Raw genomic sequence first — 139,365 nt, 5'->3', positions numbered from 1 at the left:
CTCTGAACCAGGGAAAGAAGCAGTGGAGCCCAGCCACGCTGGTGATTCTTACACAAAACCTCCAGGTCACCAGGAAGTTGAAGAAAATCCTGCTGTCTCAGGCCAACTGGAAGAAACAGAACATCATCTGACTCTAGATGACATCCCTTCAAAACTAGCCTCCTCTCCTAAACATGATGCAACATCAGAATCAGCATATGGAGGGAGAAGAAAAAAATTGGGATCTAAACGGACGTCACATGGACACAAAACTGCCAGAGAGGACAGAATAATAGAAACTAGAGATGTCGAAATAATCACAGAAGAAAGTGGCATCAAGATCTTGGAAGAGCACAGAGAAGAATCGGGTCTGGACAAAAAGTCAGAGGTAAGCAGCAAAGGGTTTTTTTTCAGCTGTTTGCACTATATTTTATTTCTTTCTTAATATTTACGACCAATATTTAGTGAACTTAATAAACACTTTTCAGCTTTGTTCTCACAATTTAATGTCTTTACCCTGTGCTTAACGGTTATTATTAGACAAGGAACAGTGGTGTTTTTACAGTAAGTCTTTCAAATACTCTACTTCCCATTTGCATAAAACGTCTTCCACCCTTGTCTAAGTATGCAAGCATTGTTGCATGTAAAATGACACAATAAACCAAAATGAGGAAGTTCAGGCCCACATGTCAAGTTTCACACGATGGAAAGCAGAACATAGATATTCATCTGGTTTCTTGAACGTACTGGTGGTTTATTTTTTGTTTAAAGTATTCATCTCAGAGGTTTATACAGTTAGCAGAAATGAAAGCCTGATGAAAAATGGCTGACATCCTGTTGGTGTTAGGGTATGGGTCCAAGAGACTTTCTGGTTCGTCTTGACATGATGTACATGTGTACCGAGTTTGTTCTCAATTTTATTCATTTGTCAAGGGGGCGCTACAGAGCCATTTTGCCACGCCCATTTATGAAAACCATTAAATATCAAATTTTTCGCCAGGTCTGGCTTGCATGCAAAATTTGGTGATTTTTGGGGCACGTTTAGCCTGTCAAAAAGGCCGTCATTGTGACAGAAAAAAATAAAAAGAAGAAAAATCTTTACACATACAATAGGGCTTCACGCTGGTCAGCACTCGGGCCCTAATAATCCTCACCAATACAATAGGGCTTCTTTTGCCCACCATAGGCGGGCTCGGGCCCTAAATATATCATGCAAACCTTAAAAGACAAACAAAGCTTGGAAAATATTTTTGTAATACGGATCTGTTAAACATATAACAAAATAGGCCACATTTATTTAAATGCCCTGTGACTAGATTAAGTATGAGAACAAAGTAATATATACTCAGCTGTAACCTCTTTTGTCTCTGTAGTTTATTGAAAGTGACAAGACACCATCATCCAACGTCAGCATCTCAGAGACAGGAGGGCACTCAAGGACTGAGAGGTAAGACAAACACTGCAGCCTTCAAAACTACCTCTCACATCCCCTCCCCATATTGTTGTAATATGGTGTAATAATGCTGCACGGAACTTTTTTTAATTTTATTTTGCTAACCTGGAAATTTCTTTCTGTATGTGTCTGTAAGCATTCAGAACAAAGAAACCTTCCATCTTGCCATGCCAGTTCAAAATGAGTCTACACTTTAAGCTGCTGAAAATGTTTTGCCACTCATTCAAGTAGAATCTGACTCATCTCTTAACTCACACAAGCTTTACATCTATGCTAATCCTCACACACAGCACAGTACAAAAACTGCTAAACGCCCTGTTTTCTCATCATGGTTAGTTTGCAGTGTACTGAAGTTATACAGTTTCTAAGCAGGCTGATAAGTAGTCTATAGTGAGGTCACCACTAGTCTGAGTTAAGAGAAAAGACAGATCAAATGGATAAACAGTAGGTTCTGTCTACCACAAAGTTGTTTAGATGCCCAATGTAACTGATGATTAATGATGCAAAGTAATGCAAACATTTGAAGTGAATAACTGGTGACTGACAACTAACAACTTGTAGAATCCTCAGTGTATGCTATATACATTGTTTTAACTATGCTGTATTTATACCTTTTTTGCTAATATGTTTGTTTTTTATTGTTCACGTAATGAAGACATTTGATTTTGTCTTTCAGTGAGAAGACTTCAATCCGTCTGGGTCAAGAGAGTCAAAGCAGTCTTTCTTTAGGTAAACAGATCCTCACACTCTTCAGTCACAGCAAAAGGCTGTTGATATCAGACCGGTGTTTAATGAGAAATAGATATACATATCAAATGTGTGTATTCATTTTTGCAGGTGACTCCAGAGGAGCAGGCCGTTACAATGTGGTCATGATTGGAGACAGCAATGTGGGCAAGACCTCCTTCATGAAAAGAGCTCAAAGCGGGAAGTTTTCTTTTGATATACCCGCCTCTGTTGGTAAGATCCTGATTTTGTTCCTGAGATTATTCACATGAATGTATGTAAACATACAGAATGATGTTACATAAATATATTTTGTAGGTCTTGATTCATGCTTGTGGACTGTGGTTGTAGACGGAAAGCCTGTGATGCTTCAGCTGTGGGATACAGCTGGTCAAGAGAGGTATGTTTATTTTTACAGTACAACATTGACACGCTTGTGCCAATAATTGTTTCAATTAAACAAATGAATTATGGGTGAAAGCAGTTGTACAGCAGAGAATAGATGAGTTTTTCCTGTGTTATTTTAGTTAGTTAGTTATTTTACTATTTAGGAGTCTGTTTTCCTCCTCAGACAAATAAGGTCTTGTAAGGTGAATCAATGATCGACAAATTGCCTCTTCATAAATATCATGAGCATTCTGATGTGATCGGATCAAACCCCTTCTTACATTTGTCCCCCACAAATACAGGTCATCTTTTGCATTTAATCTCATATGATCTTAAAGGCTCAACCAATATTTGTCTAAGAAGACACAGCCTTCCCAACAATGACGTCACAGAGAAAGAAAACCTGCTGTCCTCTCAATGTTAGATCATTTTACTACCTTAGTCACAATACTTGACTCGTGTATACTCGTGTATTCTTCCCCCTTTTTTCAGTGTGATATAAATGGAGGTATAAAATTGTGCACAACATCCAGCATTAAATAATAACTATTTTAGGTGTTTTGGAGTCAACCTCCCATGAAAACAGAAAAAATCAATTTGATGTGCCTCATGCCTACAGTGTTAATGCACTCCATAATGGCAGGTGTTATTGCTTCACAGTTGTCACAGTTGACTTTTTTGGCACTGATGCTGATGTAGGCCTAGAAGTTGTGTCTTCCCACCAAATGATCAGATTATTCCCTGAGCACGTCTGGATAGAGTCCTCCTGATGATGTCTGTATGCAGGCTGACAACTTGCTCATTGGTAAGAGGTCAGGTTAAAGGTTTGTTATTTTGCAAATCAAAGAGGAAGGCATGATTGTCAAAAGGACATTGTGTTATTTTGTGGTTTGTGATGGCCTCAATGTGCATGCTCATGTTGCATGTTCAGTATGTCTTCCTCTACTCAAAAGACTCATACTTGATGTTTCTTTTGCGTACAGGAAATGACATTGTATTTTCTGTGAAGTCAGTTTTATTTATAAAGCCATTTCACAAGTACCTACAAATATTTTCACACATTTGCATCTAGGGGCTCTAAAATCTTCACAGAGTGCAACAACCCAAACTGTTTTTATAGACCCTAAGTGCTTTGCACATGTGAGTTCCTGTTCCTTTGCTCTTGAGTAGCACAGAGCAGCTTTTCTCTCAGGCCTGAGGGCTCTCCTGTCACCCACTCTGAAGGCAGCATGCCGGCCTCTCAGCTGTGTGTACACCTCGGCACACAGCCAAGACTTCTGATTAGCATGTGACAATGTTCACATAAATAACATCCTGTAAGTACTTTCTAATGTAACCACTCACAGATATTGTACACATGAGTTTACAGGTAACATCCTCCTGAACATGTTCCAAACAATGTGCTGTCACTCTTGGAGCACTGGGACCACGTTATAACCTGTTTTCAGAACTGGTTCGGCACATCTCAGCAATGTTTGTTATGCTAGAAATAATTGAATGGATTTGGTCCCAGCAGCAATGTGCACGTGTGTGTGCAGCTGTCTACACGAGTTGAAAAAGTTTACATTTTGGTTGAATTTTAGGAGGATGGATATTAGATTTGTGTGGTTTGAATGTGTCCTGACAATAAAAGGCTGTTGGCATGTGCAGTTTAGAGTTCACTGCGTATTGTCAGAACTGGAGTGTAAATGCAGAATCATCATTTACCATTTCAACTCATTTTTAATTGAATTCAACTACAGGCTCCAAAGAGCACACCTAAAAGTCACTAGAGTAGTTGGTCACTATTTTTATGGACTAAAAGCATTCCAGTATTTCCAGTGAGATTTGAGCTTTGTTGTAGAAATAGTTTCACACAATTACAGCGTCCAGGTAAGAAGTCCAGCACGTCTCTTGAAAACACCTTCAGGGAACTCTTAACCTTTTTCTTTCTGCAAACTCAACAACAAACCAGTATCATTAGACCATTAAAAACACATACTTTGAGGCATTCAGTCATGGCTGACATCACTGAGTCTCACCATAATATTTTTTCTCAGATGACACTTGTGATATTCACTTTTAAATAAATGTGAAAGAAGTAACTTCAAAATTTTGCCAGTTGTGTGAAGTTAGTGGCCTTCTCCTGATTTAAAAAAATGTGTCAAACCTTCCTACAGCTTGTTTCTTATTACATTCTTCACTGTCTTTAAAGGTTTCACAGCATCACCAAACAGATATTCCATAAAGCCCAGGCCTTTCTCTTGATGTATGACATGACCTCCCCTCAGAGCTTCTCTGCAGTCCGATACTGGGTGGGCTGTATTCAGGTATGCTTCACTCTACTATTGAAACACCACTAACTTTATTTATGTAGTGTAGATATTTTTATGTGAAATGATTTATGTTTTTATTCAAGGCCAGATATGCATTAACGTTTCAAATCATAGTTCTACTTTGAAACCCACACATCTGCACAATGTCAACTTTTTTACGAAAAACGGCCGTTTTGTGACAATGCATTTTTCAGATGATCTTTATTAAGTTTAAAAAGGGTAATTTATAGGCGCGCAGGTGGTTGAGTGGCTAGAGCGCATGCCATATACGCAGCTGACCCCGGTTCGAATCCCGATCGGAGGTCCTTTGCTGCATGTCACACCCCCCTCTCACTCCCATGTCTACTGTTAAATAAAGGTGTCTATGCCAACAAAATCTTTTAAAAAAAAAAGAAAAAAGGGTCATTTATAAAGTGTATGTTGATTTGATGGGTAGGGCTGGGTAGTGTTTGTACAAGTTTCTAAACTGTTGCCTTTTCAATACCCAAGTTTCAGTACTGATACCAAAACCACATTTTTTTAATATCACATAATATAAATATAAACACGTTTATCTAGAAAAACACATGCTTTTCTTTAATAGAATTTTTCATCTAAAGTCAACTTTATCAAATATATCAGTGTTTAATGACCAGCATGTCTTAACACAAAGCAGCTGTACATGAACTTTGCTACATTAAAATAATACTAAACTAAAATTTGTGAAATGATTACTTAAATTAATAAATATTTAGTCAAAGAATAAACAACGTAAATATATATAATAAAACTAAAAATCTGACCATGCATTTGTTGCCAGCTGTCTGTACGTTTCAATAGTGCTTACTCAGACAGTATTGAAATTTGAAACCCACCTCTAATGGGTTGGAGTAGTTGGAGTGTTGCTCTTTACATACAAATCAGCCTTCAAGAGCATAAAAGAAATATTAAACTTGAAATAACAACTACACTTTATTGAATTGTGTATTTTCACTATCAGTAATATTTTATAGACATTTTTAACAGTGTTAAATATGAATCAACAATGCTTTTCAAAACAATCTTGATATTGAAATTATAATTTCCAGTCAACCCTAATTAAATTACTAAACAAACAAAATAAAACTTCTGTACATTTAGATCTAAAATATGCAAGACCTCAGTGTCACATTAAGGGCTGCAAATAATAATTTGTATTAATCTATTAATCTGTTGACTATTTTCACAAATAATCAATTACCCTGAACGATGTCAGAATACAATACAAATCACTGCAATGTCAGAAAATGGTGAAAAATTAAAAATGCTGATCAGTTTCATTTTGTTTTGTTCCAGCAAACAGACAAATAAGATGTCCAAAGTTTACTATTGTAGAAGACAAAGGAAACCAGAAAATATTCACTCGTATTATACTATATTTTATTTTAGAGGCTAGAGTCATTTTCTGTTGATCCACTAATTCATCGTAGACTTATCTGACCCTTTCTAAAAACTTCAAATAGTCAAAGTATGTTATGTTTTGCAGAACGGGGCTATGGAAGACGTCACCATTTTACTTCTTGGCAATAAGAGTGATCATGCAGAATGTAAGGTTACAACTCATGAAGGGGAAATTCTCGCTAAGGTATGAATCTGTTGTATTACTTCCGTGCATAATCAAGAAACAAAATAATTAAACTAATTAAATAACTACAATGGTTAAAGACATTCCCTGAGGGCAGCTGTTTGATTTTTGACAGGAGTACAACTGTGACTTCATGGAGTGTAGCGCTGCCACGGGTGAAAATGTGGTTCAGTCTTTGGAAATTGTGGCCAGGTAACATATTTTCACATTCTTGACCTTTCCTTTGTCTTGGGACTATTTGTCTGTCACACACAAATCTTTTTTTAAGCATGTCTTTTATTATTCTGGGGGCTGTAATGTCACTTAAACCATCCACTGACTGCTGTTGTGTTGTTTTCAGGCTGTTGAGTCAAAAGGTTGACACAAGAAAGGAAGCAGTGGTTTTACAAAAAGAGCCTCCAAAGAAGAAAACATCAGGATGTTGCTGAACAGATGTGAAGTGGTGAAATCCTGCACACAGTGGACATGTTGTACTGGCTCTTATGTAATGTAGTATGAAAAGTAATGTTTTTTTTTCTGTATTGTAAAATGCTTTAGATCATTTTGCACTGTAGGTTTAATCTTGTTAGACAAATCTACCCATTCAAATGATCTCACTCATCAATATTTGATCTTGCTCAATATTCCAATTTAAAGATGTAATAAGTGATATCACTGAGAAACCACTTTTTATTATTACTTTAGCACTTTCAAAGGTTTCTGAGGTAACGGATTTAAAACCATGGGAAGACTTTCCACAAGGAGAGTCCTCTACATTGTTCAGCTGTTGAATTATTGTTCAACAATGTCTACCTTATGGAAATTAATGATTCATTTTACTTCTGAGAATTAATATATTGTAATTGCGTATTTATAAATATATATTTATAGCCTAAACCTTTAAATATCACCATCATTGTTCAACCTTAGCCAGCATTGATATTATCAGAGTCTATAAATATCTAATAAATATTAACTTCTTTGAGTACATTTCAGTGTTTACAAGCAATGTGCAATATGTGAGCAAATCTTTTCATTTTAGCTGTTAAGTGCATCATTTTTATGTTTTATTAAGTTTTATTATGATTTTGTATGTTCATTTGTTTTAAATGATGTTGGCAATATGTACTATTGTCACACAGCTGCCTGGTCAGCCAGATGTTCATTAATCGGTCTATAATTTTATCTGTCTATAATTTAATGATTGACACACTTTAAATCTCCATGTTATTTTTGTGTGTTTCCCTTTAACTTGTGTTGCTGTATTGTGTCTCTAAATACTTTGAATCACATTGCTCTAATGGTATGCGTTGTGCTTAATAAACTTCCAGAACAACAGCTGCATGCTCAGTTAATTTGTGTCATCGCGTTTTCCAGACTGACAAAGACGATAGTGTTCCCACTCAAACAACTCCTTCAATGGTATGAAGGGAATGACAACAATGGCACCAATGCAATAACCTCATGAGATCCCAAAGGAGCTTTTATGGCAAACAGAAACGCTGAGACATCACTGTCCATCACAGGACCCAGATGATCACACCAAATCTGATATCTGTGAATAACACCCACTTCACATTACCCAATGAGAGAATTACTATAACTGCTATCAATAATTTTGATGAGTATTTTAGGTGGGAACATTTAAACACTGTAAATCGGTTACAGAACATGTCAAATCAGAAAAACTAGTACCACTTTTTTTTTCCAAATCCATGATTTCCAAAAGTTTCCTGTGAAGAATTAAAATACAATATGGAGTTGGTAGCCTCCTAATTAATAGCTGCTGTAACCTCTGGGGTATTTTTGTCAGCACATGGCCGGTCAGCTGAATATGCATGACTATCATATTTGTCTGCATTTAAATAGCATGAGTAATGGATAAGGTTTAATTAAAGCGTTTCTTTGGAAGAAAATATCTTCCAAGGAAATTTCTTTTTTTATTATTGTTATGTTACATGATTCTTTCCAAGAGACTCTCTAAGAAATTATTTAGAAAATGTTACATAAATAGTTACAGTAAACATTTTCAACAAGTTAAGGCTCCAGGCTACAGGCGGCGTTTTGTATTGCAGCAGCAAGGAGTTCTGTTAAAATGACTACTGAGGTAATACAGAAGATTCATTACTGCCTACAGTGAGAGATGTTGCTTTGTTTTATATACGACAGCGGGAACACTCCGAGGATTCTCAAACATGTCGATACACGTGATCTGTTCAGTTAATCAGTTACATGTCTTCTGTCATGGAGACAGCTGGTGTAAAACAATTTCAGACGTCATTGAGATAAAAGTAGCTTTAACCTTTTAACCCTTTGGAGAGTTTCTGAGATGATTAAGCAGGTATGTTACCTCATATGAAGACCTTTAAGGGTGTTGACTATTAACTTTACTTGCCATACAAAAAGCTCTGTACACAGGACCAACCATTTTGTACGAAAGCACTGTTCAATGACCTCTCTGTAGACACTGAAAAAGCACAACTAGTCAATGTAATTCAACTTCTCAAATGACACAAGTATCATTTGAAACCGTTGGTCCATTTAATCTGTTTCATAAACCTCTTTCACATTAACATTTGGAGAATAAGTTATTACCTGCAAGATAACAAAAGTGAATATGGTAAAACTTTTATGAGATACAGAAAGTTCACACATTAAACAAATGTGATACTTTCTGTTTTAGAGACCAGGATGTGTCTGGTCTAACAAACCTCTTTTCAACTGAGCTGAACTCAAACTCAGGCTCACAGAGTCACTGTTGGTGATCAGCCACCAGAGGGACTTAGACCTCCTGTCCACAGCTCACGTTATTTAACTGTATGTGCTGCTTTTTCCCCAGTTGGTGTCATTTTGCAGACTGGCTGACTGGAGGTTGTAATCTTGGGTCCTTGATCTGTGCAGGGGAATGTTTTTTATTTTTCTTAGAGGTATGGTACTGTCGGATGGCACCCATTACATCTGAAGCAGTCCAGTGGTGGTGGGTCAGAGCGTCCTGCAGACTGAAGGGGCCATCTCTTGTCCGTCGAACCCCCTTACACACTGCTGTGCTGCGCAGCTCAAGTCCAATCTCATGAACAACTTTGCGCAAATATTTCTGAGTTTCATTTAGACAGCGCACCTCTGTAAGAAAATAAGAAAAAATATCAAACAAGATAGGTAAGTATCCTGATTCATTTTATTATGAAATGAGTTTTCCTGTGTGTTCAATTGACTTTTATTTACCTAAAGTGAAGTTGGGAGGCTCGAAATGAATGCAACGCAAGTCTGTCAAAATAGGTGCAGACTTCCCTTCTGGACCAAGTACACCCTGCACAGCCATCTCATAGGCTTCCTGTGAGCGCATGTCTACGTTGGAATACCTATAAATAAAAATAGTCATCATTTAGCACTCCAATGCAAAGCACAGAAAAACAGCCTAATAAAGAGGAACTTAAGCACAAAAAGAGTCAATATTAACTTTATGGAACTATAATTGATATTAAGACTAATTTGCATACATTAACAAGGCCTTATTATTGGCTCCCTGCAACATTGCCAAGACCCTCTCCAGCTTATCCTGCGTAATGTGACCTGTTGAGCACAACAATGGTAAATGTTAACATTCAGTGAGCTGTATCAATTATATCAAATATAGGCATCGAAAAATGTAATGATCTAAAATCTAAACTTGACGTACATTTTGATAAACTGCTGAAAGACAAGTTATCGTACCATAGGTGGACCTTTCCACAACTCGGCCAGTGTGAGAGAAATCATCTGTCGCTGTCCCGAATTCACCCTCTAACGTGTAATCCTGAAACATTTCAAATGGCATTAAAATCTTTGCGTATTAGAGTAGTAGTATATCTTAATTACAGAGAATATCAAAAATTACCCTTGTGACTTGTGACTTGTAGAGATCCTGCAGGGTCTTGTTTCCGTTCCCCACTGCAAGAACTGTAGTTAAAGCAGATTTCAACATTGTTAGACTCTCCATTAAATGAAATAATGTTGACTGAAACAAAGACATGACATCTATTTTCAGTATTAAAAACCATACCTAAAACACCAGAAGAAAATGCATCTAGACGATGTCCTACCCCGACTGGGATACGCTGGAATTCAGGTCCAGTCACTAAAACACAAAGTATTATTAGTTACAGACATAACAGCTGCTGTCTAATATCATTATTTCTAAAGCACTTCTGATGCAATTTAAATGGACTTATATACCAAAGTGCTTTCCTATTTGCCTCTCAGCTGTGTGAGGAACTGGTCATCAAGAACAATTTGGGCTGCAAATAACCATGATTTTCCTTATCAGTAAGTCTGCTGATTATGTTCTTGTCTGACAATTTTCTAAAGCCCAAGCTGACACCTTCAAACTGCTTGTTCTGACTGACCTACAGTCCAAAGGTTTTTAGGTTTACAGTCACATTTGACAAAGACAAGCTACAAACTGTCACATTTGATGAGCTAGAACAAGGGAATCTTTTGGATTTGGGCTTGAAAAATGAAATATAATGCAATTCATTTTCTGTCGACCAACTAAACGGATCAATTGATTAATTGTTTCAGTTCTAATTTGGGGTTCATATGGACAGGAGGAGTCACCAACCACCAACCCTGCAGTGAATGAAGGACCTGCAGTTACAAGTTGAGCCCCCCAATTCATGAGTCATTAGGCCAGATTTAATTTATAATGTTTCATTTTAAGGTAGTACATGGTAGTGAATGCTAATAAACAGAATGATCATGTATAATGGCAGGATGATGGCCCAGAACCTGAAAATATTTGGGAGCATTTCAGTGACAGTATATCTCAGAGTCTGTCCTCAGAGAGACAGCATTATAGCATTAATTGAAGACATGAAAGAAAATGTTTGTGGAAAGTGTCAAAGGAGGGAGCCGTGTAATGTATCATATACAAACGTACCCAGATGGTGTTTGGACAGTACTGGCAGAGAGGTTGCAGACAGAGTAAGTCCCTTGGGTGCTTCAGCCTTACTGCTTGGCTGTTCCAGGAAGCGGACTTCCTGAGGAAGAGGCTGCGCTGGTGCTGCATTTAAACCTGTGATGTGATTCATAAAAAGGACAACAGGATAACAGGGCTGATTCATTTTCGTTTTCAAAGCCCACTGGTTACTTTAACATCATTTTCAAGAGGGCAATTCAGTTTTTACAATCTACCCCCACCTTAAACTAAACATTTACACACTAACTAACAGGTGTCGTGGGCTGTGCCAGAGACAACAGATAAAGACAGATGTACACACTCACTGACACACACACACACAAGGGTCAAGCAAGTCAAGTAGACATTCAAAGCATAAATATGTAATTAAAAAATATTCTAAAATATTTTGCACAATGTAACCTTCAATGAATGACTATACCAGCCATGTGAGAAAGTAAAAACAGCATATAAACCAACTGTTTTGATTAAGAAATACATAAGGAAGGAATACATAACGCAGTGTTTTAAGGATATTCATTGAGAAAAGAATCTATCATATCCAAGTTAGAGTTAAAATAAAGAACCTATTTTTAACTCTTGAAGTAAACTCTTCTAAGAAGTTTAAAATATATGTAAGATCCAACTGGGAACAAACAGATTTTAAATAGGGCTGTGAATATCCTAAAAGAACCAAACATTTTGTTCTGGGTGGAATTTAGAAATGTAAAGGAACCTTAAGGGATTTCATTGGAACCAGTAGAAAACAAATATTACAGATAAAACAGAAAATCCTAAAACAGCCAAAACTTTTTCCAACATTTGTATAAGAACAGCAGGATTTACACGTTGTTCAGTGGCATATTAAACAACATGACTATGGAGTGTATGAACATCCAAACCAACTGACCTTGAGATAAATAAATAAGTCTCACCTTTAAGGAGATTTGTCTCGATGCTGTCTCGTGTCAGTTTCCAATGGACACCGGGGGGTTTGTACACACAGAACAAACCCTCTAACCTCTGAAACATCCGGACAGCGGGGGTCGTCATCGTGTTAATAACATCAGCTCATTCCGATTTCTTGAAGAAATGTATTAGGTTACTCTATCAAAACAAACAGCAGCTTGTTCCCAAAAGCATAATTTCCACGTTACATCCGTGCGCATGCGTACATGTCTGACGCTGTAGACTGACACACTGCCCCTGCTGGACTGGATGATTAATAACAGGCCAATAAATGCTGCTTCTAATTTGTTAAGGGTCGTATATGATCTGTATATGATATGATATATGAACCTTTCTCAGGACTGATTACTAAACTATGGCTCAGTGAAGAGGGTATATTAATGTTCATATCAGACTCGTTCTTACTTCTATTCAAAGTTACAATTCCTTTCATGAAAGAGAGAGAGATGAGCAGTATAAGGGCAGAAGTGATAACATAAGTACATTTCAAATGTTTTTGATAAATATGGATTTCTCTTGTCCAAATACCTAAAATTCACATGGATGGTACCATACTACATTCTTTGCAAGTAAAATTCATCATCACTACTTTCAATGAATTGTGGGTGTTTTATTAAAAATGTATTGCATCTGTTGTCCTTGACTGAGGAATACAACATGTGTGATTATGTGCTGCCTTTAAAACAAATTGAAATGGTAGCATGATGACTGATCTTTGACATATAGCATTCTGTGATAATCCATCAACATATTTTCCTCTGAACTTCAAATAAAAGTCTGATTTCTAGACTGTGGTTCAGGGAAAAGGATGCAAACATTATGTATTACTGATCTGGGAGAGTTATATGAAGTGATGGTCTCTTACAGAAAGTACAGTGTTATTTTTGAATGAGGAACCTAAAAACAGTAAAGCTGAAAATGTCTTTTTGGGCAAACATCATGTTCAGAAAAAAAAGAAACATTGTGGACAGCATTGTCAGATGAAATACGTTTGCAATAGCCTGCTTATTCACCTTTTGGGGTTATATTTCAGTACTATACATTTCACAACTTTATTTCTTCTTGTGCTTTTGTGATTCTTAAGGGTTTTTTTTGTTTTTTGATTTTTTTGTTTCCCCAATATTCCCTGTACTGTTGTTTGCCTTGTAATATCACTGTGCTGGTAATAAAATTGGGGGGGGGGGGGCTCCATATACTACTTTTGCGGGATTATTCGATTGTTTAAAACAACAATAATAATAATACATTATTTAAATAAATTACAAAGTAAATGTTTTGAATTCATTTCAGAGAGGGCTGAAGAGTGTAGTGAGCCATTACAGAGCTAATGGGCCAGGAGATGGCAACAGCTGCCGTAAAAGTGACGCAGAAGAAGAAGGAGGAGGGCACCGCTCTGTAGTTGAATGTTTACAACCACTGACAGCTAACAGGACTTGACTTCGGTAATGTTTAAATTCACAACTTGCTTTCTCATGTGTCTGTTTGGTGTAGCTTTCTAATGAGTAGCTTCATGTGTAATTTAAGAGCTGACACGTAGCGAATAATACACAATGAACACAGCATAACATTAGCTGGTGGCTACTGTGAAGTACAAGGACATTTTGCTACGTTTCCGTCAGAACCGAACCTGAGTCTGTTACCAAGACGACGGTGACGACAGCCTACAGTCTGCAGTTCAGGTGACGTAGTTACCTGTCTAAACAGTAACCGGAAACATACGCAGGAGGAAAACATATTTAAAATCAACCTTCAATGATTATGTGTATGGTTAAGACAGAGCTCTGATTCACCGTCGCTTAACTGAGCCTGACCACCACTGTGGGGCAGTAGCTAAAGATGTGTGTGCATCTGAATAGTTTTTAAATGTTACTATTTAAGTTTTCGGGTGAAAAATATGAAAATTCAGTCCATCATGTTGATTTCTAAGCATAAAAACGACTTGGTGGATTTTTGGTGGATTATTAATTGGTTATTAGTCATTTAATTGATTTGTTTCTTTTTTCTTCTATGACAGTAAACTGAATATCTTTGGGTGGTGGACTACTGTGGAGCCCAGAACTGTTTGGTCTGAAAGCATTGTTAGGTTACTGAACAGTTGTCTTTGGCTTTACTTAAGATAAGATATTCCTTTATTAGTACCACAATGGGGACAAAAATAATAAATACAAAACAATAAGGACAATAATAGTACAAATATGTTTTTAAAAATTATTATCGTGACATTACTTAAAAGAGTAATATTAGGTAATATTATTATTTAATTACACATTAAGATGTCTTATGTCTGTGGTCTTACCCCTGCAGGTGTAATGCGTGCTCCTCTGCGGTGGGTGCTATGGGATGTGAAAGACACGCTGCTGAGGGTGCGTGCTTCTGTGGGAGAGCAGTACTGCAAGGAGGCTGAACGACTGGGTTTGAGCCTCAGTCACGAGGAGGTCAACGCTGCTTTCCGCCAGGCGTATCGACATTATTCCAGCCGATACCCAAACTATGGCATCACTCAGGGCCTGGATGGACAGTCTTGGTGGATGGGGGTGGTGCAGGACACCTTCTCCCGGTGCAGGGTACAGGACCCAGCCCTGCTAAAAACATTGGCTCACAACCTTTATCATAACTTCTCCAATGCAGAGAACTGGGAGGTAAATGACAGATGACTGAAGACATATTGATTTCTCATTTGTAGAACATGACAGTTTCATTTAATTTTGCTAACTTGTCTAATTAGAAAAATCTGTTTCAAATAGAAACTATTTTGATTAATCAGATAATTGTCATTTAGGTAATGCATCAGAGCGTGTAGGTGTGTATTTTCATTTTTTGTAATCTTTGAAAGCTTTTTAGCAAATGCAGGACTACCAAAAATTTTTTGCAGGTGTTTGCCAGCAAGTTACACAGAAAATGTCCATTAAAACTGCATAATGTGCTTTTATTTCAGGTATTTCCAGACTCAAAGAAGGCTCTGGAGAGTTGTTCTTCTCTAGGGCTGAAGCTCGGTGTGGTGTCTAACTTTGATAGCCGCCTAGAAGGTATCTTGCGTGTTTGTGGCCTGTTGTCTCACTTCAGCTTTCTAAAAACATCAGAGGAAGCAGGTGTAGCCAAGCCCAACACAGCCATCTTTCATCAGGCACTGCAGAAGTGTGGTGTACCAGCTGCTAATGTAGCTCATATTGGGGACCACTATGTGAATGATTATCTCACTTCTCGGTCAGTGGGTATTCAAGGGTTCCTTTTAGACAGAAAAAACGAGCATAACCAACATGATGTTCCCAAGGAGCACCGGCTCAGCTCCCTGGTGGAGTTACCATCACGGCTCCAGCAGCAAGTGGACTGATGCCAAACAGACATAGGCTCAAGTACAAAGCTACTCAGTCGACCTGTGGGTCATGTACGGAACTGACTGCTGGGATGTTCCCACATTCCCACGTCGCTCTTCACATGTTAAACAGGTCAAAAGTTCAAGTTTGTAATAAACTGTATGTATATTTTGTAATTAGCATGCAAGTTTACTGTGATTATTTTAGAGCAATAAATTATTAATTGAACAGTGTCGTAAAAACTGCCTTATTGCCTTTTTTTAATCTTCAGAGATGTTGAAAGCAGAGACTTTGAGACATTTAAGGGATTATTATTCTGTTTAATGTTTTTGAACTGAAATATGAATATCTGAGATATTCAGCCTCAAAATAAGGTCTAGTACCAGTCTGGCTCTAGTTTTCACAGCTAGTTTTCTAAACCCAACATGGGCTGATACACTTGAAGGAGAATTTAATTTTACACATAAAGTTCCGTGATGGGATGTACAACTCAGCAAGTTTTATGTTTTACCATTACACAATTCTTTTTTTATGAAAAAGCTTTGGAGAAGCATACTCTGGTTATGTCATCAGGGTTATCCCAGCTTAGCAACTGGCAAATTTTTCCCAGAGGGTTGCGTTTAAAAGACTGGAATTTGAAAGACAAGGGTGTTTAGCAAGCAGGGAGGGTCAAATAAAAGATTTACACAGAATATAGCATATTTAGAACTTTAAAGGGACTTAGAAGTAAGGACACCTCTGCCTCTATGGTATCAATGTTCACACCATCAGATCACACTATCCTTGTGTGATCTGTCCCTTTACTGGAAGTGCGATACAAAGTGCCTAATACCTCTATTGGGAAGCCTCCAAAGTTGCAGACCTGTTCACTCTTAGCCATTTTATGACTTCATTAATATTTTTGTTTTTTAAACATTTATATTGTATAAATTCCCAATATTTTTAAACCGAAAACAAGTTGCTATCATTAGTGGTTAAGGAGCACATGGTACAAATGAAACCAACCACTTTATCCAGATAATTGGAGACAGAATGACTGCCAAACTCTGGCACACACTGTAGAAATTAAAGTGTCCTGAACATTTCCTGTTTTAGCTCCACTCAGGATTGGCTACCCGAGAAAAATGTCACTCCTTGTTGTAGTGATTTTGGAGATCTGACCCATAACTTAATATGCCAAGCTTTCATCATTCCTAATGATTGTTTCAGTGCTTAGTGACAAGAACAATGCCGGTGTTAACCCTAATACCTGTGTAAATACTCTTATTTGAAACCATCTGGTGAGAGGCAGATACCGAACGTTGGGCTGAGGATCAAAAGGGCCTGAAGAGGAAGCCAAAGAAAAAGACCAGAATGGCATTGCAATTCAAAGCAAAGCTCCAGCCTCTTATGGGGAATAGGGATTTACACATGTCCAAATCAGATTTAAAGAGTTCAAGAGAATTTCCTGCTGTTCACAAAACAGCCATCAACTTTTGAGCCTCAAAATGTGAATCAAACCACATTTATTAAGTCTTCATGTTTTTCACCAATTTTACTTCATGTAGCTTGTTTCCTCTGCTACATTGTACATTAAAGGGTAATGTGTATCTTTAGGGAAGCATCCACAAGAGCTGCTTAATTCAAAGCTGGTTTAGTAGCTCAGCCAGACGGCTCTAAAGGGCTCCACAGAAATCCAATTGCAGACATAATGGGATTGTAAAACAAAACAAAGCTTCTCATGCAGAGAGCGAAATGGAGATGCAGTTCGTTGTGGATGGGAAGATGTCAACCCGACATAAAATGAAAATTAAAAGAAAACCGGATGTATGTGGCTCGGGTTTTGTCCAGTGAACAAATGCTTCAATGTGAATTTGTATAGATTCTGCGTACTTAAAAGGGAAAAGACAAATAAATGAACTCAATGGCAATATAGAAGAGGGGCTGAAATGTTTCCTTCAGCCATAAAAGCACTCAAGAGTTCAGGTCTTTGTTCAATTGTGCCTGAGGTTCAGAGTTTCATGTTGGCGTTTCTGCATCTTGAAATATTCAGTGGAAGAGAAAAATAGAGGAACAGGGCATCAAAAAAATCGGGGTATTTGAAGAGAGACAGAGAGGGGGGGAAAAAAGGAAAGAGAAAAGAAGGTCACGCGATGAATCAAATAGACTCAGGAGATGGAGCCATTAATAAGCACATAAATAAAAAAATACACAAATACACACTTGCATGTTTAATTCTTCATTGGAAAACAAATGCAGATAACAGAGGCCTTCTAATTGTGACAAAATAAATCTGACAAAGGGTTAATCATCAGTAGGATCCCCTTATTAAAGTAATGACACTGTACATGCACACACACACACACACATACAATATTTCAGTGTGTTTTTGATATTTACACACCAGTGCTGCAATAACAGACATTAAAACATATTCTGCAATGCAAATGTCATCAGATTCTGTAAACAAAGACAAGTGTATCATCGACCTCTGAATGTTTTGGCTTGATTATACCATCACACTCATTTCATGGTAGAAGCTGCCACATCCTGAACAATCCAAGTTAGTTTTATAATTATTAGTTTGTATTCCTTCACCATTATAGTTTTGAACTTACCTACAGAGGCTTTTCTCTCTTTAAAAAAGTATTGAAATTCAAAGCAACGCTATAACACAACACTCTTGAAATAAAAGTGCAGCTACTTACACTGCATCTCTTTTTTTAAAAAGCTGTGATTTAAGTGCATGCATGCTCAGGTGGATGTGTACAAATAAAAAAAAACCTCTTCCCTTCAGTGCTCAATCAGGCAAAGTTAAACACAAGTGAATTTGGCATCTCTCATATATCGACGCAGTGAGTGCAGAGTTTAGAAGCTGTGAGCAAGCTTGCAGAAAAGTGCAATACTACAAAAAAGGTACCACAGAATAACGTGGATGCCAAGGATGTGCCTGTGTTGGTGCAGTTATAGCTTGTAAATCAAAAAAACCTCTGATGTATGATCATGTTCAAGTACAGCTCAGGAATAAAAAATAAAACAGACAAATATTTTAGCTTCAGTAGAAACACTGGAGTCATCCAATCATTTGAAATAACATCTAGATGATTTTTTAAAAATCAAAACCATAGTGAATATTTGTTTATTTTCAGTTGCACCTTTGTGTTTAATTAATGCTGGAAGTCCAGATATATAAAGGGTTCTTAATCCATTAGCAGTCAGTCCAGTCAGCAATTCCTAATTCTGTCAGGTGAAGTGAGTTCAATCTTTAAAACGGACACTAAAACGTCTTTTAAAGCATCAGTTTTCTCCCACCATCATTCCTTAAAAATGTCCTGTGTGTTTGTTCTGAAAGCCGTGCAAAGTTCTTAAAAGACAAAAAATAGGAATTGGGGTCCTTTGACTTTAGGTAAATGAATTATGATTCTTCTGCAGCCCAAAATAAACGCTTCTCCTGTTCAACATCCACACAGGATGATTAATGGCCTTTGCAGATCGTTTCTCTTGTCCTCCTGGCCAGCCGTAAACAGTAAGTCGGGACACATGGGTCGCTTCCCATGTAGGATTTGGCAGCAGCATCATCCTCGGAGCTTCAAACAGTTCGGTATGTATTTCCACAGAATCAAAAGAGTGCAGTTAACACATGTCTATGTTGCTGCAGTTCAAAAGTCCCAGTCAGTCAGGGAAAAAATGTCATGGGACACGTAACATCCCACCTCAAGCAGGCCTACCTTAGCAACATTGATGATAGTACTTCTTCTTCACCTTTGGCTGTGTCTCCTTGATTAGAAAATGTGAATACCACTTTGGATGCAATCCTGAGGGTCAGTAGGCCGGATGGATGAGGAAAACTAAACACCGCAATGCTCATGTTCCAGCAGGATGTCTTCTCAGACTACTGAAAGGAAAATAATAAGGATGTTTTTATTTAAGAACAAGGCTTGCATTCTTCTGTATTACTAATATTGTTGTTGACAACTCTAGCTTGATATATCTTATCCCTCTGTGTCATAGAGCTCCATTGTTGTCCAAAAACTATTAAAAACACTTTAATGAGCCACACAGTTGCACTGGGTGACATGTTCCTTGACATATGAATATGGGCACTGTAGTTTATTTTGAGTTGATCCCACAAAAACCATCCAGCTGCCATAAATACTCGTGAAAACATCAAATGTGTAATCATCTGCATCTGAAATGTGTCCCAAACAAATTTATTCTTTAGCCCTATTTGAGTAGCATTTGCCAAAAACACTACAGAGCACCAATGTTTTAGGCATTTCCTTTCCAAATATAAAACTAAACTATATATTTGTTTTCTTCAGTAGGAACAAAAGGCTCGATGTCATAGCCAAATGTAAGTTGAAAAGCACTGAGAGACAGACTAGCACATTTTAGGTTTTTTTTTTTTTTTAATGGGAATTGTTAAAAATACTCTTGCACACCTGACTAGTCTTTGTGACAGGTGCGATGATGAAGTAGCCCCATACTAAAAAGGAGGAGGAACACTTGCACACTTTCTTCATATTCTCAATCAAGATACTTTAATTACTTTTTTTAGTCAAAGACCCTCTTCAGGTATAACTGAGTATCTTTATTGAGCAAGTGTCCCTTTTTCTTTTTAGTAAATGGGAAATTCCCATAAGGTAAATATAAAATAATGTCAGCTTTATACTTTAATGTCTATAAAATACTTTTTATCCTCTGACATTAAAAAAACAAAGACGTCTAGTTTCATCTCATGTTCTGCTAATGTAGTACTGCTGACTCTTAACTAGTTAATGAGTGAAGTGCTCTCTACTGGACATCCATACTCAAACAGTTCTTTAGTGCAGTTATTAAACCCCCACAGCTTATATGTGAGTGAAAATGTGACTTTCTGACAGAAGATGAATAAAAAGTACCACTCTCAGAAGGACAGTAGGATGCTCCATGCTTCAGCATTTTGCTGGATTTCTCTGGGACGTAGTGATGTGCATGGCTCTGCCTGCGACAGTCCTGCCTCCACCAGCAACTGCAGGAGAAACGACAAATTGACTTGGTCGTCAAGCGGTAACCACGCGCGCATAAAGGAGCATCCCTGGTTCAATTCTGGCAAGGGACCTTTGCTGCACGTCATTCCCCTCTCTATCCCTGTTTTCTGTTGGCCTCTATGCCAGCTACTTTCAAATAAAGGCAAAAAAACTGTTCAAAACAACTTCATCACGCTAGTTCTTAGATGAAAATGTATTGGCCTTCCTATTTCTACATGTTTGTTGTCCTAAATACTGTGCAGTTTACCAGCAATGTATCAATAAAGGCCACTTAATTGTACCCAGAACAGGAGAGATTTGTTAATTTTGGACAAAATAAAATCAAATGTGAGACATCCAATGCATGTGACTTACTGTAAAAGTGTACACAACACCATGATGAGGACACACCCGATCACACACAACACCAGCATTGTGGCAATGGTCTGTTGTCTGTGATTGGTTGCTACTACAGCAAGCAGGTCTGCATGCTCACACCTCATCCCGACGAAGCCTTGATGACACCTTCGACATAAAGAGAAAAATCTAATTAACTGTTTGCAAAGGATTATAATATAAGGAAAAACAACGGTTTTTGGATTTTCTAAATTGCTCAAATCATTATATCGCTGGCTGGAAGGTATAGTCCCAAAACTTCTGGTTACTGTAAGTTGATGTCATGTACTGAAATGATAAAACTGCTACAATTCAAGAGTATACTTTGCCAAATATTTAATAAAAGAGAAACTAAGAAAAACAACAGGCAACAATTCACTCAGAGACATGCACGGTAAGAGACACTGAAGGTATTGAAATAACTGAAGATACTGAGTGTACTGAACTGAACATCTTTAATAAAAGAAATATGTAGGTCAGAAGTAAACAGTGAACTGAAAATGGTTGATATGTGAAAGGCGTTTTTTCACAGCTGATTCACTCCTGAATCACTGGAAGTTCCCTCTAACATCTGCAGCTTTTCTAAAAACTAAAAAGTCACAATACAGCCCTCCTGCCATCTTTATCGAATAGCTTTAGATCTTAAGATATCACTTATCTTGATTAAAAAGACATTTTGCTATTACATAATTTATATTCCAGGCTTTTAAACGGTTTACCAACCATACCGCAAAACCCAGTCTGAGGTAAAGAGAAAAAAATCTATATGTTTATATATAAGACAATCAACTTACACACATGCAGGTGTCTCCTCCAGTATTAGGAAACGACATGTACCATGGAAGCAGAAATGGCGATGAGAGTCTGGACAGTCATCAAAATGTGACCGAACAGCCGCCGCCACAAACTCTGTGAGGTTACAAAACAGACACTTGGTATTTTCAGTGAGACAAAAGTATCTGAAAGTTCAGTTTTTGCTTTTCCTCTGACCATGACACATTCAAATTCTTCCTTGAAATCAACACAACATAAGTCATTTTTTGTTTTTCTTGTTGACCATTTCATCTTTTGAGAACAGGAAAATAGAAATAATCTACTAATATTTGGAAGGGTTCCACAAAATGATGGAACAGTTGATTATTTAGCTGCAGACATAAGGTCAAGAGTCCCACTTTATGAAGTCCTTTGATGCATAAATTATACCAAAATTTAGAAAACTAAAGTGCACTTAGTGAGACCATGGACTATGAAACAGGTGAATATCATAAATCTAAAAATAGCCTAAGCCTGCAGAGACCTGAAACAACATGTACTAAACCCTAAAGCTGACACCCACGCCACCAACGGTAGACTGAAGCCTTTTGTTACCAGTTGCGTGTGGGTTTATAGTGGCTTATATCCATCACTGTACCTGGAAGGGACAATTAGAGTGAAAAAAGTCAAAGAAAACGCACTGAGACACTGCAAACAAAAACCTCTGTCAATCAACCTGCACAAGGGCTGAGGAGAGAGCACATCCCTGCAGGTTCGTCAGCAGAAATTAAAGCTGTTATTGTGACCTGTTTTTTTTAAAAGCAAGTATCTCAGTTTTCACACAGATAATGGGACAAAAAAAAATTGGATTAAATGAACACCCAGACAGATTCCTACATAACTGACTCAAACAGAAGTCAGTGTTCCACATGCAGCTGAAACAGACGCCACAGTGTGGTTTTCAGGGTGGGAAGGACGATGAACATCCAGACAGATAGCTGCATTACAGCCTTCGTCACACACTCCATTCCAACGGTAAATGGGCTTTTGGATTGCAGCCTACATGTATTGTCTCCTTCTTTCAGACTCTGTGAAAGCCCTCCGTTGTCCCTGAGGCATCTGCCTACCAACCCCTCTCTCTTTCCATGTGATTTTGGCAGTCAAATGAGGGGATCACTGAGAAAGAAACCGGCCTTTAGGGCAAGTAAGGTGCTTTTTAGATAATAATACAATACTGTACAGTAGGTGCAGCTTTTCAGAAAAATGCTGCTCACATATACGGCTGATGGTCTTTAATTTAGCACAATTGCTGCCCTCAACTCACGCTAAGAGGATCAATTATCAGCGAGCGCCACACTGTCTGCATATGCTGATGCACTGCAGCTCAATGAGAAGCTTTACAGTGTTGAGAACTCCCGCCGTGAAAGAGACGCTGCAGTGAGAGTGGACCAAGGGCTGCAACGAGGCCAATTGGCTTGTTTCATTTGAAATGTAGAACAATTTCTTTTTCTTTTTTTTTGCCTGGAGATGTCTTAACAACAGACGTGAACCTATCCCTGCATCATAACATCAGACTTACTTTTAACTGGCGGGATGGTAGAAGTGGTAGTTGCAATAATTGTTGTTGAGCTGTTTCTGCTGCTGGTTGCTGCAGAGCTGCTAGTGGACGTGTTGGGAGCAGCAGTGGAGTTTGTGTCAATGGAAATGCTGGCATCTATGATTGTTGAATTGCTCTGCCCTTCTCCAAATGAAAAAAGAGAATCTGCGGACAAGAAAACAAGATTTGAAATGATAGATATAGCAATAAACATCTTAATGAATTTAATATCAGACAAACTCAACCTTCAAATCCTGAGGGACTTACTTTTAACTGGAGGTATATTAGTAGTATTTGCAATAGTTGTGGCAGTGCTACTTCTGCTGCCGGTTGCAGCAGAGCTGCTTGTGGAGGAGTTCGGAGCAGCAGTGGAGTTTGTATCAATGGAAATGCTGGCATCAATAATTGTTGAATGGCTCTGCCCTGCTCCAAAAGTAAAGAGAGAACCTACAAAGAGAAAAAAGAAATCGATTTCAACATATGATTCAACACTGATGTGGAAAGAAATAGAAATAGAAATAACAAATCCCTGCAAGAATTTAATAACACTGTAAACTCACCATTGAGTACCACAGACATACTAAAAGAACCTATAGGAATATAAAAAAACGGGTATTACTGTATTGTGATTTTTTCTTTCTCCCAACACCAAAAAGAAAACCAGGTGTCACATATCTTGCTGTATGATGAACAACCTGGGGGTTAGTCCCAGCAAATCTGCCCACGCTCAGCTATGATCATGTGACCTGAGTCTTCAATGTGATATCGATGCTTCATTGAGTAACTGGTACCCAACAATAGTAACAGGGTCAAGCATCCACTAAAAGGATGAGACCAAAGCACTATAAATACACTGGGTCCTGTGAAGACACGCAATCACACCCACAGACCTAAACCACATTGTAAAACACTAGAAGGCAAAAAAGGACAATGAAAATATCCTTTTTCCTTCTATATTTTTTCTCACTATGAGAAACTTAGAAACATAGAAAACCATAAGAATAGCAGGCTCGCTTTACATTAAATATATTGAATAACAAACCAAAGTCACACTGCATTAGTGACATCAAAGAGGTCAATACAAACAATAATATCAATATAATATATAACTAGGATGATAGTGGATTAATACAAAACAATGGAGTCAATGAGAATAAGAGTGAGCACACCCACCATACATTCAGCTCATTGATTTATACATGTATCTAAACATTTCATGGAACAAATCAGGATGAGATTTGGGCCTTAATTAAAATCAAAATTATTTTCTACAGAAAATATTTCCACAAAATCGTCTACTCACCGCTTATGAGAAAAATTGTATCCCAGAAAATCCGAGTCATCGTGGCGATTTGAGGTCTGAACTACAGCCTGGTAACTTGACGGGAAGCTTCACAGAATGCGGGCGTGTGTTAAGAAACCACATTAGTCATTAGTGTTGCAGGCTCCAGGGCGAGCAGGAGCAGCAGGAGCAGCAGCCACCATCAGCACAGAACACATTTAATCCGGTGATCACACTGCAGAGACCTGTCGACCCGATGTCCAACACACACATTTAATCAACTGACACAGTCACAGTTGTTGGTGGTTGAGATGAAGTGGAGAAAACCTAACTGTGGTCGAGTGAACTTTTTTTTTTCTCCAGTCTTGAGCTGCAGAGTCTCTGAGCGTTCAAACTTCACTGTGTTCAATTGAGGAAACTCGTGTAATCCTGTCAGAGGCTGGCCAATTAGAGACAGAGGGGGTGTCATCACCTCATTGTGAACTCAATATTACACTTGTTTTTTGCTTTCGATGTATTTATGAGTTGCATTTAAATCTAAAAAAAAGTATTTAATGTATATGTATTTTAAGTAGAGCTGCAATTATTTTTCAATTAATCAATTCTTCTATCTTAATTGCCAATATAAAAAGCTAATGGTGTTATCCGTTTTTAAGAGGAAAAAAAAACCTTATTCCAGTTTATTATGTGTATTATGGTTTCTTTATTCTTCTATGATATAAACTGAGTGTCTTTGGGTTGTTGACATCTGAGTTTGCACCTTGAGCTTTAGGACAAAAAAAAAAAAAAAAAAAAAGTTAGTAGGCTATAATGTGTGAGATTTCCTGCCCCATAAAGGTTTGTGTTTTTTGCTGCAATATATGGAGGACTGAAACTGCAAAAAATGTAAAATAAATAAATAAATGAATAACTCAAAACAATATGACATCAATGCACCAAAAATAATAATAAAATAAATGTAAGCATAAATTAATTTATTGATATCAATACAATTGATATTTCTGTTTTAATTTATTTCTATATTTATTTACCTTTGTATAAATTCCCCACACTTATTTACTTTCCCATTTCCCAACTTATATTATTTATTTCTGAATTTCATTTTTCATTTCTTCATGCATTTCTGCTTCATTACAACATTTTGTTTATTGGTTGATCAACATCTGAGCAAACAGTTCAACTATGTGGGTTTTTGTAGTATGTGTAGCTTGGAAAATAGCGATATGGGGCACTGAATTTAATGAATGTACTCCACGAATAAGACAAGAATGAGCACAACACACTGACTGACTCTCACTCCATCTTTATTTACTGTCTCCTCCTGCTGTACATAAATGAACAGAAAGCAGCTGTTTATTGTTTTAGAGACGAGGAAGCTGTCTAGCAGCTCAGGGATATCCCGTTTTGCCTTTTTCTTAATAGATTAATTACTTACAACAAAAATATCAAGTCATTTTACATTTTATCCATTAATTCATTTCTATGTTTATTTTTTAATATTTTGGTGAATTTAATGGCATATTCATTTATTTATTGAGTTATTTATGTCTTCATTTATTATTTTAGATTTTTGTTTCAGTCCTCTATACAAGACACTGAGCAATTTTAAATCAAATCAGTTTATGTCGTGTCAAAGTCTATGAAATAAAATGTACAAAACATTTATCAACTAATTAAGTTATCTTGCCTGCTTTTAAATGTATATTGTTAACATTGTTAACAATTTTTTCTCCTAAATAATTGGTGTGTTTGCAAACACAACAATTTTAAAAGGTGGTAATATGTTGGGGTGGCATGTCTGTCAGCTTGTTTTGGAGTTCTTCTGCCCCCTAGTGGTGTAAAAAAATAAGCTCACAAAAGCATTAGGATCAAGTATTAAACTATTCACAGATGTCTCTTTCTGTTCATTAACATATGCAACATCATCTCTTTGCTCCATCTACAAGTAGCTATATCTTTTCTGCATGAAGAGTTTCACAGTTTTACTTTTCAGTGGAACATAATGTCTGCAGGGTCAGGATGCTCCTAGTGGAACTTCACTGGCAGCCTGTGGCAGTCTGTCAGCAGTTGAAAGACTCGCTTTCAAATAGGACAGAGACAAATTCCTGGTTTGTTTTCACATCAGGTCACCAGCCATAAGTTTATTTTAGGATAGCTGTTGAGCAACTATGTTCTACTTTTTTGTTTTTCATTCATTTTATGTAGTTACTTCTGCAGAGGAGGTTATGATTTCACCCAATTTGAAATAAAAGGACCTAAAATTCACTCTTTACTAATCCTCCATTTTAGTATATGTATATATATATTATAGGAGGATCCTGGTCTCTCTCAATAACATTTGACGTATTCTTCTTAAAACCAGAAATTCAGATACATTTGGCTAATTAAAACAGGATCTCTATCGTATCTTGAACTTGAATAATTGTTACACAGTTTAGAGTGTTTAGAGTTTAGAGTTTGACTTAACGAGCCACTTAACCACAGCTGGAAATCTTGTTTTTGCTGACCTCCAGTAGTTTAACTTAATATTCTGACTGGACCCACCCCTCCTATCTGTCAGTGATGCTGGGTGTGCTCAGTGGTGAAACACACTTAAAGTTTTCAACCACAGATGGCAGTGAAACGCTGCTTTTCAGCCTTTTCATTTTACATTTTGGTTTGGGGGAACTAATGAACCACATAATTAAATCAGGGTGTCTTTAATGTGATGTGAAGGTAAAGAAAACCACCAGTCATACTTAACTGTTTTTTTCATTTTAATTGTTTATATCTACATATTGAATTATATTGTTTGTTTTTTTGTCGAGAAAAATCATAACATATAAAGAGTATCTACTTTTCTTATTTTCAGACATGTGCTAAACGTCCTGAAATTAGGGCAATACTCACATTTGATAAATAATAACAATAGTCAATACATGGCAATAATTGATATGCCACAAATAGGGTAATAGGGTTCCATATATTATACAATGGGATGGAACAACAACATAATTTAGAATACAGATGTCTAAACTGTAGTTTTAGTTTTAGTTTTAATTATTCTAATAACCGACAGTCATCTGTCCAACAGTTCGGTCCAGAGCAAGATGTCTCGACAACTGCTGGTCACATTCTCAGGAAATCTGCTGTGGATATTTGGATTTCAGAGGACACTTAATGTAATGTATTTGTTGAATCTTTTGGCCTTGGTTTGAGAAAGCAGCTGTAATGGGAATTCTTATCATTCATCTTCTCTGACACAAATGAGCAACTATGTCATATGATTAGGTGTATGTGTGTGTCATAATCTGCTGACCATGACACCACTTATGTTACATGAAATGCTGATTGAGTGAACATCATGTATGTTATAATCTACTGATTAACCATTCTCCTGATTGTACACACATTATGACGTGACTATTGTGCTTACATTGTTCTGATGGTAGAACAAGGTCATCCTTTCACAAGATAATGTATTGTATATAATCTGACTATTTCCTCTGCTCTGGGCTCACTGTACTGTGTGAACAAGCTCCAGTGAAATGTGCATCACACTGTTTGTTGATCATATTGGAAGCATCACACTATGTTTCTTCCCTTGATTTTGATAATAGAGAAAGAAAATCCAACTACTCAAAATAATTTTCATCCTAATAATCAATAAAAGTATTTCTTCTCTCTTCAAGGGAGAAAGAGAGGATCTGATTTAAATGAAGCTAAAACATCATCTTTACTTTTTGTGAACTCTCAGCTGACAATGATGCACCAATAAGTAAACTTGTCTTCTTATAAGTAAACAACATCAGCAGCAAATGAAAAACAGCTGCCTACAACGTTTCAAACCAGCCCCATCTGCTGGACATGAAGAATTACTCTCCAAAATACACAAAGGCCTGTTTGCAGTAGGCAGGATACTAATAAGTGCTTGCAGATTGTATTACAAATATTAATTCAGGAAATGATTGCAAATCAACAAAGATAAGATGGCAGAACAGTTTAGGAATAACTCTCTAAAACCCTGTGTGCACAATCTAGTAGATGCATGTGTCTATAATAACTTATTTTTCATGTATTTGTTTTCCCTAATACAAACTAAGGATTAAGCATGGAATGTAAGGTAGGGTACTCTTATATACACTTATATACACACATATACACATCATTTACACATAATAGGGAGAGTAGGCTACAGTCTACAGGTGATTTGCAGATGTTGTTCTACTAACTTTCCCATTTTTTCATTTTTGAACTTCCACTGCAATTCACAAACTCACTTTATATCATTTTAAAAAGAACTGAAAGACCTTTCTGTCTTTTAATATTCCTATTTATTTGAGAATTAATATTTCTACTTGCCATGTATGTATTCATATGCATATTATTATTACTGTTATTAGTTTTAGCAGTAGTGGTAGTAGTAGTATTGTTGATATTATGAATATTATGCACATTATTGTTATTATCATTATTATTATTATTATTATTATTATTATTATTATTATTATTATTAAGTGTTAAAGTTTACTGTTATCAAACTTTTTTTGTGAAACACTTTGGACGAGGCCTACATCTCTGCATGAAAGATGCTGTTTATTATTATTCATGTTGACGATGTTGAGGGTCGTCATTTCATACAACATTCATCATTTAATTATTCATTAAGTGAAACCTCATGCGTCATTAGCATCCACCTCTGTATTACCTGAACACGAGTCCTATGAGATTTAAAACAGGCACCTCTCTGCGCATACGCTGTTGTTTCTAATTACTTATTTAAAACATTTAAATGTGATGTTAATTGTTATTTTCTCATTTCTCCTCACATTTCAGCTGGAACATTTCCTTTCTGAGTAAATCATTGTAGTGGCATTTGAAGGGTCTTGGTAAGACATCAGCTCAGAGTTTGGCTGCTTGTACGTCAACCAGCTGATTGCACAACTGCAGCCAATCAGAGGAGCCCTAACGCCATCACACGCACGCAGGCAGACCAGAGGCGTGCTCGGGCTCGTGTTGGCAGGAGAGTCATTGAAAAGGTGGACTGACTTGAGTGGTTTACTATTGGACTTCTCCCAGTCACCGTTAAAGTTGTAATAACTGGACACCACCTATGATTAACAATGTCTGGTGCACAAAAGGTAAATGAGCAGATTTAAACTTTCCAATAAGCCTTTTAAGAACTTAATTCCCTTGTTGTTTGTTGTAGCATTATGGAAACTTTTTTTTATTCTTTTAGAAAACCTCTGTGTGTTATGTTGGTTTTAATGCGAGGGTTTTTTGTATTAAGACAAATACCAATAAAACGACTATGGAAAAACCGTGGTCAATAGGAATATACAGACTGTGTTTTGAAGAAAAATGTGTGGTCCTGTCACATTGCACATTGTTATTGTGTTATTTACTCTTTGTTTGCATGTTGTTCAACTTTTTACTGTAAAACAGGTTTACAGTTAGTAACCAAGCAAACCTCTCATCTTACTTTAAAAGGAGATTTCCAGTCATTTAGCAAATTAACAAGTGGATTTATACTGGATAAAAGATCTTAATATGTATGATGTAACAAAATATACACATGTTTCATTGTATCTGTTTGCATCACAGGGCAGTCCTTTGACTTTGGTGTTGATGGTTGCTTCTGCAGCCATTGGAGGAACTCTTCAGTATGGCTTCAACCTGGCCATCATGAACGCCCCCACAATTGTAAGTTTCTCACACCTCTTGTGTGTGTGTGTGTGTGTGTGTGTGTGTGTGTGTGTGTGTGTGTGTGTGTGTCTGTGTGCACAGCATCAGATGTTCCAGTGTAACTGAGTATGGATTAGTTAAACAAATGTGACGCTGACAGAGGAAATCTGATTAAGTAACGTGCAAAACATTGTTGGTTTTTTTATGTAATCAATCCCTTAATAAAATAGTGTCAGTCCCAGTATCCTGGTGTGCACTGGTATGCTACTTTTTTGTAATTTGTTCAGCATGAGCTGATACCCAGGAAAAGAGATACTGGTGTGCACAAGGTATCTTTTTTTTTAAATGTGAAGGTGTGTCCACATTTTTGACTGGTACTCTACTGTTTATGATACCATTTATGTCATCTATTTATTCATTTAAAGCCTTGAAAATGGTCAGGGATTAAGTGTGGCCATACATTAAGATGGGAATCATAATACAATACACATCTTTAAGAATGTTTATATGTGTGTATTGCCTGTACAAGCTTACTTCACATTAGACCACTTGTATCTGTGATTAGTAATTCTCATGGTAACAGGTCCAATTTAATTGTGCTGAAGAAACTAAACAAAATGAACAAGACAACAGATGTCCACAAAAAGGAATGCACAAACTACTTGGCAGAGTTAAGAAGTGTCACCTTTAATCACAGCTGTGTTTGTATGTGTGTCTGTTCTGTTAACTCAGTTATATATCGTGTTGTAATGGCTAACTGTCTCATCTTTTCTTGCAGTTTATTCAAACCTTTATCAATGAGACATTCCTAGAGCGCTGGGACATCCAGCTGGAGGACTACCAGGTGACTCTGTTCTGGACAATCATTGTCTCCATCTTCTCGTTGGGGGGCTTTGCAGGGGCTCTTATTGCAGGGCCGATGACCATTCGCTTTGGGAGGTAATATAAGATGCTGATGTTTGTACAGTATATGTATGAATGTAGAAGGTCAGAGAGTTATGCAGCATGTTTTCATTGCAACGTGCAGAGAGTGAATGATCAACCTGCCGATGTGCACATGTGTAAATAAATAAAGAGATTGTTCATTTACTTTTACTCTATCAAATGTTTACACATAACCTGAATGAGATTTGTTTTCTTTAGTGTCAAAGAATCCCATAGAAGTAACAAAGCTAAACAAACAGTCATAAATGACCTTTGTAAATATGATGAATCCCATCTGTTCTAAATGAACACGCGTTCCCGAGAATAGTAAGTTAACATGAATGATGCCCCCAAAACACCATATAAGGTCAGGCAACCGGCAGGTTGTAGATAAACTCCATTCATGAAAATGACACTAATGATAAAGACGAAAAACTGTCTCTCAACTTTACGAGCTCTCAGACTGAGATCCCGTTCTCAGAAATATATCAACAGAAACACATATTATTATTTAGTGTGGTGGAATTAAAAGTCCCAAGAAAGCCAAAGAATGAGAAAAAATAACTGGGAGCTAAACTATGACTTAGATCACCAATATTTCAATTAAATAAATACGAGTAATTAATAAATAGTCCGTTTGAATTGTGGAAAAGTAACTTTGAACCTGCTAACACCTGTGATGACAATGTAAGCCGGCAGAAGAAGTTGGAGATGGGGGGGTAACAGCTCAACAGCTCGACCTTTGTGCTTATTAACTAAAATAGGCTACATCACTCTGCAAAGTATAGCTACTATACCATGCTTGGCTGTATGGTATCATACAGTGTTGTTTTGTCTCCGGGTGGAGGTGTTATGTGTTTATTAATTGATTATCATATCTTGCCTATCTATACAATGTCAGTAAAAATGTAAATCTGTAAAAATGGGTCAAAAAATCCTAGGCACTATAGTTTTTAGCGAATGTTAGCCAAACAGGAGGATAACATGTATTTGTTTGGGACTATTTAGCTGCAGATTAATATGCATTTGGTGTGTTAGTGAGTATTTACTGCAATAGGACGATGTGTATGGGATTAATTAAAAATAAACTACAGCGTCACCACCCAGTGCAACAGCTTTTTAAAATAGTTTTGGACAACTATAGAGGTCTGTAGCACAGATGAATAAACTATGTCTGACTTTTGACTTCTGGCTACACAATGAATGCTTCTTAGAAACTTTTCATGGGATTTCTTGACAATAGAAAGTGTAGAATATCACCAGCCATATTCTATATTGATGATTCTCAGACACACTTAACCCACATGATATTCCTGTAGAACAGCCAATCATGTTTATGCGTCTGTATTTTAAAGGCTTAAACTCTCAGTGACCTCCAAAAGCTGTTTGCAATCACTTTATTTTATTTTATTTTCCTCTCCAAAGGAAGAAATGTCTGCTATTGAACAATATCTTCCTCATGAGTGGCTCACTCTTGGCTCTGACAAGTAGAGCTGCAAGGTCTTTTGAGATGATCATTATCTCTCGTGTCCTAGTTGGAATAAATGCAGGTATGTTAGTTATGCCAATCAATATATATGTTTTCCTTTAAACACCTGCAATACTGTCAGACCTTCTCAAATTATATATTCATCATGTATGCAGCAGAATGAAATGAGAACTAAACTAAACTGACACCTTTAGGTGGTGATAAAAACATTTTTGAAAGATAAACGTAAGTAACAATAATTCAATGGAAGCTTCAGTAATATCACAGAAAGACACTTTGTGTTTTGCAGGGATCAGCATGAATGTGCAGCCCATGTATTTTGGAGAAAGTGCACCAAAGCACTTAAGAGGAGCTATCTCCTTGTCATCAGCTGTTTTCACAGCATTTGGAGTTGTGTTGGGACAGGTGATTGGACTCAGGTATGAACACTATCTGACATGTTTTTTTTTTAATCAAAAGAGGATCATCTTTCAGTGCAAAAAAAATAAAAACCATAGATTTCAAAGATATCCACTGTAACACTGGATTATTTATTTATAGAGAGCTATTGGGCAGTGAGCCATATTGGCAGTACCTTCTTGCCAGCAATGCCATTCCTGGCTTCATTCAGCTCCTTACACTGCCGTGGTTCCCAGAAAGCCCCAGATACTTGCTTATCGACAAGGGGGACAAGGAGGCTTGTGTAAACGGTGGGTATGAATTGTTAGGTTGTAAGGTAGTTTACTTGAAAACTTCCATTTTCTGCTACTTTATACATACAGTCCACTATATTTATCTAACAGTTACTCTTCAGAGTAAGATTTTAGATTAAAAAAGATACCATAAGCTTATAAAATACATTTCAGTGCATCATTAAAGATGACATTCCCCACTATACTCGTCAAAAATATGCAATATATAATGTTGTATCGCTCACAGAGGCCAATTGTCTTGAAAACAAGTACTTTCACTTTTGATAATATAAGTACATTTTACTAATAATATTTCTATACTTCAGCTTGTATGGGATTTTTGACTGCAGGATTTTTGCTAAATTTACTCATGTAAAGGATCAGAGTACTTCTTGCACTACTGGTGTCAACACAGCACATGAAACTATATTAAACACTTTTATATATTAAAAAAAATAATAAGCCAGCATATAACAGAACTAAACATAATCTGTATATAAATTGTGGTTTTCTCCTGATCAGCTCTGAGACGTCTGCGTGGCTGTGAGGTCCAGAGCAGCGAGCTTGATGAGATCCTGCAGGAACAAGCTGAAGCCAAAGGAACGCGGGCCAGCCGACCGTGGGAGCTTTTTGCTGACCGCTCTGTGCGCTGGCAGCTCATTTCTGTCATTGTTATTAGCAGTGCCATGCAGCTCTGTGGCAATGACTCGGTAAGAAGAACTGAAGCCAAAGTTCAGTCAGTTTCTGCTCTTTTTAAATACTTTTTATTGTTTTTGAAGGTATGGTTTGGTGTCTCTGTAGGAAATTCTGTTATTCAACCCATGAGGATCAGTGTTACTGACACCGACATACTATGACAGTATCAGATGTTGGTCACAGTTTCCTCCGCCTGCGTTGGAAAGTTGATTAGAAATTTGAGATGATCCATCAGCGGCTTGTTTCAAGTCTCTGGTTCTTTACTGCCAGTCACATAAAATATGTATGCATGAGATGAAGCATCATCACTCACCGTACTGCAGAGTGAATGATGTATATAAAGACAGTATAATGTTTTATATTTTATTTGACTAATTTTCAGACCTGTATCAAGTTTCCTTCTCTTCAGAAAATGCTGACTAAATAGTTGTGTGTCAAGGCTTTTAACCGCATGACTGATAGTTATAGGGAGGGGCTGGGTATTACTGTACGTACAAAATGCTTAATCGGCTTATCACCAGCTAAAATATTTGTAATCCTTCAGTTAGTTTCACACACTTTTCAGTTCTGTGTGTGTTTGAGTGTGTAGGGAACTTGAACATTGTGTTTGTTGTTCTTATTGGACCTGTGAAGTGTGCACAAACCCCTCAGGTCATGTCACATATAAATAAAGTCCAGCTGAAGTTGAAGTAACAACTTCTGATGCTCTGCAGTACTCTCACATCTGATGAATGTTCTTTTTCTTGCAGATTTACTTCTATGCTTCATATGTGTTTAAAGAGGCCGGAATAGCAGATGAAAAAATTCAGTATATCACAATCGGCACTGGTACATGTGAATTCATAGCCTGCATAATGTGTGTAAGTATCCGTCATTTAAGCACATGACTTGTTATGTAACTGGCTTCAGGGAAAGAGAGACTGATTATTTGCATTCTTCTTGAAGCTTAACCTACTGTTACTGTAGTTTCTGTGTAATAATAGCTTTGTTTACATACAGCAGGTTTTACATTTCACTGACAACCACACTAACATGATGTGGTAACACTTTACAATAAGATACTATATTTTCTAATAATTTGCTTGGATGGTTTCATGATTTCATTTAGTACTAATTATGATGAGTCTTTTAGTCAGTGCACATCATAAAGTCAGCTGTACATGCAAATATAAGCATATAGTCCAACTTTTAAGAAAAATTCAGCTTTGAATAATAATGAATAAAAAATATTTAAATAATAAATAATTCCTGGGAATGTCCATTTTCTCTATAGTGGGTACCAAATGTATTTATACAAAATTTCTGGGAAAATATCAAGGAAATTACAGAACCGTATACTAAAGTATTACCATAAATTCCTATGTATTTATGTATATTTAGAAGAATTAAAAAGGAACAAATCTGGAACTAACTCATAATTAATAAATAGGACTAAATATGTCACTCTTGGAAAAAGGTGTCGATGTTAATAATCCCAGGATTAGTTCCTAGATATCTTTGAATCTGCTTACCTAACACTTTCCTAATTAATGGTAAGTGATCGACTACTGGGTAATAAATAGCACAGAACAAATAACACATAAATACTTTATCATTCTGTGCATAGTAGTTACTATTTTGTGTCTCCTCTAAGCATTAACCTACACAACTGACAAATATCTACTGTGTTTTTTACATGTTTAGTTAATGAGTTTAAGAATGACATGAGCCAGAGACGACTTAATTCTCATAAAAAATGTAATTGTCATATTCAGAGCACATATCAAGAATTATTGGCTATTCATTTATTAGGAAGCTCCTGGTCTGTTCCTTACTCAACCATTGGTTGTAAAAGTGTCTGTAAAACGATAGTCGAAATAGTCTGATGTTCATGTTTTGATATTTTCAGAACCTGCTGATAGAGCGCAAAGGTCGGAGATTCATGCTGATGGGAGGGTTCATCCTCATGACTATCTGGGCTATTGTCTTCACAATTGCTCTATCCTTTGAGGTATTTATCTCACTTCACCCACATACCATATGTTTTCCAATGAAAAATATTTAAAAGTGTTTTTGTTGTTAACACAGTTGTAGAACAGTGAATATTTGTACATTTACACACACAGAATATGTGTTTACTACAATATGTTGGACTTGTTGTAATCACTGATAAAATCAGTCCAGCTAAAATTAGAGATCAGCTTCATTGTCTATGTTAAAATTACTTTTTCATTGTTTTTGTCATCGTTAAACTGGCCAATAACATGACAACTGCTGACCAAAATGTAAAAAATTCACAAACAGGTGAAAGGCTGAAGGTTTTGTGTCACAGTTACTATACATGTACACACGGTACAATGAATCTATGATATGTGTTTACAAAATGCTTCATCTGTTTTTATTTTTCCTTTCTTGATTATGTGTTGCTCACTGTGGATATTTTACTTTCCTCCACACATATAAACAGCATTACATATCCTGGATGCCGTACCTGAGCATGGGCTGCATCTTCACCTACATCCTCAGCTTTGGCATGGGACCAGGTCAGTTATCAGGAGTTTACGTTAGACAAACTCATAAAGTGTCTGTGTGTAACTGGTACCAGAAATGAAATGAACTGCCAGACTAGATAAAATGATGCCAAATGGAAAAAATGGAAAGATATTTCTGAAGATGTGATGATGAAGCTGCAACTGATCAAACAGTTTTTTCTTTTCTCAGCTGGAGTGACGGGAGTTCTGCCCACAGAGATCTTCAACCAAACTGCTCGTCCAGCAGCCTACATGATCGCTGGCTCCATGATGTGGCTCAACCTGTTCATCATTGGAATGATCTTCCCATTTCTAGTGGTCAGTCCATCCATCCATAGACCATCCACATGTCAGCATCTATCAATCCAAAATTAACAAGCAAAGTTTTATATGAGGTGTTTTCCTCTTAAAGTACTCCCACAGTGTTACCACAATATTAACGTATGCTTTAAAACATACATGACTTTATTCAATCAATTATTTACAATACATAGAAGGTGCATAAAATGAATTAGTATATCACAATTAAGTCACATGACATACTGTATTTCCATTGCAGTCCTTAAGTTCAGGCTAGGAGGCAGGCAGGAAAAGGGAGTGACGTGTATATACTACTTTCTAAGACACTGTCACACAAATACACTAAATAAAAACATAAAAAATGATACAATCATGAAAATATATTTTTTTAAATACACAAGAGCAGGAAGTGATGTGTGTGTGTGTGTGTGTGTGTGTGTGTGTGTGTGTGTGTGTGTGTGTGTGTGTGTGTGTGTGTGTGTGTGTCTGTCTGTGTGTCTCTGTGTGTGTGTGATTGTGTGTGTGGGTGTGAGTGTGTTTTAGCATGGAGCCACTCATTAAAGCTGCAATTTATAAAAAATATTCTTTTAATAGAGTAGAATTTAGAATAAAATGCAAAGGGATTACACACCATAGTTTCAAATTGTCTTCAGCTCACCAAACATATAATAAATAAATCAGGATCATGTAACTTAGAACAAATAAAACAAATTTAAAAAACAGTATTAATATACATAAAACAACAGATTAAACATTAAAGGTCAAATACTGTGGGGCAAGATTTGCTGCACACCTTTTTGAATTCACTTGTGAATTCAAATCCTCTGCGCAACTGGAATTAAACAACTTGCTTTTGTTGCCAAAGGGACCTTAAGGCAGAGTTCAGAGTCTCAAACTGAAGAAATATAGGATGTAACCTGTCTACCTGGATGTTTGTGGCTTATTTTCTGTCTGAATGATCTTGTAATTAATGCATTTTAGACATGTAGCTGATGAAGGTAAATATACACAGACATGTTTCATCATATCAGTCTGACAGATTCCCGTTGCCTTTCTTTCACAGAGTGAGTTGAGTGAGTACTGCTTCGTGCCTTTCGGAGCAGTCTGCCTGGTGTCTGCACTGTACGTCGGCCTGTTTCTGCCTGAGACCAAGGGGAAGTCTCTTGCGGACATTACGAGTGAATTCCACAAGCTCAATTTCAAAGGCCAGGACAGAAAGTGTGCATCACAAACTCAAGCTCAGTACCAGCTGGGTGAAGTGTGTCTTTCCACAGCCTTGTAGACTCCTTTTTTTCTCCTGAACACAGTCACATCCACTGTGTCATTCACTTTGACCTCTCTTCAGCCTGAGCTGGAAAAAGCCACACGGCGGTCTGACAGTAATGGAGGTGTACTTATACTTGGATCTACTGCTGTTTGGAGTTACCTTTTACATCTTCATACTTGTTTTGCTACTCTTTTGCACTGATTGATACAACAAAAAGATTAAGATTAAAACTACAGGGTGTCCATAAAGTCTCTTTACAATTTAACAAATATATTACAGGGCACCATTAGTTGCACAAAGCACATCAAGACTGTACTGGATTTCTTGCCATGTTCGCTGTAGCATAGCCTCATCAATGGTGGCAATGGCATCAGTGATCTTTTGCTTCAGGTCATTGATGTCCCGTATCTTGGTTCGATAAACGATACACAAATGCAATGTGATTAAAAACTTTGATAACCACTGAGTGCATAGAACAAATCTGATTAACATATCTCATCAATTGCTTTTGTAATTAATTTTTTAAATTGTAAAGAGACGTTGTGGACACCCTGTATATCCAGCTAACTCCAGCAGAAAAGATGTCCTCTGGTGGAGAAAAGGTCCTGTGTTTCATGTTATCAGAGAACAAGTCAGTTGTTTCTCATCTGGTGCCTCTATCATCCCAAGTCCCATACAAAACCGTCACTGTCAAAAAATAATAATTGTTTCACTGTGTTTTTGAAGAATGAAACATAAATTAATTTTGTTACATTTTACTGTTTTTTGGTTGTTTTCGGGGGGGGGGGGGGGGTTACAAATAGTAATCTATTACAAGCAGAGTCATTAAAAAGCTGCCTTATCAGTCCAAGCAGTCAAAGTATTTTTAGTAGTTTTATTTTTTTATTTATGAGGTCAAAGGTCAGAGGAAGCTGCATGTCGTACACACAGGGTTCTGTACTTGTTCCTTTGTGGAGGATGGTGGACCTTCTCACTGAGACTGTATGTAGATAGAAACATGCAGTCGAGTTAATTTGCACCATTTTAAAGAGAAACTGTTCTTGTGGATATGTGCACATAAATAATGTATCATATGAAATTGTTTATGTTTAACACGAGTCACTATTTTTGTTTTAATGATCAAAATGTGAGTAAATAAAGTCTCTTATGTTAACATTGCTTTTGTATTGAATTTATCTTGCAGATCATCTAAAGTTTCCTTTGAAATATAATAAAATCATATGCAAATTGTATTGTAGTGTTAAAAACTGTTTAAAACAATACTTTCAACTTATTTTATTCACCCAAAGTTGGTTAGGTGAAGTCAAATGCTCATTTTCACCATCATCATTAAACATTTTCTATTAACTGTTTTTGTATATTTAAGTATTTTATCTGACAAACAACCAGGAAGCTTTCTGTTATGTCTAAGAGTCGATGACTATGTAAAAACGTAATTATAAATATTCACAAGGCCACTCATTTACCCTTAAACAAAGCAGGCTGTTAGCTGTCAAATATTCATTGCAAAATCTTTGTGTAGAAAGGCTTGGTTCAAGCAAATTAAATGATCAAAATCAAAGTTTTGAGGGAATGCGTAAAAAATGGTATAATAATAATAACCATTTCATATAATAAAGCAGTCATTAAATAATTTGTGGCTTTGAATATGATGCATTATATCCTCAATAAAGGAGATCCACAAGCAGATGCAAGCAGATACACCTTTTCCCTAACTTGAAATAAATGTAAACATGAAATTTACTGTAAAAACTGGAATGCTAACTACATATTCTACTTCTCTCTAAGACTCCAATTGTAATTCATTGCACACTGTTGTGCACATTTGGCACAGCCTTCATAAATGATATTGTCTCTGCTCAGGCAGAAAACACTCAAACTGATTCACAGCTTGTTAATTGTCCAATTACTAATCAGAGCAAAGCAGCTGAGCAGATAAGATAAAGATGAGTTCTCCTGATCTGAAGATAAAATGAAGATCACAGACAAAGGGAATGGACAGATATGAGGAAGAGGAAGATGTGGAGGAAGATCCCAAATATACCAAGTATGTGAGGCTGATAAAGATTAGATTTCCATTTGATGTAATCAAATCAGTGAACGTTACTTGAAAATGATACAAATGTGTAGATGTTACAACTAACATAAAACACACACAACATACAGTGATTTCTATAGAATGAACCATTATACTGTAAACAGCAATTTGTTCATTTTGTGTCATGACTTTGGGATGCTGTAACCATACTTTGCTAGATACAATGTGTCTTTATTGCACTGAATTATAGTATTTATAGAATTTATACAATTAAGAAAAAATTATTATGCTGCAAACAACTGTGTTTTCACAGTGTATGTGTCTGAAGTAATATCTCACGTCTAATTCTTACATGTATGTAAACAAAACTAAGTCAAAACCTATAACCTTCAACCTAAAACCAATATAGTGTTGGACCAATTATGAAAGGGCTTTGTTTTGGTCATCAGTCAGTCAATCAGGGATGTGTGCATTTATAGGGCAGGCCCTGCTGTTGCAGTCCAGCCAATAGAATGCTGTACAATACTGTACATGTATTATACATCATGTACAGTATTTTAGGACCCCTCCTCTCCTGCATGACCACCGGCTTCTTTCAATCTCAAAATGCCAAATCAAAAGTGTAAAATTCAAAATCATGCAATTTAGCTAGATTATGCATTTCCTAAAGAAAAATGTGATCACTGCTGCTAGCTGATTAGCCTGCTAGCTGCTGCCATCTGCTGCCAGTAGAAGATGTATAAACACTAGAAATAATTTCCAAATATTGACAGCTGTATTAGGACTAAGGAATTATTATGTATGACTTAACTATAGAGTGACTATTTTACTATTTAACTGGATGATGAATAAACCATTCTGAATATATCACATAAAAAAACTTGAAAGTAATGCCAGACTGTTTTTGCTACTGAACCAAAGAGTGGAAAAGTTAGTTAGTTAATGACTGATGAGGTCAATCTGTCTGAAATGTTACATTTATAATCATGGGAGCCAATTAAAAGTGTGTGCATTATTATTCTATATCATTATACTATTTATTATTATTATTTTATCTCCAATTATCATTACACAGGTGTCATGTTATTCTGACTGCAGATGTGAACTCATCCACACTGTCAGCTATGTTAACACTTTTTATTTTCATTCAGCAAATAAACAGGCGAGTGTTTAAAAAAAGTGTAAACAAAAAAGTGTTTCTTGCTGACAGACTCTCCCTTACTTTGATTTTATCCAAAATGAAAGTTAATGAGACAAATCTTTGTAATAACTGAAGGAAGTCGTTTAGGGTTCTTTTGTTGATCAGACTTACAATAACACTGACTAGATGGTGAATCAGAAAACAAATACAATTTAATTACTTGGGAGTGACTGAGTTTAATGTACAATCTGTCTCCACGGCACTCAGTGATGTAGTGATGTAGCTGTAGCGGCTAATAAATAACTGATTTCCAAAAAAGAGGGCGTGTCAGCCAGTAAAAGACTTCCGCGAAGGCTGCTCTCGTGTATCCTCACAGCTCCTTAGAGTTTTCACAGTCACTGGTTTTATACTTTGGAGGCCATCAATCTATATTCTCATCAAAACCAGTATTAAAATCACCTCCCCATATTACTTTAGCTAGGAGATCAATTGAATGGAGATTACATATTTTTGACTGATAATCTTGGAACATTGCTAAATTACTAACCTTATTAACTTACACACTGTCAGCTAACATTCCTAAAAAAATAAACTAGCAAAAAATGCAGCTAAAATCACCATTATGTGTTTACAGTTGTAAATGATCTCTTTGTTGAAACATATATTAGCAACCATGTCAAATGATGGTTGGTGACTGTTGCTTTGGAAAGCACTAATTACTTTCAAGAGGGTAACAACTTTCAGAGGTATAACCCACCTGTCTGTAGACAGCAGGAGACTGACTCTGCCCAAAGAAATCTGTAACCCCAGTACTTGTCCACCATGCATCTTCTGGGCGGATTGAACCTCTACCTTTGAGCCCACCCAGCAAGTGAAAAAGGCTTAAAATATTAACCCAGACAGGGCAATGAAACACTGAGTGGTACTCCTGATGACAAGGAAACTAATCACTGATCATTTAACGAGAGTAAATCTGTTTCACTCTCCCTTAATGCATCAGCAAGGCAGCTGACCGTCACATCTGAAATATGCCTGTGGTTCAGAATATCAAATGTTTCAACCCACCCTTCAATTGTAAACAGTATTAGACACACTGTCACATTTGACATTTGCTCTATCATTACAGAATTAATCTGAGTTTGGCAATTTATCAAAAAAAAGATCCCGAATCTTCACTCTCACAATTTTTTATAGAAATCATCTTTGATTGGCCTGGCAACAAATGTCAACAAAAATCAACTGGTATGTGGACGAACACGCATCCCAAGACATTGAGAGAGAGATTTAAATACTAATAATAATATTAATAAAATGTATTTATATAGCACTTTTCACAGACAAATGTCACAAAGTGCTTAACAAGAGGGAGTATAAAAAAATATTACAGCAGTCCACACAAAACAGACACACACAATGAAACTGTATACATAGATAGACACATTCATATATATAAAACAGAAACAAAAACAAATCAAAGAAAAATAATAACAATAATAATAAAAATTCAAATAAAGATGAAATGCAAAGAGCCTGATGACAAAGGTTACCCAAACGCCTGTGTAACCCCTGGTTACCAAGACAGTGAAATAAAATAAATTGGATAACTTAGAAAATTGATCAGAGAAAAGTGAATTCATGTGAGTTTGATTTTAATAATGAAATTAATTAATAAAAAAAATAATAATTTTAAATGTATTCAGATAAATAACCGTTATTAACTGCTGTACCAGAGACACACAGACTATAAAAGCCTGTGTGACCACTGTCAAAACAGCAGCTGATCCAGACAACCAGACAGTTGAGCCGAACCCAGAGTGTTTTGTATTGAAATTGATTGAAAGAGCTAAACCTGGAGCAGTCACATTACTGCTGCTCTTTCTGCCGTAGTAAAATCCCGGTGAGTTTAAACCAATTTGTTGTAAATACAGCAATATTCACTGAAAAGCAGAAGAAGAAAAAAGGGGAAAAAACGCTACGCGGTTAGCCACCGCTAATAGTGACAACCATTGGTGGCTGTTAATAGCCGTGGGTGCTAACGGTGCTAGCGTTAGTGGCCATTAGCAACCACTAGCATTGGTAGCCGTTTATAGCCGTTAGTGCTAACAACGCTAACGTTAGCAGTTGTGAATTAATACCTGATTAGTGGTTATTTTGAGTCGTGTGTATATTGAGATCAATTTGTATATAAGTCAATGTTAAAGTGTCTTAGTTGTAGTATAATTATCATATTGTATATATCTTAAGCTAAATTTATATAACCTGTTTGTAATTGTGTTATCGATTTTTAATGTCTTAATGATTGAAAAGGGAAGAAAAGAGAGAGAAGGGAAAACATGATAAGGAAGAATGCAAGTTTAGTTTAGTTTATTAACATTTAAATCAGATGATAATTTGTAAATATAGAACAAGAGTGATTTTGAAAAGAAAAGGTATTTGATCTGTGTAGTGATTTATTTATTTTTTATTTTTTTGGCTTTGTGGTTACAAGGCCAGGTCCTCGTCCTCGTCCTTGTCCTGATCCTCGTCATCATCCTCCTCGTCCTCATCATCCTCCTCATCTCCCTCCCCATCATCATCAGCAGCAGCACAGAGATTCTTCAGCTCGGCTGGTTCCAATAGTGAACAATACAGTAGGGCTGAAGTGGCGAGCCAACCCCTGAACCAGTTGAAACGTCTTGCTTTGTTTCTTTTATCGATAATTGAGTTTTTGATATTGTTATTGTTGTTATTATTTTGTTACATTTTATTTTGTTGAATTAGAAAGGGAAGAATAGGATTGAACAAACCACCTGTGGGGTAGATACCAAAAATAGGAATAAATAGTTTAATTATAGCCTAATTAGTAAAAGACCAAACAAAGACAGTTTAATCATACCGAAATACATTTAGCACTTAATATAAAACGTAATACTAAATTAAATTGACAATTAACAATAATTAGATACTCACCCGACAGGTGGATTCCAGATTGTATGTAAAGAAAAGAGTAAAAGTTTATTTATTTTTGTATTTATTTATTTATTTATTTATTTATTTCTATACATGTGTTAGTGTTATTGTTATGTCTGGTAAATGTTATTTTGAGAAAATATAAGGAATAGGGGGGGAAAAAAGAAGAACTGATTAATGAAATTAAATAAATTGTTTTACTTACCTTTTAATCATAATAGTTTGTCTTGTGTTTTGTGTCCAGTTGCTTTTCGGTGCCCATTTCTCCTGAGCGAATTTAGTCTTCTGAGACGCTGATCCAAATTGTTAGTTGAGTTTTCTCTTGTATTATAGAGAGGCTATATAATTTTAAGAAAAAAGTACTTCTGGTTGTTACACCAGCCTAAACAGATGTGTTTTGAATGGCTATCAGAAAGTTTCAGATATATGAACAGACCGTAGGGAGGCAGGCAGAGCTTTCCAGGGGTGCTACAGCCTCAAATGCTCCATCTCCACGCGTCCTCATCCGGGTGTGTGGAATAGCGGCAAGGTGTTGCGTGTTAGGCCCGAGTTAGCGAGCTGATGAGTGGGGGTATGAGTGGGGGTGTAAGAGGTCAGTCACATGCGGAGAAGCCTCACCATTTAGGGCTTTGAAGGTGAGTGTGAGGATCTTAAAATTAATTCTATATACTACTGGAAGCCAATGAAGATATTTTAATGTAGGGTGTAATATGAGCCCATCCATGTGTCCTAGTTAGAAGTCTTGCTGCAGCATTTTGGATCATTTGAAGACGATCGAGGGCAGAAACAATCAGGGGAGACAATGGTGATGTAAGGGTTGCCATTTTGTGTATTTCTTGTATGTATTACATACATTACAAATGTTGTTTTCAAAAAAAGGCCTCAATATTTGTTCACAGTTCAATGTGATGGCAACATTTCACAATTCTTTGATTGATTTTGTACCAATAGTACATACAGACAATGTAGCATAGAGGAGGGGTAAAAAAAGAAACACAGACAATAGGGCATGCACCAGTCTCTGTGCTAGACTGCTACCATGTTGTCTATATTTAAACCTGAAACCCACCTCACCCAATATCTCACACAAATTGTATAAAATGAGTGAAAAAAGAAAACCAAAAACAAAACATTAGTAAAAAAAAAAGGGGGTGGCTAACTCACATCTGGGTGGGTGATAGTCCTATTAAGATGCTCAGTAAAGGGCCTCCACCTTTTGTCGATTGATTTGCACAACTCTGCAAGTGGTAGGTTTAGGCTTGCTTAGGATCTCCTTGAGCCAGCTGTCATGAGACGGAGGGAGTGCATGTTTCCACCTTAATAAGATAAGATAAGATAAGATAAGGTGTCTTGCCAATGAGGTTGAAAAGGCTAAGACATGCTGTTTAGTGAGAGCAATGTCACTGTGAAACTGGTATAAGAAATCCTGCTTGAACTCTGAGGATTATTTGCTTACTTACCTCTGGGGGTTATCTTGATATATTTACTTTAAGCCTACTTTCTCACAAACTGTGTGAATCATTTTGACACAAAATGAACATTTGAAGGATGTCTTTGTTTGAAATCATTGACTGACCATTAGGTCTCTGAGAGCTCACCATATGGCCATATTGTAAGAAGGTGTAACTGTGGTGACCTGACTTTTTAACTTTCCTTCTGGAGAGGTAAAGCTATTTGGTTTGTGTTAAGGGCTGACTGAACAACAAACTGTCTCTCCCAAAATATTGTAGTGGGACATTTTATTCTTACAGATTATGTAATGGATTGTACAGTGTCTACGCCTGCTTCAACAATTAATGTTTGATGCTCTCTCGTGTCTTTGTGTGTTCTTTAGTGAGCCATGCAAAAATGTCCACGACAACATCTAGAAACATTTTAATCCACCTGGCACCTCTTTGTTTTTATATGTCCAGTGGTCCACAGCGATGCAAACTTTTGGTGTAGCTTTGAACATACCTCTCTCCAGACATCCATTCCTACAACCCTGACCAACCCCAACAGACCAGTCTCCATAGCATACTCTATCTTGCTAAAGACCTCCTGTAAGCCCCTACCTGCTGACAGGCTGTTGAAGGCGGACATCTCCTCAATTAAATGCAAACTAGAAACTCGCCTGGCAGAGCATGCACCAGTCTTTGGGAATCCCAACCATCAAGTTAATCATTTTTCATTTCATACATAGAACATGTTTCGTTCTGCTGCACACTGCATATAATGAGAGCTACACCATCACAAAACTACACCTTATGCACTCAAAAAGCATTGGAAATATTTTTTCATGCATTGTGGGAGTGCTCAGGGGTTGCAGTTTTTGGAAGAGCATATATTCTCAAGCAGGGGTGTCAAACTCATTTTAGTTCAAAGGCCACATACAACCCAATTTGATCTCAAGTGGGCCGGAACAATAAAAACATTGCATATTAACCTACAAATTATATATAATACATATGTATATATATTACCCTTACTATAATAAACCCTTACTATAATAAACCATCTATTTACAAAACAGATAAATAAGCTGAGATGTCTTAAGAAAAATGAGTGCAATTTTAACAATGTTATTTATCACATAAGCTGCTTACTGACAACATTTTGCACAATGTTCAATATTTGAATGGTTTAAATATGATCACAATATGTATTCATTGTTTTTTCAGATAACTGTATTCTGGTCAGGGTGGAAAAACCTCTGAACCAAGCAGAGAAATAGAATGACTTTTCTCCTATTTTCATACTTTGCAAAGTTATCCAGTGGACCAGATTGTACCCCACGGTAGGCTCGCTCTGGCCCGCAGGCTTTATGTTTAACACACCTGCTCTAAAGCATATTGTCGGACCCCCAAGTGAATTTTGTCTGTTTGTCAATCTAATTTTGTTTAATTTATGTATTAATTTATCTGTGATCTATCAAGCTTTTAACTCCAGTCCTATTTAATTATGCTTAAATCTCATTAAAAAATATATCACAAAAAAACAAAACAATTGAAAACTGCAGAACAATCAACAATCCTCCTCGTGTGTGTGCATGTGTGTTCTTTGTTTTTTTCAAATCAAATCCCTCCCAGATTAAATGTTTAAACCAGTAGAAAGAATATACTGGCAGGAAATGCTATGGTTGTAACAACCACAGGAATCAGCCAGACAGACCAGGTTGAAACTAGTGCTGCATTTGGTCATCATTTACGTCAGAACACACCAATCTTACTGTAACAACATGAATGGACAACGAGAGTCTATTGATGATTAACTTCATTTGACATCCTCCATATATGCTGGTCAGCTGCTCCTTCTGCAGCCAGCATCCAGACAGCCAACGTGAAAGATGGAAGGTGCACCAAAGAAGGTAAGTGAATACTGGATATACTGTTTGTGGGCTCGCAGTTTTTGCAGGAGAAAAGCAATCTCTTTACTTGTGATGCATAATATTTTTTAATACATTGTAGTGGAAAAATTCAGATTTGTAAACCTGCATCTATTACGGGTTCAGAAGGAGACTTTAAAGATGAAAATATTCATCAATGTTCACTGTCAGCAGTGAAGTCTGTGGATTATCCAGAGTAACTTGGTTGAGGTTTTTCAAATGTATGTTTTATGTTCTGAGCATCAAGAATTGAAATTCACTTATCTCCACACTTTTGGGGTAGCAGCAGACACATAAAAGCAAAACTCAATATTTACATATCAGCATAGTTACAGCATTTATATATGACATCTGAAGTAAGAAGTAAACTCAATACAGAAACCAATACCATGTACAGAGAAGCACAGATATAGTTTCTTATAAGATTAAGAAAAATGCTTTCAAACTTACAAAAAAAATCTTTAAAAAAACAAATTCAAAGTCTCAAATATTGCGAAAAACTATTACAATTAAACAGTATATATTTTTAAAATGTATGACCAGTTGTATTTATGTGAGTACTTAAAACAAAAAGGCAGTGTTTTGGTTGTAACAGAGCAGAACCAGGACGAGCAGTCGAGTGTACAGTATGACGTTGTACTGAACATCATCAGGGTTAATATATGTGACTGTTAAGTAGTTCATTCATAATCATTAAACACATGTTTGGGGCCTAGGTCAGTGAACTGTTAGATAAGCAAGTATATACCATGTGCCCTCTCCTACAATGTCTAATTAGGTCTTATAAACAATTACTGTTGGGTTGAAAGACTAATACATGATTCCCCCCTCTCATATTAGCTGCAGTACTGGAGGCTTTATCTGTTGTCGATGGTGCTGGGAATCGGTGGATCATTTCAATATGGGATTCAAGTTTCTGCCATCGCTTCTCCAGCAGTGGTAAGATTTGTATCTTATCATGCATTCAACTTATTAAACAGAAATGTGACGCGAACTGGAGTGTTGCCCTCTCACTTTACACAATCTACACACAGTTAGTGTTAGAAGAAATCATATTTATATCTATTCCTCTAACTAACGTAAATTATGACTGGATATATGTTTCTTCCTGCATATAAAAGACATGTTGATGAATTAGTATTATTCTTATTATCATTATTATAACAACAATAATTGTAATTATCATTATTAATGTATTATTATCATTAGTGTGACTGGATATGACTGAATTCTGGGCCTAATTTGCTTATATTTTATTGAATTAGACTTTTCCTGAGCAACAGCCATTAAGGGCTCAAGTGACAGTAACAGGATAATGTCAAGTGCAACAGCTTCACAAATCTCAGATTTCAGAGTCTGATAATTTTTGGATTTTGATTTTCAGGGGCTTCACAGTCAATCTACCCAACCACTTTAACATGTCCTTTGACCCTTCTGACCTTTGTGCAGCACGTTCAAAGTTTTGTGAACTACACATGGATATTGAGGTATGGAGCTCCAGTGCAGGAGTCCACCAATCAGCTCATCTGGTCCTTCATTGTGGCTGTGTTGAGTCTTGGAGCCTGGATAGGAGCTATTCACAGCGGGAGCCTTCCTGTCAAACATGGCCGGTGAGACAAACACACTCACACACACACACCTGCATATACACACAAGGTTGTTAATTAAATGAAACACTATAAAAAAAAACTTTTAAAAAACAAACCATGACTGTTTTGGATGTAAAACAAAAAGGATGACATTAATGTTCACCATGATGATTCTTCATTTGCTGATATCTTTTTTAGGCTAGAAAAGGTTGAAAACCCCCCAAAAACAATGTACAAGAAAGTGAGCAAATGTAAAGGAAAGTGATCATATGAATGATCATATGAAAATGATATGATGAATGTTTTTGGTGTTTCTTTTGGTTTTGCAGGAAAAAAGCTCTCTTGATCAACAATGTTGTGGCAATGGTGGCTGCTGTGCTCATGCTCTTCAGTCGCATGGCCAAGTCTTTTGAGATGATTTTACTGGGGAGGTTTCTCTATGGATATAATATTGGTATGTTCTGATGATGTGTAGTGTGTGTGTTTATTATATCTCTTACTTTCCTTTAGTTTTTGTCACATTCTAATGTTTCACCTTGCCCTCCTCCACAGGTCTCGGCCTGAGTGTTCACCTCATGTACCTCGGGGAGAGTTCTCCAAAGAAGCTCAGGGGTTTCATGACCCTCACCGGTTCAATCTTCATCGGTTTCGGGAAAATTATGGGACAAATAATTGGCATCAAGTAAGAAGTGGCTGCTGGCACTTAAAAACTCACTTATATATAATAAAAAAAGAAACACTAGTCAAGAATAACAAGCAAGAACATGACAACTTAGTTACTTATTAAAGAAGTTACAAGTTACATTCAGTTTATCTAGCATCCATTTAGTTGTTTCCTGACATGATCAAAGACTTTTTGTTGTTACAGACAAAGACCTTGCAGACCTTTTCTTACTAATTAGCCACAATTATAACAGCACAACGTGATTTTCCTGGACTGTGTTTCATAGATTTTTTTTTATCTCTCCTGCTACTCTTCTGACAGTCTGTTTTTTATGTTCTGTTTAGAGAGATGATGGGCACGGATGAAATGTGGCCATATCTCTTGGCTGTTAGTGGCATCCCTGCCATCCTGCAGTTTGTGACATTGCTTTTCTTTCCTGAGGCCCCTCGGTACCTTTACATTGACAAAGGAGACATTGAAGGCAGCAAAAAAGGTGAGTGAACACCAGTGTTGGGGAGACTTCAACTACATGTAGTTGAACTACATAGCTTAACTACAATTTGTTGTAATTTGTTAGTCAGAAGTTAAACTTTCATCCATTAGTCAGAGTCAGCTCAGATCAGTTGTGTGTCATGTAGTGAAAAGTGAATGTGTAAAACAGATGAACACCAGATTCATCTTGTGCCTGTCTTTAACATTTGTGTGTGTGTGTGTGTGTGTGTGTGTTATGAATTAAAGCTTTGCAGTGGCTATGGCAGGAGGATGACTTAAAGCTGGAGCTGGAAGACATGCAGAAAGAAAGAGAGAATGCACAGGGAGAGAAGGCCAAGACTGTGAAGGATGTACTCACCTCTCGTTGTGTGAGATGGCAGCTGCTGACTCTGGCCATCCCCTGTGCGGGTGTGCAGTTCTGTGGCATCAATGCTGTGAGTCAGCTTTGCTCTTCATAACACACACAAAAAAAATGTAATTATCATGAACTGAGGCTTGTTCTGTCTACCATTCATCAAGCTTAATGGCTCCTCATCTCTCATCCTGTCATGCAGCTGTATTTCTACGCTTTTGACATCTTCAAAGAGTCAGGTGTGCCAGAGAGCCAGATGCATTACTTGGCCATTGGTCTGGGAGCAACAGAGCTCATCACCATATCCCTGTGTGTAAGTATCTCTTCAAAGGAGCACGAATATGACTCATGAAGTTGCAATGATACCTAAAGGACACTTGGAGCTGAAGACTGAAGAGCATTGTTTGGAAATTTGGGTTTTGAGTGTGGATGCACATTCCTTTACTGTTCATCATTCAACTACGTCATCTTATATGGAAAATAATAGCCAATACTATGATAATAATGAGGATAGTAGTGGTGTAATGTAATGTCTGCAGGTGTTTGACGATTGTTAGGAAAGCAAAAACTCATGTATGGATAGCACAATGGTCTGCCCGTATATTTACTCAAGTTAGGCTCCTGTATGCTCAAAATAATCTTCAATCAGAAAGAAAAATCAGACTCTCTGACTGCCAACATCTGCTAAATCGATGTTCACAGTAAGTGGAAGAAGGATCTGAATGACATGGGTGTGTAGTTCCCCACCTCTCTCTCAAGCCCCAGAGAAAGGGTGTCGTCAAATCTTGATCAGCCAAGAGGGGAAAGCACCCAGCTGCTCTCAGTTTCTATTTGGGAGCCGAGCCTCAAAACCTGTGCAACCCCCCCCACACACACTCACACACATTTTATGCATATTTATATTAATACTCCACTACATTTATTTCTATAGCTATATGTACTGTTGCGCATCGTTTATTGAATGTATGTGTCGTGTTGTGATTAGGAGCTCATCAAGTTTTTTATGTTTTGTGTTTCAGTCTTTTCTGATCGACCGTGCCGGCAGGAAGAGGCTGATGGGCTATGGCTATCTCCTGATGGGTGTCACCATGTCTGTGCTCACCGTCACGCTCTCCATCAAGGTATTTACATTCACTTCATCACTGCACCTTCCTGTCTTCTGCCTTGTAGAGAATCATTTAATAAGATCTTCTATTTTCACACAGGATCTGAATCCATCGATCCCATACGTGAACATCGGCCTGATTTTTTGTGTCATCTGTATTTATGGACTTGGACCTTGTGAGTTTTCTGCTACTTTTCCACCTCAAAACACAAAAATCACTCATATTTGTTATTTATAGATTGCTTTCTGTACTTCATTTGAATTGTTTTAATATCCTTTCAGCTGGAGTGTCTATGTCTCTTCCTGCTGACCTCTTCCTACAAGCATGGCGTCCTTCTGCGTATGTTATCAGTGGGACTGTCAACTGGCTCGGCATGTTCTGTGTGGGGATGTTCTTCAGCTACATAGTGGTAAGACTGTGCATATATTGTTACCTCAAATAATCTACATACATTATATCTTCATCTTTATATGCATATATTTAGGTCTTGTACTGCTAATTCAACACAATCTGTTTTTATGTGTGCCCACACAGGATGGACTCGGGCAGTTCTGCTTCCTGATTTTCGTGGTTTATTCCATTTTCAGTGCAGCATTTATGATTTATTTTGTACCGGAGACCAAAGGAAAGACAATGATGGAGATTATGGAGGACTTCAACAAACTGAATTACAAGAATAGGGCAGCAGACATTGAAAAGACTGATATTACTCTTGCAACTAAACTTTAATTATTATTATTATTATTATTGTTGTTCTTTACATTGTTTATTTATCACTTCTGCAAGTATCTGCATAGATCTTAACAGGTGCAGTGTGAATAACTTAGTGGCATCTAGCAGAGCGGACTTGACAGAAATGGAGTATAAATATGTTTTAATTAATGGGAGGATGAATTCCTCAAATAAACACTAATTAAACTACCTGAAACTGTATTTAAAGGAATAACTATGTAATTAATTGTGTCTTTCTACACACACAAATGTATATATTTTTTAGCATCTAATAGATTGCAATGGAATTTGAAATCACATAATGTAAGTTAAGTGCTGACAAGAAAGAACATGGAGTCTGTAAATATATTAACATGACAAAAAACAATGCATCTGACCTGTCTCTGGTTTTGTGGTTATTTAACTAAAATGTGGCAAATTAAAGAATATACATTGAGATTTTAATCACCTCTGTGTCCTACTTATTTGCTTTTATCTGTTCTCTCCGACAGGCAAGTGCTATCATGTGAAATAGGTGCTTGCTTCAGTAAATAACACAGTTTGAGCAGCGTATCATTTTAGATAATCAAAACCACAAACATATAATACTCTGACAAATATTTGGAGCATTATTGTTGATAAATTACAAAACAGAAGTTAGGAGCTTTTTCATCGCAATTTATTTGACCCTCATCTCTGTACCAACAAGAGAGATGAGACTCATCAACAGAGTACAAAAACAAATATCTATAGAAAAGTATGCTTATATTGAAATATGTCCAAAGACGTTATAACAAAACATGTAGCTCACATGTTTTTAAGAGCAATCTTTTTGAGTACGATGATAAAATACCAAGTTAACATATTGTACATTTTCTGTGTGTGTTTTTATACAAAAGTGTCAATGCAAGTCACTCTGTACAATTCTCAACCTTTAGAAAAGAGGACCTTTTTTTTAATCCACTGCTGTGCACAATCAGTATTTGGAAGGCACTTTGCAACAGACCAAAAAGCAGAAAGCAAAACATTTAGGCCTAAATAATCCATGACAGAAACTTTTTTTTTTTCCTTTTTTTCTTTTTCTAACATTTGAGTACCAATGTGCATGAAACAAATTACACATACCAGTGAAGAGAAACATTGAAACAAAAAGAAGGTACATTATTTCCATACAGCATCTTTCAGTTGTCTTCAAATAATTATAACAATACAACCCTTATTACCTCTCAGGAGTAAATACTAGTGCAGAGTGGATCAAATAAAGGAAATTAAAAACTTGGTCAAAAACGAGTCGTGCAGCTGGAGGCGTGAGCGCGACCAGAGCAGAGTGACAGTACGGTAAAGCAGTGATGCTACTGCCACCAACCAGTGATCGACATTCAATGCAGACATGCAGTTTCAGCACTTTCAATCAAAAAAATGGCCATAACTTAATATCCCTCTACATAATATTCAAGAAAGAAAAAAATCTGTATGTACAGGACCACCATTGACAAACATTGATCATATTGGTTGGTTCATATATTCATATATATATTTATAGACTGTGTATATGAATGGTATATACACGTGTTACAATCACAATATTACCATAAATAATATAGGAATGTACTGAATTTACTCACAAATAATAATAATAATAATAATAATAATAACAATAATAATAATAATAATAAAACGGAAAGCAGGAAACACGGATCAAAACACAGAAACAAACACACAGACGGCCTATTCAGCACACGTATATACACACACACACACACACACACACACACACACATATCGCAAGCCCCCTTGAGTCTAATTTGCATTGTGACATGTTTTACAACACAAAGAGACAAATGCTGACCCATGAGCAAGATATTAATCAACAGATGTGCGAGGCTTTATGCAGCAAACTCGTAACTCGTAACTTGCAGCAAGTTTTTTTCTGTCTTTCCTGATTGGCTGGGGTTGCTTGTTTTGTGATTCTGCATATACAAGACCGAGAGGAAGTACATCATGATTGTGAATAGGGTCTGTTTGTATTTTTCATCAATAATCAATAACATCCTGACGGGTTGTTTAACAATTCATCATCATAGGAACCTTTTTTTCCAATACAGTGGATGAAGAAGATCAAACAAAGAAAAACGTTCGTCTCAATTAAGATCGTCGCAGGAATGTCTTGATAAGGCGGGAAAGCCTAATTTTGGATTCAACATTTTGGATTAAATACATTTTCGCGTAAGACACAGAGATAACTTGTGTTTTAACTGAGCGACCGTTAGTGCAAACACAAAGACATCTACTCAGGCTAATACGACAGGAGGGGAGGGGCAAGCATTACAACAAGTGCAGGTGACGAAGAAAAGCCAGAGAATTTAAGTCGACTCTACAAAAAAAGTAAATTTATGTTTGGTCGGTCCAGAGGCTTCAGGGCCTGAGTCTGTCTTCTTCCCTCTAGCTGCTGCACAACACACCCTCCACAAACACACACGTCTCCTTTTAACATAATTTAGAGAGTGGAAACTTATCAAACTGAAAAATCAAGATTTTTTTGACAGTTAAAAAAAAAAAAAAAAAAGGAAGTACACAAAACTGAGGGCGTGAATAAGTTAATAAAATATAATCTACATTTCTTCAAATATATACTGAAAATTTACCTGACCTTGGTCCCTGTTTCATATACACAACTGGTTTAACACATATGTGGTTAACACACACGGCGTGGAAACATTGTCATCATGGGGGGAAACAAAACTCATTCTTAACAGGCTCGAGGCATGTTTCAAAAACATATTTTACATGATAAAAAAACCTCCTGGGAAAAATCCTTTTTCAAAGTATTTCTGTACACAATATAGATAACAATAATACATGGCTTTTCTCTCCTCACTTCTGCACATTTTCTATGAATAACTCATTTTACAAATCATCTAATCAAAAAGTGTTAAAGGGATCTTCACATCCAAATGAGCTGCCGATAGATTTGCTTAATTTAGGGCACGACTCTTAAACTATCACCAGCTCTGCTCACTGATCAGTGTCACATCCACTCAGGTTAACGCTGAACATTAACGGTCCTCAGCGGCATCAACGTCTTTATACAAATTATTAGGAAAAAACAGGCATCAAGCATTTTTTAAGATCTTAGCAGTGACACAACTCTGACTTTCAATACAGTTTTTCTTTTTTCTGACAATAAGATTGGTTGGTTTTCATTTTTTATGCTTTAAATCTAATAAAAATAGGAAAAGAATTAACCTTGACTACAAACAAAGCACTGTGGTGTTATTTTCTTCTATGAGGTAGCTTAAAGGACCAGTGTGTAAGATTTAGTGGCATCTAGTGGTGAGGTTGAAGATTGCAACCAAATGAATACCCCTCTCCCCTCCTACTCCAAGGCCGGGAAACTTGTAAAAAATGCCAAAAGACCCTCTCTAGAGCCAGTGTTTAATTTGTCTGTTCTGGGCTACTGTAGAAACACGGCAGGGCAACATGGTGGCCTCAGTCAAAGGTGACCCCTTTCTACATATAAAAGGTTTATTCTAAAGGTAATGAAAACAACAACTAAACAAACTTATTTTCATGGGATTAGACATTAATTAAAACAAATATGAATATTAATTTTCCATTTCTGCTACACCCGTTCTGTTAGATGCCACAAAATGTACACACTGGTCCTTTAATTGATTTGTTTTAGCTAAAATTACATTTTTGCAAGCATTTATAGTTCCAAATGAGCTCTGTGGATGCTGTGAGAATTTAAATTCAACATAGGTTTTAAAAAGGTCAGAAAAGTTCTTCTTTACTGTCGAATATAGTGCAACCCTGTCAACACTAACTCATTAAAAAGGTCCTTGACAACCATCAGTGCTCCTCAGCGGCTTGAAAAAATTGCTCGTAATAAATGTGTAATGAAACATGCCGTGGGCCTGGTATGAACGTGGTGAATGTTTACTCGCAATGAAGAGATTCAAAGAAAAATCTGCGAAGAAAACTGAGGCCAATTTAAATCCCTGTTCTTAAGAAAATCTAAATCCTCCTTGAAAGAAGAGAGAACAACATAAATAGATAAATTCAGCCCTCTTGTTGCTCTGAGGTAAAGATGCCTTGGGGCAGCGAGGAAAATGAAGCGTTAAAACAGTTATAATGGGTCGATTTAAAGAGAGAACATCAGAGCAGTTAAAGTGGGCAAATAGACAACAATTACTCTTTTTAAGGATATAGTAATCAATTCATCTCATGTCAAGAAACACATGTGCAGCTAAGAAAAGCTCAACGACACATGAGTCAAAAAAATAAACTCAGAGCCTACCAAACGTCAACTTCAACATCCACATCTGATAAAGGAAACACAACCTTCATGTCATTTCTTTAGAAACGAAAACACAGCGTACGCACTCTTCATACTCTGAAAAAAGTAGAAAAAGTAGGAATCATATGGCAGTCTGTGACAAAAATATTGGATACACATTAAGCAATGTAACGAACGGAAAAGTAGTCTTGAGGCAAAGTTATTCTCAAATACAAGAGCGTCTTCTGTGGGCAACCCGGCTTTGTCCTAAAAATTCGAGGCTTTGCTAAATCTCTAGCAAATACGTCACTTCCCTCCGAAGTCCATCCCGCTTTGACCAGCCTCGGCATCCACCAGCGAGGAGGCGAAAGCGGACTGGACTATCTGAAAGCCAAAGGACTCGAGCAGAGACATGTTTTGTTGAGGAGAGAAAGGGGAGGTGAGGGACGGGGCCAGCTCATTTAAGCCGGACCCTGAAACGCCCTGGGCTTTCTGGGCTTTGTGTACTCTGTGCTGGTGCTTGTTGAGGTAGGACTTGGTGCGGAAGGCCTGACCGCAGATGCCGCAGGTGAACTTCTTCTCAGGGTCCGTCTTGGCTTTGGAGCCCTCTGGAGACCCTAAGGTCCCTGCAGAGGCTCCATTACAGGCTAAAGAGGGCATCTCAAGGTCCGGCCCGTCAGGTTTGTGTGGAGATTTAAGCTCGTCGCCATTGGACAACTCTCCAAATGAAGGATCCGATTCTTCTGATTCCAGGTGAGGACATTTCCCAGAGTTTTCCTGTCCGTCTAAGGTTTAAAAAACAGCATGGATAGGAAGAGGGAGAGAAAAAAATGGGGAAAATGGGAGGAAAGAGAGGCATGAATTAGGATAAATGAATTATAAAACAGGCTTTTTCAAATACAACTTCAATCCAGTAGCCGGCTGGCACCTGCAAAAATCTTTAAATGTAATCTTCAGAAGTTAAGAAGGTACCAAGCACAAGTAGAACAGGTTGTGATTGATTGATTGATTTTACACATCAATAACTAAATACATTCCTTCAAACTGTGGCTACAGCAGTAAACCAAACACTCATCTAGCTCAGTCCATTTGCCCAAAGTCCACTGAGAATTCAGCTGTTCTCATCCAACCAGCAGGCCATGCTAGCATCATGCCCCCACCCTCCCTCCTGCTGGACTATACTGACCTGCGACAGGCCCATGGACGGGGAAGCCCGGCACCCCACCCGAGCGACACTCCCAGAAATATGGAGCCCCACCTGGCTTCCCTATAAGCAGCTCAGGCTGCAGGCCAGAGGCTGGAGGGCCCGGCTGGGGGAGAACCGGGTGTCCAGAGAGCCCGTGAAAGCGACCCTCTGCCTCAGGCGAGGTGAGAAGCAGCTGGCGACTGGCGCACAGGTCTACATGACACCCGGCCAGGGGAAAAAGGAAGGGGGAGGAACAGACATAACAGGCTGGCGGACACCATATAGACAGAATTACCTTCATTTCATCGCTAGTATTGAAGTGCTGTAAACAAAGCATGCTTGAAAGGTCTGAATGAATCCATGGGGTGGACCGCTTTCCTTTCACAAATCCCAAAGCTAAGTGAAGTTTGTGATGCAGTTTGGCTCACTAATGGGGCTTTCCCATTATACAGTTCTAGCACTACTCGGCTCGACTCGACTCGTTTTTTTTTTGCTTTCCCACTAGGGATAGTACCTGGTACCTGGTACTTTTTTAGTACCTGCTCTGCCGAGGTTCCAAGTGAGCCGAGCCTATACTAAAATATGATCAGAGAGTTGTCACTGTAAGAGTCATGAGCCGTGCTACACAAGAATCAAACCCGGCATTTTTAAATACAATGATTCGGCTCTCTTCTCTTGCTTTGTGTGTGACAAAAGGCACAGGCCGAAACACCAAGTACACCATCACCTCCATGTCCGCCATTGTTTGTTTGTGTCGTGTATAAAACGAAGTCAAGGCAGTTCCGCGAAGCTGTGCTGTGACGACCCCGCCCACGTTGAGGAGGTACTATGAAGTAATGGAAAAGGTCGTTCCTGGTACTAAACCGAGTTGAGCCGAGTAGTGCTAGAACTGTATAGTGGAAAAGCACCATAACCCCTTATATGAAAGAGTTACTAAAATGTAATAATATTTGGAAAATTTGGAGAAAACCACCACCAGATAAACCTGATATAATGGCTGTATATAGGTGCCTGTGCCAGGATCATTGTATTTTACTGACCCACCTAAATGAAACAGGCATCATACATGTAAAATATCCCTGTGAGAGAACAACAGTAACATCATTTTGTTTGATGTTCACACACATCGGTCTTATTTGTCTCACACATGACATGAAACTAGATGAAGACTGCAGTAAATATAGTGACAGTACACATTTCAGATTTTTCTGGTCACGTATCAGATATTTCTGGTCATTTAAGATTAAATTGCATCATTTCTAAATCTAAGTATTACACTAAAAACTCAGTTCCTTACTTGGACACTTTTACAGTTTTATTATAGAGACTTGTTGTTCAGAGCCACGCTTAGGCAGATGTGTTTTATAGGATTGAATTAGATTACACAGGTGTTCCTAACAATGTGTCTGGTGAGTTTTATTTTGTTCACATTACAAAACTTTTCACAAAAAAGCAACCTATTATTTATTTTAACATTCTGTTTTCACCTTATAGAAAACTCTAGCTCATAAACAGCTGTAAGCTTATAAAGTCTCAAACTGCTCCAGCTAACCACAAAAACAAAAATGCTGCTTTTATTGTTCTTTAACAGGCTGTGATTTCTCTCTACTCCAAAAAACTTATTAGAAATGCTGCATTTTACCTTCATAAATATGATGATGCAGCTAAAAGACAGAGAGTTATAGGACCAAAATCACAGTTATCAAGATCAACTAATAATCACCACCTATTATGTACTGACTGACAAATAGTTTCAGCACTATTCTCAGCATAATAGACTATTTTGATAGCCTTCCTCGGTTTAATAATAAACCTAAAGGGTAGACTGTTTTTTAAATGCTGCGGGCTCATATGTTGACTTTGTTCATAACTCAGTTTACAAGTAAAAAAAAAGATTTTCTCCAATATTCATTTTGCAGATTGTGGCTCACGGTTCACTGTGCACTGTCTCTATGCTACTGGTTCTCCCACAGAAATGGCACAACTACAAACGTTTCAATGAATCCAGGGCAAATGGAGCACCCAGTTGGACAATCATGCAACACTGTGCACTGCTTAACAACTGCTGATGGACCAGCCAAGCAGAAACAGACACTGTTATCAAACGCTGCCGTGGCCATGCTGGACAGACACACACACACAAATACAAAAAGAGCAAAAAGCAAAAGTGTCCTGACACTCAAAACTCCTACATGGTCATGAATTAAAAAACTAAACAATGTGTTCATATACTGAATGTGATGATGGTGACTTAAAATGTATCAGGATTATGTTTCCTGTCAGATAAAGAGCTACGTCTTCATTATAAGTAACGATGTGGTGATATTATCAGTTGTCCTTACCTGACAAACTTCACTCTGGTTTTAGTTCTGTTGGTTAGTAAATTTAGTGTGTACTGATTGACTTTGAGTCATTCTATAGAAGCAGACCACTTTTAATTACGACATAAAATTATTTCCACCAGCCGATAGTAAGATTCTGACTTTTCAAGATTTTTGTGAGCACTATGTATGTATGTATGTATGTATGTATGTATGTATGTATGTATGTATGTATGTATGTATGTGGTGGTCTGTAACCTGAAGTCCATAATAGAGCTTTAGCTTTAGCTGATTAATCAATTTGTTGCCAACTATTAACTTAACTGACAACTATTTTGATGATCAATTCATATAATCAATTAATGGAGTTTTTTAAAAGAAAATATCCTACCTCTAATGTGAATATTTTCTGGTTTGGTCTTTGATAATGAACTGAATATCTTTGGGTTGTGGACTTTTGATCGGGACAAAAAAAAGACATCTCAGGATGTAACTTTGGGTAACAGTGATCAGACATTTTCTGACATTTTTTGGACCAGACAAATTATCGATTAGGGTTAGGTCGTAAAAATTGTAAGTTGCAACCCTAGTTCATAATAAAAAGGGTATGATAGAGATCAATTACAGAAAAGGTCCTCATAAAGGAGTATAATACTTCTGAGTGTAACTATCACAGGGAGGCTGTCTCTACGCTGAATTAAAGACATGTGTTTTCTTCCTGTTAGCCAACAGAAACACAACCAGCAGCTGAAACAGTACAACAGTAATTGTTTGAGCGGAAAGCTTGGCACAGCAGAGGTTGATGTATGCTCATGTTTTAAACATACACAAAAAAATGCAGCGGCATGTTTCTCCAAAAAGCAGCAGAGCATATGAAAGCCAGAAACATGAAAGTTTGGGATGGGGCGGGCGGCTGCTTGCCTTCCACTGAGCACTGGCGTCCCATGTGGTAAGGGGTGCCGTTGTGCATCTGCAGTTCCCCCCTTGGCTCAGGGAAGGTGTGCAATGTGGCAGAGGGGGACAGTGGAGAGCCATGGTGTGTCTTTATATGCACCTTAAGGTAGGACGCAGTGGAGAAACCTGGGACCAGAAGAACAGAGAACAAGGCAGTTGTTTGACACACTCAAAGCCTTGGCTACGAGAGGGGCGACCTGTAAACAAAGACAGGCTACACGATGTCAACGGTTCGATACCGTGATTGGTTTGATTAGAGTAATCAATGATTCATCGAGGGGGGAAGCAAAATTAATATTTGTCTTGAGGAGCCACATCAGTAAATTATCTCGTACCAGTTAAATGTGCGGGAAGCCAACAGGAAGTAATTCGGCTCAGTCAGTTTTTAAAAGGACCAGTGTGTAGGATTTAGTGACACCTAGTGGTGAGGTAGCAGATCACAACCAACTGAGTACCCCTCCCCTCTCCTTTCAATCATGTATAACGCATAACTTGCGAAAAACGTGCAAGGCCCTCTTGAGAGTCAATGTTTGGTTTGTCCATTCTGAGGTACTGTAGAAACATGGCAGGCTCTGTGGAAGAGGATCCGCACCCTATGTAGCTATGAACGGCTCAATCTAAGGTGACGAAAACACAACGATTCTTAGTTTCCAGAGATTATACAATTATTAAAACATAGTTATGAATGTTATATTACATTTCTGCCAAGTCTGTTATACTACAACACCACTAAATCCTACACACTGCAGCTGTGATGTGCATTGATCTCAACCGGTTTGAACAGAGAAGCCAAAAAACACATAAGAGGTAAGACAGAGGACGCCTGTAGGACCTGGACTTTATGTACAGGGTAAAGCCCGACATTCATTAACACTAATTGGTCACATTCAGTTTGTGCGATTTATCTGGAATACAGACCAAATAAACAAACCAAAAAAATGTTACCAGTGTTTTCAGTACTTTTCAAACCTGTGCCTGAATCTAAATGCAGCTTTTACCTTCACATGGGAGAGACACTAATTTAATGGCACAACGCACCCTGAAGAAGGATTTGAGAGATGTCAGGGGTGTTTATGATTCCTGTTGTGTCCTGCAAGGAAATACAATTTTAAATCAAAGTAGTTGTGCCTCGTGTACCACCCAATTTCAGTGTTTGATGAAGAAAATGTGGTGGTCACAGCTGCAGACGGTGACTGAGGTCATCAGACAAAAAAAAAAAAAACCTGGACCGGGCTCCACTTTTGCCAGAAGACTGTCATCTGGCAACACACTTTGAGTGTTCTCAGTACTTGTGAGGTAAAACTACACAATCAGGTGCACTCTACAACATATTTCATCTCCAATATTTCCAATTTGGGACCACATGTTTTAGACCAGGTTACAATTTCACATAAAAGAGATTTGAAAACAAAACTGTAATAATTGCAATAGTCTGACCATCAGACCCTCGTCATTTCTCTATGAGCGTACAGCAGAACCAGACAAATACCAAAACCAGATTACAACACTTTTATATCCTCTGCATGTCCATGACTTCATCGCCAAACTGAATATTTGTCAGGTAATGAGAAAAGGCAGTTTCAGAGGAGCTGTGTCAGGCTATGTGAGGTTTTCAAAGAATTACCTTTGTTGCAAATGCCACAGTAGTTATGGGTTCCTTCACTGTGTTTCTTGAGGTGGTCTGTCATGTACGCAGCTCGCAGGAACTTGCCACACACTTTGCACGGGATTTTGTCCTCGTGGCATGCGAGGTGTGACCGGAGGCGATCTCGTGTTGCAAAAGAGGCGTTACAAATCTGAAATAGAGGAGTCAACATGTTTCTATCATATTATACATTAAAACCATCAAATTATTCAGTCTCATAGTTGGATCCTAAATGTCACCTGGCACTTGTGGGGTCTCTCGGTTGTGTGAACTTGTTTGATATGTCCGTTCAGGTGGTCCGGTCTGGAGAGAAAGGAGATAAATATGAACAATTACTGATATAGTTCTCACTATAAACATGAATTCATAAACTACATGGAAATCTGAGTAAATTAAAGCACTATTTTAAAATGTAACTTCCATCATAAAGACTGGGAAACAATATATAGCCTATATACACACACACGACTGTGGTACAAAGAGTCCATGTTGGTAGTGTAGGCATGAACGTAGCCTCAGGAATCAAGATGACCGCACTCCAATTAAATTTTTTTTTTCATGCAGGGATGTTTCAAGCAGACACCCTCGACTTGCAAATTGGCGACAGCATTAAAACCAAATACAGCTGTAAGTCATAATGAAATGCAATAATTGACTGAGGACAGCAGCTGCTCTTCCTGCTGGACCCACTTAAAAATCCAATTTATTTTCATACCGTGAATATAATATAGCTACACATTTTGGGAGGATGTTTGGATTCTGTCTTGGCATTTAAATATAAAGATTAAAATTTTTGGTATTCACAAATGTCACACAGACAAGGTAGAAAAACGTCTACAATTTTAACTCAACACAATTATCCTATATCATGTTTGAAAAAGTGAAACCCTGTTTTATATATTTTTTTGCTACTATGTGCTCTCTTAGTTACAACCGTTTTCCCGTCACAAAAGCTTGTATGACATAAAATGTAACTGTCAGCATCATAGCATCTTTAAATCATACAAATTTAGTCAATTTTATCATCTTATTGATTGTGTTAATTTCTGGCCGTATTAAACGTACTGTCAGTTCTAGTGAATGTTTACTGTATGTTGTTATGCTCCTTACCATCAAATCAATAATCTTATTCAAACAAATATCTGTCTTTTTATTATTATAAATACCACAAAAGCAGACCAATAAGAACTTTTTTTGGCTGTGATAATATATCCAAAAACAGTAGTAACTTCTTTATTGACTCCATCAGTGCAAAATCACCACGAATTCAGTAACAGCCTTGTCAGACTCTTCAGCCCTCACCAAATTCGTGGATGTTTTTAGAATGACTATTTGTGCCTTTCCATCTACCATCTGTCATGCATTTTAACCTCCAGAGCAGTAGGGGGAGGCAGTGAGTTTGCAGCAGGGCCTGACAACACTGAGCCTGGGAAAGTGTCTTATTGTTGAAGCCAAATTACACTGATGACAAGACAGTGTGTAACCGTTCAGCAGTTGTGTAACCACAGAAACTGAAACACTCAACTGTTGTATTTCACACTGCGTGTCTTTGTAAGAGCTGGGTCACAGAGGGGGGCCCTCTGAAAATCAACCAGTACCCTTTGCTTTAGGATTTTAACTCTCAGACTAGATTATACAGGCTGCTGGTGGGAAGGGTGTGTGCTAGGTGTCTGTGTTTGAAGAGCTGGTTTCTTCATTTGTGGACTCCAGTTTTTTTTTTTTTTTTTACTTGTGATGTCACAGTTTTGTGTTTGTGAATACCTGCAGCTAACACTATTCAGCTCTGTATCTAACATGCACCACAGTTGCACCTCTAATCAGAACAAAAACATCAATGCACACTCTGTTAACAATCCTCCTGAATCATTGGTGAATTTAAAGATCAGAAGAAGAAGACAGTTTGAATCAAGTCAACTCACCTTGAAAAACCCTTCCCACAGCTTTGGCACACATAGGGTTTGCCAACCGAGCCGTCGTGGGACCGCACATGGTATGACATCCTGTCCTTGCGTTTGAACCGGAGACCGCACACATGGCACGCGTATGGCTTCTCCCCGGAGTGGGAGAGCTTGTGTCGGTTTAGGTGGTAAACGTCGCGGAAAACTTTCCCGCAAATGTCACAGCCGACGTGCCTCCTGGTCCTCTCCCGCTTGCGGCCGCTGTCCAGCGTCAGCCCCCCGTGTAGCTGCATGCCGTTCTCGGCCAGACCGGCCTGAGACAGCAGGCTGATGCCGCCCGGTGTCGACAAGCCGTCACCGACGTTGTTTACCCCGCCGGTCGAGGCTCCGTGTTGAGCCTCGTGGTTCTTCAAACGGGAAGCCTCCGTGAAAGCTTTCCCGCAGGTCCCGCACGGAAACAGTCCATTGTCTTTGCTGTGATTAAAGTGCACAGCCTCCACTACTCCACCAGCTTTCTTTGGTCTCCCCCTGCTCTTCTTCGACCCCGGGGAGCCAGCGTCGTGATGAAATGTGTTCCCCGTTAGTTCCGCTGGCGGGGACACGGACAGTCCTTCCACCGGCTGTAAGATCGGCACCGACGACTCGCCCCCGTCCTCTAATAACACGGCGGCGGCGGCGGCTTCACTCCCATCTACATGCATCTGTGCATTACTGGCAAAGGTTTGACCGTTCACCAGCAGCCCCGATCCGTTTACCAAATCCTGCTGAGCCACCGGGAAACCCAGCTCCGTGGCCTCCGTGGCCTGGAACAGGCTGGCGTCTCCTCCCCGGGTTGTCGGTACGAGGATCTGTACGTTGGACTGTTTGATGACCTCCTGACATATCTCGATGACCGACCGCATCAGCAGAAACTTGGCGGCTGTCATCAACTCTGGGAAGCACTCTAGTCGCACCACGATCCTGGAGGTGTAGGCGAAGTCCAGGATATCTTTAAAAACTTTGGGGCTGATCGTGTGCATCTCCAGCTCCTTGGCGTCGCCCTCCGTCGACTGGCGACTGAACACCGACTCAAAGTACTCGCTACACGCCGCTAACACAGCCTTGTGGGCAGGGAAGCTCTCCTCGCCGACGCGTAGGATCACATCGCAGAACCTGCCTCCATCTTTCCTCTGCGTGTTGAGGTTGTGTAGCATCTCCGCACTGTGCTTGCTCACCTGGTAGGTGTACGAAGAAGTCCAAGACGGCTCCGCTACTTTCTCCATGCCGAATTCATCCAATAACAGCGGTGGTTAGCGGCAACGGTCGGAGAAATGATGGATTGTGTGCGTAACGATTTCAAGTCGTTGACGCCAGCTAGCTATAAAAAACCCCCAAAACCAACCGCCGCTCCCCGTCGGTTTAGCATCTACCGTGAAACGTTAGCAGTAGCAGCAGGGAAAAATGGCAGCCCCCCAGCTTCCTGTGAACTTTGACCGTGGTTTCTTGAAGGGTGGGGGTCGCTCTTGTTTTGTAAAATGAGTCGTGTGGTTTGATAATGATAGTGTCATTTCTTAAAATGTTTCCCTCTCCATAACGACAGTCACTTTAAGGAGTAGCATCCAACGCCTGAGGGGTATTTCTTGCCCTTTCTAAATGTTAACGCAGGTCTCTTCCTGCCGGGTGTTTGTAAAAAAAAAAAAAAAAAAACAACCCCTCCCCCAACCAACCACAAACCCGAACCCCCCCTTTCCTCTTTACAAGCTCCGCCTGTTAGCTCATTGAACACACATGTAAACGACTGTACCATGGCAGTTACTTCAGGTACAACCTGGCAGCACAGGTAACTGGGAATTAATGAAGGCTGGCCATAATTATTGGCCAATCTTAAAACATCAACTTCTATTATCTGTAGAAACGGTCATTTAATGGTTAATAATCATATTGGAGAGAAGGGATAATGTGTGGCATTTCTGAACATGGCCCAGAGTGAAAAACAAATTATAATCACTCATATGGCCACTCTAATGCACGAAGAATATTAGAAACTCTTTTAGCACAATACAAATCCATTACACTACCACAACAGTATTGAAAATAACTATAGTAGTCAAATAGCCTACTGTACAAGATCACTACAATGTGATTTCAGCCATTCTATTGGATTGCATTGAACCAGAGCCCAATCAAACTGGAATTTTGAGGCAAATACCAATTTCAAAATAAATAAAAAAATCCAATAATGATCTGGCAAAGGGTCCCTTTGTTGTCACAAATAGTAATATATTATAGGTACAAATACTAACTAAATAAGTAACTACAGCTTTAAAAAAAGGGCCTTAAACATACCTTTGACATTTCTGACTGACTTCTCACTTACTGAGTCATATACAGGCCAACCATTTAATCCTCTAGCTCACTGGACTGTAAACTTGTGAAGAGGAAACAGGTGATTCAGCGTAAATGTCTCGAACAGCAAAACCCAAGGTGCTGAGTATTCCTACATATGTACACTATTTTTTTTTCTACAAATGTTTTGGCTGATGAGGAAGAACCTGCAAAACAAACTTAGTTTCTAGTAAGTCAGCCAGCAGTTTTACAATCAGTGGCCACTTGAGATAAACCATAGAAAGATCAAATACAGCAGCTGCGTCTTACATTCTATCTGAATAAATCTTGATAATTGATTGTTGTCATTGGCACAGTCCAAGGTTTTAATTCAAAATCTATTATTGAAGCTGTAGGACTGGTGTTTTACTAGACTGAAAATATGTTTAATATTCTGTTCTCTTCATGCATGTGAAAAGGGTTAGGAAACCCCCACTATTATAGAGTCTAATGCAACACTACCAAAATGTGTGACACCAATCATAAACATAGTTGAAGTAACATACCCCTGGCAATGTGATTGTACATGTGTAACTAATTCAGTGGCCAATGTTAGGCCACTGAATTAGATCAATATAGTAGTGGATACACTAACTGAGCATTTTATAAGGAACACCTGTGCAGTCTAATGCAATCCAAGACAAGTGTATAAGATACACTTCATAAAAAAGTAGAATTTATGGCAGAGCTAATGTACTGAATTGCATTAGACTACATGGGTGCTCCTAATAAAGTGCTCTGTGAGTAGATAAACAATACAAAACCCATTTAAAATAAAATTAGCAAACTTTTACTGAAGATTTTATTTATTATTCTATGCTTTTGTGCTTTTAACTTATCGCACATAAACTGAATCCCCATCACCTGCACAAAAAGAACAAAAGAAAAAAAATTACAATGTGAGCAGAGATGCTCCCCGGTGACAGTATGGATGGTGGGAGGATACAGTTTAAAAAGGAGAAAAAAAAACAAAAAAAAACACTCAATGAAAAAGGCACAACCAAGCAGTTGATGCATCCCCTGGAGTCGTCTTGAATTGCTCCAGCCTGTCACTTCTACATAAAAAGGGCCATGCCAAAAAAAAAGGAAGGAGAGAGTATACAACTGAAGTGACTCGTCGATCCATCATTTTTCACAAGCAGTAGCCCTTTCTCAGTGCAGTTCAAGGGGGAAATTATAGGTGACAAGACAAAAGGAATGCTACCAGCTCTTGGTGACTGTCTCTCGCAGTTTTTAATTTGAACTGCAGGTTAGTTTCACCTTCCCCATCACAAGATAAAGAAACCATAGCTATATACAGGGAGAATAAGATTCTTTCCCATGGTCTGTACAATTGCTCTATACATAATTTACTGCGAGAGTCTAATACAAAAAGGAGAAAAAAAAAAAAAAATCACTCAGCTGCAATAACAAATCCATCACTTGTCTTCCCTTTTCTGCTGATAAGCCTCCTCCAAAGCAGTGAAGCAGTGACTTCAAGGATGAAGACAAAAGCATGGTTAGACTGTCCAGGTCTGTGTGCTGCCTCTCAAATTAAAGTTCACATTTTTTAATGGTAATGATGAGGTTGGAGGCAAAAAAAAAAAAAAACAACAAAAAAATCTTGCAATCCAGCGCAGTGTTTTCTTACGGCCGGAACTCCAATTCATCTACACTTATGACCTTGGCTGGCATGGAGGGGAGCGGCTGCTCTAGCACGTCTGATCCAAACCACTTGGCGAGGCCTAGTGGGGGGCTGCCCCCATGTTGCTGGGAGCAGTTTGTCCGGTTAGGGGCATGGCTCTGGGACTGGGGGCCTGCAATGCCCGGATGTACTGCAACATGACAAAAAATACAGTTTAATCCAAGAGCTGAAAAAAGGGGACATCATTATGCTCCTACCACATGCCCAAACTGAGTCATAATATTTGACCTGCTTCTGCTCACCTGGTCTCTGTTGTTGAAGATGCTGCTGCATTACTGCTAGCTGCATCTGAGTACTGGCTCTGGGAGGTAGAAGTGGATGTCCTGTTGCACTTAAAGGGTACAGAGGTTGTCCAAGTAGGGTAGGAGGCAAGCCTTGAAGTTGTGCAAGGTCAACGTGTGGTGGAAATATACCTGTTGATTATGTCAAAGGTTTAACATCAAATTACACAACACCTTTACAGTCGAATATAAAGCTTAACTTGATATAAAGATGAGGGGAAAAAAGCAAACGCTAACCTGCTTGCATAAGAGCAGGCCCAAGTTGCTGGGGCTGCGCCAGCATTCTTTGAACCACATTAGGGTGTAGCTGGGGAGGAGGGCGTACCATCGGCACGTGGGACAGCAGCGGTACTGGATAGATGGGACGAGGGTAAGATGAGGATGGTCCTGGAGGTACCATAGTGGGCGTATGATGTCCAGCAGAGCCTGGCCTCAGTCGCTCCTGGTCCTTGCTTGGCAAGGTGTGAGAGCCGGCCTTTACTCCCCCAGACTGAGCAGCAGTCCCATCCATCATTTCCAGATATAGGTTTGGGGAGCTGTTTTCTGTAATCGCATAACCCAAAGCACAATGTTACAGTGTTGTTAACTCAAGTTAAAAAAAATCAAGAAGTTGTGAATAAATTAAGGCTCTGTACCATCTTGAGTGTGCACTGCTGTCTCCTCCTTGGTCTCTGATAGACTTGATGGCTCATCTCTGCTTTTCTCTTTAGTTGCATACATTTTGCGAATCACAGATGTTGGTGTAAATGACGGGGACAACTGTAGTAAATTAAAAAAACACAAACATTTATACTAGCTATACCAACATATGTAGAAATTACAGAGAAAAGTTCAAAGATTAGTCTATTTTTACATGACAATGAAGAACAAAGCCATGTGGGAGGATACAGTTTTTACTCACCATGCTAGTGACAGGATTGCCTGGAGAGTTTCTTCCAGCGGGTTGAGGGCCTGGACCAGGAGACCGATTAACACGCTGAGGTCTGACGATAAGACAAATCAGTCATAAGTAAACTAGCAAATGTTAAACAAAGTTTTTTTTTTTTTTTTTTTAAACACAATTTGACAAATGTGTTCATAAAATGTCAAGATTGATTATCTGAGGAGGCATTCATTGCACCTATTTAAAGCATATTTTTTCACCATGAACACAGCTGTTACTGAGAAGCATTTAAAAGTTTAAAAACTAACCGATTTCGAAAAGATTTGTCCTGTGGCAGCTTGTTGTAGCCAGACTGCATATGGTGGACATGTAGAGCGAGGTCCTGTTGGAATGCCAGAGCTTCCAGATCCGCCCGATTTACCGGCATGGAGAGTGCTCTCATCTGGACAAAAAAAAAAAAAAAAAAATACATGGTTGAGGAGATCCTTAACATACATCTTAAGATTAGTTATATCTCTTTATTAAACATTATGATTTATGTTTGTTTGTATTTGGGCAGACAATTAGACTTTTCTGTTCCACTGAAAACTGATCTTGCAAGGTAAGAACAGTTGCATTCATTACAACCGAAACTTAAGATGTGCATCTCATGTTCTAAAATATATATAATAATTCTCATAGAAAGTGTAGGTTATGTATTCAAAGCCAAGCCATTAGTATAATTTTATTACCGATTACACCCCCAACTGGGATAAAACAAAAGTTAAAATTGATCTCTCTTCAGTAAACAAACAAACAGTTTCAGTGTCCTAAGTTACCTGCTGCTGTGTGGTGGATCCAGGGCTGATTGACCTGTGTACATCAGCAAACTGATCTTGCAGCATGGACTGAGGACCCACAGGAAAACCTGGAGGCAGGGTGCAGGGAAAATCTATTAGCTTGTCTTACCAAAACCATAAACTGACATAAAAACAGATGCTGAACATAACATGATAGAGGTTACAGCTTCAAAGCCCATTTTCAAAAGGCTAAGTGTAACACTGAGTTGTGGTTGTTCTACTGTGCCCACACAGTAAACCATAAAAAGGAGATGTTAAAAGTGACCCCCTTAACTTGTTGTTTTGCAGGATAACTAGAACAAAAAGGCTCTTTGTGTTCAGCTTTTGACAAGCCTATTGATTAACTGCTCATCAAAAAAAAAGATCAATCCCTGCGATAGGTAGACCCGAATTCCACTGTATAGTTTACAATTCTTTAGAAAGGTTGTAAACTTGCACTTGAACAAACTTACCTGCTGAAGATTGCAATCGACTGTTGAAATAGTCAGGTGAGGGTGCCCTCTGTGGAAACAGAGGGGGTGAAGGGCCCTTGTGTAGCAGGCCATGTAGAGGGGCAGAGGTCGTTGGACCCTCAGAGCTGCCCAACAGATTACCCAGTAGCGTAGGGGAGCCACTACGAGCAGGACATCCTAAGAGTTCCTGCAATACACATACAATACATGCATTTACCAAGACGCCCCAGTACACATTGTTTTGTCTGGCAGTTAGAAATAAGTGCAAAACTGATGTTCATAAATAATGTGTCCCCTGGGACTGAATATAGTTTACACCAGGCAGAGACCATTAGGAACCAAGTGGACCCATGAAGCCTGTATCAAACATTTGTCAGCATGAGCCTGAGAGGTCAGTCAACATCCACACCTGGAATATGTTCTTCTGCTGCTGAGCAGGCACCTGAGCTTCAGACATCGTCACCACGGCCGGGTCTGAATGTTGCTGCAGCTGTACAAGGAAAGACCATTTGTGACATGTGCAATGCAGCAAAAAACAACAATCCTTTCTTCGTAAAAACCCATCACAGTGAGCATTTTGCAATTTAAGGCTTGTAGTAGGTATTTTGAAGTGCGTCACAACAGAAATTGGCACAAATACTGACGTTTGAGTGGTGCGGGCCAGAGATAAAATTTGGGCAGGTGACAAATGGATTTTGCTGAAACCTCCACAAAATGCAACACTGCAAGCCCACTGAGATACATTTATACATGAGTCACAAGCCAAGTATCCCTCATGCAAGTCAGTTATGTGTATGAATGCATTCTCATTCTCATTAATGACCATGCATCTAATGACTCATTTAACATCAGTACTAAAAATAAACCAATTCTGAAACTGACTTGCACATAAAAGGAGACTTGAAGCTTTCACAGAATAAATAATACACAAAAAGTTTAGAAGTAGAACAGTTCAGAAGCAAATTTATGCCCATCGCTTTCTATTCCAATTGATTTTTCAGAAGGAGTCACGCAAGTTACAGTGTGTGTTTCCATCACACAGGGGCAGGTTTGTTACCTGTTCCACTGCAGCGTGCACAGTGCTGTTACTTATCCACTGTAAGCCTCAGGCAATATAAATTAAAAAAAGTCTATACATAAATAGAAATACTTACATTGTTTGTGTTGGTTTTGGGGTGAGTTGGCAGAGTTCCACTTGCCTTCATGCTGCTGACCAGTTTATTAAAGGCTGACATGTCTGTGTCACGGGAACGTGGACGGGCACTGGAGCCACCAGTTAAAGCCTCCTCTAAATGCTCCGCCATGAACGGAGTCCCGTTTCCTCTCTGCGGAGCCACCACCTTTCGCACCTGAGGTCCCGAGCCCAGCTTCATCCCCTTCATCTCTCCCTCCACCTCCTCCAGCGAGAGCACTGCTCCAGTGTTAGCTATGGACAAAATTATTATGATTAAATGGACTATAAAAATCACTATTCAAATTGTTACATGCTTGGTTTAATGACTTCAGAGTTATAAAATAAAAAGAAAGAAAATTTGTGTACTGACACTCACTGCTTTCCCGCAGACGAGCCTTGTTGACTGACAGGGTGGAAAGAAGAGGCTTCAGGTCTATTTTGGCCTTGTGCAGCAGCTCCAGGATGTCCACCTTCTCCCTGCACTCTGATGATTGAATAGGTGTGAAGTATGGGACGGGGTCTTGGCTTGGGGAAGTGCAGCGGGGTTCAAGCCCTTTACGACGAATAAAACCGTCAAAGGTTTCGGACATTCAACACAACATTTTTTAATATGATAGAGTCCAAAATGCAGCAGGATGGACTGTAAGTGTTACGTTTTATTTCTGTAGGGGGAAAAAAAAAAACCCAAACAACTCACCCCTCTTCCTGTTGAAGAGGGGAGGAGAGAGGAAGGAGAAACGACGGAGGCAGCAGGGGAGAGCGAGTCACGGTGCAGGTGCCTTCTCCTTCTTTCCACCTGCCTCAAGTGTTGCACGTGCTGCAGGTGTTTTGTCGATCTGTGTCCAGCTCGCACTGAAGCTGCTGCTTCTTCTGGTGGGTTCCCTGTTCTCACCTGTCTGAGACAGCAGCTGCGGTTTCCACGCCTAAAGAAGCAGCTTCCATGTGAGTTGATGAGTGACACTGAGGCAGCCAGCAAGGTGGAGAGCAGGAGGCAGCACCTGCACTGTGAATCTCATTGCGCCCCCTTCGCTTCGGCCATCTCTCCCTCTCCTCGCGTCTTGCTTGTACCGGATTACCGCCGCTATTTCAAGGGATTTTGGACAGCCAAGCTCCTCTCAAGGTTTTTTTTTTAATAAATAGGAAACAATAGGATAACAGCTGTTTCAAAGTAGTTTTTAACTTTAAAGTAGTTTCAACATGAAATTATCCAGGGGCTTTACACAGTTATTTGGTTAACTTTAAAATGCAAGACCACCTGAAATATTCAACATGGACAGATGCAAAAAGTGTTCTAGTGAAAGTCTCCCAGTTACTTCAGTATTCAAACATTTAAAAAAAGAAAAAAGCCTTTAATCTTGTGGTTTACACACCAACATGCCAAAACACAGCTTCAGTGAAGTGTGCTCTGGCTGGCTTGAAACTATTACAGTTACATGACACTCATTAGCGAAACTGTTGGACTGCTGAGGAAATCAAGTCATTTACCTGCTAGTTTTTCCAGCTCCTCATGGGGAGTGGACCTCAGACTGCTGGACTGGCTGCCTGAAGGGCTCAGGTTACTGGAGAACCACTGACTGAAGCGGCTAGCTGACACAGGGCCCTCCCCCAAAACGTCCTCTATCATCTGAAAGACAAAAATAGGAGTCTGAGACATAGTGGGAAACACAAATCAGCAGACCAAAGGGTGTGAGGACAAAGGTGGCACTTACGTTTATAGCGATTTCCACCGATCTAGCACAAATTGTGCTAGAAGACCGAGGTCAGTGTCACTGAATGCACTGCTGGTTGGTCTTGTGTTGATTTAATGCCACAAACTATTTGGTAAGCAACTTTCTCATTTAGTTTGTAGCCTAGTTCAATTGAGTATAATGAAGCTATAATGATGGGCATAAATTTGGACTTTTTTTTTTGGAATACCTTTTCCTTATACCCCATGCAACAGACTGACAAAATATTTACAAAGTGCACCCTTAAGTGATAATACCACCACCAAAGTTCAGTTAGATCAAGCCAGTGCAGCAGAGGTAATCTCATACTGACGTCAAGTATCTGTAATGCTTGCATCCAAAAAGGCTTGTTTATTCTGATTAAGACAAACGGAGCATGTAATTTTAAGGTCAAAGCTGTGCCACAGCCTTTAATCTGGCCTCTAAAATATTCTGATTGTATAAATACATGTAAAAAATGTCAGCTTGACCTGCAGGTCTGATTCAAGGAGAAAGGGCAGATGCATTGGAAAACCTCTACTGTTAAGCTTAAACTGATGACAGTAAGACAAAAAGGGGAGAGGATGGGAAAAAACATCACACTGATGAGCTTTCAGGAGTTAAGAATTACACCCTATTTGTGATATTCACACCTTGAAAACCAAAACCAAAGTGCTCCCCAGTACTTACAGAGGCCAGCCCCGGCATGGTCTTCTCCAGATTAAAGAATTCATTGAAGTCAAAGTCTCCAGTTGACTGCTCCGGCAGCACGTCAGGGTGGGGAACCTCCTGATCAGCTGTAGACTGCAAACCCCCATCTTTCTCGTCACCCTGTCCACCATTACATTCCACTACTGCACGAAATGTAACAAATAAGAATCAGTTTTAAGCATCCACCACATGGTAGTCACTGAGCTGCTTATACCGTTTCTATCACTATTAAGAACAAAGTTTGAACATACCTTCTTTTAAGGACTCTGTCCGCTTCCTTGACCGCTTGGACCTGCGTTTATCATCTTCCAGGATTTTGTCATCAAATCCAATGAGCTCAATTGTCTCAGACTGGCTTGTGGGACCCCCTGAGAACCACTCTGGCTCCTCCTCGGCATACGAATCATTCCTTCTTCTTTCACTAAACACACGTTTGTCACCAAAATCTCTCTGCTAACGAGACAAGACAGACTTCATGTCACTGTCTTTGTAAAAAGTAAGAATGGGAGCACTTAAGTTAAGACATTTGTATGAAGGAAACTTGACACCATTCAGTTCATGCAGCACCTTCCTCGTTGTTTTAGTAAGAGATCGTAAAAGTAAACACTAGAATCTAATCTAGAAAATTAGGTGAACAAGCAAAAACATAATTCTCTGAAAACACATTGGAAGTTTAAGGCTTTGAATTGAACTTATACATTTTCCTTTTCAGCTAGTTTTATCCAGTGAAATAAATTAATCTTCACAGGAAGTTCTGTGAAACAAATTAAAAGGGCACATGCCCTTTCCTAGCAGTCTCACTTGCATTAGAAAAGGCAACCTCCATGCACTGAATGCCTCAACGTCTGAACACAGGGAAATACATTATAGATGGACTGAAAGCAATGAAAACCAACCCTGAATCTTTTATCCTTAAAGTCTCTCTCACGTTCCCTCTCCTTCTCCACACGGGCTTCTCTCTCAAAGGCTCGGGCAGCAATTATGCGGCCGCTGCCAATCCTGCGCGCCCCTCCTAAACGGAGTGTCTCATTTTCCTTATTTTCCAGAGGGCTGATTGGGCGACGGATGTGGAGTGCAGGTGCAGCGTTGCCTTGACATCCACCCCCAAAGCTGCGTCGCTGTGGGCTTAGTATGACATCCAGATCATCCTCCTTTAACCGCTCACGGGGATCTGACCACAACGCAGCCAACAGACTTCATTTAAGTTTCGAGTACACAGACTATACAAACAGCCACATGATATCAAGTTAAGAACCCTGTGTAAGACATAATTAATTTTCCTCTGGAAACACACTGACTTAACTCTCAACATTAAATACACTTACTAGACATTTGATTTTCATTGCTCCAAGTCAGAAAAGTCTAACAGACAGTAAGTAACTTTATGACCTGCCTTTGGTTTAAATCTAGTAGCTTTCTTTGCTTTGGACTCAAAACAATAATTTACCTGGGATCCTTCGTTTCAAAGGAACTCTGTCATCCACATAGTCCTTCTTAAAACCTTCCACTGGAGAGTTACGCTCTGAAGTGGGATACAGCGAGGCATGCCACTTCTCAGGATCCCAGACACCATCACTGTACCAAAACATAAATTTGAAGCAACAATTCAAAACAAACTTTTATGAAGGCAAATTATTCAAAAAAATGTAATTACAACCATTAACACACCAGATGTTTTGGGAAAAGAAAGCCCTCACTGGGTTAAATATTATTTGACAAGTATGTCTAATTAAAAACCATTCAGTGCTTATCTATGATCTGCTATTATATCTACAGAAGCACAGAGGCAATTGGGGGGGTGGGGTAGGGAGCACAGCTGACATGTCTAAAGTCAATTATTTCTTCAGACCTGTGGGCATTCAGAAGAAATTATGGTACAACAACAATTACATTTAGATTAAGTAAACATGGACAACATTATTATTTAAAACCAGCTGCAACTGTGGATGTCAATCTTTGTCCTATCATACCAGCTACTTTTCTTTACTTTTGTGTTCATCTGTTGTCCAGGTTTAAAAATGAGCCCCTGATTAATTGCCTGTGAAGAAAAACAGCAGGGCTCTTAAAAACACAAATGACTTCTGACATTAACAAAAACTTTGCATGGTATTTTAACAGCATGTTGTAAAAGGCTGAAACAGACACCCAAGTATATAATTCATAAGCAGATGTGTAGGTAACCTGAATGCACTGAAAATCTGTTGTCATTTAGAATCTCATCTCATTTAAAATCTTGAGGCAACCCATAATAAGTGTGGGAGGGGTAAAAAATCAAAGCATGCCACAGGCTGCTTCTGGGGAAACAGATTCTTTGATTATAATGTCACCTAGATAAAAACACTTTTGTCATAAATGTTTCCATGTCCATGTTTAGAACTACTGGACATGCATTACCAATGTGGCTCAAGCCTAGCCTGACTAACACTAGACTGCGTCTCAATCTCATGAGATTGAGGTAGGGTCTGACGAGGAGCCATTAATTTCCTATTTGAAGTGGGATTAACAAATGTCGATCAAATGCCTCTGTATGCTACTGGACAAACTTACAGCCAATCATATCAACGATAGACGATGACGTATTCAGAGCCTGTGGGAAGCAGCATCAACATCCTTTTGCTGCCACTTGCAGCAAAATATGTGGCAAGAGTTTCTTAAAGGCATTTATATGGTTTGTAGTTAAGATTGAAGGTTAATTAGTAAGAACAAGTCTTCAGGACATTCAGGCCACCTTGATGACAAAGTATATTGTCAAACCTGATTAATCAAAGTTTCCAGATAATATGCATTTGAGCTTGTGTGTAGGTGGCCAAAACAGCAGGGCACACACTTCATTTGCTCACCTGAATATGACTCACTTTCCAGAGCCAGTTTCTACATATCAAATATGAGCCAAAAAGTTGATGCCCATTTCTTGATGGTCATATCTGTGCCATCTCATTTGAAAACAACAGTGTTGCTTTTCTTGTTAACCCACATATATTGTGTTAAGAGTGTGAATTTGTTTATCCCAGGAAATATACTCTTACCTGTCATATTTATCTGACAGACATTCTGGCCTTTCATTGGAGATTGGCAGCTCTTTTATATCCAGCAGCTCCTCCTGAATAGGGATTTATCACAGTTAAGTTGTGTTAAGAAAAACTATCTAGCCTCTAATTTGTCATCTGTCAGTACTTATAAATCACCTTAGTGTATCTATATGGAGCTGTGGCTGCTGGCTGTTGTTTAGCTGTGTCCACAGCCGCATCTCCGCCATTCTTCTGTTCAACACAACCATCGTTCTCCATGACTGACTCCAGGTATAGAACAAACAGCCTATAGACAAACAACGATCCTGTTCCTGTTGGAAAGAAAGTTATGGATTTATATTAAGCATGACAAACGCATTCGAATTGTCTGGACAAAATAGCCTTAAGAGTTTTGCTGCCGATAAATGACTGCATTAATTGATATTTGGACATTGATTATATTTCATATAAGGCTATTTCTATTTCGAAGAAACAAAAAGGTCAGTCTCCAGACAGCAAAATGCAGACCGATTAATTTAATGTGACGGAGAAAAAGCAAAATGACAAAAACGAACAATAAACTTCACCTGACGTCGATGAAACTTCAATGAGGTTAGTTTTAACAAACGCCGTCCGCCAATTAGCAAGTTAATTGACAACAGCCAGTGACCGGTGACACGGGGCTTGACAAGCCAATTACAATAAATTGCTAATCGAAAAATTGCGTCTGCGTTTCAAAAGATGCTCATTTGATATCCCAGCAACGTTAACCTATCTGCGTCGCGCATTCAGTCTTTCGCTAAATTGTTTTTTTTTACGGAGTTTCACAAAAATAAACGTTCACAATTATCCAACAAATATGAAGATGCTCAGTTAAACTAGCGTCCCACACACCTAGCTCTAAACCTCAACCGTGGTACACAAATTACTACAAATATTTGACCAACTTGTACATGAATAAATACAAACAAACAACTTACTCTGTTTAAGTGCTGCGTGAAAACTGGCTGCTAACGGCCGCTAGCTAGCTAGCTAGCTAGCTAACTAGCTGAATGGGGATAATGCCCACCCAGCTACCACCAAACCTTCAGCCGGCTGAGTTGTTGCAGCGATTTCAGCAAACACACACTGTATTAGGGTAATTTAACACAATAACACGGGTCCAAGTAACAAATTAACTCGCACAGGGACTATATAATCTCAAATTACTGCCTGCTCTGTCTCTGTTTTCTAAATCGTAGCACCAATTTTCCTCTGATCACCGCTTTAAGAAGGTCCTAGGAAAGATTACACAGTGCCCGCCGCGCCTTTGTACAATGTTACACGGTCTGCTGTATGTCGACCGTGTTACACTCTAACATTCAAACCATAATACAGAAATAACATATTACTAGTAATACATATATGTGCAACTTTATAACTTGTGGGGAAAAAATCAAACTAGCTTTCTAGAAGTATTAACGTACACTCAATTTAGAAAACTCAAAAGGCAGTAGTAAGGACAGCTCTTCATTGTTTTGGGGTATGCTTGATTTGTAAACATTCCATTGCGGTGTTCCCGGTACTGCAGCGGCGTCCCTTCCCCGCCCTCATGGGCTGCCCAGGACTAACATAGCATATAGCCTTTGCTCTGAAAGGACCCTGATGCTTGAACCAACAAGCCCACATTTCAACTCACAGTTACTTTAAACATGTCACTACTTCAATTTAATTTAACAGAGAGTATTGTATTTAATCATTATATCTGAGCTACAATGTAAACTATATGAAACAGCTTTAAATCCACAGAGACACATTTAAAACCCCCGATCTGAACTTCGCCGCTGCCTGTTGCCGTTGACAACTGGGACTCTGCCAGCGTCACTCTTAATACGTCACACGCGCGTTCACGTGACGAGAAACGACAAACGCGCGGCACTTCAGTAACCCAAACAGTTTGTCCACAGAGATGAGAGTCATTTAGTTATTGTTATTTAGTACAGCGCCGTGGATTTACAGCTGAGCGGTTCAATATCATGCTAAGTGACTCTAAAAAGTTAGATTTATTAAGAGCTAGACCAAGAAGTGTCACATCTGGAGGTGAAACCCACAGATATAGAAACTATGGTGAAACCAAACAAATCCGCACAGGTACCACCAGAAAGATCCCTTACAGAGTTGGATACAGTTGGAACAAAGGTGGAAGACTCAAGGAGCTGAGGATAAGGTGCAAAGTTTGTTACCCTTCAACTTCTGCATTTACAGCTTTACTGTAGTTTTGTCTTTTTCTCTTTTTATTGTCTGACTTGTTGATTCACTGCAGGCACCTGGCAAGGAAGTTCCTGAAGATATGGATGCAGAATACCTTTGGCCGAATCCTTCCTCATCAAGCCAAGTAACAAAACTTTATAAACTGAAGAAACGGAGCACAGAAATCAGTATTTTTAAAGCAGAGATCGCACTATGTTTGGTTCATTCTCAGCAGTGGAAGTAGATTTACTCAAGTACTGTACTGAAGGACAATTTTGAGGTACTTTTTGCTACCTACTACTTCCACTTAGCACTGGGAATTATGGACAAAATCAAATATCACAATATTCTTTACCGAATACCTCAATATTGATACTGCCACAATATTGTAGTGATGACTATTGGTGCTTTCACAAAATGTTTACACAATGTGATTTTTGATAATCATCAGCAGTAATGTGGATATAATGACTAATAGGATAAAGGCAAATAATACGACAACTAGAAAAGTTTGGTTAGCTTGAAAATTATTTACTGTAATGCAGGCTTTAAAACCAGAGAAAAACATTTATGCCGTATCAGGATATTACAATATCCAACATCTAAGACGATTTCCAGTCTCATGTCACAATATTGATGCAATATCTCTATATATTGCCTAGCCCAGAATATTAGTTAACTTTCGTCTTAAAATTTGACATGACAGTAGATAAAGCCCTAAATGATGCTGCATTATTTAAGATTAAACCAGAAGTTCCCAAACTTCACATAAAATCAGTGTGTCGTCCCATGCTTATGAGTTGTTAGTCTCTCTAAACTTTGTTTCAAATGCACAAAACCAAATGTATGTAGCAAACCTTTGTTTTTTCTTATTTCATACACAATTTTTTATCTCAGTCTTGCAGATTTATCTTGTAGCTCTTATAATACCAATAACATGCTGTGAATGCTCTGATTCGTCAAATGATTTTCTGTAAAACAAGTTCTCTTACTTTTAATACTTTAAGTGACTCTACCTGATAGTATCTTTATACTTCTAAGCTGGATTTTTAATGTAAATCTGTTTACTTGTAATGGAGTATTTTTATATTGTAGTTAGGGCACAATTGCAATATCAGTCAAAGTAGGTTTTTTTTTTCAGAATCGTTAAACTAGAGTATTTGTGTACTTCTTCCTCCTCTGGTAATTCTTAATGTCATTCTTGAGCCTCTGCTCTCTCATTGAGGGGAATATTACATGTTTCAGGTCCCACTACGCCAGTGTGGCCCTGCGAAAAGCCTTTAAAGGATGGAGAGATGAGTGGTGGGTGTCCAGGAGGGAGTGGAGTCTTACATTGAGGGCCGACTGTCATTACAGGTCAGTGCCAGAGACGTTTTAGAGGAGCGTCACAGTCCTTGTACCTCAGCAGATAGTGATTGTGTGTGTTAACAATCATGTCTGTGTTTTAGGTATTACTTGAATAACTTGGCATTCCACAGCTGGAGAAAGTTTACGTCTTCACAGAGGGAAAAGAAGAGCAAAATCATAAATGCTCAGTCATTTGGTATGATATATATCAAATCTTCTAGCCTCATGTTTAATTAGGTATCACCGGCAGTTACCATTTACTGCTTTGTTTTCTTAAACAGCTGACAGGCAGCGGCTGCATCTGGCTTGGGATAGGTGGGAAATTTTCATAGAAATGAAACGATTGAAAACCAGAATGGTTGAATCAGCTCTTGAGCAGAACAAACTCACAGCTCTGCGGTAAGAATATTATATTTTCTAAGCAGATCTACACCATGAATTTTTAGCAGGTTTTCAGTTTTACCACTGTTGTGTGTGCCACCTGTGCAGATCAGCGTGGAGTTTGTGGCAGAGCAGGTTGCAGCAGCATCGAGACATTCGTACTCTGGAGGACCGAGCCCTGAAAGAGAGGGCGCTGAATTCACAGAGCAGGGTAAAGATGCAATCCAACATAGTCATAAATCACATACCGCTAACATTATTTCCAAGTCATGATGGACCACTGAAGTATTTCCTTTGTGTTCGGGGTGCTGATGTGTGTCCTGCTGTGCTGCTTTTTGTGACAGGCTTGGCTTCAGTGGAAAGAAATGCACACAGCAGCTCGTTGCCAAAGAGAGAAAGAATGCAAAGCTTCACTTCACTTCATTCTCACTCTAAAAAGAAAAACGTTGCATCAGTGGATAAGTTACGTGTCCTGTCGCCAAACCAAGAAACAGTCACAAGGTCATTATAACTTACCTTATCTGCTCTTTATTTAATATTATTGCTGCAACAATTACTCGATTAGTTGTAATTTTAAGCAAACACGTAAAATATTTGATTGTTCCAGGTTTACAAATTAATTCAAATGTAAGAAAGCATTTTATGAGCTAAGTTTGCAATGTTGGACTGTTGGTCAAACAAAACAAGACATTTCAAGATGTCACTTCAGGGAGTTGCCATATTTCACAGTTTTCTCATGTTCATATAGATGAAAAGATGAAATCAAAAAGTCTAGAAAATAATCATCAGATTTATTGATAATAAAAATAGTAATTAGTTGCAGCCCTTTTTAATATAAACCTCATACCATACTACTTATTCCAATCATTATTTTTTAAGCTTTGTTACTCAGTTGTCCTTTTTAATTTAATTTATTTTTCAGCTGTGGCTAAGCGTGCCATCTTTCTTCACCTGATGAGGAAGACTTGGAGTAAATGGAGCAGCGCGTTGCATCGCAAATGGGGTGAGGAGGACCGTTTGCAAGCCGCAGGACATTTGGCCAGACAGAGCACTCAGCGCAGAGCACTGCAGCATTGGAGAGCTTGTATCCTAAATCATAAATAAAACAAACACATTTCCTGTTTTAACACCAACCACATCATCATACACAGAATTATCAGAACAGCTGTTTGATTCTTGAGCTCATCAGCAGATGTGACGTTGTGCAGAGAAGAAGCTGAAAGAAATCAGAGTGCAAGTCAACACTACCATTATCATCTACTGGTGAGATCCAAAAAAATGAAAAATAAGTACAGTGTGATCATTTTCATGTATTGATCACTGTGTATTGTTGCAGCGTGCTGGAGTGAAGGCACTGTCTCTGAACGTCTCCTGGAACAAAGAGCAGCGACTGAACAACAACATGGCTGTCCAACATTGTCAACAAACTGTAAATGTTGAGCACTGTATTATCCTACATTCACATTGCTGGTAAATCACCTTGAAGTTTTTAAAGTGTTTTTGTGTTTTAGGTGATAAGTAAGTATTGGAGGCTGTGGCAGGAGTGTCACGAGGAGGCTGAAGACAAAAGTTTTCAACCACTAACAGACATGGCCGTGACAACCTACAGGTGCTTTTTTTAAAAACTTTTATCAATCTCTAGCATTACTTACATTTTCTTTTTAGTTAAAAGTATTGATTTGTACTTATTGTAGCCTCTAAACCTTCAAACGTCACATATTTCATTTAAAGTTGTTTGTGTGTGCATCATTTGGATTAAAATTGTAATCAGGTTTGTTGTTTCTCTTGGCAGCACATCTCTGTTAAGCAGCTGTTTTTGCCATTGGAGAGAGAAACTTGCTGAACAGAGACACATGCAGGTATTTTTATACAAGATCAGTAGTCACAGAGCAGGCATGAAACCACATTTCTAAAGATCAGAGGGACTTTATGACAGTGTGTTGTTTCTTTTTACCCACTCAAATTTAGCTTTAAATGCTTTAGCGTTAAGATTTTTCGTACACATCTCTGATAGGGTTTTTCCACATAAAAGTTTCCACATCACTCATGTGTAATACTGGACTGTGATTGGCTCCAAACTAGTTATGATGTTACAATTGCTCATAGGGATTACATGCCTTTTTAACGCATTTAAGGTGAGCTTAGAGAAATTTTCCATTTTCATCAGCTGAATGTGAAAGACAGCTTCCTAGTGTTAAACTCTGCAGAATGAAGCTCAAACATACTACTGAAGGAACAAGAAGAAAAACATGTTTGAGCTCAAGGAGACTTTAATCATTTTCTTCATAGTTTTTACTGATCCCAAAGTAGGTGATCACATCAGTGAGATTCTTGTTCTGTGTGATCTTTACATTTATATGCATATAGTTTAATTGGATCCTCAAGAAGACTGTTTTTGTGCAGGAGTTGGAGCATCGTGCAGAAGTTTGGTTTGCAGAGCGAGTGTTGCCTAGCTGCTTCAACTCATGGGTTGAGTTTACTCTGCAGAGAAGGCTTCATAAACAGAGGACACTCAAGGCACAAGTCTATAATCAGTGAGTGACCATTTTCTTCTCCCACACTTGTTTGCATGTGGTGATTTATTTACAAACCACGGCATGATGTGTTTATTCACTGTGTTATCAGGCAGCGTCAATACAGCTGGGTGTTTTACACCTGGTGGGGGCAGTCAGAGAAACACAAGGAGGAGATGCTTTCCGAGCGAATGGTAGGCCAGATGTAAATGGAAACACAAACGTTGTCATGATTATCGTGTCAGATGCTGACAGACAACTCGCTATTATCAGGCCATTCTTCATGAGGAGCGAGGCCACGTGCAGAGAGCGTGGGATCACTGGAGGCAACGCACAGAGCATGCGATCAACGAGGAGGAGAAACAGAACGCTTCAGACCGTCTGTATGTGCACAGACTTCTTCACAAGACGGTGACACAGTGGAAGGACAACAGCACTGAGATACGAGACAGGTGAAGCAAACTTAGTGCTGCTGAAGTGTTTGAGTATAAAGGTGAACTCTCTCATCTGTTCGCTAACACATTTGTTTATGTGTTTGGTTGCCAGGAGGAACAGAGAGCAGCAGGCTTGTTATCAGGGTGACCTCTGCTGCATGAGATGGGCTGTGGATAGATGGAAAAAGGTGCTTTTTGTCCTGTAAAGTCTGTACATCATCTGTTCATCTGTTGAAAACCAAGGACGCAGTGGCACAGATACCAACAGTCTGATTCAAGTCTGTGTGTGTTAGTGACTCTTGTATGTTTGAACAGTTTGTTCAGATCCAGAGAAAGAAGAAAAGCAGGCTGGAGCAGATGCAGCGTTACCATGAAGCTAAACTTCTCAAACGTGCATTTGTGGCCTGGAAGGTAAATCAGTATCAATAACTGCCAATATGATCACATGAGTTTTGGATTGACAAAGATGTTATTAAAACTCCTCAGAAACACTACCTACAGATGTCTGAGATCTACAGTCATGCAGACGAACTTCACCGACAGCAAACACAGCACTTCCACAGGTATTTAACACACATGTTGACATTGATGTACAAAATCTCAATTCAGGTTTATTTTTCAAATTAGAAACAGCTGTCACACATCAGAATCACCATTTCAGTCACTTCTGTCCATAGGAAGCTTCTCACTGTGTGGAGGGAGAATGCAGCACTGCTAGCGGAGGTCCGACTTATGGAGCAACAAGCACAGAATCACTTTCATCACTTTCTTCAACTTAAGGTTAGAAAGCATTCTGATTCCAGTCAGTTATTCCTTACTCAGAGCTATTGCTCATTGTTTACTTTGCATTGAAACGTTCAAGGTGTTCCTGACTTGGAGAGAAGAAACAACACATGCAGTGTCAAAGCGCCACCAGCAGAGGGAGGCACTCAGCAGGGCTCAGAGGTCCATAAATCAAGGTAACAAAAGAATGTGTTACGTATTTGATACACTGCCGATTTTGCAGGTTTTCCCACTTACAAAGCATGTAGAGGTCTGTGATTTTTAATCTCTTCAACTGTGAGAGACGGAATCTAAAACAAAAATCCAGAAAATCAAATTAATTTGCATTTTATTGCATGACATAAGTATTTGATACCTCAGTTTCCTGTAGTTCTTGACCAGGTTTACACACACTGCAGCAGGGATTTTGGCCCACTCCTCCATACAGATCTTCTCCAGATCCTTAAGGTTTCGGGGCTGTCGCTGGGCCTGGGACTTTCAGCTCCCTCCAAAGATTTTCTATTGAGTTCAGGTCTGGAGACTGGAAAGGCCACTCCAGGACCTTGAGATGCTTCATATGGAGCTACTCCTTAGTTGCCCTGGCTGTGTGTTTCGGGTCATTGTCATGCTGGAAGACCCTGCTACGACCCATCTTCAGTGCTCTTAGTGAGGGAAGGAGGTTGATGGCCAAGATCTCACGATACATGGCCCCATCCATCCTCCCCTCAATACGGTGCAGTCGTCCTGTCCCCTTTGCAGAAAAGCATCCCCAGAGAATGATGTTTCCACCTCCATGATTTACGGTTTGGATGGTGTTCTTGGTTGTACTCATCCTTCTTCTTCCTCCAAACACAGCAAGTGGAGTTTAGACCAAAAAGCTCTATTTTTGTCTCATCAGACCACATGTGTATCAGACCACATGACCTTCTCGCATTCCTCCTCTGGATCATCAAGATGGTCACTGGCAAACTTCAGACGGGCCTGGACATGCGCTGGCTTGAGCAGGGGGACCTTGCATGCGCTGCAGGATTTTAATCCATGATGACGTAGTGTGTTACTAATGGTTTTCTTTGAGACTATGGTCCCAGCTCTCTTCAGGTCATTGCCCAGGTCCTGCTGTGTAGTTCTGGGCTGATCCCTCACCTTCCTCATGATCATTTATGCCCCACGAGGTGAGATCTTGCATGGAGCCCCAGACCGAAGGAGTTTGCCCGTCATCTTGAACTTCTTCCATTTTCTAATAACTGTGCCAACAGTTGTTGCCTTCTCACCAAGCTGCTTGCCTATTGTCCTGTAGCCCATCCCAGCCTTGTGCAGGTCTACAATTTTATCCCTGATGTCCTTACACAGCTCTCTGGTCTTGGTCATTGTGGAGAGGTTGGAGTCTGTTTGATTGAGTGTGTGGACAGGTGTCTTTTATACAGGTAACATCTTCAAACAGGTCCAGTTAATACAGGTAATGAGTGGAGAACAGGAGGGCTTCTGAAAGAAAATCTAACAGGTCTGTGAGAGCTGGAATTCTTACTGGTTGGTAGGTGTTCAAATACTTATGTCATGGAATAAAATGAATTATTTAAAAATCATACAATGTGATTTTCTGGATTTTTGTTTTAGATTCTGTCTCTCACAGTTGAAGAGTACCTATGATACAAATTACAGACCTCTACATGCTTTGTAAGTGGGAAAACCTGCAAAATCGGCAGTGTATCAAATACTTGTTCTCCCCACTGTATATACCAAGGTATTTCAATAGTAATGTTCATTTCTTACACATTACCATACAGCTGATAAACAGGTAGTAATTGTTTGCTGTTACTCTCCCTGTTTACAGCATATCTGTAACATTTAAAACCACCACTTTACTTACATTTTTTATAAATATCTACCCTTTTTCTACAATGTTTTCTTATGTTACAAAACCCCAAATTCCTCCACAATCACACAAATACAAGAAACTATGTCTGTTATTCCACAGTATATGCCATGTTGCCAAATTCTTGAAATGGCAGACTTCTACTATTAATATTAGGAATGTGTACTTGAATTGCTTCACAGTTTTTAACTTCCCTGTGTTCAGTGCGGCTGCTGCGGTATTTTCGACAATGGAGGCAGCAAACCAAAGCAGCTCGGAGGGAGAGGATGTGTATGGATAAAGCTAGAAAACACCATGACTCCAAACTGCTTTCTAAAGCGCTGAGAGCATGGAACAAGCATCGCTATCAATGCATGAAATATAAGGTTGATACTTTATCATCTGCTATAAAAAAAAGTGATATCAGTGGCTTCTTCCTATCAATGAATACTTGACTGCTTATTTCATAGGTGATGAAACGACAAGGAATCTTGTTGCTGAGACTGAAGTTGTGCCAGACCTACTTTGAACTGTGGAAAATTAAGGTTTGTCTGTTCTTTTTCATGGGCCTAATATTTATTTGACCTGAAGAGTACTACTGAGCCCATGAAAACAATTGTATTCCTCTGTTGCTCTTTAAAAAATAACCATGATGCATTATTGAAATTGTTGCGCCAACTTTGAAGGAGTGCTTGATAGGAATAAAGCTTTAAAGTACAGCCAGAGAGAGAAGGAAAAAGGAAGGGACTGACTGTTTGATGTTGTTTGTAGTGACAGTTATTTGTTCTGCGTCCTGTATGAAGAATTAGTATGCGTGAATATTAAAGGTCAGTCTGATATGTGGTTTGATTTAGTGCTGTTGTAAACTGACTGTGGTCTACTTCCTGCTAACAGCTGCAGCACAGACAGAGAGAGTCTAAGCAGACAGAGCGAGCGCTCTGGCACTGGTCCCTCACTCTCCAGGCCAAGGTAACACCAGCCTGAACAATCTTCTCTCACAAGAAAATTGAGCACTGAATGTAGAATCGGTGCTCACAGGGTTTAATTGGTCTCAATGTTGTTCTGTGAACCTGCTGCAGGTGTTGCATGGATGGAGGTTGTGTGTCACAGAGCAGCGCAGGAAGCAAGAGCAGGTGGCCAGAGCGGCACAGGTCTACAGAGACAAGCTGCTGAGGGAGGGCGTGTCGTGCATCCTCACATATGCCACTCACATGAACGATCTCACAACAAGCCTAACGCAACACAGCCAAGAGCAAGTGGGTTATGTGTGTGTGTTGAGTAAAGTTCATGTCATTTTGTTCGTTACATTTGAGGATCATTTCTTTAATGCTATCTGTGCCCTGCAGAGATCACGACATATTCAGAGAGTGGTGAGGCGTTGTGCCATGCGGTGGAAGGAGAGAGCCCTCGGTAAACCAGGCAGAGGGCGAGAAGTCAGAGAGCAACCGCTGAAAAAGAGTGTGACCTTCTGTCTGCCTGCGTCTGGACTGAACAGAGTTTCTCCATCTGACTCGGTGGGGCTAGAAGCTGAAGATGGAGCACTTAGCAAGCTGTGAGTGTGTGCGTCAGTCTCAGTCTGCAGCAGGATGTGAATCTGTGTTGAACACGTGCTTACTTATACAATTTGTCTTTTATCTTTTTTTTTTACATTGTTGTTGCAGACATTCAATACGTACGCCGAGAACTCAGCCACTTCGCTATGAGGAATTGTTTGGGTCCGCACTGGAAGAGTTGCCACTTCATGGGTATTTTTAAAAATTCAAATAATAATATAATGGTTTTTTTTATATTAGAATTAGAAATCAGCTGAATATTAAACATTAAAAATCTTTCTCACACAACAGAAAGCACTGACAAAAACCCTCTTCTCTTTTCTAGCACCCAAAAGCAGTCTGTCATCACCAGCTCTGAAACAGCTCCACAACCCTCAGAGGTCAGTCCTTCACAGAAAGACCACCTTGCAGAGTTGTCCTGCCTCCATCCTGCTTTAGTGTCTCTCACCTCTTCACATCGAAGTTCCATCATTCCTACTGTGTCACCATCTGAACCCTACACGTCCGCACTGGACTCCCCTCCAAGAACCCAAAGCCAAGACCTTCTTTTACCACCTTCTGCTTTCATGACCACTGGGACTCAAAATACGGTAATAATCACATATTTTTTTACAGTGACAGATATCAAGATGCAAGACGTAATTATTGAGCTAAGACTAAGATTATACTATTCTCTTTCCAAGTTGGGGAAGGCCTGCAGCTCAGCTCCTGGAGATGCTGCACTTGCATTCAAACCCCCTTTTAAACATCCCTCATCAATATTTACAGGTATAGTAGCATCACCTTTATTTCCAAGTGTAGGAATTTGACCAGTTCTGGTTCAAACTCTTTAATTAAGAAAGGAAAGGTTTGTTTTGTGCTGAACATCACAAATGCCATGGTCACAACAGCTATTATGGTTCTAATTCAAGCATCCAGTGAAAAAACTGAGAGCGAAAATGCAGCCAATGATCCGATTTCATCGCTGACAACAGAACTTCTGAACATCCAGCTGGACTTGAAGAGTTTCCAACAGGACAGGAAACAGCTCAGGTAAGAAGTCTCTTTTTTGCAGTGTTATTGAACATGTTGTGTGTGTATAGTTGATGATGATGATGATTGTGTGTGTGTGTGTGTGTGTGTCTTCAGGGCATGGCAAAGACTGAAAGAAGTGTTACAAAGTTGGTTGCAGACCAGTGGAAAGGACGAACAAATGGAAAAAGATGCTATTTGTGAAGAGTTGAAGGAGGTAAGATTCAATAAGTTTGCCACAGTTTGTGCTTAACATTTAATATCATGAATAAACTTTTTACATGTTTACCTAAATGAGTAGTTTACATTATATTATCACTTTCTTAAAGCTTCCCACCACAAATACATTCTCAGCTCACTGTTGACGTCATCAAGTGCATCTTAATTGTGTTTAAATCTTGCATTTTTTTCAAAAAATAGTGAAAATAATTTATGGCAGCAATGTACAGGAGCCCTTGAAACTATAAATAATTGTTCCTAACTTGACTTGGGTGGAAAAGGGATGATCTTATCATTCAGAATGTATACATTTTAACTGTATGATGAATGGAAACATATAACGGCCTAAGTTTCTTAAATCACACAAGGACACGGCACCTTTGAAAATTTTTCATGCATTCTTCTGAGGCCACGTTTTAACAATCAATCAGTGGCTGCAGAAAGTAAGCTGTAAAACGTGACATAATGAGAAAAAGTCAGTGACTTTTTTTCCCTTGTCTGTGCTTGATTGGATTTTGAGTCACAATTGATGTTTTTGACGTTGACAGTTGGAGGAGCGTATCGAGAGACTGTCCACTGAACTGGCAAAACGGAAACCGACAATGCTGCTACACACAGAAAGGATCCAACATTTACAGACTGTCCTCCACAATTCAGGAGTTTCTCTTCTCTGTCGGCAATCAGAAGAGATGGCAACGGGCCACTCTGTGTTCACAACATGACGAGAAAGATTGAAGGTCATCACATAATCCTTAAATAATTTGCACCTGCTGATTGTTTGGACTGTTCATCTGCACAGATCACGTTTCTTACAGTAACATGAAGACTTTGACAACTAAATGAGAAATATTTGCCATGAGATCTCTTGTTTTCTTAAGATTAAACGTTTATACCTTTACTGCAGTCAGATTGTATGGAAACAATTCATATCTTCATGTTCAGGACGTGGCTTTAATTATTATCAAATATTTTTATATGACTCAGCCAATCCAGAAAGATTAAAGGCAAGTTAAAGCTGCACTACATCCACACTTCAAATCTATGAAAATGCTGGATAGGGGTCGTCCTTGTGACAGATGGTGCGTGTTAAATATTTTCCATATGTGTGCAAAAAGCCACTTCACTGTTTTCAGAGGAGCTGCCCTTACGCAATACTTTTTCTATTTCCCTGTTAGTATCAGCGCCTCTCGTGCCTCTAATACTTTGGAAAATCTATGCAGGAATATCAGAGATTTCAGACTTACAGAAAGGAGGGCTGTCTGCTGCGCTCTGCAGACTGTGTGAAGACAGATTTGTCCAAGTCTTTGATCTACAACAGGCCACAATGCGAGGAATTAATGCCGTTTTACTCTTATTCATCTTTGTTTACTGCATATGGGGTAAGTGTTGCTTCTGAACTGGTTTATTTAAGTTATTTTATGTTGATGTCTTATTGTGTCACTTGATGTCATAAGTCTTGTTGATGTTTGGTTTTGATTGTTGCAATTCTTTGAGCTTTTTGTGAACATTATTAAAACTGATTCAAACATTATAAATGCTGTAAAATGATCATTTTAACCTTCCAATATCCAACACTGACTTTAGATTTTGTTATTTAGGAGTAAACAGAGAAAATGATTTCTTCTTAGTAAAACATAAATGTGCACAAGGTTAACAATTACCCAAGCTCTGCACTAAATGTATATTAATCTTCTGACTGAACTGCTCCTTGCATGACAGCTAAGAAGATGCGTTGGTGCACAGTGTCAGATCCTGAACAGCGGAAGTGTGCAGAACTGGCTAAAGCTTTGGTGGCAGTGCTGCCGCCAGCCACTGTGGCAGCTTTTGCCAGACTCTCATGCATTCGTGCATCCAGCACAACTGACTGCATCGATAGGATCAGGGTGAGCCACCCTTCACCTGAGATGCAACATTCACAGTCAAGTCCTGAATGCAGTTTAGCAAAAGGGTCTGCACAGGAAAGGACTCTGTATGTGTGTTTAATGTGTTTACAGCCTGTATTCATGCAATAAAATATTTTCTTTACAAGCACACAATGAAAAAACCCATGCCACCAGTAAAATGCATTTCTTATTTACAGATTCTCAGACATTAGTCAGAGATAAAAAATTTAGATGTGCATAAAAAAGAAAACAGATGTTTTTCAAAATGTTTTAAATCAAATCTTTTTGCAGTGGCAGTCAAAACTGGAAAAGTGGATTTCCCTTGTTTTTGATCATTAAAACATAGACGAGTCCATGCTGTAGGGTCTCACAGATGACATTTCCAGCAGTACAGCTGAGGATATGGAGACTTGGAAAGCTTTAAAACAACAATGAATGAAGCCAAACAGATAAATTCTAACACAAGTTGAGAAAATGCGCCAAAGTGAAGTTGTACTGTTTGAGTAAAAGCCAAGGTGCTTCTACAAATAGCAGATAGACAGTTGGGGTTTATTACAGCAGCTTTCCTGGAGTAAATGTGGTATTTTATTGCTAATAAGTTTAAGGTTTTTCTTGTCAGTATTTCAATATAAATCTGTTTTGAATTTATGTTGTAATACCACAAAATCTGAAAAGAGTAAAAGGCTTTAATGACTAGCAACAGAAAACATATTGACATGCACAGATAATCTATCTTGGGACATTTAAAGGTTTATGAATCGTGATTGAACACCACTCTGTTAACTCTTTGCTTCAGGGGAATCGTGCAGATATAGTGACATTAGATGCAGGAGAACTTTATTCTGCTGTGAAGCAGTTCGGCCTCGTTGCCATCGCCAAAGAGATATACAGTGATGGTAGGTTTACTCCAGGTTTTTGTATAATTCAGCACTTCTCTTCAACGTTGGTATGTGAGCTGGTGTATCTGTCTGTGTGTATCCACTGTTTCTACACTGGTTCCTGCAGGAGGCTGCATTCTGTCTGTGGCTGTGGTGAGAAACAGCAGCTTAGACATCAGATCCCTGAAAGGTCACAGGAGCTGTCACAGTGGAGTTCGATGGACAGCTGGATGGAGTCTTCCACTTGGCTTCCTGCTGTCCCGCAACTACCTGAGCTGGTCAAAGGAGCAGCCGCTCAGTCAGGGTGATGAGAGCAAATGTTTGGCAACCAATAAAAACATAATGTGAAAGTCTTCACTTTTATATGAATGGAAAGATTATGAAATGGAGTGGTCTGGTTCCTCACTGCCTTAACTTGTTTTTCTCCTCTCTGTCTGGGCAGACGTCAGTACTTTTTTCCGTGCTAGTTGTATCCCTGGAGCGGCTGCTATGGCAGCACCTCTGTGCGCTCTGTGCCAAGGCCAGAAGTCCTACATCCGCCAGAAGAATTACCACTGCGAAACGTCCCACAGCGAGCCCTTCTACAACAGCCAAGGAGCCCTCAGGTCAGACTCACCAAAAGATTAGCAAGATTTAGGACGCCTGTTTGCTATAACATGTAAATAGTCAAAACCTTGCCATTTAATTTCTACTAATATTACTGCTTTTCCTCTTCTGCAGATGTCTCAGGAGCGGGGCAGGGGATGTTGCATTTGTGGACCATTTAGCCCTTCAAAGTATTGAAGGTAAGCAGCTTCTTATTATGGGTCACTATGGCTCCTCACTGTCTATTAAATTAAGGTAAAATGACCCCAAACGTAGGCTCCAAAAAAACTTTAAAAAAAAATTCTGTTTGTCCTCTCAGAGCATGAGCAGGACGAGTTCAAATTACTGTGCACAGATGGCACACAAGCTCCTCTCAGCCACTACAGAAACTGTAATCTGGGACGTGGTCCAGGATCAGGCATGGTCTCCAGATTTAACTTTCGCAAGATTGCTCGCAAGTTTCTGTTAGCAGTCCAGGTATATTTTTTTATTCCACCTTTTTTTTCCTACTTTTGCACACAAATGTCAGACTTTGTTTCCATGTCCGTATTTGTTTCTAAAAGCTTCTTTGTATTTTTTTGTTTTAATATTGATCCTTAGGTGCTGTTTGGCCACCGAGGAAGAGAGAGACAGCGCTTCCAACTCTTCAACTCGTCAATTTTTGGTGAAAATGACCTTCTCTTCAAAGATGTGACAGATAAACTCGCAGTTCTGGCAGATGATATGGATGTCAGTCAGGTGCTGGGGCTGGATTATGTTGCACTCCTCAAAGGTCTTGGACATGAAGGTGCTTACCGTCGTCTGTCTGTGTGTGGTTGTTATTGTTCCATATTCACAAGAGACCAGCTGTTTGGCTTCACTGAACCTGTACATGTGTGCAGGAAGCTCATTGGAGGACAGTGTTGTGCGTTGGTGCTGCATCAGTCATGCAGAGCAGAAGAAATGTGAGCAATGGGCTCTCAGTATAAAATCTGACCCGCTGGTGTGCGTAAGAGCTGTCTCAATGCGTGACTGTGTGGAAAAGATTAAGGTACATCATATAAACTGCAGGATATACCACACTTGTTTTTATCACACCTGGGAGAGCACTTCTATACAAAATCCAATCACCTGTGTTCTTCTAACAATCCCAACATCACTGTTGCAATATTCCACAGAGGGACGAGGTGGACGCAGTCTCTCTGGATGCAACTCACTCTTTCATTGCAGGGAAGTGTGGTCTCGTCCCTGTAGTTACAGAATATTATGGTAAGACATGGTTCTCACATTGTTGATCTACAGAGGTTTATTCTTCATGAACATATAGCATAGCACATCTCTGTTAATTATTTACTGATGGTCTTCATTAGTGTTGAAATGATGTGTCAGTTAATTGATGAGTACACTGGAAATTCATTGCCAAGAATTTTGATCATGGATTCATCATTTAAGTTGTTTATGTAGCAAAAAAGGTAACGTGCTGTTAGGATTTGCTCCTTTTCTCAGTTTTATATCTATTTGTGTGTTTTTGACTGTTACTCAGACAAATATACAATTTAAAGATTTGACATGGGGCTCTGCAAGATTTATGATTTGCATTTTTTCCTGACATTGTGTTTACTAAATTTAACACTGACTGAAAAAATTATGAAAAAAATCACTGACAGATTAATAATAAAAATAATTTGGTTTCTGTGTTTTCCTCGACTCCCCCAGGAAGCAAATGCGTGCTGGCTGAAGGATCGACCCACTTAGAGACGGATGGTAAGATGAAGAAATTAAAAAACCCTCCAATTTACAGCTTTACAATCTTTACATTACATTATTACATCAACTTTCTCCTCAGTGTTGCCCTCAGTGGTGGGTGTCGCTGTTGCAAAGCGATCCAGCAGAAGCATATTCATCGGGAACCTCGGAGGCCGTCGCTCCTGTCATGGCCACATGTACAGCCCTGCAGGCTGGCTGCTGCCATACAGACACACGTTAAGTCTGGAGCATAACAGCAGCTCCCCCTGTGATCCAAACCAAGGTACTGTTTCAAAAAATTCATTGTCCTGCACAAAGAGATTTACTTATACAACTACAATAAATATCATGTTATATCTCCCCTGTTTGTAGTAACCTCTTGACCTTTGCACTCCCCACTGTTGTCTACTTATTTTAATGGCATTTTAAACATAATCTGTTATTTATCACACTAACAACTCAAACGTAACTGTGTTATGTCACTTTCAATCCTCTCAGTGTACAACGGGGTGTTTTGGAAAGGTTGTCTTCCTGGCTCTCAGGGGAATCTGTGTAAAGTGTGTATGGGCGGCACAGGGGAAGCTGCAACTAAACGCTGTGCCGACAACCACAATGAGCGTTACTATGGCAACATGGGGGCTTTGAGGTACAGTATGTGCAGTGGCGTACGACAGTGGGTTCAGGTATGCTGTCGTACTGTCGATGAGCTTTTAAAGAAACATTCTTGTAATGTGAGAATTTATTCTTAATGGTAGTTTTTTTTTATTTGGTTTTATTTGTGGATGGATTTTCATTTGTGTGGAAAAAAGTAAAAATTATATTTGAAAATGGTGCACTCATTACATTCTAATTCATGGAAAACACTGAACATAGGAAGCATTTTCAGTTGTTCTGCCTCCATCGTATTAGAGTGAAGGCAGATCTGTGTGGCTGGATGCTACGACAACTAAATGAAATTTTTTAAAAATGTAATATAATTTTTCTGAACTGACCTTCTTCCCATTACTCAAAGGTGTCTGGTTGGAGATCCCAGCGGCAAAAGTTACGGTGACGTGGCTTTCCTTGAGCAACACAACCTTCAGGCTAATATTCTCAGTGAGATACTCAAGATGAAGATTTTAATAAACGCACATACAGATTTTTTTTTAGAATTACAAATAATGTGTGTTTGCTTTAGGTTTGAGTTCCACCGGTTGGGCAGATGGGTGGACGACATCAGACTTTGAGCTTCTGTGTTACGACGGTCGTCGGGCCCCGCTGTCAGAGTGGGAGAGCTGTAATCTGGGAGTCATCCCGCCTAACACTATCATGACACGGCCGGTGCTCACAACGCGAGTATACGACTTCCTCATGAAGTCACAGGTCAGCTTCTGTAAAGAAAGTTTCTTTAATAAAGGGGATTTTTTTTTCATTAATGTTGTCCTCCTGATCACTGGGTGGTCATCTGCTCAATAACCTGGAGGACAGTCTTTAAAACACAAGGCTTTGACACCACCGAAGTAAGGAGGTAGTTAATAGACACATTCACAATTTTTTAAGTCTGTCTTAAAGCAACAGTCAGGTACCCAAATGAACATCAGCACTTTTTTTGCCATAATTAATCCTCCTGTTTACACTGTCCAACACATCTCTTCATAATGCACTTTCAATGTGAGCAATTCAGTTTACTTCAGCCATCCAAATAAGTCAAACCAAGTAAATATCTTTCAGATTTACTGTCTTGCTAGTGCCAAATTTCCTTTTCATGTTACAATCCTTCTACTGCAACTGAACAGGAAAACAACAGAATTTTTTTAATAAAAAGACTTTTATTAAAGTTTATTAAGTTTGAAATATTTTTTTTCTCAAAACAACATTTTTTCTCCCATCACTTAAAATGTAAGCACATTTCAGGGGATCTTCTAATGGTAAGTATGAACAGGAAGACTGATAACAGGAAGATAAAAACCATGATGTTTGTTTGGGCACTTGTATGAAAAACTGCAAACCTGTCACCTTTAAGATAGTGGAACATGTTGATGATAGTGCACGGTGCTCAAAGCTCCACTGCTGCTTCTTGAGCTTCAGAAAAGAACCAAAATCAAGAAAGACATTTGTTCCAACATCTTTTAAAACTTCAAGTAAAACCTGAAATCTGCAGCTTGAACAGACAAAGTATGAATGTCCTGAAAGTCTCATGCTAAAGCCATAATGTTTCCATTACATTTACAAAGGTTTTATGGTTTGCAACCACATTACCAGTAGAGACTGTTTCCAAAAATCCAACTTTGTGCTTCTTCTGATGGAAATCAAGACAGACATTTATAATATGATCTTTAACATTGCAGAAAGGCTCAATGGGTCTCTCTTTTATGATTTAAAACTATTTTTTAAATCTTACAGGAAACTTTGGCAGCCAACCCAAACACAGAGTTCAAGCTCTTTGAGTCTCAGCAATACGGAGAAAGCGATCTGCTGTTCAAAGACGCAACGCAGTGTTTCGTCCACACGAGCCACATGGACCACCGCTCCATCCTTGGAGAGGAGTTTTACAATCACGCAGAAACCGTCTTCAACTGCACACATTCTGGTACGATGATGATCAAATACACATACTTGAATGTAAATGCAAGTCCTCTCATGTGATGATAAATAATACTTACGTGTGCATCAATTTTCCTTATAACAGATATCTTGGAGTTTTGCAATCAGGACGTGTGCCACATTTTCTAACGGACACACAGAAGGAAACTTCTGTGCTACTCAGCGGTTGAACTCTTCATTCACACATTTGTTTTACCCATATCTGATGACCACAAACCATCAACCGTATTGTCCTGTTCAACCAGAGATCAAAGTCAAAACTCTGGTGCCTGAAGTCATTGATGAAAGGACAACTACAGCATTTTTTCTTAAGCCGTTACTCTTGTTTTCATGTCAAGTCTTGTTTCATACATGTAAATATAAGCTCAACCTGTAGTGTACTGGGTACAGAAAAGCAGCTTTCAGATGGTATTATAACTTAAAATGCTGAATTGTGTATAATTTGTGTGTCTTTCAAAGGTACAAAACACATTTGCTGTGATATGTTCAAGCCTGAAAACAAATTCCTGCCATAACCGCAACAAAGTGCAAACATGAGGCCTAACACAGAGAACTTTAGGTTATTTACATAACCCCGCTTCTCTGAATAATATGAGTGAGATGTCTCACTATGGGATGCATGCCTCGTTGCAGACCTCAGAAGCATTAATCTGATTACGCCAATCATGATTGGCTGGTGAACGTATTCGTGTGTAGTGCCACCTACCTTAAATAGCTGCTGCATTCAAGATAAGCACCTCTTCTTACTCGCCCAAGCAAGAAGGATTGCCTGGTGAGACATCTCACTCATATTACTCAGAGAACCGGGGTTAAGCTTATCTAGCGTCCACCAACCCACAGGGAGAGCTGCTCTGTTCCAGTTAGGACTCCAGGACCGCCTGTGCTACACACAGGGTGGAGACGTCCAACATATAGAAACTGACGAAAGTGAGAGGCGAAGACCAACACACCGCAGCACAGATATCCTGAACAGAAACTCCCCTGAATAAAGCCCAGGATGCGGCCAAGCCACGAGTAGAGTGCGCTTGCAGGCCCGCTGGCGGCTGCAGACCCTGGCTTGTATAAGCCAAAGCAATCGCCTCCACCACCCAATGGGAGAGGCGTTGCTTTGTAACAGGTTTCCCTTTATGAGGATTAGCTCAGGAGACAAACAGCTGATCACTCCTCCTGAAACTCCCAGTCTTATGCATGTAAGTGCACACCACACGAACGGGACATAATGCACGAGACTGCTGCTCTCCAGGTGGAGCAGCGAAAGCCACAAGGTCAATAGGAGAACATGAACCAACCACCATGGTCAGCAAGGTCGGATTGGGCTTCAAAGTCATCCTTACATCCCCCTGGACGAACTGAGCGCATGAGGGATGCACCGAAAGCACATGGATGTGGCTAACTCCAGCCCGACAGGCTCGTGTCCGTAGTGACCACTTTCCTGGACAGGACGGAGCCCATGGGACTCCCCTGAGTCAGGAAAGACGGGGCACACCAGTGATGCAGCACCCTGACACACTCCAATGTGACCAACACTCTCCGCGCGCAATGACGCACAGGATCCAGCCTGAGGGAAGCCAATACTGGAATTCCCTCATATGGAGACAGCCAAGATGGACTACTACGATGGCAGACGCCATCAGCCCAAGCAATTGAAGACACAGTCTTCAGAATTGAACAGATCTGTGTAGCTGAAAAAATGGCAGGCACATCCTGAAGGACTTTACTCTCTCCGCCAAAAGGCAAACTGTGTAAGAGACCGAGTCCAGAGATAACCCCAGAAAGATTACGTTCTGAGCCGTAGACAGCATGCTCTTCTCTGCGTTTATCACAAAACCCAAGTCGGAAAGGTGTCGTGTGAGAATATGTGCGTGTGCACCCTGGCTTCCTGCTCCGATTGCGCTAACAACAGCCAATCGTCCAGATATGTGGCCAGGCGTATGCCCATCTCAGCGGGGCTATGGCCGCTTCCGTGCACCGTACGAACACCCTGGGTTTAGAGACAAGCCAAAGGTACGCTGTACTCGTAACATACCCCGTGGAAAGCGAATCTCAGATACTCTGTGAGGGGGATGTGGAAATACGCGTCTTTCAGATTGATGGAGGTGAACCAATCGCCCTGTCGTACTATACGTAACAGGGATGTGTGTGTGAGCATCCTGAATTTGTATTTCCTGATGTACATGTTCAGAGCCTGTAGATCCAGCCAAACTGGTGGAGATGGAGTACGGCGAACATCCAGCTGCATCACCGGTGCAAAGAGGGGCTGTCAACCACTCTCTTCTTCTTCCTGGTCTGAAAACTGGCAGCTTGAGCGGGCTGTGCCGGCAGAGCTGCAGCCTTAGCCGGGGCTCGTCTGGGCTAGCTGGTCCCAGCCTCCTGTCTGGGAGAGGGGAATGTGGCAGGCTGGGGTTTCGGCCATTTCGGGATCTTAAACTGCGGGACCTGGGAAGCAGCTTGTGCAAAGGTGGGGACAGGAGCTTACCAAGGGAGGCAAAGCTGGAGAGCTTCATCTTCCTTCTTCTTGGCTTCACATGTCGCTGCACAGAAGCTAGCGCGGAGCCGAAGATACCCTCCGGGATGATGGGCATGTCCAGGATATCGTCCTTCTCTCTGTCCGACAGGTTGGTGAGGTTAAGCCACCACGCTCATTCCTGTAGGACCATGGTTCCCATTGCTCTTCCCGTGGCCTGGACCGCACAGCATTGGATACGGCGACACAAGTCGGTGATAACCGGTATCTCCTCCCATGTAGCAGCACCTCTGTTGCGAGGGATCTTTGCCGCCATCCCTGCGAGCTGGCATACAGGCAGGGAGTCGAGGTACTTAGCTCGTGTGTCAACAACGAAAGAGTTGAGAAATCAACTGAAATGCTAATTTTCAACTGAAAACTCAGCTACAGTGGTGAGGAGCTGAGAACAATTACCAAGCCGTGGAGGGCGAGGAAAAAAACACCAAATCTGATCTAGTGTGATCAGAGATTAAGCAAACGCAAAAAGAAAACTAACTAGCACCCGGCGACAGAAGCTACATAAGATCTGTCTGTGGACAGTTCAGTTAGCTAGCTCTGACGCAAGATTTGCTGTGAGTGAGAAGAGGTGTTTGAATGAGAGTATGTTGTCCGCAGCAGCTATTTAAGGTAGGTGGCACTACATGCTGCGGACGAATATGTTCACCAGCCAATCATGATTGGCGTAATGAGATTAATTCTTCTGAGGTCTGCAATGAGGCGTGCATCCCATAGTGAGACATCGAAATGATTATTATGAAAGAGAATCTGAAATGACCCCAGCATCGAGGTCATAACACAAAAAAAAGGTGAATGCACGTGTAAAATATTTAGCCTTAATAAATAGCCTCAACCTTGGAAGCCGTAAACGTATACACATCTACGCTGTTACCACAATATTTGGGTATGAAATTTTGTTTGCAACAAAGGCATCCACGCTCTTTGTTTATCACAGAAAAGAAAATTCCAGTCATGAATACTCTATTACACTTTTGTACAAATAATGTAATGCAGGAGTTACAAAATCTCAAAAATTAGGTTTATAGTTATTTTGACATTTTTACTGGGCACACCATTAGAAGTAATCAAAAAAAAATCTTTAAAAAAATGTAATTTAAAGAACATTCTTTACGACAGTAAAACAGTGCTAGATTAAATGAGATCTACTGAGACAAACGCAGATATCTACCTATTAATTATATATTTATTATGTATTCATGTTTACTCTTTAGGTAATTCCTATTCTAAAAAATAATTAAAAATATAGTGATTCTCTTAGGATACAATTCGTCCTAAAGAATAAAGTTAATGTTATAAGGCTGTTTTACCACTTTTATTAATTAATCTCCAGTCATTTAAAGAAAATGTGGACAACTTAATTTTTTTAAACAACAGAAGGTACATCTTAACGAATAAAACTGAACGCTAATTCAAACCAAAAACGTTTGACTACAAGTCCCAGTTTACAGTACCACTGTATTTGGTGTTGCATGAAACTTGACGTTTCCTGTTCGTTGCCTAGGATGGCGACGGAATGAGCCGCCCCGACTCTGCTTCTGATTGGCTCTGACCCTGATAGTTTTACCGTAACCTAGCCAATAGGGCACCTCATATCTAAACCCAACCAATAAAACCAACGAAAGGATCGAGCACAAGCCAATCAGAGACATCGTAGGGCGGCCTTCATGGAACATTCCGTCGTTGTGCTAGGAAACCAAAATATGTTCACAGTAACGCTTCGACTAAGGTTCCCATTTTAAACCAGTAACCTGAGGTTATTGGACATGTTATTCAACCAGCTGATGACCCTTCGGTGCCGCGTATTACGATAATAAAGTTAAACTGTGTCCAGCTGTAGTAAGTAATAAGGTACAGTAGCACACAGTTGTTCTTGGTTAGCTTGTAACCAGCTTTAGAAAGTAGCCTGCTCACTGACTGTTGTATTTTAAGATTGTATTTAATCCAGTGTATTCTTGTTTCGTCAAGTTTTGGGTTAGGATTGTATAATGTGGCGTTAAAGGTTTAAATAACTCAGGTGTATGGACTGTGGTAAATGGACTGTACTTATATAGCGCTTTTCTAGTCGTTCCGACTATCTTTTTATGTACCTGACAGAACGGTGATGAGATGTTATAAAAGTTCATGTGTGTTTCTCTTTATAATCTGTCCGGCTGTTTTTGTCCTGGTCTAGATGAGACTACTATGGCGAACCCTCACCCTGCACACAGCCCCTGTGAGGAGGACGAGCTCTGAACCTGCAGCTGTGTCGAGCTTCGTCCCGGCCTGCAGCAACACCGACGGCCCCTCCCTGGAGCTGCTACAGGACTTTGTGTCCCGATCCAGACGCCTGTTTGTGATCACCGGTGCAGGTCTCTCCACTGAGTCCGGGATCCCTGATTACCGCTCAGAGGGTGTGGGGCTGTACGCTCGTACTGACAGGAGACCCATGCAGCATGCAGAGTTTATCCGCAGTGCCAAGTCCCGGCAGCGGTACTGGGCCAGGAACTTTGTGGGGTGGCCGCAGTTCTCCTCCCACCAGCCCAACTGTGCTCACAAGGTCCTGCAGCGGTGGGAGGACAGCGGGAGACTGCACTGGCTGGTCACTCAAAATGTGGATGCTCTTCACTCAAAGGCCGGACAGAAAAGACTCACTGAGCTCCACGGTTGCACCCACAGGTGAGAAAAATATCACCTGTCACATGAATCCGATCTAACAGATAGTGGCTGTCACACTTTCTGTTTTTACGTTGTTAAGAAGGGAACTCCTTTCCTGTTGTACTGGTGCATGTTAAGTTTGAAGTTTTTAAGTTAAAAAAAAAGAAACTGCAACTGTTACTGTGTAGGGCTAAAATTTAAGATAATTTTCATTATCAGTTAAAGGAGAGGTCCACTATTTAAATCTTTCTTAAAACAACAATAACATGCCACAGTTATTCCTCCTGTTCATTCTGACCATTAGAAGATCCCTTCGTAATACACTCAGTGCATGCTATTATGAAGCTTCAGCCATCCAAATGAGTCTAATCAAACAGACATTTTTTTTAACATTCTTTTTAGTGCCAAAGTCCCTCTGTTTGTTACTAAATGTGCACTACAACTCATCAGGGAAACACTGTCTGATGAAACACAAAGAGAGAATTTGATGCTAAAAAGAGAGAGAGAAGACACTTATGGACACCTGCCAGTTGCTTTGAGATTAAGACAGACTTGGAAATTGTGAACCAATTCTTTAATCTACAGATTGACTATAGTGTCAGAAAGTAGTGAAAAGTGTATCTTGAAGCCCAAGGTGACGTCTTGTTTCATTTGTTCAACAGTGCAAAATTCAAACATATTCAGTTTGCTATCACATATGGCACAGAAAAGATTAGAAGTCTCACATGTGAGAAGATGCAACCAGCAAATGTTGGACATTTTTGCTTAAAAATGTAGTAGTACAATTATTCCATTAATAGCTGCCAATTCATTTTCTGTAATTAACTAAATTAATTGCAGCCCTTGAACTGTATTGTAAGTAAAATACAGCAGACAGCACACACTGCACATACATTTCAATTCTTCAGTAAGACGTAGCTCTATTAAAGTGTTAACAGTGAGGTTTGTGGATTATCCACAGTAACAGAGATGCTCTTTCTATGAAGACTTCTGTTGCTCTTAATGAATCAGCTACAAATGACACTGATATCTCAAAACCTGGGAGGACAAAACTAAAACTATCTGCAGGACTCAACACAGCTGTGGATAAGTGAGGAAATGTTTTAGTCATTTGGGTGAACTGACCCTTTATATCACCGTTCACATGCCTGACTGCTGAAATGTCCCTTTGCGTGTCCCTAGGGTGATGTGTTTAGGCTGTGGTGGCATCTCAGCGAGGGAGGAGCTCCAGAGGAGATTTGAGGCTCTGAACCCAGGCTGGAGGGCTCAGGCGGGTGCTGTGGCTCCAGATGGTGACGTCTTCATAGAGGACGAGCAAGTCCTCCACTTCAGAGTTCCCTCCTGCCAGGACTGTGGTGGGATACTGAAACCTGATGTTACGTTTTTTGGAGACACTGTGAAAAAAACGACAGTGCACTTTGTGCACGACAGACTGGCAGAATCAGACGCAGTGTTGGTTGTGGGGTCCTCGTTGCAGGTAAGTTGTAGTACCTCTGATCTCTCTGTCACAATAACAGCAGTGTGCAGCAGAGCTCATTCATTTCTCTGACTTCCCGATTTTTATTGAGCCTCTCTCTTGTTATTCCCAAGGTTTATTCAGGATACAGGTTCTTACTGGCAGCGAGTGAGAGGAAAATACCAGTCGCCATCTTGAACATTGGGACTACGAGGGCGGACCACCTGGCAGAGCTGAAAGTGATCGGCCGCTGCGGTGAAGTGCTGTCACTCCTTCAACCTCTTTGACTGTCATTAATATGAAGTTTGGAGAACTGTGTTCAGTTGGTCAAAAGGTTCCCAAAACTACCTCAGAAACACCAAACAGTGTCATCAACTTCAGGATTTCTGTCTGTGCTGTTTGACACAAGAGTCAAGAAACACCTCAAATACACTCACTTTATTTTTTTACCAGGGCACATTTTAGCATCTGCAGGTCTGTCAGGAGTAATCTTGATGTTCACTCTCATCTTTAACAGTAACAGTTCCTGACAGAGAGTCAGCATGCTCAATATCAGGACCCTAAAACCGCAATAGCTCAGTGGAGTTATAACTGTGTTTTATTTATGTGAAAAAAGGCCTTTGATGTTTTGGAAACTAATTGAAGATCCTACAAAATGTGCTATTCAATGGATTTGAATCATTATATTCAGTCATTTGGTGCACTGAACATTATGTAGTTTTAATGCAGGTGATTGAATGGACGGTTCTCAGTTTGTCATGTAATGTTAAGAAAACATCTTGTTTGACCTAAAACACATATTAACGTTTATATTTGAAATATCATGGAGGAAATGTGATATCTCATGTTTTATTTAATTGAAATAAACACTTGCATATTGAGAAGGATGTCTTCTAAGTGAAGCCCACAAATGAGGATTTTATTTGAATTTGATAAATGAAAATTTAACCAAATCTTGTAATATTCATATTCTGAAACATCACAATTTATCATGTAATACTGAAATGTTGATAACTGTTCCCCATACCATTTATCATCAGTTTGTCTCAAACCAAGGATGATCCAGATAATAAATAGATTTCTTTACCCTGAAGGTTGAAAGCATTTTTGTTTCCTACTCAACCTGACACAATTAATCCTTTTTTTTTTTTAAACAGTCAAATGTGCAATTTATCATAGCAGGAAAAGTGAGCACCTAAATTGGCACATTAAATGAATACTTCAGTTGATTAAACACACACAGATCAAATTGGCCGGTTTTGTGAGGCTTTTTGAAATATGTTTAAATGTATTTTACTGCTTTTTTTAATAAGGGCATGATTTTGAGTTTTTACTCATTCAGTGTATTGAAATTTAACTATTTTAGGTTTTACAATGATTTGAAAATCATCCCAACAGGTTTGATCAGTTCTGCTGTAATGTAGACAGCCCTTACGATAAGTCAACTTAAATATCATCACATGTAAATAATCAAACAGCTGTTTTAACACAGTTTTAATGGAGCGATGACAAATCCACATAATCCAAACTCATGCCAGCATCACAAACAGACTGAGGGCAGTGTGACTGTGGTTTGACAGACTGTGAGATCTTTCAGGACATGTTGCTGCTGAAATCTTTCCTGAAGACGAAGCTTCCAGTCCTCCAGGTTGGACTGCGTCTGTTTGTGCAGAGCAGCCGGGATGCTGAAGGACAACAGGCAACATGCGTGACCTGCAGTGTCGGCCCGCCACGTTGCTGAAGCTTTGGTCACCATCAGGGGGGTCATAGACAGGCAGTTTTCAAAGCTCTGGGTCTGATCAAACCAGTAGGTGACGGGATAACCCAATAACAGACCGAACACTGTGCACAGGTTCCATTCCTCCGATTTCTCCCCAACATAAAGAGGTTTCTCGGCCTCCTTCAGTTGTTCAAACTCTCTCAGGAGAAGCAGTAATTCCTGCGCTATGCTCTTCAGCTCTCCTCTGTCAGCGATGGCAGGTTTCTCCAGTGAGTGGCACACATTAATTACAACCACGCCACTATCAAGAAGCAGCCTTTCTAGATTTGATCTTACTGAAACTGGATTAACAATGAGAGTGTTACCACTTAAATCCATTGTGAGAAGCGATTTAGACACAAGCTGAGAAGACTGCAATGAGCTCAAATACTGCTGCACTCGCTCTGTGTTGGTGCCGTTACTGTCATACAGCAGAGCTGGTTTCAAGCCCAAATCAACAGCTGACACCTGTGCGGCAAGATCCAGACTCTGAGGAACAGAAAGAGATTTCCTTCTTGCTGACAAACATTTACGAGCTGCAGCAACAAAGAGATCCTCAGTGGACATGGCTGCAGAAATCACACAACTCAAACTTCAGTAACGAGACGTGTGTCTGATGCACATCCTCCAATCAATTATAAATAAGATATAAAACGTTACATTAAACACAATTTCAAAATCTATGAGTCAAAGACAATAAGACAGAGACACTGGTTGAATGTAATTATTTGTTTTCAGGCCTCCTACAATGACATGAAAAAAAAATCAATTCTACAGGAAAGTGAATTCAGGTCAAGAAGATGACTTGTTTTTAAACTAGCAATATAAAAGATTCATGATCGTTTTATTCATGTCCCTTGTTTCTTCACTGTTGGTCCAAGACACCTAAAAAGAAACAGAAAGATCATATAAGTTATGAATGTGTACATCTTTCAGCAAGTAATATGTAATTTTGGCATTGGCTTGCATATTAACTGCAGTTCATTTTGAGAGGTTGCAGAGATGATCATTAACTGAATTATAAACCCTCACCGTCATCCCGATTTGGACCAGGTTATGTCACAGGCTGAGGAGACATCAGGTCAAAATCAGAGAGATTTCTTGCAACCCAAACACCGGCGGCAAACAAGCCCAAGTTGACCAGAAGATTCCTGAAAAAAACAAAACAACAACAACATTTGAAATGCAATGAATCTCAAGGGACGATCTATTCTTACAGAGTCAGTGTAATGAACATAAAACCTTATAGATTTAAGTGCTGGTGCCACAGAAGGAATTACGCTGCCTTGTTTGAGTCAAATATTTCTGGAAAGAGCTAAACGACAGCTGCTTGACACTATTACCTAATATAATATGTTATGTTGACGTGTCATTAATGTGGTTTTAATGTTTTACATTTTAGTTTATTGGTAGATGCACTTCTTGACTCAGGTGTGTGTGTGTGTGTGTGTATGTGGTAACGGGATTTAACCCATCAATGATCATGAAGGTCTTGAAAGCAGGTTCTGATCAGGGATCCTCTTCAAGACAGGACTCCACGATAAAATAGGCACACATAAAGACCCTGATGTCAGTGGATCAGCACTGCAACAATTAGTCAATTACAATGATGATGTGCTTTGTGGTGCAAGCTCCCAAATTATGTCCATGGTGACTTGAAATGTCTTGTTCTGTATGACTTGAAGTCCAAAACAGAGCTGAAATTATCAGTCGATAGTCAATCAACTAATCGATTAATAAATTCATAATCCTGTGTGATTTTCTTAAACCAAAAGTGTCAAATATTCAGTGACTGTAGCTTCTTAAACGAAGCTGAACGATGGCTAGTTTTTTCAGCATTTGTGATGTAGTTAAACTGAATATCTTAGGGAGTTTTGGACTGTTGGACGTACAAAATAAAGCATTAAAAATAAACGTTTAAACAATTAAGATTAACAGAGAACATAAGAAATTCCTCACATTTGAGAAACTGGAATCAGAAAATGTGTCAGCTTCAAGAAAATCTTATTACTAAAAACAAACCAATAATGGCTGAAGATTAATGTGATAAGGACGTAATGAATCAAATTATATTAATAGTTTTGTCTGTGAAGTTGGAAGAGGGACTCAACGAGCCAAGGACGAGCTGACGCAGAGCGTGCTAGCTAACGTGAGCTAGCAGGCTAACGAGCACGCAGTTTTAAAACATATTTTTACTCGTTAAGTTTTCAAATTAATTCACCTCCTGAAGTCGTTTCTGTCTGTTGCGAACCGACAAGCCGAGCTGACCCAGTCCATCACACCTCCGGCCCCAGGAGAGTCCTTTTTGACGTTTGGTCCGCTCATCGTGCTAACAGCAACTGCAGCGGTAGCGAGGGTAACAGCGAGGGCAGGAAGGGGGAAGAGTTTAGAGGAGACACAAGTACGGTGTACGGTAAAGCTCAAACTTCCAGACGCCCTTTAACGCAACACGGTATCGTTACGTACGGTGTGAAAATGTCCGCCACTCGGTACCGTCGGTTCTTGAGGTTGTGTGAAGAATGGCCCCGAGACGAGTCCAAGAAAACCCAAGATTTGGGGACGGTGCTGCGGCAGAGAGTGGCAGCGGCCTTCCGTGAGGGGGAAAATACGCAGGTGAGCTGCTACAGAGGCCGGACACCACGGTCACCTCAGCAAGCTAAGCTAAGGGGATAACCGGGGGAGGACAACCGGGGACAGCGCTGCTAACAGCTGGAGACATTGCTTGCCCTGGCCGCTGATTGGTACCTGGGAAGCCTCTTGATGCAGACTAATGTTGGCGGATGCATAGCTCTAATTGTAGCTTCTTAAATGATTAGCATGAGTTGATTTAACGTAGTGGTTCTCAACCGGGGGGCGCGAGCACAGGACGAGAGGGGGAAAACATTACGAAAGATTACGGACTCACTGACAGAGAGAGATGCAGCAGATTCCCCCCATGTCGAAATGCAAGCGGCTGGACTATTATAATAACACACAAACAAATCAACCACACAGTCTCATTTCAAATCTACCAATTAAAAAGAGGGTAGTATTTTGAACCTGTGACTCGACGTCAGTGCTACTATAAGGGTCCGCACACACACGTAGTGTTGCCAACTCTTAGCGACTTTTCTTTCTCAAACGCGACTAGCGGCAAATCTAGCGACTTTTTCTGGTGTTATTGGAGAGTTTTTTGATGTTTTGGAGACTTTGACATGAAAGCACGTATCACACTGCAGTTACTGTCCTCAACGAGCAGCGGGTAGGTTGAGAACCTCTCATTTAACCAGTGAGAGGCACAACTAGAGTCATGTAAACACTGTTTCATAAGAAGCACATCTACTCTGGTAGAAGTACTCAAGTACTGTTTTAGGTACTTGCACTTTTATGCTGCTGGGTACATTTATTTGACTAAGCACATTTCCTTTTTTTTTTTTTTTTTTTTTTTTTTTACAGTAGGCTACTGTATTTATTTAACAGCTATAGTCACAAATTATTTTTCAGATAATTTTTTGTCCAAAACAATTAATGACAAACTGTCTGTTACTCTTTCCTACAGCTGAAGGTGTTTTTCTGTTTTCTGACACACCATCCAAAATCCAACGATTGACTATAATGTGAAACTGAAAAGCTGTAGAAAATCCTCAAGCTTTTTAAAAAAAATGTTTTTAACTGATTCAAAGATGAATTTATTATCAGAGCAGTTGCTGAATAGATGCTTGTAGGTCAACTAATCGATGAATTGACAGATCATGTAATTAGGGCTGGATATCGCTTAAAAACATTATACCAGTACCAATCCAGGTATCCTTAAAGTGATACTGATACCAATTGAGTACTTTATTCAATATCCATCACCAAATTGAAGAACGCTTGCATTGATTGGCTGTGAGCAAGTCCATACAAATATACATATTTTCTAGTCCTGGGTGCAAAAAGGATCGATTGCAAGTATCATTTGACGGGAGACGTTTTAATACCACTTGATCTCAATTTATTCTGGTCGATACATTAAAGGTATCAAGTACTGATACCCAGCCCTGCTTGCAATGGATATATTTTATATTGGTACAGCATTTAAATATATCTTATGCCACTGGTTTTTAGAGGGCCACACCTAATAATCAACTAAATATATGTAAGCCACAGCGCTGTTTTGTGCTCACATTGACAAATTGTGACATCTTATGTATTCCACCAGATCTCAGATCCAGAGAAGTGCGACCAGATGTATGAAAGTTTGGCTCGCATTAACAGCAACTACTACAGACAAAGAGTAAGTACTCCTGTCACTGTATCTGCTACATCTGTGTATTTAGAGCCATTTACATTAATGAGTATTTAATCCGTCCTTCTTCATTAAATGCAACAAATCCCTCTGTGGACAATTACCTCCATGAAATGTGTCAGCTGAAAGAATAACTTCTCCATCTTCCAGCAGTTACTTTTTCTTTTCTTTTCTTTTCTTTTTTAACATTTATTCTACCATGATGATAACATAACAGTTCATAGTTAGCACAAAGGTTTCATTATGTTTTATACCAGAAGAGCACCATATTAATATTTTTTTAACTATTATGACCACATTCATTCATAATAGGCTAGGATGAAGAAGGTCATTTGTCACATTGCTGTTTGTTGAAATGTTAGTTTTCACTTGACCTTTACACATGGAAAATATGCAGAAAGTGTGAAATGACACCAAATATTGTATTGACTCAAATATCAAATTAATGTTGTGCTGTGTGAAATCTGATCAAATTAAAAAATGTCTGTGTGTCTGGTCACAGTTTCCTCGTGTAAGAGACACAAGCTTTACTGGAGTTACAGTGGAAGAGTGCAAAGTGCTTTTGACAGGTATGGACCCAAGATAATCACAAATAGCTATTCATTAAACACACCTTTTGTTACAGTTAAGTTATCAAATTATGACGTCCCAGAAAGCTACACTGACTTTGTCTTTTTCCATTTTTAATTTTACAGGCAGTATGCAACATATGGACGAGGAAAAAAAGGGGCTGTGGAAGACGTTAATGAAGAGATTCTCCTCCAAACCGCCAGAAGACAGTCCAGAGAAGGCTCCTGAAAAATAAATATTTTTTTACGCTTTTTCTTTTCTTTTCCCATCGCATGTACAGAAATAAAGCTTATTATTGGTATCATATTAGACTGTTCTCTTGTCTTTATGAATTTGATTATGATGGGCTTAACAGTTGTAAATCAGTTACTTGTATACAGCCTGTAGCTTCAGAGGTGAACAAGACGCAAAAGACGAATGATAGGAAAGGAAATAAAGATACTATTAACAGATTTTTTTTTAAATTGCAATGTAATATTTACCTCCACCAGGATTTGTTATTGTGCTAATTGTTTTGTTGCTTATTATATTTATTATTATTATTATTGATTATGTTTGAATTTGGTGAAAAAATTAAGTCATGGGCCAAGGAACAAGTGATGCATTTTCTTTAATATTTAAATATAATAGTGTATTCTTCAATAATTATCTCAAATACAGAATTTCCTCTAATGAAAAGAATCAGAATCCTATAGTTTTCTGTCAGTATGTAGTGTGATCCGGATACATGTTTTAACATTTTCTGTTATTATACATTTAGTGGATTGTGCAGATTTTTCCAGGAAGATGAGACTGTAAACAGTACTAAAATATTTCATGCAACAGCTTTCATATTTGTTCACCAAGTGATAAAATGATCTCTTTATGTCAGACCTATACTATGAAAAATGCCATGCTGTGTTAAAGATAACCCTTAAAATTGTAACTTGAATAGAAATCTTTATTTTAATAGAGCCATAAAAGTATATAACAAAACACATTCTTCAATAAAAAAGCAAATAGGAGCAGTTTTAAATCAATATTGCATTTTTACTATACTGGATAATATTTTTAAGAGTTTTAAGTGAATGCACTCTTTTTTTGGCAAGGATGTATTCTGTTAACAGGGCTATCACAAACATGTACCAGAGGCAAGTTGTTGTACAGTCAAGCATTTAACTCAGATGGAGTAATGACACCTGCCCAGGTGTAATATACCGCCAACTCAGGTGCTGCAGAGGACTGTAAAAAAGGTTGATGGACAAATTATGAAAACACAATTTCTAAATTACCCCAAGTTGTATTTCATTTTTATAGCCAACAAAGTATTCCCAGTTATTGATTGGTATTTGAATAGTCAGCATAGTAATATCAACCTCACAATCGAAGCTCTAAAACCAAAATAAGACTGTGATGCTAAGCTTGAACTTCATAGACACAAGAGTAATTTTAACACATTCAGATTCATAATGATTCATAAATATAGTCTGATAACCAAAATCGTTGAATCAGATTTGTCCTCAATGAACCACAATCTGTCAGTAGTTTGTTCACAGCACACACTACTCCTCTTTTTTCTCTGGGTTGTCTCTCCATATGCAGTAGTTAAGGCTGGTGGCAAGGCACAGCCAGGACAGGTAGGGTGCCAGCAGCAGAGATGCTGTGCGGTTGATGGAATACCACGACAACATGGTGGCTCCAACAGTCCCAGTGAGAACAACGATCTCAATAAGTGCCTAAATAGGGAGACAAAGGAAGTAAAGCTCTCATACTTGCTTCACCTTCTGTTATCTTTCCCATTGCCCTCCCAGTTAAATGAAATAATCACATGTATGTGTTTAACGTACCAATTTCAGCTTGTGTGCACCAAAGAAAATAGGAGTCCAGGCCCAGTTCAGGGCGAGCTGCAGCCCATACAGTCCCAGTGGCACCACTGCATCCTGAGTGAAACCTCCAAGCTCTTTCCACACCAGGTAGGAGCCGTATCTGTATGACAAGATTTAAAATAACAGTTTTAAAAAACGAAGGATGCATCACGGTGAAGAAACTGGTGCTTACAACGACGCTTACCCCATGCCTGTATACAGACAGGTCCACACGACTGGGAATGCTGCGTTTGGTGGCCTCCATGATGGTTTCTCCAGGGTAGTGTACCAGGTCTTCACCTCTTTGCGTGTTACATAACCGCCATAGAAACCTCCCAGATGCGGCAGGGCCGTCATTCCCAGCATAGGCAGCCACATGTTCTGAGATAAGAGCACACGGCATCGCTGTTTAACTTCTGCTAGGACATCAAACTCTGAGCTTTTTGGTCATTACAATTATTTTTTATCATTTTAAGCAAGCTTGTCTCCTTTTGTTAAAATAAGTATACCTAACAAACTGACTACTGACTGATTACACATGTTAGTCATGGTTTTCAGGTCATAATTGGGTTTTTTTTATTATCAAGGCAGCGGTGGTTTACATTTAATTCTGTTTACGCAAATCAACTTCCAAACTTACTGTATTAACAATAGATCAAATGACCACATGAAAAGAGTTATTTGTTTTGACGACTTCAGGGAGAATTAACACCCAGCTCTGCTGTTTCCCTCATCTGTGCAGATATTTAGCTTCTTTCAGCACATTATTTTGGATTTCTGGCCCACAACTTCACTGATTTGCTTCACTCTCCCAGCTCTCATCATCATTTCCAGATGCAGCTGTTTATTAAAATAAACGCTGATAAAATTGTTCACGACTAGAACATAGTGGAACATGTAGCAAATTGAAGTAACAATCTCGAAGATCTTTCGTTCTCTTTGGCGGTACCTATGGCGATAAATCACAGGTGTGTTTTTGGACCTCACTTCCCAGAGATGAGACAGTGTTGCTTGCAGAACGTCACCATCGTTTGCTCACAATGCTAGCAGAAATGTGAAAAACAGCTCAACCTATTCTGTCTGATGGACCAACCACTGCTGGTCTTGTCACTAACTGTGTGCTGCTCCTGATTTTTCCCAGAAATGTCATCAGACATCCAGTTTGTAATATTCATGAATACTGCAAATACAAAGGCTTTTAATAACAGGCCACATGCTCAATCACCACTGTGATAGTGACTTACCAGACATTTATCTAAATGAAAATCTTTGAGATTGTTACTTTAAGCGTCAGATATTTCCCTCAAAGGTGGTGGACACTAAAAAACAGAAACTGAGCTAAAAACAGTGATCATTGGGCATACTACATAACTTAGGTCTTCTGAAACATGAGTCCAAATAAATGCTAGTGTTACTCCATATCTGCAAGAAGTGTAAATATGCAATTGTTTGTTAACAGGTTCAACTACTTCTGAATGTGATAATATGCTAATGTTGTGTTTACAGCCTGTTATCTACTGTTACAATATGATATTTCATCAGTTTAGGCCCTAAAAAATACAGGATTGGCTGAGGTATATGAGTCAGGTGTTATTTTAGGACAGTTCAGGTCAACTCCATGTTTTTTCAGCAGGAAAAGTGCTGCAGACTTCATTTGACAAATGCAAGCTTTGAAACCAATGACACGAAGTGGCTGCAAGCTAAAAAAGAAAAAAGGTAATAAAAAATATCTAGAATTGCCTGCTTTAGAACACCCGCTGACAGGCTCCTTATCAACACTTTACGGTCTCATAGCGGTCTAATCTGTGCAATAAAAACGATCAAATGTGTTTTAACACAACGAGGAAACGTGCTAACTTCAGGCTAATCTGTACTTTCTTCGTTTAATGTGCAGGAAGCCAGTCTATGGCAGCTACTGTAGGGGCAAAACAGGCTATATAACAATAAGCTTAAGGTCAAAGTTTCAGTAGGGCAAAGTTCACGATAAAGATGCGTTTCCTTCTTATACAGTTTATGGTTTCCTGCTATTGTTTTAGATACATTACCAGCTTAAGCGCGTCACTTACCTCTCAGTTAATGGTCAGCTCCTACGTAGTGTGTATGTTCAGTATGTATGGACTTCAGCTCTCGCGAAACCCTCGGCCAGACATGCTGTTATATTGTGATAGAAGTGTGTTTCATGGGCAGGGCTGTCTTATCGGAGCCGTCAGTGAAACGCTCCGCAGACACTCCCTGTGACCCTCACTAAGTGACGTAGACGCGTGCCTAGCAACGATTGGTCGCCAGGACAATGCCCGGGACTATGTTTAAGACAGGACTGTGCGTCGGTGCAGGTTTAAGTATATACTTTAAAATGTCGTAAAACGCTGTCGTGGTCCAAAGGTCAATAAATGACAGAAGCTAAACGTACCTTTGCTTCCTGTTCAGCCAGTTATTACATATGATTTCCTCGTCGCTTACAAAACACAGACACACACACACACACACACACACACACAGCTGGAGACGCAACTAGAAGGCAGCAGGCAGCAAAGATGACACACCCGTCAAGATAGTTTACTTCACCCAGCTGAAGTCCTGGGTTTTATTAAATAATGACTGGAAATACTGAAACATGTTTCTGGTCAGTAAAAATGTGACCACCTAATAATATTAACACAAATTATTCAACATCGACAGCTGCCATGTTTCTTTGATATGAAATGCAAAAGCAAAATATCAATAAAAACATCTTGAATTAATTTAGCCCAGTGTCAAACTCATTTTAGTTCAAGGGGTATACAGCCCAATTGGATCTGAAGGCCTATGTAGGTCTATGTATGAACATATTATGCCTCAATTTCAGATTATTTTGCACAGCTGATTGGCAACATTGGCAACAACAATGATCAGTGTATGAATGGTTTAAATATGACCACAATATGTATGAAGTGTTTTTTCACTTCCAGTGGACCAGTGGTTGGCCGGTTCTGGTCCACTGGTCATGTTTGACAACCCTTAGGTATAGGCTATGATGTACATGAATGCTAACATGAGGCCTACATAGTTTTATATCAGCCAGTTATAATGTATTTTGTAAAGTGCATATAGCCTAGTGATGAATAGTGTCTGTAGTATGAAGTAATTGTCTTTTTTCTTACATTTGGAACAACTTTAAATAGGCTACTGTAAATTTTAAACGTAGGCAACGTGCTTTTCGCAACAGGCCTGACTATGGCCGTACCAACGAAGTAAATTTGAATTTGAAATATTTTCTCCTTTAAAATGACAAAGTGCAAACTGGATATTCCTGGGATGTGTCTCTGTCTTTTAGAGACTAATTCAATTCAACCTCTCTTTTAGGCTACAAGAGGAAATGAATGGCCAGGTAGCACACACGCCAGCATGTTGCTATAGCTACTACATACAGCTCAGACACCTGCTGTATATTAGCTAGCTGCCACAATCACCACTGCAATATGTGTGTGTGCATGAAACCCAGCACCTGATGTAAAACTATGTATTTAAAAATGTCACCAACTGGACAGTGGAACAACTGGACAGTGGAATAGAAGATCATTTAAAGGATAGTGCCTCTATATAATGTCTTAATGAGGCCGAGTAGAGGATGAAAGATGGTGGTGAAGAACCATGCTGGTGCTGATTTGTGATATATGTATTGTAATTCAGTTTAGGGACCCAAAGATCTCTGCATTGTTTGTAGGTTTGATTGGTTGTTTTGTGGCTTTTGGAGTTTTCAGTATTGGTCTGTTAGGAGAGGAGAACTCCGGGTGATATGTTAATTTTGAAGGGGTATTCAAACTGTGAAACACACACACACACTTTCAACTTGTGCATCCCCATAACCAAAGCTGGCTGCATTTCAACACTTGTATCGTTTTCTGTTGTTAAAAAAGTTCTTCACCAGGAGTCTTCTGAGTTGAGTGCAGTAGAGTTTTATTGCTGGCAGCAAAACAGAAGATCACACACAGACAAGGTCTATGAACAATGATCTAAAATTCAATACTTCAGTACCCTCTTTTAGACCTCCTCCAATGATCTCATTACCGTGATCTCATGCTCACCTGCTAACTTTTGCTGACAAGGGTATTTCCAGTCTTGCCCATCCTGTTTTTTATTTCTCTCATACAAGACACGCTTGTTTTCTGTAATTCTTGCAATAGCACTCCGAACCTGGCGCTTATCTCTAAGCCTGGCCTTGACGCTAGTCCCTTTTCATACAAGCGCCCTCTTCAAAATACACCACCATGCTTGGTTCTTTCTCTTACTGCATTTCTAAAAAAACAATGCAAAAATGATGTATACTCAGTTCCATGTTTCACACACAATTTTTTTTGTTACATTTCACATTTGTGGATAACAATACAACAAACTCAATCAGTGCACTTCAACTCAGCAGGTTTGGAATAAACATATTTCATTTTACCCCTTCATCTTAATCTCTAGTTTAGCCATTATTAAATGTAATTATCATTATGAGTATGATATATACACCATAGTAGGTGGTCCACTCATCACAGGACTGGCACAATCCACAGCTTCTCCAGTCCACATTGATCCATATGTACAAGACACCCCAAATTGTTTTCCAAATGGGCTTTTTAACTTCAACTTGGTTAACCAACTAATAGTTAGGCCAGTACAGCCATTGCATGTTAACTCACTGCCATTGTTGTATGAGTGTGAATGAGAGACAAGTTGTAAAGCAGTTTGGATAAAAATGCTATCCTGTATATATGCAGCTATTTAAAGTTCATGACTTAATATCTTACCCTAAACTTTATTTTAACCTTAACCCAAAAAGAAAAGTTTGAACCTTCAAACAGTCCTTTGAAGAAGTGAGAATTGTCCATAACCACACTCACATTTCTTTCAAAGAGGAGAAATAGTTTAACTGTGATTTGAAAAGAGTATATGATATTTCCCAAAATGCAGGTACAAATCACAGCACACAAACAAATATAATCATTCTCCTTCATTGAAATTTCCAGAATCTGTGAATGTACAAATGTGTCTCCTTTCAAAAGTTTAACAACTGGATGCAAGATGCCTGAGGATTCCAGTCTCAGTGTTTGTGCACTGGAGGCTTCAAGTTTCCAAATCACACGTGTGCAAGTTGCATTGGACCTACGTCCAATGTCTTAAACTCAGATTTAAGGTGAGCATGGATAAACTTTCTCCTTCAGCAGATCAACGTGAAAACAGTCTTCTAGTGTCAAACTCACATAAATCATTCTGCAAAGTAAAGCTCGAACATCCAAGCGGAGTAACATTAGTGAAACACCTAATAGGTTCACAATTTCTTTGTTTCAAGTCTGCCTTAAAACAACAGTCAGGTTCCCAAATGAACATTGACTTCTGTTCATACTGACCATAAGAAGATCCTCTCCACATCATATTATATACACATATCATGTTTTTTAATAATAGTAATAATACATGTTATTTATATAGCACATTTCACTCAAACTGCATAACACATTTTAATTAACGTAAAGAACAGACAGTTTAAAGACTATTAAAATACATTATTTTATGTAAAATCTTCATCTGACAAGTAACTAAAGCTGTCAAATAAATGTGGAGTAAAAAGCAAAATATTTCCCTCTGAAATGTAGTGAAGTGGATGTATAACGCTGTATAAAATGTAAATACACAAGTAATTAAAAAGTACCTAAAATCTGTATTCATGTACTTTAATAAATGTGTTTAGTTAGTTTCCACCACTGCGCAGCACACAGTGTTTTCCTGTTCAGCTGCAATGGATGGTTTATAACAAAAAGAGAGAATTTGTTTCTAGAAATACAGTAATGTTAGAATATATTGACTTAATCTGACTCATTTGGGTGGCTGAAGCTTCATGTTATCTTATAATAAACTAAATAAACTTTGCACAGGAGGTCGTCTGTTGATTTTTTAACCCCTCATCATTTACAATGAATGTGCATTGTGAAGGGATCTCTCAAAGGTCAACGTTTCTTCGGAAATGTTATTGGTTACAGATTACTAGTTATTTAAAATATAAAAAGTAATGTAACTAATTACATTTGATTACTTTTCTTATTTTCTAACCAATGTTTTCAACTGTTAGGGTAAGTGTACCCATTAAGCACCAAAATCTAAGTTCAGGTGTTTTTCATGGATACTGACATGATTTATAAGGGAGATCATTTCTTATAAAGCCAGATTTATCTCTCATTTGAAAATGTATTATTTAGTTCACGTAGATTTTGGAATATAAACTAAAGATATTTTATTTTTTTAAAAGTCAAAAGTCTGGCATGGGCTTACTGTAAGGTCCACATCAAGATTTATGGACAAAATACAAAAAAATATTGATTTCAAAAAATAAAAACAGCAATATATGTATTCAGTAAGATATTATATATTAAAAAAAATAGGGGGGGAAACCCTCCTCTTGAGAAAATTCTTGAAGGTCTGACTTCAGATTTGTAATCATCAATCAAGTAACTGTAACTTAATTACACATGTTTCTCTCAGCAACTGTAACAGATTACAGTTACATTTATTTTATAATTAAATTATGTAACATCCTCAGGACTAATGGTCAATATTAACAGGGGGAATGATTACAGAAAAAGCTACAGATGAGCTACAATGAGAAACGAATGGAGTATTAAATCAAACAGTGTTGCTCCCCCAAAAACCCACAGAGGGGAATATTCCCACAGTGTTTGATGCTCTTCCTCCTTGCTTTATGGGGTTTTCGCCCCTCCTCTTGTCTGTCAGGCAGGCGCACCTTTCCTCTCTGGTCCTCCAGCGTTTCTTTACCTTCTTGTCGCTCCCTCAGCCTCGTTGTCTGGCTGTGAACTCTCACCCCAGCTGCTTGGGAAATGTCATACAGACAGAGGCCCGTGCTGCAGTAGGGGGGCGTAATAGGAGGGGGGGAGAGAGAGCGAGAGAGAGAGAGACAGAGAGAGACGGAGAGAGAGAGAGAGAGAGAGAGAAAATAACAACATTTTTACTGCTCTCACTGCATCTTTTTTATTCGTGTCTCTGTCGTGCAAGTGCCACATCCCGCTACCAGCAGCAGCAGCAGCAGCAGAAGCCGAAAACTCACCGCTGTCTCAATGCTTGTTTCGCATTAGGGCTAATAAAAAAAACCGTGCCAGACATGTGAGTAGCAAACCATCGCTTTCTGTTCTCCACTTCTCCTGCTATGACTGTTATGTGCTCAGGCTATCGTATCCTGAGCACACGGACCGGGGGGAGTGGGGGGTGGGGGGGGGCAAATGGTCATTGAACCGCGCTGTTATGCATTTTAGTGTCAGTGTGCTGGTTTCATGGCTGCATGGCTGAGCTGGATCCAGTCTGTACACACTGATGGGAGCACATCAAGCCTCGCTCGCTGTCGGCTTGTTTTGGGAGCTCTGCGTCGGCTTGGCTAATTGAGCCAAAAAGGGGGCTCTTATTATTATTATTATTGTTATTGTTGTTGTTGTTATTATTATTGTTATTCTTATTCTTATGATGATGTGCTGTAAATAGCTCAGATGGAAGGAAAGCCCATTCAATCACTGGCTGTATGACAAGTGTGTAACGTAGCCGGGCTCTTCAGTCTGCTCGCGTTGGTTCAAGGTAGTGTGTGTGTGTGTGTGTGTGTGTGTGTGTGTGTGGACTCCAGTCAGATGTGGAGGCCCAGGTTAGAGCACACACATAATGCGGTGGTGTTGATCTGAAAGCTGTTTGTAAAGCCTGTGTGAGGGTTGACAGGGAGCACAAACACAGCAGAAATCACCACAGGGTGAGCACGATGCAGATGTGAACACACACACACACACACACACACACACACACACACAAACAAAAACAAACAAACAGGAGATGCTGTTGTTGTCTGGTCAGTGCAACATTGTGTGAGATTGTTTTGTCTGTGTATGTTTTTCAGTCCTCATCTGAAGCCAGCACACAGACTTTGAGTTTTATAGTTTGCAGTAACTTTACAGGAAGCTTACTGTATTTAAATAAAAATATGTATTAGACATATACTTGTAGTAATTTGTAGTATTGGGTTTTGTGTTTTTTAAAGAAGATGTATGATAAAATAATTTCCACCTTACATACAACTTAATCTCTACAGATACCAACGCTGAGACCTTAACTCAGTGTATCCAGTAAAGCTGAGACAGTACCAGTGTTCTTTATTTCCCAATTTTAAAATGTGGACACCACTAGGATCATTTTTATGCAAGGTATCATGGTGATTACTAAAAGCAACCCAGTGAGGGTAAAGAATGTAAATAAAAGTTGGCACAATACATTTTTGAATAGTGAATTGTATTTAATATGGATTGGTTATCTCATGTTCAGTTGATACAGACCCAGATCAGAGCATCCCTACTTTTAACCATATCTCATGGTCTTTGTCAGAGAGTGAAGATAACTTATTCATGGAGAGTCAGGGACAAACTCAAAAACACAAACAGTTGCTGTAACTTTGCTGCTAAAAATATTCATAAAGTAAAATGTTTAATAATCATAATTTTAAATATTTGTAAGCCACAGTTAAGACATGTGAAGCCCTTTAACAATAGAAATATACCTAATTTTCAGTTATCTATTTAGATTAACAGAACTAAATGATAGATGTAAAGTCCATGAAATCCCAGGAAATGAGGGATTATTTCTGCTAAAACCAGCAAAATGTAAGTTTGATATCAGGCTGCAGGTCAGATTCATGTAGCGACACGCAGATACAGGCTCTCTTTCTAAAATCGTTCTCGGTTTCAGGGGGGAGAACATCAGGCTTCACTCGAAGATGTCAGCCCAACAAACTAACTGGCTTGTGACCACGATGCCAGGTAGAAGATCCTGGGATTGAGAAGTAAATCCCTTTACACTGATGGCCTGGACTGAGTAAGAAGTTTTTGTGTTCATGTTCACTGTATCGAATACTTTTGTGCTGTTTTATTAATTTTTTTGGCCGTGGTTGATGATGTTTTCTTCCTGAACGACAGGTTTCAGCTGGCCTGCTGAAGCTATGGGGAGCTGTTGGAGCTGTCTGTACAGAGATCCCATCCGAGACAACCATCTCACCAAATTTAAGGTCAAGACTGCAAAAATATCTTTATATCTACACACTGTTGTCCTCCACGCTGTTATATTTAACAATCTTTATTCTGTATTGCTGAAAGAAGTTCTCATGTTTTGTTTTTTTTTGTCTCCCTGTCGTAGGTCATCAATGTGGACGATGAGGGCAACGAGCTGGGCTCTGGGATCATGGAGCTCACCCAGACCGAACTCATTCTTCACACACGCAAGAGAGACGCCATCCGGTGGCCGTATCTCTGCCTGCGACGCTACGGCTATGACTCCAACCTGTTTTCTTTCGAGAGCGGTCGCCGCTGTCAGACTGGGCAGGGTATGTGAGTTTTACTCTATTTCTCCACCTCAGTTTTAGATGGCTGAGACATACTTTGCAGAAAAGAAAAAGTGTAAATTTTATTTAATAGATTATAGATTGAAAACAACATTGAAATGGCAAAGAAGAAAAGCTTTTCAGAAGCCTCATCTTCCCTTTATGCACTACTGGTCTCGAGTATTTAAACTTGATGGCTGCATTAGAGGACATGGTTATGTGTGGAGTGGTGCTGAAATCTCATCATTTTACATATTGTGTTATTTAAGGTGTCAAAGTAAAGAAACCTGTAACATGTTTTACAAATTGCAGATGGGAAATATGACTTCACTGCGACTTGATCATTATTTTATTTTTTTGTTCTAATCCCTTGCTCTTTCTACCAAAATATAACATAAGCCATGCTTTCTATTTGATGTGCATATAGTGTTTTTTTGTTATGTTTGATTAATTTTATTGTATAGTGGATGCAATGCACTTTAATACAATTTTGGACCCTGCTCTGCTCTGTCTTGACTGTGAGCCCTGAGCTACTTTTGTAGCAGTAAAATTACATTCATTAAGGGGGGAGTTTTTCCCTATATCCTCATCCTAAAATTGACTGTAAATCTACATTTTAAAGCTGATATTTAAAAAATGTCTTCCTGACAACCACCCTTGAGGGCATGTAGCATGATAAGTTAACCATTGTATGGTGTCAGACATTTTAACTAAAGTTATAGTCCTAGTAGGGAAAGCACAGGTGTTACTAATAACATTAACAATGGCCTTGTCCTATTGAAGTGTTCCAGTACACACAAACACCAGGACTCTGAAACTGAAGCAACTAAATGGACTTCAGCCATGATTCATTTTGTTAATATTTGTGCTTTTCCTACGTTGACAAGTCAAAATATCTGCTGTGAAAAAGACAAATTTAGACTGCAAGGTACCTGCTTGATACTGGTCTGACCTGACAAACGTGGGACGTCTGGAATGAAAAGTACAGTAGCATTGGGCGCGACATAAGAGACAACACACGTAGCATCTCACATGACATCCCAACAAAACAGAGTTTCTTGGTATCCTCCTGCAACTTTTTGAAAAGTTTTATGACTTTATTTGATGGTGTCAGCCCATGTTGAAGTACATTGTTCTTCAACATGGAGAAACAAAAGAGGAATTATGTTTTATTATTTGATGACACCTCCAGGTCAGGAACATTATACCATATAATCACAGGAGCATGATCATCCTCTACATACAACCTGTTTTATTTTACACATACTCTCTTTGTACCAACCGGGAAGAGAAAAGACAGACCTCTTAACCGTTAACTGAGCAACAATGAATGGTTCCAGTGTCACTTTGATTCATAAAACCATTATTACACATGCAAACATTACATTGCTGCCAGGTGGAACGGTCAAGTCTGTCAGTGATCACCTGAGATGGTGAGCTATGATTGTTTGAGTCTCACTGTGTCGTCTCCCGCGTCACATAGCAGGAATCTGTATGATCGCCTAATCTGACACAAATCTCAAAAGACAAAAACCGTGTAGTCTGATCTGTGACTGGGTTCATGTGTGATGGTGACCGGTTTGAACTGTTTTACTCAGAAAAATCTGTTAAATATAACATGGACAGAGAGGACTTTTTTTCTTCTTCAAGGAAAACACTAAATTAAATACATTTGCCAGATAGCTGTAGTCATCAGCATTTATTGATCATATATATAATCATTTATCCTTTATTCATAAAGTTGTGACTGTTTTATGTTTGATTCTAACATTTGTGACTAATTGTAAATGTTGTTATTTTGCTCACATTATCAGGAATCTTTGCATTCAAGTGTTCGCGGGCAGAGGAGATCTTCAATCTGCTCCAGGAGCTGATGCAATGTAACAGCATCAACGTGGTGGAAGAGTCGATGATGATGACTCGCAGTGGTCACACACCAGAGATGGAAATGTCTCGCACACCGCAGACTCCCAACAGTGAGTCACACACACACACGTCGGAGTTCTGCTAATTATACATCTCATTTGAGATTAATTGTAGAACTTGCATGCAGCAATACAGCAGTCATTTTTTGTAACCTATTTATAGACACAGGTTAAATTGAGTCAGAGGTACGAAGGTATCAAAATAACAGCAGGTGGAATCTTACTGAAATCTGACAGTGAGAGATGATTAATTACTGAGATAATCTACAGCACATATGTGCTTTTAATTCATGAATTTAAGCTAAAACACAATACAGCAATTTACAAACACATGATACATGAAATGCTCTTCTGTTGATATTCCACTTTATATAATACTCAAAAAAATGTAAAATTATGTTTCATAAACTATCTGAGCAAAGATCACAAAATGATCAGAAGTTTGAGACTTTCTTTTTTTTCCTGGCAGTTTTTGACAGTTGGCGCCTGGTCTTATAAAGTTTGGTCTGGTGTGGATACATCTCTTTTTAGTTAGTGTCATATTCTTGTTGACACTACTGTGCAATGTTTAACCAATTAATGGACAAAAACTGGTGACCGAAATCTTTGCTTCTCATATTTAATGATGCATTCTTTCAGGTGGGTTTTTCTGCCAACAAAATGCTCTACTTGAATTCTGCTGTGTAGTATAAAATTGTAATTTTGTTTGCATGATTTATATTCTCTTTGAAATGATTAGTCTCAAAAGCCACTGACACGAAGTCTAAAGGTGCCAAAGGTGATATCTGAAATATCAATCAATATCAAAGTTTAGCTCTAATAGAGCAAAGTGGGTGAACATTTGGTTTACAATTACTTGACTGCTGTTGTTTGAAACTACATTAACTAAGACAAAACGAGTGATTTTGATTTCCTCAGAGAACATCGTTATTGTTTATGATGCCTGTTAGTTGGTGTATACGACCACCCGATAAAGGCAAGATGGCTAAAAACATTTGGATTAACATATATTTCTTCATTTTGAGGCACTTAGTAGTACTGCTAAATCCTTTGAATCAAGTCAGGTGTTTACTACAGTCAGTAGAACTAAAGACATTTGAGTTATTCATAATAATAATGTAATAAATGTGATAATTCGAACATGAAAACTAAAGAACTGGAGCATAAAAGACAAAATACAATGATTGAAGTATATTCAAAGCGCCTTTTTAAAATATTTTACTGTAACACCAACCGATTACAACTGCCACTCTGCAGTTCTTTGTTCATGTCTTTATATTGTCACATCAATGTGTTTGCAGCTCCAGCATTCCCTGTCCAGGCTTTTCCCAATGGATACCCTGGTTATCCAATCAGAGGTGATTCCTCTCAACCCTCTCTTGCTGATGATCATGGTCATAGCCTCATGGGTTTGGAAGACCAGGTAAGATGTATCCAAGCCGCTGTCTGCTTACTGTGCGTTGTGTCTGTTCACAGTTTAACCCTGTTTTTACTTTACCCACCAGACCCACACCTATGTAAACACTGTTAGTATGGAGGGGGATCTCTCTATGCGTCACTGTGTGCACTCCCTACCTGAGGTGCGGCCAAGTACTTTCCCTGAGACAACACGGGGAGCCATGCCCGTCGGGGGCCAAGGAAACACGCAGTCCAACCTGCGGTGCTGTCCCTTGGAGGAGCATAAAGATCCTCAGGTGTTCCTACAGCCGTCCTCGCAGGAGGTCAAATTCATGCTGGGCCCCACTCCAGCACAGCGCCATCTCTTGGAGAGGGAGAGGGAGAGGGAGAGAGAGAGGGACAGGCATGTGCACAATCCTCACAGCCTTCAGCCAGTAGAGGGCGCAACAGGCTCAGAGACGGAAGGAGACGAGCCCTCTATGCATGTGTGCAACTCTCACTCCTATCATCATTTCCATCACCATGCACACCGCCACCCAGGCCACGAGCACCCGGATGGCTGCCAGAGTGGCGAGCTCACTTATGAGAACATCAACGGCTTGAGGAGTGGCCGGAAGCAGCGGCTGAGTCCCAGCAGCGTGTCGCAGTCTGTGGGGTCGAGCAGCAGCAGCAGTACTGGGGACAGTCACTCACACTCTCTCCTGCACCCACACGCCCACGGCCCATCGTCTCTACCTCCACAGGGCTACGCCTGTGAGAGGGGCATGGTCGGAGGTCACCGTCGGACAGCTCTGCTCAACTACGAGAACCTGCCGTCTCTGCCCCCCGTGTGGGAGTACAGCGCTCTGCAGCGGGACGACCAACAGGAAGATGAGGATGATGAACAGGATGATGATGAATATGAAGAAGAGGAGGAAGATTTTGATGAATATGAGTTCTCAGAAGGCCCTGGGACACCCAATGGGTACCACCAGGATGGTCGGGGCATCCACAGAGATGCCCTGCAGAACTATGTCAACACAGAGCAGGTCCAGCCGCCCCGGCTCCGACACACCTGCCCCCCACACCCGCGGCCATGTCAGCCAGACAGAGGGGGGCGAATATTTAGCTTTGATTTCCGCAGACGATCGAGGTCAGGGGTTGGAGGCTGTGAGCACGGCCACATGCCTCCATCAGGGCAGCTGAACTACATCCAGGTGGACCTAGAGGGAGAACCTCCCTGCCAAGCCCTCAGCGGTGGGGGTGCCCAGAACCAGCCACAGCACCAGCGCCTACCACCCAAAAAATGTGGCCAGCAGGCACCCCGGCGCAGTGAATGCTACGCAGTTATTGACCTAAAGAAGACCGCTGCCATGTCCAACCTGCAGAAAGCTCTGCCCAGGGATGATGGGACTTCCAGAAAGACTCGCCACAACAGCACAGACCTGCCTCTGTAAACGGTGTTCAAACTGAAGAGGAAAGATGAAGACAGATGAAGGCTTATCCTCATCTTAGCACACTGGACCCTTCACTGTCATCCATCCATTCAACTGTCGGGCTGACTAATACAGTACAGGTACCTAATTAGAAACTTACTGAAACCTATCTGTGCATATAAAAGGAAAATCTCTGAGGAGAATTTGCCATTTTATTCTGTGTTATTTATTAGATATGTGGTGTGAAGCTCTCTCAAGAAACCTGCAGTTTCAACTGCAAATACTGTTTGCTGGATATATGGATATATTTATAAGCATAAAATCATGTCCATATGATTTTATGTTTAGCTTAGAGCAGAGACCTCTGTTTTCAGTGTAAGCGATCATTGCCATACTGTATTCGAAAATTTTGATTGTTAAACCCATCTCCACCTACAAATCTTATTGTTCCCATCTTTAACTTAAATACACCCATTGTTTTTTGTTTTTTGTTTAAATTCGATTTAATATGAGAATCAAGAACCCTCGTTACAGAAGGTGAAGAGAGTAGTTGTTGGCATGAAAGATGGTTAATGGTTCCTTTAAGATACTGGCCAATATTCATACCTCATCACAAGCACCGAAGTCTAATATTGTGGCTGGTAGAAGAGACCATTATTTATTAATATATGCCTAAAGAGCATTTTGCACACAATCCTATGGAATTGTATTTATCATGTTTTAGAAATAGTTTCGTCCAATCTGAGTTTTCACATTGACAGAAAAATGAAATGAACAGATGGGGATATTTTGAGAATTAGACTAAACCGAAGGGGGAAGTAGCACACATGGTTTAAATGAGCTTCGGCTCTCTCCTATCCACATGCAGCAATTAAAAAAAAAAAGTAGCATATCATCCTCAATCACACCCCCTGTGTATCATCCTGCAGGGGGTCCACATGGTTTACGCTTGTCACGTTGCACTTTTGACCCCAAGCCTCTGAAACTCTTGTCTCTACTCAAATTACACTGGAGCCACAAGGTTCAACCGTCTCATTTTACCCAAAGCAGGGGGCCAAAAATTCCATGGACATTCTTTGTCTGCATAATAGATGAGATTTATTTAAATGTTTTGATGGAGACATTGATAACCTCAAAAAGTGGCATTAAGCTATAACCTCACATGAAATGTGCTGATTCTATCATTTGTCAGGTGTGAATGGTCTGTTTTTTTTAAGGGTAATCAAGTATGTTGCAAAGTCGTGCAGTGAAGATTTTTGTGAGGCCATTATTTATCAACCTTTTTAGTTAGATATTTATTTTATTATTTATTTTTTCATTCTTTTTTTTGTAATCATTTTGTTTTCCATGTGATGACCTGCGTTTTGTAATCCAGTTGGTAATATGGAGACCAAAGTTTCACCTCAAATTATCACTGGATACTGGTGTATTACTGTTATAACTGTGCTTAATTATATTTAAAGAAAAAAAGAAAGACTGTATTTATATTTTAAGTGCCAAAAAACTTAATTGCAAACTGTATAATGAATAAAATCAAATGTGCCATTAGGATTTGTAGACAACAAATACGACAGAACGGCATCAGGTCATATTACAGCAAGGACGGCAGTCGGGAGACAAACTTAAAAAAAAAAAAAAAAAAAAAGTATAACGACAAAAATATCTCCACATTCCACCTCATCCACATCAACAGCCATTTCGAGGGAGATACGAGAGTGGTAATCTTGTAGTTTGATAATCACAGTTAGGGTGGTTTTATGCTGCTACATGTACATACTAACAGTAGCCCATGTAAGCTACAGGTACTTGTCAAATATGAAAAATAATGTGTTCAAACCTATGCGATGTCAGATCTTTTACCATATTGTTAGCTCTAATAGAAGTAGCGTTGTTGTGTTCTTCAAAGATCATTTCTGAGCAGTAGAAATGTAACGTGACATTTCATAGAATGTTTAATTTGGCCGATATTTCGTTTAGTGAAGATTGTTTTCCTGACAAGCTGGCTGTCTAGTAGGAGAGGTAACGCAAGCACAGGCCCACTGACGCTGTCATCCTTTATTTGAACCTTTCAGCTGGCAGAGGAAGGCTGGAAGTAATAGATTTACACAGGTGTAGGCCTTCAGATGCGGATGTATTGTGGCGATTACCTGAAGTTGGTCTTTTTTTTTTCTTTTTTTTTTTTTTTTGTGAAATTGAAATGAATATAGGACACAAATACAAATTCTTAAACTTAGATAAGGAGTTCTTTTTTGGCTTCTGTGTCACATGAGTCAAAGTGCAAAGACCAGATGACTCAAGTGCAAAGATAAAAATATTTGTCTAAACTCAGTTGTGCAACTGCAATGGCTGCTTCTGATTGGTGCTCAGATTTTTCATGATATAACAATTCTCCAACGAGCCTCACCCACAAAACCACACAGACAGAAGTCTCTCATATGAATGCCATCGGGGCTTTCTTGGTTTTAAATAATTGTCTGTTAAAGTCTATAAAATATCAGAACATAATGAAAAAAGCCTGTCACATTTTCCCACAGCTGATGATGGTTCTCAAATGTCAGGTTTTGTCTGAGTAATTGTCTAAAACCCAGCAGGTATTCAATATGCAATGAAATTCAACAGAGAAAAGCTGCAAATCCTCACATTTAAGAAGCTGGAATCAGTATATGTTTGGCATCTTTGTTTGATAATTTACTCAAATTGTTGGCGATCAATTTTCTTTCACTCGTCAATGAACTGGTCATCACAACACTAGATGACAACCAAACTCAATCTGTTGCCAATCTTATTTTTAGATATGGCATAAGAACCTAGTTGCATTTTATAAATTTAATTTGCTGATTTTGTGATTCTAGTCTTGAAAGTCCGTTACCGTTACCGTTCTCTTCAGCTTATCCAGAGAAGCCCAGACTTCCCTCTCCCCAGCCACTTTGTCCAGCTCTTCCCGGGGGATCCCGAGGCATTCCCAGGCCAACCGAGAGACATAGTCTCTCCAGCGTGTCCTGGGTCTTCCTCGGGGGTCTCCTACCGGTGGGACGTGCCCTGAACACCTCACCAGGGAGGCGTCCGGGAGGCATCCTAACTAGATGCCTGAGCCACCTCATCTGGCTCCTCTCGACACGGAGGAGCAGCGGGTCTACTCCGAGCTCCCTCCAGATAACTGAGCCTCTCACCCTATCTCTAAGGGAGAGCCCAGCCACCCTACGGAGGAAGCTCATTTCGGCCGCTTGTACCCGCGATCTTGTTCTTTCGGTCACTACCCAAAGCTCATGACCATAGGTGAGGGTAGGAACGAAGATCGACTGGTATATCTCTTCACCACGACAGATCTTTGCAGAGTCCGCATTATTGCAGACGCCTGTCGATCTCACGCTCCATCCTTCCCTCACTCGTGAACAAGACCCCGAGGTACTTGAACTTCTCCACTTGGGGCAGGATGCCATCCCCGACCCGGAGAGTGCATTCCATCCTTTTCCGGTTGAAAACCATGGACTCGGATTTGGAGGTTCTGATTCTCATCCCGGCCGCTTCACACTCTGCTGTGAACCGATCCAATGAGAGTTGGAGATCACGGTCTCCCCGGTACATGGTTAAAGCTCTCCCAGAGGTGGGAGTTGAAACTCTCTCTGACAGTAGACTCTGCCAGATGTTCCCAGCAGACCCTCACAATACGTTTGGGTCTGACCGGCATCCTCCCCCACCATCGTAGCCAACTCAGCGGTGTTCTGTCTTGAAAGTGTAAGCCCAAAAATGTGAAATGTATTCATCGTAGTCTCAATCAGAGTGACAGTCCAAAATCCAAATATATTCATTTTACAGTGATATAACACAAAGAAAAGCAGCACATCTGAGCAAAAACAACTATTTTCAAAATAAAACAATGAATTGACCCAATGTTTTAGCACTGCTGGTTTGATACACTGATGTGAGCAAATGCTGTTGTCTTGTTTCAGATGTGCAGTCCTAACACAGAAGCCTTTAAAAAGAAAAAAAAAATCAAAAATTGCTGTCCATGTTTTTGCTTCATAATCATACTCTGACAATTTATTTTGTTTTTTTAAAAGTTACTTTTCTCTAGTTAAAAAAAAAAAGGCCAACTTTAGCTTGTCCTGATACTGGCATTTTTTGGCCGTATTTGCAGAGATATTGTCATGATCCACTGGAAGGATGTTTACATTTTTTGCAATAATAGGTGAATTATTGTTTTGTCAAACTAAATCAGACCAATGTGTGAAGTGTGAAATTTTAGATAGTAGTCTATAGAGCTGTGGGCTTAATGTATTTAATCGCCTGTTCTTCTGTGAATCAGCAGTCTTATTATTTCAGGTATGATGTTTTACTTTTCAACCTTCATAGTATGATTTTTGCTATGAAAGTAAAAAAAAAAAAAAAAAGATTGTCAGATACTGTGTTTCCTTAAACTCACATTAACAGTGCCATACAGTAGGTGACCATTGCCAGTACCTAAATTACATTTTATTCACTGTATTAAACTTTTCAATGTTTCATACAGAAATCAGCAAGATGTTCATCTAATTTCTGAGAATAATGTTACCTGTGGTTTTATGGTCATTTAAAAAAAAAAAATCCATGTTGAAATGTGTTAACTATCTTTGTTATAACGCAGTAACCTCACCGCCACCCAAACCAGTTAGCAGTGATTACAGCAGCATTACCACATCTCCTGTGTTTACTGATTAATAATCAAAATAATAAGTAGATATGTTCAATAATTGTTTTACAGATCAGCACTCGTGTGAACTTGTTGCACCTAAGTTCCAATGAACTGCAGCTCCCATCTCATTACTCTTTGTGATTGGCTCGGTGTTGATGCTATCTCAAGCATTTTGTTCTCATAACCTTCAGTGTTTATGCCGCAGGCGTAACTCACACAGGTGTCTGTGAAATCGTTAAATGCTGCTCATGGGTAAGATTGGTTCTGCTGGTGTGATCTGCAGGGCAAGGAGACACACGTCAAGATAACAACTCCCATCATTAAGTTCCCCCAAACCAAATTTATTGAATTGGTTGTTAAATAAAAGGGCTTGCTCAGTGTTTACTGTACAAAACATGAAAGCTACATTGAAGTCCATTCAAATAAATTTCTCACTGTGCCTTTCATATTCAAGCTGGACAAATGTTTTCACTGCTGTTTATGAGGGCGGCCTGTTGTTTTAGAAAAAGAAAGAAAAATCACCGCCTGGTTGAAAGTTTAAGACTGAGGAAGTTGAAAGGGGCTTTAGTCAAAGTAGTTTTCATACTTCAAGTCGTTCTCCATACTTGAAGCTGTATTGTGCCAACTCCTGATTGTTTTACACCGTCACTACTGTATTTAAAGACGACGTCTGTAAAAGGAATAGTTTGACATTTGGAGTAATAAGTGTGTTTTCTTGCCTGGAATTACAGGAGAAGATTGATACCACTCTTACACATATGAGTGTTATCAATTTTCTCATCAAACTCTCAGCAAGAAATTGAACAAGTTTATTTTTTTTAAATGTCAACTTATTCCTTAAGTTGTACAACTCAACATAGAATAAATCAGAATTAGTTGAGATGACATGAGACAGAAGATAATTGTAATAATCTGTTCAGTAGTTAAGACATGCAGTGAAATAGCCTAACTCAATGTGACTGAGAAGGTATTAAATCATGACTTGTATGTTCTGTAGCATATAATGTTAATTATGTGTGTTTGTCATTATAATGTCATGTGACTATGGTGCACTCCACGACTATCTGATTTCTCATCAGCTGCATTTTTGCTCTCATAGTTCTGAAGAATGTGGAAATAAAATTCCTTTGTGATTTCTGTCAGTGTTTGTGTACTTTTCCAATTTACCATGTCTCAAAGTGTGTAAGATTAATACACAGTACATGTAAGTCAGTCTGCAAGAAATACAATAAGAACAGAAAGAAAGGCCAGCAACATGGTTTGCACCATAGATTTACATCAGTGGTATTCATCATCATCACTTCAGTGACTCTGTATCATCCTCAAAATATCACCCACCGAAGATAATCTCAATGACATATTGTAAAACCTCAAGTTCCTATCCATGCTACAAGATAGATCTCTGTCAAAATACTGAAAGTATCAGAAAACTGTAATATCTCTTATTATTATTGTGTTGTTTTTTTTTTTATCTGGGTTGTTTTTGTCTGGTACAAGGGTGTAATCGCCACTAGAGGGTGATGTACACGTACTGGTCTGAGCTGTACATTTTTGTGACAGATTTGTGTATTTACATAAACGGTTGCATTGGCCTAACTTTAACTATTATATCAATTTCTGAAATGAATGAGTGCCAAATATGCTCGAGCATGACAAAATCCGGGACCTACGAGGGAACTGCAGGTACTCTCTGACTCACTGAGTGAGACTCCAGTGACTCATTGCTGTTGTAGACTCTACTTAAGATAGGAATGCGCAGCTTGAAGGTTCAACCATGCTAAATATTTTTGCTGAAAGAGGGAAATCTTGTTTTGTCTCAGTTTTGAAATCTGAAAAAAAAACGTTTTTTCAAATATTTGTTGAATGTTTCTGTGTCCATCCATGGCTTATAAATGAGTATGCAGTGATGGTGTTATCATGCTGCCATTAGAAGTGAATATAAAAACTGATTTGCTTAATTTGTGGGACTGTCAAAACAAACATTTGGGTCATTTCCATTCTTAAATCATTCCACACAGAGTTGTATGTTATCTGCACTCCTCTTCATCCCACCCTGTCCCAAAAACAAAGTGAGCCTGACATTTGGTGAATTTGATCAATTATAGTGTGGATTTGTCCAAAATGTAAAAGTAAATGTAATTCCAATATTAAAATGAAGCTATGAAAATATCTTAATGCGCGTTAAACAGTGTTGATTTTGTTTTTCATACCTTTTAATGACTCTAAAGAACAGACAATATATTTGAGAGAACAAAGCACTTTCCTTCCAGGGTCATGTGCCTCCTCAGTTCATAATTTTTAGATATTTTTTAAGGTATTCCTAGAATATTTTTATAAAATGTACCAGAACAGTCTGCTCAACAATCAGAACAATACAATATCTATAAAGTATATATATGTATATCTTGTGAACACAGAACATTTTTGGCTGTTGATGATCAAACCTGATCACTCTTGGAGGTGAAAGGCTTTGTTTGTTTTGGCCTTTTTATTATTTTCTGAGGAAACACTGAAGATAGACGTGAAACAGGCCTGTTTAAAAGTGTGTAATACAATACTCAGAGACTATGGTGCAGATAATAGTTCATCCTTCAGACTGGCTGCTGAGAAAAACTCTGCTGTGTGAGGGATATCTGTACCTGAGGTTACATTAACTGTGTGAACACCCATCAAAGTAGATTTTTGTTGTGAATATGTACAGCTGTCTGTAGCTCAACCACTTGCCCAGGATAAATGACTGATTATCCAAGTGGACATAATCATGTTTCCCATTTTTGCTTAAACCAGAAATTAAATTGAGATTTTATTCAACAATTGCTTTTGCAGCTGAATATTAACTTCTTTTGAGCATGTACTTAGTGTCTGCCTGTGTGTAAACTATTTTAATAATTTGATGTACAGAGAGCATGGTCCATGTAAGCTCTACAGTTAAAGCAAACTGTAAATACATGCCTTAAATAGGAGCTGTCCTGTCCTGTGTTCGGATGTCTGTCTTGTTTTATGGTTACTGAATTACTGTCAATCAAAAGAGGAGCCTCACAAATAAAGCAGAGCTTTTATTGTTTCTACTCTACTTGGCGTCAGTAATGTTAAATCTGAAGGCTTTTAACTGAACTACAGTGCCTAAGAATTCATTTGCTGTAGGCAGACACACAATGCCTGTATGTTGCATCAGGAAACTCATGACATTTTGACATTTGAGTGTGGAATTCCTGTCTGACCAAATATACATATCTGAAATATGATCATCTGAAATTTCCTGTTTCTCGACAGAGTTTTTACTACAAACAGTTGAGCTGCTTCACTGTGTAACAAACAGCGGATTAGAGTTTCACATGGGTGCAAACAGATGGCAGGAGGTTGTGGTAGAGGAAGGAAACATGCTTTAAAACAGATTTAAAAAGCTGTGGCGGTTTCTGAACTGTAGAAAAGCTAGCTGACAGGTGAATTGATGGCTCCCATCAACAGATTTATACACTGCAGGTTGACACAAAATATAGAAAATGCTGAGTGAAAATGCTAACATTCAGCAAGTTTAATGTTTACCATTGTTGCTGTTTAATTTAGCATGTTAGCATTTGCTACTTAGAACTAAACCTAAAGTATAGCTGATGTTCACAGGAATTGTATTAGTTTTGCAGGTATTTAGTCATAAACCAAAATGATGGACAAAAAAAGATTTTATTCCGTTGATGGTAGATGAAAAGTCAGGGGATAATCAAAGTTATAAGAGCTACAATGATTTGTTGATTAATTAATTAAGTGCCAACTATTGTCATAATTAATTGTTTTGAATAATTTTCCAAATCCTTCTGGTTTGTTCTATGACTAAACTGAACAACTTTGGATATTGGACAAACAAGACATTTAGGATGTCACCTTGGGCTTTGGGAAACAGTGATTGAAATTTTATGGACCAAAGAACTAACCGATTAAAAAAAAACTAATGGACGGATGAATTGGTAATGAAATGTATTACAGTTCATCCTGTCGGGGATGTGAATGTAGACAATTCATCCAATAGTTCTTGATGAATTTCATTCAAAATGTCAAATGTATACCTTATGGTGACACTAGAGGAAAAGTCAAAGGATTGCCAAAGTCAGAAGGATTCACCCTCTGGGGACTATGAATGTCTAAATGTCATTGTAACCCATCTTATAGTTGTCAAGGTTTTCAATTTAGACAAAAATGGTGTCCATATTATTTCCATCCTCACCTCGGATTCAGCTCAGCGTGCCACGCAAGGAAATACCAACATGTCGCTCGCCTGCTGCTGCTGTACCATTCTGGTTGTTGTTTTCTTACTGGACAGAAGGAAAACAAAGGCAATAATTCAGTGGACTTCTGCGGCAGTGTTTAGATGTTACTGCTGTTTGTGGTAGCAGACACTATGAGGACTGTTTTTTCTCTCCTTGTTCTAGGTGTTGTTGGTCCTAGGTGGAGCATAATAGTGGTGGAAACAATGACTTAAAGGCTCAGACAAATGTAAACAAAAGGGTTTCACTTCCAAAAATCAAAACAGATTTATTCTCATTTTCCAGTAATCTTAAAGGTTGGTGACATCATTAATGTTTGCAAACAAATAAAACAGACAGGTTTTATGGTTGGTGGAGACAGAACTCAAATGTATGGGGTCAAAAAATATGGATCAGCATTTCAAGTCATTTGTTACACATATAACAACATATTACCTGTATAACTGCTAATACAGGTTACCTGGGCTCATGATCTCAGAAGTGCTTTCAAAGGAATGTTTTGTTATTAACGGAAATGAATTACACAGATAAAGGTTATCATTCAGGGAGAGGAACCCTAACACTTTTCTCATCCCTCTCTCATCTGACCAGAAATGTTTTGTTTAAAACACATAGGGACAGCAGAGGGGTAGGTGTGGCAATGAACATTACTTCTACGTATATACTGTCTACAATCAGCTCTCTTAATTGTCCATCCAAATTTATTTTAGGAGATTTTGATGAAGATTGTTTGGATCGTTCCTATCTGATAGCATAATTCCACAGAAAACAATCAATTCCCGCTCACACTTACCACCTCTGCATTGATGAATTAAAAAGTGTCAAAGATTCATTCACAAGCTCTTGAAAAAGTGACCTTTCTCAAGGCCTTATAACCGAGCGGTTGACACTTTTTAATAAATCAATGGAGAGGTAATAAGTGTATGCAGAACTTTATTTTTGGAATTGGATCTTCATGAGAATTGATTGCCTGGATCACAGGAGAGACTAAGCAAGTGGTATGTGTGCCACCCTCTACTTTTATGACATTAATTTAACTGGACATAGAGATACTGAGGCATCATCACCTCTGCTATATTTGTTATTTTTTCCTCTCACTCTGATAGGATTATCAAGTCAGGGGTGTTTTCTGATTGTTTCGGTGACCATTGTGTTACTTTCTGTGTATGGGAGATTAAAATTCCCCGTCTTCCTCCGAGATACTACATGCAAGTATGAAGCAGTGTAAAAAAATAAAATAATATGAATTACTTTATTAATTACTTTTCAAAATGTTACTGCCTTAGACTGGGATAGGTTTTAGCTGCTGACTTATGTTGAGGACCCCTGGAAAATTAAATAAATTTAAAGGAATTGTCTGTAAGACAAAAACTAGGAATATTATATTATTATATTATATATTATATATATATCTATATCATAGTCTTTCAAAATGATTTTCATAACCCTAAACAGTTTCAGAACAGGGTAAAAAAGTATCCTTAGGCTCAGTAAAAACTCTGAGATCTGTGTTAATGATGCCATTATCTTCTTTTACCCACTGAAATAATGCAAGTTGTTTCTGTCTAAGTGTTGGACTCCTGGACCTACTCCTGGACCTTACGGCTTAGAGGCTAAGTTTGTAATATTAGCTTCTCAGGTTCTTATTTTCCCACTTGCCAACCTATTGTATCTGTCCCTATCTATGTGAAAATGTCCATCTATTTGGAAACGTGCTAAAGTAATTTCACTTCATTAAGGTTGAGATCCATCAGATCCGATTTCTATTACTTATTCTACAGCTAAAATATTTGAGAATTAAATTTTTTAATCAATTATCCCAGTATATTGATGATCTCAATGTTTTATCCCTGTTTCATTCTGGTTTCTAATGTTTCTACTGCTGCCTATGTCAAATTTACCAATGATATATTCTCATGCCTAGACAACCATTAATGTACAGGTACAATTTTTATTGATGTAAACAAGGCTTTTGATTTGATTTGAACTTTATGTTTCTCTCAACACTATTTTGGTATAATTAACTCCACAACCATCAGTGTGTTTCATCACAATTAATCAGAGTATAGTATAACTGTTGAAAAGGCTGTACCTCAAGATTTATTTTAGGACCTTTACTTTTCTCTATTTTTATTAATAATCTTTGAAAAATTGCTGTAATTGTTCTGTTCAGTCATATGCAGATGATACAGTTATATACATAGCTGAGGTCACGATATTCACTCGACAAACTCAACCTCAACCTTTTTTATTATTGTGTGTAGAATCTAAACTCAGTATTTAACTTAATGTCAATTGGTCTCTTCATTGTACAGATGACACTTGTAACAGATGTAGGAGAGCCCTTATATGGATGTCATTGTTGATGTTATTATGTTGATTGTTTTGTGTCATTAGATTTAAAAAAAAAAATCTATTATCATTATTATTATGTGTTTATTTTTTGTTTTTTATTTACCTTTCATGTTTTGTGCCTGAGGACCCCCTTGAAAACAAGACGATACATCGAAAGGAGTTTATCCTCTTATTGAATGTTTTAATTTTGAAAATTGTTGCGCCAGACTGCTATATAATGAACCTTATTTATCCATGTTTGGAGAAATTATATTTGTGCTGCTCTTATCACTTAGAGCTTTATTAATTAGGCATGATAAGAATTGGACTTCAGTCTTACCCGCCCACTTAATATAAAACTTGTTCCTAGGTGTGAGTAACATTAGCTTATAATCTACACTGTATTTCATAAAGCATAAAGTGGAAGCAAATCAATTATGGGATAGAATATGATTTATAAGAAAAACTTTTTGCAATAATTATTGCATTGATATTGTTTTATAAAGAAAAGATGATGATTTTTAATTATTCTTTAACAGGCAGTTTTGTTTGTACTGTTTTTTTTTCATAGTATAAATGAAATTGGTTTTACAAGTACTTCAAATGCTTCAAATGATTGTTTCATTTTAATTATCCCCTTAAAAAGTATACAAATATAACCACAGCACATTCCACATCTCATATTTACTGTGTAACACTAAGATGAGACAACTGTCTTGATGCCACAGTTGTAAATTAAAGTCACCACAGCAGGAGAATTGCAGTGAAGTTGATGGCTTTAAAAAACAGAACCGGGTAAGTGAGTACAATGCAAAAAGTTAAAGTAAAGTAAAAAGAAAAAATAAATATATTAAATAAGACAAATACAGAGGGAAAACATATAAAGGTAAAGTGACCAGAGCTGCAGATGAACAGTTTTACAGTATTAAGATGCCATTCAGTAAAAAAAAAAAAGGTGTGTGTGGATATTACATATAATGTGAGGATTATT

At 38.9% G+C, this 139,365-nt stretch overlaps 16 protein-coding genes across 25 annotated transcripts in view; 9 read left to right on the top strand and 7 right to left on the bottom strand.

Moving 5' to 3' along the window:
- Positions 1-7,057, top strand: part of rab44 (RAB44, member RAS oncogene family) — an 8,992-nt gene extending 1,935 nt beyond the window's left edge. Inside the window, exons 1-9 of the mRNA XM_053316048.1 lie at positions 1-367; positions 1,353-1,426; positions 2,109-2,161; positions 2,270-2,392; positions 2,477-2,558; positions 4,740-4,854; positions 6,365-6,463; positions 6,579-6,655; positions 6,804-7,057. The exon at positions 1-367 is cut by the window's left edge and continues 1,935 nt beyond it. Coding sequence (XP_053172023.1) covers positions 1-367; positions 1,353-1,426; positions 2,109-2,161; positions 2,270-2,392; positions 2,477-2,558; positions 4,740-4,854; positions 6,365-6,463; positions 6,579-6,655; positions 6,804-6,891 — 1,078 coding nt within the window. The 3' untranslated portion in view covers positions 6,892-7,057. The remainder of the gene's footprint in view (positions 368-1,352; positions 1,427-2,108; positions 2,162-2,269; positions 2,393-2,476; positions 2,559-4,739; positions 4,855-6,364; positions 6,464-6,578; positions 6,656-6,803) is intronic.
- Positions 7,058-8,506: 1,449 nt separating this feature from the next.
- On the bottom strand, positions 8,507-12,519 carry trub2 (TruB pseudouridine (psi) synthase family member 2). Its single transcript, XM_053316097.1, has 8 exons — positions 12,311-12,519; positions 11,358-11,492; positions 10,482-10,556; positions 10,317-10,378; positions 10,154-10,235; positions 9,940-10,012; positions 9,665-9,801; positions 8,507-9,562 (listed from the first exon to the last, which is right to left on the bottom strand). The coding sequence occupies exons 1-8, from the start codon at positions 12,426-12,428 to the stop codon at positions 9,288-9,290; spliced, it is 957 nt and encodes a 318-aa protein (XP_053172072.1). The 5' UTR covers positions 12,429-12,519; the 3' UTR covers positions 8,507-9,287.
- A 1,213-nt stretch (positions 12,520-13,732) lies between these two features.
- hdhd3 (haloacid dehalogenase-like hydrolase domain containing 3) lies at positions 13,733-15,865 on the top strand. Of its 2 annotated transcripts, XM_053316135.1 has the most exons (4): positions 13,767-13,786; positions 13,964-14,023; positions 14,649-14,983; positions 15,280-15,865. In XM_053316135.1, exons 3-4 carry the CDS (start codon positions 14,654-14,656, stop codon positions 15,673-15,675), a joined length of 726 nt encoding a protein of 241 aa, XP_053172110.1. In that variant the 5' UTR covers positions 13,767-13,786; positions 13,964-14,023; positions 14,649-14,653; the 3' UTR covers positions 15,676-15,865. The 2 variants fall into 2 exon arrangements, with proteins under 2 accessions (XP_053172111.1, XP_053172110.1); XM_053316136.1 differs by lacking the exon at positions 13,964-14,023 and having other exon boundaries at positions 13,733-13,786.
- A 4,678-nt stretch (positions 15,866-20,543) lies between these two features.
- On the bottom strand, positions 20,544-24,735 carry tgfa (transforming growth factor, alpha). Its single transcript, XM_053315526.1, is given in 7 exon segments — positions 20,544-20,648; positions 21,022-21,047; positions 21,050-21,171; positions 21,837-21,951; positions 23,375-23,533; positions 23,660-23,839; positions 24,696-24,735. Coding segments are annotated over 7 exon segments (747 nt in total).
- A 5,468-nt stretch (positions 24,736-30,203) lies between these two features.
- LOC128355278 (solute carrier family 2, facilitated glucose transporter member 11-like) lies at positions 30,204-38,210 on the top strand. The gene is made up of 11 exons (XM_053315525.1): positions 30,204-30,356; positions 31,117-31,277; positions 32,688-32,812; positions 33,041-33,170; positions 33,292-33,440; positions 33,945-34,132; positions 34,868-34,978; positions 36,007-36,108; positions 36,565-36,640; positions 36,819-36,946; positions 37,992-38,210. Exons 1-11 carry the CDS (start codon positions 30,204-30,206, stop codon positions 38,208-38,210), a joined length of 1,542 nt encoding a protein of 513 aa, XP_053171500.1.
- Positions 38,211-47,648: 9,438 nt separating this feature from the next.
- LOC128355277 (solute carrier family 2, facilitated glucose transporter member 11-like) lies at positions 47,649-52,619 on the top strand. Its single transcript, XM_053315524.1, has 12 exons — positions 47,649-47,669; positions 48,528-48,626; positions 49,137-49,297; positions 49,606-49,730; positions 49,829-49,958; positions 50,285-50,433; positions 50,679-50,866; positions 50,987-51,097; positions 51,804-51,905; positions 51,990-52,065; positions 52,172-52,299; positions 52,425-52,619. The coding sequence occupies exons 1-12, from the start codon at positions 47,649-47,651 to the stop codon at positions 52,617-52,619; spliced, it is 1,485 nt and encodes a 494-aa protein (XP_053171499.1).
- A 3,924-nt stretch (positions 52,620-56,543) lies between these two features.
- Positions 56,544-66,470, bottom strand: patz1 (POZ/BTB and AT hook containing zinc finger 1). 2 transcript variants are annotated; one of them, XM_053316495.1, is made up of 6 exons: positions 64,906-66,470; positions 63,226-63,289; positions 62,966-63,137; positions 61,309-61,467; positions 58,067-58,279; positions 56,544-57,665 (listed from the first exon to the last, which is right to left on the bottom strand). In XM_053316495.1, exons 1-6 carry the CDS (start codon positions 66,144-66,146, stop codon positions 57,187-57,189), a joined length of 2,328 nt encoding a protein of 775 aa, XP_053172470.1. In that variant the 5' UTR covers positions 66,147-66,470; the 3' UTR covers positions 56,544-57,186. The 2 variants fall into 2 exon arrangements, with proteins under 2 accessions (XP_053172470.1, XP_053172469.1); XM_053316494.1 differs by lacking the exons at positions 58,067-58,279; positions 61,309-61,467.
- A 1,599-nt stretch (positions 66,471-68,069) lies between these two features.
- On the bottom strand, positions 68,070-79,233 carry eif4enif1 (eukaryotic translation initiation factor 4E nuclear import factor 1). Of its 6 annotated transcripts, none has more exons than XM_053316382.1 (19): positions 78,967-79,233; positions 78,164-78,318; positions 78,005-78,078; positions 76,426-76,553; positions 75,875-76,149; positions 75,230-75,431; positions 74,958-75,121; positions 74,047-74,185; positions 72,932-73,114; positions 72,542-72,813; positions 71,797-71,877; positions 71,388-71,574; positions 70,915-71,003; positions 70,405-70,538; positions 70,115-70,196; positions 69,849-69,972; positions 69,451-69,756; positions 69,175-69,345; positions 68,070-69,062 (listed from the first exon to the last, which is right to left on the bottom strand). In XM_053316382.1, the coding sequence occupies exons 2-19, from the start codon at positions 78,263-78,265 to the stop codon at positions 68,875-68,877; spliced, it is 2,901 nt and encodes a 966-aa protein (XP_053172357.1). In that variant the 5' UTR covers positions 78,266-78,318; positions 78,967-79,233; the 3' UTR covers positions 68,070-68,874. The 6 variants fall into 6 exon arrangements, with proteins under 6 accessions (XP_053172357.1, XP_053172360.1, XP_053172362.1 ...); XM_053316385.1 differs by having other exon boundaries at positions 72,938-73,114; XM_053316387.1 differs by having other exon boundaries at positions 72,932-73,045.
- Positions 79,234-79,919: 686 nt separating this feature from the next.
- sfi1 (SFI1 centrin binding protein) lies at positions 79,920-91,311 on the top strand. The gene is made up of 31 exons (XM_053316219.1): positions 79,920-80,192; positions 80,289-80,360; positions 81,461-81,571; positions 81,664-81,758; positions 81,844-81,961; positions 82,052-82,154; positions 82,288-82,444; positions 82,866-83,027; positions 83,136-83,206; positions 83,280-83,372; positions 83,455-83,552; positions 83,736-83,802; positions 84,347-84,477; positions 84,569-84,650; positions 84,730-84,908; positions 85,003-85,078; positions 85,206-85,301; positions 85,377-85,453; positions 85,568-85,670; positions 85,753-85,849; positions 87,730-87,890; positions 87,975-88,049; positions 88,399-88,473; positions 88,584-88,760; positions 88,851-89,056; positions 89,166-89,234; positions 89,383-89,647; positions 89,741-89,825; positions 89,969-90,089; positions 90,186-90,285; positions 90,836-91,311. Exons 1-31 carry the CDS (start codon positions 80,002-80,004, stop codon positions 91,007-91,009), a joined length of 3,687 nt encoding a protein of 1,228 aa, XP_053172194.1. The 5' UTR covers positions 79,920-80,001; the 3' UTR covers positions 91,010-91,311.
- Positions 91,312-91,383: 72 nt separating this feature from the next.
- Positions 91,384-98,200, top strand: sxph (saxiphilin). Its single transcript, XM_053316315.1, has 17 exons — positions 91,384-91,666; positions 92,007-92,170; positions 92,967-93,066; positions 93,176-93,352; positions 93,491-93,653; positions 93,769-93,833; positions 93,953-94,110; positions 94,234-94,420; positions 94,515-94,663; positions 94,791-94,881; positions 95,329-95,376; positions 95,459-95,641; positions 95,857-96,004; positions 96,371-96,453; positions 96,536-96,720; positions 97,741-97,927; positions 98,027-98,200. Exons 1-17 carry the CDS (start codon positions 91,612-91,614, stop codon positions 98,068-98,070), a joined length of 2,187 nt encoding a protein of 728 aa, XP_053172290.1. The 5' UTR covers positions 91,384-91,611; the 3' UTR covers positions 98,071-98,200.
- A 4,037-nt stretch (positions 98,201-102,237) lies between these two features.
- On the top strand, positions 102,238-105,430 carry sirt4 (sirtuin 4). Of its 2 annotated transcripts, XM_053316215.1 has the most exons (4): positions 102,238-102,310; positions 102,633-103,117; positions 104,279-104,573; positions 104,687-105,430. In XM_053316215.1, exons 2-4 carry the CDS (start codon positions 102,633-102,635, stop codon positions 104,837-104,839), a joined length of 933 nt encoding a protein of 310 aa, XP_053172190.1. In that variant the 5' UTR covers positions 102,238-102,310; the 3' UTR covers positions 104,840-105,430. The 2 variants fall into 2 exon arrangements, with proteins under 2 accessions (XP_053172190.1, XP_053172189.1); XM_053316214.1 differs by lacking the exon at positions 102,238-102,310 and having other exon boundaries at positions 102,370-103,117.
- Positions 105,431-106,040: 610 nt separating this feature from the next.
- On the bottom strand, positions 106,041-106,895 carry c3h1orf74 (chromosome 3 C1orf74 homolog). Its single transcript, XM_053316248.1, has one exon. It carries the CDS (start codon positions 106,876-106,878, stop codon positions 106,093-106,095), a length of 786 nt encoding a protein of 261 aa, XP_053172223.1. The 5' UTR covers positions 106,879-106,895; the 3' UTR covers positions 106,041-106,092.
- Positions 106,896-107,013: 118 nt separating this feature from the next.
- On the bottom strand, positions 107,014-108,695 carry tomm6 (translocase of outer mitochondrial membrane 6 homolog (yeast)). The gene is made up of 3 exons (XM_053316249.1): positions 108,533-108,695; positions 107,344-107,462; positions 107,014-107,196 (listed from the first exon to the last, which is right to left on the bottom strand). Exons 1-2 carry the CDS (start codon positions 108,634-108,636, stop codon positions 107,366-107,368), a joined length of 201 nt encoding a protein of 66 aa, XP_053172224.1. The 5' UTR covers positions 108,637-108,695; the 3' UTR covers positions 107,014-107,196; positions 107,344-107,365.
- Positions 108,696-108,736: 41 nt separating this feature from the next.
- On the top strand, positions 108,737-111,454 carry LOC128355873 (ubiquinol-cytochrome-c reductase complex assembly factor 2). Its single transcript, XM_053316250.1, has 4 exons — positions 108,737-108,924; positions 110,492-110,566; positions 111,081-111,147; positions 111,274-111,454. Exons 1-4 carry the CDS (start codon positions 108,787-108,789, stop codon positions 111,381-111,383), a joined length of 390 nt encoding a protein of 129 aa, XP_053172225.1. The 5' UTR covers positions 108,737-108,786; the 3' UTR covers positions 111,384-111,454.
- A 318-nt stretch (positions 111,455-111,772) lies between these two features.
- On the bottom strand, positions 111,773-115,221 carry tspo (translocator protein). Its single transcript, XM_053315430.1, has 4 exons — positions 115,059-115,221; positions 113,198-113,373; positions 112,975-113,113; positions 111,773-112,863 (listed from the first exon to the last, which is right to left on the bottom strand). Exons 2-4 carry the CDS (start codon positions 113,368-113,370, stop codon positions 112,690-112,692), a joined length of 486 nt encoding a protein of 161 aa, XP_053171405.1. The 5' UTR covers positions 113,371-113,373; positions 115,059-115,221; the 3' UTR covers positions 111,773-112,689.
- Positions 115,222-120,659: 5,438 nt separating this feature from the next.
- Positions 120,660-128,705, top strand: frs3 (fibroblast growth factor receptor substrate 3). 2 transcript variants are annotated; one of them, XM_053315877.1, is made up of 7 exons: positions 120,660-120,757; positions 121,744-121,869; positions 121,971-122,059; positions 122,188-122,374; positions 124,186-124,347; positions 125,598-125,719; positions 125,802-128,705. In XM_053315877.1, the coding sequence occupies exons 3-7, from the start codon at positions 121,994-121,996 to the stop codon at positions 127,128-127,130; spliced, it is 1,866 nt and encodes a 621-aa protein (XP_053171852.1). In that variant the 5' UTR covers positions 120,660-120,757; positions 121,744-121,869; positions 121,971-121,993; the 3' UTR covers positions 127,131-128,705. The 2 variants fall into 2 exon arrangements, with proteins under 2 accessions (XP_053171852.1, XP_053171851.1); XM_053315876.1 differs by having other exon boundaries at positions 120,709-120,774; positions 121,744-122,059.
- Positions 128,706-139,365: the final 10,660 nt, after the last annotated feature.

The sequence above is a fragment of the Scomber japonicus genome, chromosome 3 (assembly GCF_027409825.1).
Source record: "Scomber japonicus isolate fScoJap1 chromosome 3, fScoJap1.pri, whole genome shotgun sequence".
In the NCBI taxonomy this organism is placed as follows: Eukaryota; Metazoa; Chordata; class Actinopteri; order Scombriformes; family Scombridae; genus Scomber; species Scomber japonicus.
The sequence above is the reverse complement of the archived record's forward strand: the minus strand, read 5'-3'. Positions and strand labels throughout refer to the sequence as shown.

What these genes read in the sequence shown, in the direction of transcription:
- eif4enif1 (XM_053316382.1), bottom strand. Translation starts at nt 78,265, where the DNA reads ATGGAGAACGATGGTTGTGTTGAACAGAAGAATGGCGGAGATGCGGCT. An exon ending in TTTGAAACGAAGGATCCCAG is followed by an intron (nt 76,150 to 76,425) that starts GTAAATTATTGT and finishes CGTTGTGGTCAG; the next exon opens with ATCCCCGTGAGCGGTTAAAG. An exon ending in CCATGCCGGGGCTGGCCTCT is followed by an intron (nt 74,186 to 74,957) that starts GTAAGTACTGGG and finishes TTTGTCTTTCAG; the next exon opens with ATGATAGAGGACGTTTTGGG.
- hdhd3 (XM_053316136.1), top strand. Translation starts at nt 14,654, where the DNA reads ATGCGTGCTCCTCTGCGGTGGGTGCTATGGGATGTGAAAGACACGCTG. An exon ending in CCAATGCAGAGAACTGGGAG is followed by an intron (nt 14,984 to 15,279) that starts GTAAATGACAGA and finishes CTTTTATTTCAG; the next exon opens with GTATTTCCAGACTCAAAGAA.
- LOC128355278 (XM_053315525.1), top strand. Translation starts at nt 30,204, where the DNA reads ATGTATGATGTAACAAAATATACACATGTTTCATTGTATCTGTTTGCA. An exon ending in ATGACCATTCGCTTTGGGAG is followed by an intron (nt 31,278 to 32,687) that starts GTAATATAAGAT and finishes TCCTCTCCAAAG; the next exon opens with GAAGAAATGTCTGCTATTGA. An exon ending in CAAGGAGGCTTGTGTAAACG is followed by an intron (nt 33,441 to 33,944) that starts GTGGGTATGAAT and finishes TCTCCTGATCAG; the next exon opens with CTCTGAGACGTCTGCGTGGC.
- c3h1orf74 (XM_053316248.1), bottom strand. Translation starts at nt 106,878, where the DNA reads ATGTCCACTGAGGATCTCTTTGTTGCTGCAGCTCGTAAATGTTTGTCA.
- tomm6 (XM_053316249.1), bottom strand. Translation starts at nt 108,636, where the DNA reads ATGAGCGGACCAAACGTCAAAAAGGACTCTCCTGGGGCCGGAGGTGTG. An exon ending in GACAGAAACGACTTCAGGAG is followed by an intron (nt 107,463 to 108,532) that starts GTGAATTAATTT and finishes TGTTTTTTTCAG; the next exon opens with GAATCTTCTGGTCAACTTGG.
- tspo (XM_053315430.1), bottom strand. Translation starts at nt 113,370, where the DNA reads ATGTGGCTGCCTATGCTGGGAATGACGGCCCTGCCGCATCTGGGAGGT. An exon ending in TGTCTGTATACAGGCATGGG is followed by an intron (nt 113,114 to 113,197) that starts GTAAGCGTCGTT and finishes CTTGTCATACAG; the next exon opens with ATACGGCTCCTACCTGGTGT. An exon ending in GTGCACACAAGCTGAAATTG is followed by an intron (nt 112,864 to 112,974) that starts GTACGTTAAACA and finishes CTCCCTATTTAG; the next exon opens with GCACTTATTGAGATCGTTGT.
- sirt4 (XM_053316215.1), top strand. Translation starts at nt 102,633, where the DNA reads ATGAGACTACTATGGCGAACCCTCACCCTGCACACAGCCCCTGTGAGG. An exon ending in CTCCACGGTTGCACCCACAG is followed by an intron (nt 103,118 to 104,278) that starts GTGAGAAAAATA and finishes GCGTGTCCCTAG; the next exon opens with GGTGATGTGTTTAGGCTGTG. An exon ending in TTGTGGGGTCCTCGTTGCAG is followed by an intron (nt 104,574 to 104,686) that starts GTAAGTTGTAGT and finishes GTTATTCCCAAG; the next exon opens with GTTTATTCAGGATACAGGTT.
- trub2 (XM_053316097.1), bottom strand. Translation starts at nt 12,428, where the DNA reads ATGACGACCCCCGCTGTCCGGATGTTTCAGAGGTTAGAGGGTTTGTTC. An exon ending in ACTGTCCAAACACCATCTGG is followed by an intron (nt 10,557 to 11,357) that starts GTACGTTTGTAT and finishes TTTGTGTTTTAG; the next exon opens with TGACTGGACCTGAATTCCAG. An exon ending in ATTTTCTTCTGGTGTTTTAG is followed by an intron (nt 10,379 to 10,481) that starts GTATGGTTTTTA and finishes CTTTAACTACAG; the next exon opens with TTCTTGCAGTGGGGAACGGA.
- sfi1 (XM_053316219.1), top strand. Translation starts at nt 80,002, where the DNA reads ATGCTAAGTGACTCTAAAAAGTTAGATTTATTAAGAGCTAGACCAAGA. An exon ending in ACTACCATTATCATCTACTG is followed by an intron (nt 83,207 to 83,279) that starts GTGAGATCCAAA and finishes GTATTGTTGCAG; the next exon opens with CGTGCTGGAGTGAAGGCACT. An exon ending in AAGGCACAAGTCTATAATCA is followed by an intron (nt 84,478 to 84,568) that starts GTGAGTGACCAT and finishes CTGTGTTATCAG; the next exon opens with GCAGCGTCAATACAGCTGGG.
- patz1 (XM_053316495.1), bottom strand. Translation starts at nt 66,146, where the DNA reads ATGGAGAAAGTAGCGGAGCCGTCTTGGACTTCTTCGTACACCTACCAG. An exon ending in CTGTGGCATTTGCAACAAAG is followed by an intron (nt 61,468 to 62,965) that starts GTAATTCTTTGA and finishes TTCTGGTCCCAG; the next exon opens with GTTTCTCCACTGCGTCCTAC. An exon ending in ACGCCAGTGCTCAGTGGAAG is followed by an intron (nt 58,280 to 61,308) that starts GCAAGCAGCCGC and finishes GGTGTCATGTAG; the next exon opens with ACCTGTGCGCCAGTCGCCAG.
- LOC128355873 (XM_053316250.1), top strand. Translation starts at nt 108,787, where the DNA reads ATGTCCGCCACTCGGTACCGTCGGTTCTTGAGGTTGTGTGAAGAATGG. An exon ending in GTGAGGGGGAAAATACGCAG is followed by an intron (nt 108,925 to 110,491) that starts GTGAGCTGCTAC and finishes GTATTCCACCAG; the next exon opens with ATCTCAGATCCAGAGAAGTG. An exon ending in GTGCAAAGTGCTTTTGACAG is followed by an intron (nt 111,148 to 111,273) that starts GTATGGACCCAA and finishes TTAATTTTACAG; the next exon opens with GCAGTATGCAACATATGGAC.
- LOC128355277 (XM_053315524.1), top strand. Translation starts at nt 47,649, where the DNA reads ATGGAAGGTGCACCAAAGAAG. An exon ending in TCATCACCATATCCCTGTGT is followed by an intron (nt 51,098 to 51,803) that starts GTAAGTATCTCT and finishes TTTGTGTTTCAG; the next exon opens with TCTTTTCTGATCGACCGTGC. An exon ending in TATTTATGGACTTGGACCTT is followed by an intron (nt 52,066 to 52,171) that starts GTGAGTTTTCTG and finishes ATATCCTTTCAG; the next exon opens with CTGGAGTGTCTATGTCTCTT.
- sxph (XM_053316315.1), top strand. Translation starts at nt 91,612, where the DNA reads ATGCGAGGAATTAATGCCGTTTTACTCTTATTCATCTTTGTTTACTGC. An exon ending in AACAGCCAAGGAGCCCTCAG is followed by an intron (nt 93,654 to 93,768) that starts GTCAGACTCACC and finishes CCTCTTCTGCAG; the next exon opens with ATGTCTCAGGAGCGGGGCAG. An exon ending in CTTCAACTGCACACATTCTG is followed by an intron (nt 97,928 to 98,026) that starts GTACGATGATGA and finishes TCCTTATAACAG; the next exon opens with ATATCTTGGAGTTTTGCAAT.
- frs3 (XM_053315877.1), top strand. Translation starts at nt 121,994, where the DNA reads ATGGGGAGCTGTTGGAGCTGTCTGTACAGAGATCCCATCCGAGACAAC. An exon ending in ACCATCTCACCAAATTTAAG is followed by an intron (nt 122,060 to 122,187) that starts GTCAAGACTGCA and finishes TCCCTGTCGTAG; the next exon opens with GTCATCAATGTGGACGATGA. An exon ending in TCATGGGTTTGGAAGACCAG is followed by an intron (nt 125,720 to 125,801) that starts GTAAGATGTATC and finishes TTTACCCACCAG; the next exon opens with ACCCACACCTATGTAAACAC.